At 37.4% G+C, this 103073-nt stretch overlaps 2 protein-coding genes across 13 annotated transcripts; one reads left to right on the forward strand and one right to left on the reverse strand.

Annotated features, from left to right (window-relative positions):
* Positions 1–1164: 1164 nt before the first annotated feature.
* Positions 1165–24930, reverse strand: Faim (Fas apoptotic inhibitory molecule). Of its 5 annotated transcripts, none has more exons than XM_047563975.1 (6): positions 24497–24930; positions 17126–17184; positions 15540–15672; positions 14924–15152; positions 3034–3083; positions 1165–1599 (listed from the first exon to the last, which is right to left on the reverse strand). In XM_047563975.1, the coding sequence occupies exons 2-6, from the start codon at positions 17167–17169 to the stop codon at positions 1450–1452; spliced, it is 606 nt and encodes a 201-aa protein (XP_047419931.1). In that variant the 5' UTR covers positions 17170–17184; positions 24497–24930; the 3' UTR covers positions 1165–1449. The 5 variants fall into 5 exon arrangements, with proteins under 5 accessions (XP_047419931.1, XP_047419932.1, XP_047419935.1 ...); XM_047563976.1 differs by lacking the exon at positions 24497–24930 and adding an exon at positions 24129–24409; XM_047563979.1 differs by lacking the exons at positions 17126–17184; positions 24497–24930 and adding an exon at positions 24293–24477 and having other exon boundaries at positions 1166–1599.
* Positions 24189–90141, forward strand: Cep70 (centrosomal protein 70). Of its 8 annotated transcripts, none has more exons than XR_007110183.1 (19): positions 30512–30537; positions 32373–32475; positions 36749–36868; positions 38756–38846; positions 38957–39080; positions 39670–39850; positions 52717–52886; positions 57133–57189; positions 59817–59904; positions 59991–60079; positions 61679–61753; positions 67876–67978; positions 79182–79352; positions 84391–84537; positions 84654–84822; positions 84981–85095; positions 86374–86453; positions 86869–86958; positions 89478–90141. XR_007110183.1 is itself a non-coding variant. In XM_047563972.1 (18 exons), the coding sequence occupies exons 2-18, from the start codon at positions 32434–32436 to the stop codon at positions 89537–89539; spliced, it is 1884 nt and encodes a 627-aa protein (XP_047419928.1). In that variant the 5' UTR covers positions 24189–25393; positions 32373–32433; the 3' UTR covers positions 89540–90141. The 8 variants fall into 8 exon arrangements, 4 of the variants coding, with proteins under 4 accessions (XP_047419928.1, XP_047419926.1, XP_047419929.1 ...); XR_007110184.1 differs by having other exon boundaries at positions 86554–86958; positions 89478–89532; XR_007110182.1 differs by having other exon boundaries at positions 86604–86958; positions 89478–89532.
* Positions 90142–103073: the final 12932 nt, after the last annotated feature.

Here is a 103073-nt window from a genome sequence, read left to right on the forward strand (position 1 = left end):
GGGTATTATTTGGACTTCTAAGACTATACATGTATTAGTTTTTGCCTATTTTTGAAACTTCTATAAATGAAAATATAATTTGATAAATATCAGATGTCTATCCTAAGAATAATACTTAATTTTCACCCTAAAGTCTGCAGGGGGTATGCCATTTTTCCCACATTTCAGACAGTAAGGAGACAAGTAGACACTGTTTTCTAATATGCTCCCTCTGTCACCAAGTGTGTTGCCTGCCTGGCTGAGGCCAGTCGACGCCACATCCCTCACCCCTCTCCTGACCATCAGTTCATCTTTCCTGCAGTTAGAACCTGGTTCTGCCTTTGTGCTGCCCCAAATCTCTTGGAAATATGGAGACATTTCTAGGGAATAGAAATGAAGGGCATGGGTCTTAGCGTCAGAAAAACCTGGGTTTAAATTCTGCCTTGGCCCCTTTTGAACAACTCACCGTCCTGGAGACAGTGTGGCTAGACCTGGAAATGGTGAGTAGCTGCACGAACATGGGATCCACCAGTTACATGTGACTGTTAAGTGCTTAAAATGCAGCTAATGTGATTGAGGAAGTGAATTTCTAATTGTTTTTAATTTTAATTAACTTAATAGCCATGTAACTAATGGTGACCATACTAAAGACAGCCAATCTGGAAAACAGAATTCCCCTCACAGAGGATTGACATGTGACGATGGATGGGAAATACCCAATGCAAGACTCTTGCTAAACTAAACTTGCCCTGAAAGCCCTTCAGGGGAGAGCCCCGAGCCACCTGGCTCAAGCGCTCCTGGGCTGCCCTGGCTGGGCTTGGTGTGCACTCCTGGAAGAAGCACTCATGTGGCGCTGACACTGCCTGCAGGCGCTGGGGGCGGGCAGCTTGGTGCAAACAGGTTTGCTTCTTTTCCTCTCGAGTTTTGGTCTGCAACTGCGCTAATTAAACAACTCCATCTTCAGAAACCCACATTTAAATTAAATTCTTATGTGACACAGTTTGAATTTTCCCTACTAGTTACCACACACACACTATTTCTCATTTTCTCTAGTTGAATTAACTGCACCTTTATGAACCAACTGCTTTAAGCTAAAGAGACAACCTGCCTGTGCAGGTTAAACATATTGCAAGACTTATTCATTTTTAGAAACACAAATCAAGCAGCAATCATTTAATTTTACAGTGTTTATTATAATAAAGTGACTTTTAAAACATTGGTGATTTTGGTCCATATCTTTTATTTCGTTTTAAAACATTTTACATTATTTACAAAAAAATTATAATTTTTATGACTGCACATAATTAGCTTTTTTCCTGACCCTTGGAATATTACAGTTTCAAGTAACTAAAAAATACAAACATTGCAGACTAAATGTACTGATAAGTACATATTGAACACATTTAATTACCACAGTAATTAAAAAGTCCTGATCTTTATTTCTGGACATAAATGTTCATTAATATGAAGTCATTCGAGAATCTCTGGGATTTCTTTGTTATCCACAATAAGTGTGTGAATAATCCCTTCTTTCCGCTTCCCACTACTGACGGCCTTTATGTAACAGCTGTGGCTCCCGACGCTGAAGTGCGTTTCAGTTCCGTCCTCTACAAACTCACCCTAAGACAACAGAGAGGGATCAGTGTGCCAGAAATATTTCTCTTTGCCTACAGTATCAACAGCATCTGAAAGTACTGGTGGGGCAATGAAATACTAGCCCAAGGTTAAACTGTATAAAATTAAAGTCTAATGCTTGTATTTAGATGATTTTATATTTTCATTTTGAACTCAAAGTTTCTTTTAAATGATCTGTAGCCAATCCTCAAGAATCTTAAGTGTTGAGGGAAAAAAATGTACACTTCATGTTACTTATTTATCACATAGACTGTTTTCAAAAATAAAAATGATGAACATGAAAATAAACCTTTCCTGGTTACTTACTGCTACAATTTAGCTACCAGGTGTCACCAAAAGCTCATGTGAGACGATGCAAAAATTTTCAGAGGTGTAACCCAATCAGTGGCTTAATCAACTGATATCAACAGATATAGATTAACTGGGTGGTAACTGAAGGCAGGTAGGGTGGGGCTGAAAGAGGTAGGGGTTTATATTTTGTCCCTGGTGAGCAGAGCTCTGCTTCCTGGTGCTATGTTCTGAGCTGCTTTCCTCTGCCATGTTCTTCGGCCTGATCTGCTCACATCAGGCCCAGAGCTATGGAGCTGGCCATCTGTGGACTGAGACCCTGAAACTGTAAGCCCCAAATAAACTTCCTCTCCTCTACACTGTTCCCATCAGATCCTTTGGTCACAGTGATGAAAAAATGGACTACAATACTTACAATATACCAAGAACAGTTGATACGCATTACAAAGCTCTTGCTTTTAGAAAAGGATTACCTGCTTTGGCGTATGGAGCAGAGCCTTTCCACTCTAGTATGACCTGGGGGCTAGCAGCATTGGTGGCACCCAGGGAAATGCTAGTATATGCATTTTAACAAGATCCCAGGTGAAACTTTGGATTGGGCAGAGGGGAGGAGGGGAGGGGCTGAAGGGGTGGGAAGGATGGTGGAATGAGATGGACATGATTGCCCTGTATACGTGCATGATTACACAACTGGTGTGACTCTGCACCATGTACAGTCAGAGGAAAGAGAAGTTGTGTTCCAATGTGTACAATGTGTCAAAGAGCATTCTGCTGTCACATGTAACTAATTACGACAACAACAAAAATGATCCCAGGTGACATCTATGCAAGTGACTTGAGAAGCAGTGGTACTACACATGGGTTAACACAGAGGAGGAATTTTGTAACAGGAGGGCTCTTCAGAAGAGGAGCCTGGGCCAGGAGGTGGGGGTAGCAAGGTTCGCGCCAGCTGAGAACACAAGTTCTTTCCAAACTCTTACTGCCCTAGGAATTGCCTCGGAAAGATCTTCAAAGTTTGGAGAACCTAGTCTTATTTTTGATTTTTACCGAGAGGACCTGGTTAATTACGACATCTCCAGAATCAGGAGGCGCAGTGACATTCCAACGGTAGCGTACACAGTGGCGACTTACCGCTGTCTCCATCTTTTTACCGTTGCACCACACGTCCATAGTGTCTTTTTCTGTGAAAGTAACATAAAGTTTGAAAGTTATAATTCTGTAATTCAAAGATAAATATAACCTTACATATTTGTTATTTTAGGAAAAGACTGATAGATGGGGTCTCTAAAGTTCCATTAATATTCTCAAATGCAATGCTTTTTCATGGCTTTGAAACTCTCCTGAAATTTGAAGAAACTGTCTTTGTTCATAGATAAAACACCTTTCAATAGCAAGTCATGATACCAGTATAAACTGATGGAGTTTTATTAAGCAAAATAAATACGGAAGGACAATCACTGAGGGAGGGTTGCACAGGAGTGAGCGGGAGGGGCCTTTCTGCACAGAATGTCTCTATCATGGGAGCCCAGACCATCCCTCCTACCTCCCACACCCACCCAACTAGACGAGACACAAAGACCACCATCTAGGATATTTAATCTTCAGTTTCTTACTGGACAGCACAATAATCTACATTCTTATTTACAATGGTTTCACTCTGGGAAAAATAATTGGGTCATAAGGAAAAACCAGGTAGAGCGGGTGGAACAATGTGCACACTGGCACATCAGTTGACTGCCATTGCTCTCCTCAGGGTTAAGGAGTCCCCAAAGCACCCTGTCTTGGGAGGTGGCAGGAGGGAGGCTGCACTCAGCAGGAGCCAGAAGAGGAGAGGGGAGAAGCAAGGCCTGCAGTGCAGGAGGAGTCTGGGGTCAGAACCTGCCTGGGGTCAAGTCTGAGGTGCAGTCAAGGTGGGACTGCGGCAGGGTGTCTGCTGTAGGGCACCATCTAAAGGGGCCTGTTTTCTCTCACACACTGAGATGGGTGCCTCGCTTGGAGGGGAGAAAGGCTTTTGAAATGGGATGGATGGAAAGGCAGAGGGGGCCAGGAGACATGGGCAGGGGTCGCCCCAAAGGCAGCCTGAGTGGGAAGCGTCTAGTCACAGCTGCAGAGAAACTCAGCGTCCAAACACAAGGCAGAGCACACAGTGCGAAGTAAGCCGCAGTGGCGGAGACACTGGCATTCAGCGTGCCTGCTGACAAGGTGTGCTCAGGTTTCCTGCAAGGACTTCCTGGCGTGCCTCTGAGAACACTGCCACTCCAGAAGCCAGTAGAGGAAAACGGAGTAATACTTTTTGACTGCATAAAAGTAAAACCACAACAAACTTCTGCATGACTGAACGAAAACATGGACACACATAAGCAAAGTCATACGATAAATGAAATGGCAAAAATACTTGAAACAGCCAGGTATGGTAGTGCCACCTATAATCCCAGCAGCTCGGGAGGCTAAGGCAGGAGGATCCCAAGTTGAAAGCCAGCCTCAGCAACTTAGTGAGACCCTGTGCCAAAATAAAAAATAAAAAGGGCCAGGGATGTGAGTCTGTGGGTAAGCACCCTGGGTTCAATCTCTGGTACTGAAAGCAACAACAACAACAAAAAAACCCAAACCCTGAATCAGCGCAAAAAAGGGTTAATTGCACTAATATAAAGATTCCTAGAAATAAAGGAGAAAATGACCAACAACTAAAGAAAATGGAGGCAAAGGACATTAGTAGGCATCGTTAGACAAGAAATGCAGAAGCAACACATGAAAAGGCAAATAAAAACAACACCAAAATACCATTTCCCCCCTATGCCCAAATTCCAGGTTTGGCAGTGTGCTGTGCTGGAGAACTTGAGAGAAAATTAGTACCACAGTGGGCAGCTAGGTAAAAATCTATTAGGGTGAAAAATGCAATCATTCTTCGACTCAGAAAGCCTACTTCCCACTCTGAGAAATTCATACTGAAATAAGATGTGCACTATGTTCCTAGACGCATGTTTCTAATAGCAATAGATTAGAAACAGCCAAACGCCCACTATTTGGGAATGAATTAAACAATTATTTACTATTGAAATGTACTCTGCAGCTATAAAAAGAGACTACAAAGTTCTTCATGTATTAATACAAAAAGATCTTCAAAATGTACTAAGTAAATAAAATGAGGCATTTTCATGTAATAAAGTGGTAATAAAATATTTGTATTTGTTTGAATCTGAATAAAGGAACAATAAAAGGCAACACTATTAAAAATGGCTATCTTTGGGAGGCTAACGCAGAAAGATCACCTGAGCTCAGGAATCTGAGGCCAGTAAGGCCTGGGTGACATAGGAGGCTCTGACTTGGGAAAAAAATTTTAAAAAGAGGTTATGTTTATAGGAGAAATACCATGGGTGTGAACAGGGATGGATGGAAGCAAGACTTCTCAATGTATCTTTTTTATACCATTTTGATTTCCAAATCATATGGGCATATCATCTCTTCAAAACGATATGCTAACAAAGAAGCACATTTACCTGACAAAACATCAATCCATCACAGCCCAGGAGCAGACCTGACGACTGGAGATGCATGGCACGTTCCACCGGCCTCTCCTGCCACCTGCAGAGCCCCGCCGCCCTGGTGACCCTCGCTGGGATCTGCAGTGAGTCCTGAGCAGGTGTGTGGTACCCGAGCTCCCACAGAAGGGAACGTTTTCCAAACAGGAGGAGAATTTCCTCCTAACGAGCTGTCCTCCCCACAGCATTACCTTCCTCCTGCTGTCCTCCTCCTCCTCCTCCCACAGTGTTCTTGGAGTGGCCACTACCAGACCAAGAGCGCTAACCAATACTACCTCCGGTCCCCTTAGATGTGTCCCATTTTTGGGGTGGTGGAAATGAATGCTTGATCTTTGAGTCACACCCCAGCCTCCCTGTTCACTAGCAGTATCCTGTGTCACATCACCACAGCTGGGAGCCTCAATTTCCCTGTGGATCAATGAAGATAATGCCATCTCTCTTACACAGGAATCGTTAAGGGCTAGAATAATGCATGTAAAGTGCCTCGCATAGTATTTGGCATAAAATATGGCCTCTGTAAAACAGAATGTTTTTGATATTAAAAGCCTTACTCTAACTTCTTAATACAAAATTTAGAAACATATGATGTCACATTATATATCTACACATAATAACATTGTCACATATCTACACATAATAACTCCAACCCTAAGTAAGCTTGTTCTTTGTCCTTGAGTAACAAAAACAACTACAAATGATATTTAAAAGAATTCATGATGTGAATTTTTTCTTTTTTCTTTTTTTTGCAGTACTGGGGATCAAACTCAGGGCCTTGTGCTTACAAGGCAAGCACTCTACCAGCTGAGCTATCTCCCCAGCCCTCATGATGTGAATTTTATGTATACGTACTCAAGTAAACCTCACCCACTCAACTCTGTGAGGGAGATACTATAATCTCCATTTTACTGATGAGGAAACCAAGGCTCAGAGGGTAATTCTCCCCACCACACAGCTCTGATCCTGGAGCCTGAAGTCTTCATCACTAATCTGTACAATGTAGGCCTCAGTCAGAATAGTCTGAGGTCTGGTGGAACTTAGAAGTGGAAACCCGCCAGTTTGAGTACCCTAGGCAAGTGTGCTTTCACCTCAAATTAACTCTGGCCTTCTCTTCTTACCAGGTCCCTTCTAGCCAGTCAAACTGACAGGTTTGGATTGAACTCTCTCTCCCTTCCAAGATCATCATAAGGGATTACACAAGGATAAAGAGGAGTAAAGACAGATCAGGAGTGGAAGGAGAAAAAAGATTCTTAAAGGCCTGAGAGAATTCCTAAGTGGGCGAAAAGGCCCCTGGGAATTTAAGAGAACAACTAAGCTAGGCAGAGGGCAGGATTTCTTCCTTTCCACTGTGAAAAGTATCATTTGTGTTACAGTGTTGGCATGGCAGCTGATTACATGCTTCACTTTATTTTAAGGGTTTGGTTTCACTGTCTGTAAAAGCCCCATGTGTTCAGATGTGTTGACACGAATTCCAATCCTTTCCAAACTACAATTCCCACTAGCAAGTAATGAGATACAATGGTTCTCAAACTTTGTTGAGGTTTGAGTCACTACATTCCTAACATATCACTGTGACATCTGGAAAGATAATGGATAAGATGAGCTCCTAAAAGCTCCAGAAAAAATAATAATGAGATCAAACTGGCATAAAATTTCTCATTTAAAAGAATAAAAATAGAAGATACTGGCACAAGTCTTTCGTAAGTTCTGAGAGACAATGATTTTGAAGTTAAAACTTTGAAGTCAGCCTGAGAGTCAAGTAATATTTTTTTCCTAGATGATACCCTGGGTCAGGAAGGTACCACTAAGTAAAGAGGAAACTGGGCCAAGTGTGATGGCACATGCCTGTAACCCCAGCCACTTGGGAGGCTGAGGTAGGAGGATTGCAAGTTTGAGGCCAGCCCTGGGCAACTTGGTGAGACTCTGTCCCATAAAAAAAGGTGAGCAGGTTGGGGATTCAGCTCAGTGGCACAGCATCCCTGGGTTCAATCTCTAATACCCTGCCACACACACATGCAAGAAAGAAAGATGAAGCTGGAAGTTGTGGTGTTCTTAACAAGAGAACAAGAGGGTCCATGAAAGAAAGCTCAGATGGCCACTCTGCAGCAGACTGACAGCCACCTACTCTCAAACAGGAAGGCAACAGACTGCCAAGAATATCTCTGTTCAGAATGAAGTGAGGGACTGGGGTTGTGCCTCAATGGTAGAGCGCTTGCCTAGCATGCATGAAGCACTGGGTTCGATCCTCAGCACTATATAAAAATAAATAAAGTTATCGTGTCCATCTATAACTAAAAATATTTTTTAAAAAAGAATGAAGTGAATTACAAGCAATAGAAAATATGAACAAAAATGATAACAGACGTTAGGAATATGGACAAAGAATATACACCTACTTCCAATCAGGAAAGTCTATAAAACAAAAAACTGTACAATAATATCATGGTCTAAATATGAAATCAACTAAAAGGGGTAAAAGAATTTTGAGTAACTGGTAGATTATATAATAGAAAATTCATTTGACCTTAACACTAAAAACAGCTTCCTGTGAGTAGTGCAGGGGATATGACGATAAAAGAGAAAGAATGTAATCATAGCCTAATATGTGAAAATATTTACAAAGTCATTATATAAATGTTATTATTGGTTTCCAATATAGAATCAGCCTATAAAAATACAGAAGACTTAATAATGGCTACAGAATGAAATACAAACATTAACTACTTTGATGATGTAAAAGAAAAAGTAGAGATGACAGAAATGGAAAGCGAGTAGAGGAAAGGAGAGGTAGGTGGCCATGGAAGTCCAGGGCCTCCTCTTACACAGTGGGGGATGAGGACACTCTCAAGTTGGTGGGGAAGATGGTGGCAGTGCAGGAGGAGCCAAGTTCCCCCAAATAAAATGGCAACAAAACAAAACAAAACAAAAACTCCTGGCACAGTATCTGTACCGCAAACTCTAAGATAACCACCTAGGAGGACCCATGCAACCATAAGATCCGAGTAGGCTCAGCAGCAAGCAGAACAGAGCACGGGGTTGCTCCAGGCCTCGGGGGCACAGAGAGCTCCCAAACACTGCTCAGTTCTAACTGGACAGCTGGGAGGGCCCGTGTGAAGTGCAGGCGAAAGTGGAAAAAGCTCTGCGCATTCTTACAGTGGGTGGAGCACAAGAGGACCTGGAGAGGGCTTGTAACAGTGGTCTGCTGTATGCTTTGAAAATAGCCCCTGCTGCTCTGCGGCTGAGACTTACTTATTTAATCTTTTACAGACTACATTTTGATTCATTGTACACAAATGGGGTACACCATTTCGTTTCCATGTGCACGATGTAGATTTATACCATTCGTGTAATCAAACATGACAGAGGGTCATGATGTCTGTCTCAGTACACCATCTTTCATACTCCCCCCTCATTTCTTTGACTTATTTTTAAGAGACATGTTTCTTTCTCTTCCTCTTCCCTCCCTAATCTAGGGGGAAACAGAATTACCTTTCTTCACCATCCTAGGTGGGTGAGTGGAGCACACCCCACCCCACCGGAACAAAATAATTCAGACTTGGGGATGGTACCTGAAGATCTAAGAAATGACTGTCTCCCAAATTAACAAGAGAATACAACTTTGGTCAGAGAACCCATGGAATGTAGCCTTCGAATCACCTATTTAAAAGTCACCTGTTACCCCTGATAGGCAGAATCACAGCCTCTGGGACAGGAATCCGCTGGGTTTTTCCTTTGCTAGCAGAGCAATAAAACGACTTCCTTTTTCTCAAAACCATGTCCTCATTGGATTGGCCTCAGGGACAAGGACTAAGTTTTTGGTAACAGTCTGAAAGGACTAGAGAAGTCCTGCTCTGACCTCAAAACTAAGCAGCAAAAGCTCTTCCAGCATAAAACCCCACACTTGGAAGAAATTTCTGGGAAGAGAAAAGTTGAGCAACCCAGGGACACTACAGTAAAGGAGAGAGAGAGACCTAGGAAAAAGTGGGGGAGCGGGGGAAGCCGGCGGTCAGAGGGTGTGCCCCATGCCTTCCAGCACCCAGCAGCACTGCAGAGGGAATTCCAGAACCCCAAACACACCCCCTTCCCAACTTCAGGAAAACCAGCCTCATATAAAATGAGAAAGAAGAGCATACAACCCCAACTCCATTTAAAAAGTCATAAGAGAACAGACTACCTCATTAGAGATAACAAAATCTTCCGAAAGACAAGTCTGCAAAAAAGATTCAAAAACCCTTAATGTACTATTCAAAATATACTAAAGGAATTATTTTTTTAAAAAAATCACAAAAGAGCCAGATGTAGTGGTACACACCTGTAATTTCAGCTATTCAGGGGTTGAGGCAGGAACATCAAAAGTTTGAAGCCAGACTCAGCAACATATTGAGGGCCTCAGCAACTTAGGGGGACACTATCTCAAAATAAAAAGCAAAAATGAAAGGGGCTGGGGATGTATGTCAGTGGTAGAACACCCCCCGGTCCAAGCCCCCAGGACCCCTACCCCCCAAAAGTCACAAAAGATACAAAAGAACAACATAATAATAATAATTAGAAAATCTCTAAGAAATGAAGTACTAGAACTCAGTACAGAATTAGAAAAAAGAATAAAAACCGACTCAGAAATGAAGATGAAACTAAAAGGAATGCAAACCAGATAATCATGACAAATAATTTCTTAAGAGAAATAGAAAGCGAAAAAGAGAAAAATTTTTAAAAATTAGAAAGAAAGATAAGGCAAACCAAAAGCTGAGAGAGAGTATCTGCACACCACATACTAACAAAGGACTGTTGTAGGGAGCCATCCTTATTTAGCAGAATCAGACTAGGTTGAGCCATGTGATGCAGAGGCCTGGCCTCTAGGAACTGCTGGGGAGTATGTGGCACTGTGTGGGAGTGGTTCCCTGTCTCCTTCTGGAATTTTCCCCCTAAGAGGATGGCTCCCCTAACTCCACTGTATCCTGTCTATCACAGAAGAGGCTCCTCCCGGTGTTTGCCCCTTTTACCTGTCTGTCTATACATAAAAGAGAGCTGGGCGACTTGTAAAGAGGTCCGAGATGGTATGGCCAGATCAGTCACACTCCACTCTCCTAAAGAGTATTGGCTCTTGTGTGTTTATTGAGTAGACAGTTTTTTGGGTAACAGATAGAAACATCCTCCTCTGGCAGTCAACCCTTTCCTCCTCCACATGGGACGTGGTAGAGAGGACCCCGATAGACTGGTATCCAAAATATACAAAGAACCCTTATGACAAGAAGGAAACAAACAACCTAACTAAAAATGGGCAAAAGACCAGCAAAAACACCGCTGAAGAAGATAGATGGGTGGCAAATAACAAGAAAAAATGTTCACTACCATGTCACTAGGAAATTACAAATTAAAACAATGTGCCACCTCTACACGCCTTTTACAATGGCTAAATTCCAGAACGCTGACAACACCAAATGCCAGTGCAGCTGTGAAACAACAGGAGTTCCCATTCATTGTTGGTGGGATGGAAAATGGTACAGCCATTTTGGAAGAGTTGGGCTGTTTCTTTTACAAAGCGGAGCGTAGTCTCATCATATCATATGGCAATCGAGTTCCTAGGTAGTAATCCAACTGGCCTGTACAAAAACCTTCAGGTGAATGCTCATAGTAGCTTTTTTTTTTTGGTACCGGGGATTGAATCCATGGGCACTTAACCACTGAGTCATATCCCCAGCCCTTTTTATATTTTATTTAGAGATGGGGTCTAAGTTGCTTAGGGCCCCACTAAATTGCTGAGGCAGGCTTTGAACTCTAGATCCTCCTGCCTCAGCCTTCTGAGCTACTGGGATTACAGGCATGTGCCATCACGTTGGGTTTATAGTAGCTTTCTTGATAACTACCAAAATTGGAAGCAACCACCATGTTGAAGGTGACATGTAAATGAACAAGCAGGGACTGGGGAGATAGCTCAGTTGGTAGAGTGCTTGCCTTGCAAGCACAAGGCCCTGGGTTCGATCCCCAGCACCACAAAAAAAAAAAAAAAAAAAAAAAAAAAAAAAAAAAAAAAAAGAACAAGCAAACTGTGATACATCTACCCAAATGAAATATTATTCAAAAATAAAAACAAACGAGATATCATCATGAAAATACATGGAAAAACTTAAAATGTATATTACCAAGTGATAGAAGTTGGTCTGAAAAGTCTACATACTACATGATTCTAACTACATGACATTCTGGAAAAGGCAACTATAGAGACATCAGAAAGATCAGTGGTGGCCAGAGGTCAGAGAGGGAAGCAGGACAGCATTGGAAACTTCTTTAGTGAAACTACTCTGTGTGGTTACTGTAGCAGTGGATATATGACATTATGCATTTAGCAAAACCCACAGAAATGTACAAAGAGTGAACTCTAATGTAAAATTTGGATGTTAGTTAATAACATATCAATAGTCAATTTTAAGGAATGTACCATATCATTGCAAGCTATTAATAATAGGAAAATCTGAGGGAGGAGCGTACATGAACTCTCTGTATTTTATGCTCAATTTTCCTTTATACCTAAAACTGCTCTAGGAAAAAAAAATCTGTTAGTAAGATGGAAGGAAGGAACGATTCATGATCCACAAACTTAGAAGACAAGCCAAAATATCCAAACTATGTAAGGATCCTTAAGGAAGAACACAGAAGGAACAGAACAAATACAAGACTATAATATAAAAGAAAACTTCCAAAATTTTTTTTGGCTATACATATTGGAGAGGTTCACTGTGTACCTGAGAAAATTGGCTGAAAATTAGTATTGCCATGACACAGGATTTTATTCAGCAATAACAAAAAATTCTAGTAAAACTACTATGGTTTCAAAGCAAAAGACAAAATGTATTTGGGTAGGCAGGGAAAAACAACCTGACACTTTTTAGGGAAAGAAACAGACTGTCATCGGGCTTTCTGACAGTAATAGTTTATGCCAGGAGAAAGTGAAGTAACATATCTAAGATATTTAAGGAAAGAAAATGTAAACTGAGAGATTATATCTAGCCAAGCTGTCGAGTATGAAAGAGACAAATGTCATCAATGTGTAAGAACTCAAAGAATATTATTCCCAGGTGCCCTGCTAAAGTAAGGTTGATGGAGAACAAGTTTCAGGTGACCAAAATGACCAGCGAGAAGTAGCAGCATAATGACTTGAAAGCAATAAATATGGGTAGAACCACATGTAGGAAGGACGGGAGAAAGCATGGTATGTGATAGTTCTACAGTCTGATGTCGTAAATACAGTATTTACATTGTAAGTACAGCACAGGAAGAATGATATGTAAAAGAGTGTTTAAAAAATTTTGGTAGTAATTAGTGATAGTAGTACTGAAGTGTTAACTGAGATTATTATGTATGTAAGCAAATGAGTAGTTATGTGATACTCTAAATGCATCAGTCTTTTTGTCCTTAAGAAGGATCCCCAATGTGGAGAAAAGGAGATACGGATGTTAGATAATGTTAAGTAAAAACCTGGAAGTCCCAAACTTGAATTACAAATATCAGTATGTACTTATAAGATACTTCATCTAAAAAAAAGTCTCTACCTCATTCTTTTTCCCCTCTCTAGCACTCTCCCCACTCCCCGCCATCTATCTACCCATTCATCCCTCATGCACATAATTTCTTGCTTTGTCCACTAAAAACCTAGAAATAATGAATGAACATTCTTAGTGCATGACCAGATTATGCTCCTGAAATATCATTTTCCACTAACAGAAACTAGGACTTGGAGAAATGATGATTCCAGATCTGGGCAGAAAAGTTCTAAATGAGCATGGAACATCTTGTCATACCAAATAGTAGAGAAGGCATCAAAGTCCACTGAGGGTGTATCAAAAGGACTCGGGAGCCAATCTGAAGAGTTAATCTTTATTCTAGTTCTTTCGCTAAAATAAGTGGGACGAATCAATATTTTGAAAGCTGGGAAATAAAGGGAAAAGTAAGCTGTCATCCTGTATTTCCTAGACACAGTGTACCACTCTGTAACCAAAGAGTAGACGACAGTATTTAAGGTTAAGAAGGTAGAAGCATTTATAAGGTAAGAAAAAAGGACAAGAGAATCAGAATATCACTGTTTGGCAATCACTGATGAATTCAAGGATCTAGGCATTAACAGTGGTGGACATTAAAAAGAGAAGTGACAAACACCATCTGCTCCATGACATAGCAAACTATAAGTGGTCTTCCTAGAAAAAAGGAGTCAAATCTAAATTTGACCAATTCTTCAGAGTCAACCATCATTTATACAGGAAAGAAAAGACAGGAATATCACAGGTGTGCAATCAGCAAGATCCAGATCACAGGAAACTCCTCCAGACAAATCAATCCAGTTTCTTTAATAGATAAGCTACATAGGCAGGAGTTTTTGGTTTCTTTTCTTTTTTTAGCTATGTGTACTTAGTATTTGATAAATATTTTTTATTTTTAAAAAAAGGTATTTGCTGGGGCTGGGGCTGTAGTTCACACTTGCCTTGCATGTGTGAGGCACTGGGTTCAATCCTCAGCACCACATAAAAACAAATTACATAAATAAAGATATTGTGTCCATATACAACTAAAAATATGTTTAAAAAAAAAAAAAAAAAAAAAAAAAGAAGAAGAAGAAGGTATTTGCCACCATTTGACTAGACCGTGAATAAGCTCTTTTCATTTAGGCATCCTCAGTGTCTCGTACACTAACGGGCATTTAATATTATCTGAACACATGAATCGGTGAATTTATGAGATGATCCAAACTGTCTTAACTTAGCAAAACAAGATACAGGACATACTAGGAGTAACCAGAAGAGAAAAAGTTACTTAAAAAAAAAAAAAAACAACAAAAAATGTACCTTAGCTGCATTTTGACAACTTTGGTCTAATGCAGTCCTATACTTATTGTTACCTACAGAAATCTGTCTCATTAATCTCAAATTTTGAACTGCTTTTAGGACATATTTACATATTTACAAAGAAAAATACTAAATAATAACAAATGTCAACATCAATATTACTTTTCTCTCTTTCTCTCTCTCTCTTGTATTGGGGATTGAACCTAGGGGAGCTTTATCACTGAGCTATATCCCCAGCCCTTTTCATTTTTTTAAATTTCAAGGTCATATTTCACTGAATTGCCATGACAGGCCTGAAACTTGAGACCTTCTGACTCCTGAGTAGCTGGATTTTACATGCATGTGCCACCACACCTGGGGAACCCAGGGCCTTGAGCATGCTAGACAGGTGCTCTACCACTGAGCTATACCCCCGACCCTAATATTACTTTTTAAAACCTAAGTTTATAACCCTCAAATCCATTCCCATCAAAATCTGGCTGTAAGTTATCCTATATACTAAAAAGTGGATTAAGTGAATTTCCATACACATGGGGCACATTAGATATTCTCTTACTTGAAGCTCCTGCAAATGTCTGTATAGTTTAGAGGAACTAATTAAACAGTCATCATAAAAACTGAATAAATTCTGCAGAAATGGCACTAACTTACCTAAAACAACTCTCAAGTCCTCACCATCCAAGTGCAATACCCATGTATTGGTAGTTTTTGATCTGTTCTCCATGTACTTCTTGAGACTTTTCCCATTAATTTCTAGAGTATATTCATAAGCAAAACCACTGATCGCATCTATATTTATGGTTGCTTTTGTCTTTGCAGCTCCAACACAAAAGGTTTCTTTGCCCACTAATTTGAACATCCATTCTTTTCTTATCTCTTCCTAGATTAAAAAAAAGTAAAAAATATATATTTACACATATGTATACATATATATAAATTTAAAAGATACAAATGGAAGAAAAATTAATATTTAATTTTAGAAATAATGTAAAATTTCAAAGTGCCCAAATGGCAATGTTATTTAGATATAATTTTTTAACTCATAATGCCAAGGTTTTAGAAAATAAGGCATTAAGTTTACATGTTAAACTTATATTCTATGAATTCCCATAATTATTATTAGTTTGCTTTGTATAGCAAAATGATATAGGCCCAAAACATAAAGAAAATAATTGTAAGAAAAAAGCCTTGACTTCACAGGAAGAAACTACATAATAAAAATCAAGCATCTCTGTAACCATATTTTATAAAGTAACATTTTTCCTACCTTCCCATCTACATACACCACTCGTTTGCCAGATGTAGTTCCATGTTCAAATTCAATCTTGTGGATTCCATCACTTAAAGCAACCTCCCAAACAGCTACGAGATCTGTCATTTTTTCCAGGCTATAAAGAGGGCTAAAGGAATAAAACAAAGCCATTATAATGTGCCAAAATCAGTAACAGAATAATTCTGCCAAGATGAAAATATCAGATTCCTAAAATTCTTAAAATTATAAAATGTTGAAGTTATATTTCCTAAGAAATCCTACTTACAGAACATGTAACTATTTTCTTCCTCTTATTTACTCTTCCCTTAAGAGACGACTACTATGTATGGGTATATAGTCCGATAATTCCAAACAAAGTCACCTTAATACTAATAGGATTAAGAATCTATCAGTTTATCCTGCATAGTGTTCTAGACTAGACTATACATGGAAAGGTCAGCAAAAAAGTCTCTATTCCTTACCAATAAATAAAACTCAATATGTAACTGTTTTTTGTTTTTCAGATCTGATCACTCCAAAACAAGAAACTCTCCAAACTTTTTGTGCTTAAACCAATGACTAGGAATTCACCTTATCAAAAAAGATTCTAATTTACTAATTTATTATACCAAGACTGAAGAAATATCCTACAGTTGCAATAAAAATAATGCAACGAAAATGCTATGAAACCAGTAATTCTTGGTGTTGTAGAAGAATTTTTAAAAAGGATTTCTTGTTTGCCAAAAATTTCTGGCAAAATTTAAATAGTATTTTATCTTCTATTTTAACATATATTATGTAAATGACATAATATGAAATTAACATGTTGATATTGAAATAGATTATTGGCTTTGAGAGAAATACCATTTACTACAGTAATAATGATCATAGCTAACAGTGGCACCAAGTGCTGACTGTGTGCCAGCTCTGTTCTGAGATTTACATATATTAACTAATAGAACTCTTCAGGAAATGGGCACTACTAGTACCCTTACTTTACAGATAAGTCTCAGAGAAACTAGGCTTGCCTAAAGACACAATGGCATCAAATGGCAGAAACAGGGTTTTTCCTTGTTTTGAGACAGGGTCTCACTATGTTGCCTAAGCTGGTCTTGAACTCCTGAGCTCAAGTGATCCTGCAAACTCAGTCTTCCAAGTAGCTGGGACTTCAGGAATATGTCATCATGCCATGACTGGCTTAAGTGGCAGAGACTTTGGATTTAAACCTAGGACTCTGGCTCTGAAGTCTGTTTTTTTTATATCTTCCTTCTTGTTCATTGAAACCTCCTCTTCTGTATGTTTTAAATCATAGGTATTAAACAGACTTTGTATCATTTTGAAGTGGTTGCCAAGAACTCTATGCTGAAAGGAATCTGGAGACCTCACATCAAGTTTCTGTGGGAAAGGATGACATGTTAGTAGTGGCCACCTCCACGTAGGTTTTCACCCCCCTTGCTCTAAACCATAAAGCAGAACCATGCATTCTGCAATGTCCCAAAACGTGTCCTTAACAGAGCAGATTGGATAAATAACGCTTCTGAATTATCCTAGCAATCTTGAAATTTTCAAAGGCTAGTTTTATTGCAATGCAAGACATTTACCTTTCGTCATCTTCAAAGATAGGACTGTCATCTCCAGATGCCATGGCTGGCAAAACAGTCTTTAATCCAATTAGCAGCCAGGAAAGAAAGAGCAGAATTGCAGCAGAGAAAGATTGAGAGCAACAAAAATGACATCTACAAAGTGCTTTTCTAACTTTGCAATCCATTTCTTAAATTGCATGCAGTTTCTGAAGAAACAGATTTTTACATAGAATAGAATTGCAATCTTTTCAGAGAAAGAAGTAAAACCATGAAAATCAACTGGTCATATATTTTCCTCTTGCAGATTTCTAAATTCTTTTTTTGTTTTCTTTTTGTACTAGGGATTGAACCCAGGGGTGCTTAGCTACTGAGCCACATCCACAGACCATCCATCCATCCATCCATTCATTCATTTAAGAGACAGGGTCTCACTAAGTTGCTCAGGGCCTTGCTAAGTTGGTAAGTTGAACTTTTGATCTTCTGCCTCAGCCTCCCAAGCCACATGTGCCACCATGTCCAGCTCTTATAATTTCTTAAAAATATAATTTCTTAACACTAAAAAATAAGTTCTAGTTTATTTCAAGTATTATACAATATAAGAACTACAAGAGCCCTAAGAGATCCTCTGGGTGCTCTGCTTCTCAAACTGAAGCACAAGAAGCCCCAAGGGTTTGAGGTAGTGGATCAGGGAATACATAAAACTCCTAAGATAAACAGGATCCTTCTTCTGTGTTACAGGATGGTAACCAATTTAAAATGCAATTTCCACATTACATTTGAGAGGGCCAAAATATAAGTTTTAAAAATGTCCCTTCCAAATGATAACTTTGTAGAAGTAGGCAGGGATATATGCTGGTTTGCACTCTAAGAATGAACTTAATTTGCCTACTAACTTAATTTCACTTAGTTTACTAGTGCCAACAATGAAATCACAAAACTGACATAACTCCCTCAGGTCACTAGCAGGATCTAAATCAGAACTACAGCCTAGTACTGTGTAATCAAAAAAAAGAGTAACTGGACTGCAGTGCTAATTAAGTTTTACTAGAACCAGAAGCACACACATACTCACATGCATGGGAAACACTCCACATTATAAGATTTGGAATTAACAGTTGCACTTTGGCCAAACTATCATAAATTCATCTATTTTTGCTCCCAATATCTACCCTGGCTTTAGCCTTCTCCTTAATAAGTGCCTAAATGCCCAAACGTGTGCTCTCCTTGCTAAAAATGAGACAATGCCAATGCTCTCAGGAAGCAACGGCCTGATGCCACATAGTTGAAAAGATGTTAAAGAAGAGACCGAGGGCTGTAGTAGAGTGCTTGCCTAGTATGTGGGAGGCACTGGGTTTTATCCACGGCACCACATACGAATAAATAAAATAAATGTACTGTGTCCATCTACAACTGAAAAAAAATAAAAAAGAAGAGACTGACACCCATTAAAAAAATTTCCAATGGGCAACTGGCAAATAAAGCTAAGATTTAGGCAAAGATTTATACTTAAAATAAGTCCATTTATTTAAGTACCATACAAGTTTGTGAATTTTTCTAGTCTTTTTTGTTGTTGTTGTTGTTGTTTTGTGCAGTGGATTGAACCCAGGGCCTTGAAAGAATTTTCCTAGTCTCAAGAAGCCCTAGGATACATATATCCTAGGAAACTGGAGGATATCCTGCAACTATAAAAACAAAAGAAAGCAAAGCAATAGAATAAGCCAAATAGCATAATATAAACCTTCAATAAACATCCTCTGTAAGTCAGAGAGGATTTAAGAATGTTATTCAAATTTAGCTTGACAACTTAGACACTCTAGAAAGTTCAGTTACATGGTATTCAAATCTGAAGAAATTGCCCTATTTTCTCTTATAAGAAACTTCAAATATTACTAAGTCACAGTAAGATAAAGCATGAACTCTCTTAATTATACCAGCTTAATTCTTTTCATATAGAAGTATAAATGATAACAGCAAATTAAAAACCAAGAACATATTTTATTTTTAAAAATTTTCCCCAAACTACCAATATTCATTCATACATTCAGGAGTTATTCATGCACTATCTAAAAGGTAGCAATTTTTCATTCTCCAATAATTGATGGTACACATTGCAATTAAGAAAGAACTATATACAATGGTCAGAGTAAGTGCTGAAGTAATTATCTGACAAATCTGAAGCAATATGATACTTATAACCGTGTATATCAAAATTGATTTTTTTTTTTTTTTTTTTTTTTGGTACCAGAGATTGAACCCAGGGGTGCCTAACCACTGAACTTCATCCCCAGTCCTTTTTATATTTTATTTAGAGACAGGGTCTCACTAAATTGCTTAGGGCCTTGCTAAGTTGCTGAGGCTGGCTTTGAACTTGCTATCCTCCTGCCTCAGCCTCTTGAGTGGCTGTGATTATAGGCATGTGCCACCATGCCCGGCTTGATGTTTCTTCTTAAACACAAAATCACAAATCAATATAAAATTATATTATTCTGTGCTTGTTTTTCTGTAGACCAGATTAAGAAAAAGTTTGCATTAATGCAAAATTAGTAGTATTTCAATTTTTTGGTCCATGTTATCTGTTTGTTTAAACAAAAGACTTTAAAATCTTTTTAAAAATAATAGCTAGCTGGGTGTGGTGGCACAGTGGCTCATGCCAGTGGCTCAGGAGACTGACGCAGGAGGACTGCAAGATGGGAGCCAGTCTCAGCAATTTGTGAAACCCTAAGCAACTTAGCAAAACCCTGTCTCAAAATAAAAAATAAAAAGAGCCGGGGATGTGACTTGGTGGTTAAGCACACCTGGGTTCAATCCCTGGTACTTAATGATAACAACAACAACTATAAAACTTTTTAATAATTATTTCAGGGAACCCTAATAGCATATTTGGCTTTAAAAACGCTGCAAATTTCTTACCATTTCAAAGACAAAGGTTAAATGAAAAAAACTGTTTTCTATGCAAGGATTAAAGTGAACACTATCTTATAAATAAGCCATAACCAAAATGTGAAGTCATATAATTTTCAGCTTTGGAAACAAGAACAGAAGACAGTACGATCACCTGGTCCAGATTCTTTTGGTCATTGTGGGGAAGTCAAGGCAACCAGTCACCCCTCTAAGTGCCACCTCCTCCACTGCTGGATCTATGCTTTTATTACCTAACCCTTTCTAACAAGGCTGTGGAGGGCTCCAATAATGCACTGAGAAGAAAAATGTCCACATGATTCCATCTTAAAGAGAAATCCCATGAACAAATCTCATTAATTCATAAGAAAAATGTCGAAAATTAACTATTTTCTGCTTTTGGGTTTCTGTCTTATACCAGAAATTTTACTAGTCTTGTGACGTCAGTCACCTTACATATTTTGTTTCCATCTTAGTACTTTAAAATTTATTTGGAATTCCTCTCCTGGTTAAGAAGCAGGGACATATATGTAGAAAATACCCTTTTTTTGGTTGTGTTGGGGAGGGATGCTGGTGATTGAACCCAAGGCCTGACACATAAGGCTCTACCACTGGGCAACATCCCCAGCTTTTTTGGACAATCTGTCTCACCAAATTGTCTAGGCTAGCCTCAAACTCGAGATCTTCCTGCCTCAGATTTACAGGTGTGTACCACCATGCCCAGCAGAATACACCCCTTTTTTTTTTTTTTTACTATTGATTGAACTCAGGGCACTTACCCACTGAGCCACACCCCTAGTCCTTTTTATTTTTTATTTTGAGACACAATCTTTCTAAGTTGCTAAGGTCCTTACTAGGTTCTGAGGTTGGCCTGGAATTTGTGATCCTCCTGCTACAGCCTCCTGAGTAGCTGGGATTACAAGGGTGCCCCACCTGCCTGGTAGAATAATAGCTATAAATTAAACTGTTTAACAGACTGACAGGTTTTCTTAACTGTTTACATATTAGAGAAAATAATTAAAAATCACATGTCAGTTCACCTCATGCACATAAAAACATGCCCATCTGTGAGTCTTTTAGGTAAACTTAAAGTAACATTGAGATTTAGGCTAGAGGCCTGAAAGAAAGTGAATGTGAACAAGAATAATTACTCTAAAACCTCAACTGACTCTACAGCACAGACTTTAAAATAGTGCCATCTGATGATTTTCATTTTAACAATATCCCCACAATTTCCTCCAATTTCTCTGGATGGTCTATAACAAACCAATATCGGCCTGAACAAACATAATCCAGACTGGGAGTCTGTTTGGAGGTTCCAGCAGGGAAACACAGCTACTCCTATACCCTTGACCAGAGAATGGTCCTTCTCTATCCAGCAAGGTCGTCCTCTTTGAACAAGCGCAGCTTTGGGAGGGACACATATGGAGCAGTGAGGGAGGAAGGGGATACCTGCCTAGCCAACCAGATCAGCCAAATCAACCCTGGAGATCAATCAGGTGACAGATGTCACAGCCAGATTGCCCTCACATCCCCTAATCTATCCATCTGTTTGACAAATAGGGGCTCACTAAGTGTCCTAAAAGCACTCCAAAGTCAAATATAGACTTCAAAAAATTCTCTCTGGTTTTACAAGATTTACAGCAGCTCTGCTCTATTTATTTTGCTGAGGAACCTGTACATTTACTATAAAAAATTATGGCTGTGGGCAGCCTTCAGTTTTTCAATTCACCAAGTATTTGGACCCACTATCAAAAGACCCTATAAGGGTGCTGTTGGCAATTTGAAAAATATGTCTCTGTTCTTAAAGAATTTATTCATTTCAAATAGCATTGAGCAACATAATAACTTGGTGCTCTTTCAATTTTGAAACTTACTATAAAGCTAGAGGAATCAAAACTGTGGTGCTGGTGTAAGGACAGACACAAGACTAAGGGTCAGAATTGAGAGTTCAGAAGTAAACCCATACATCTATGGCCAATTGATTTTTGACAAGGGCACCAACTGTATTTAGTGGGGAAAAAATAGTCTCTCTAAAAGATGGTATAGGGACAACTGGATTTCCATATGCAAAAGAATGAGGACTCTTACCTCCTACCATACCTGTTCAAATTGTGGTAGGAATGTAAAATAGTACATCGGCTATGGAAAATTGTAAGATGGTTCTGCAAAAGCTCAGAATTACCATATCACCTAATAATTTCACTCTTAGATTTATACTTGAAAGTACTGAAAGCAGGCACTTTAGACACTTTAACACTGAGGTTCATTTCAGCATTATTCCAATGCCCAAAAGATGGAAACCCAAGCGTCCATCAACATAAGAATGGAGGAACAAAATGTAGTATATACATCCAAAGGAGTATTTAAAAAAAAAGGAATGAAATTCTGATATATACTATGACATGGATGAACTCAGAAAACATGCTAAGTGAAACAACCAGAAAAAAATAACAAATATTGTATGAGCCCACTTACAATCTAATCAACATGAAATAGATTAGAAGTTACGGGAGCCTGGGGAAAGGAGGAGAGGGAATTGTTGCTTTTTTTTAAAAATTTTTTTTTTTTTCCTAATTGTTGATGGACCTTTATTTTATCCATTTTTATTCATATGTGATGGTGCTGAGAATCAAACCCAGGGTCTCACACATGCAAGGAAAGCGTTCTACCACTGAGCCACAACCTCAGCCAGAGTTGTTGCTTTTTACAGTGACTGTTTAAAGTGTTGAAAAAGTTTTGGAAATAGTGGTCCTGGCTTTCTGACATTATGAATGTATTTAATGCCACTGAAATGTACAATTAAAAGTGGTAAATTTGTATTATGTGTGTGTATAAAACCAAAATTTAAAAATAATGTAAAATACAAAAACCTGAAATTACACATTTTAAATTGGGGAAAATGTATGGTGAGTTATATCTAAATAAAGTTATTTAAAAAAAAAAAAAAAAAGAACTAGCAGTCCCGCTGATAGGGGCAATGGGATATCTGTCTTTGTTAGGGAAGCAGCACAGGACAAAAAGAATGATTCTACAGAGGCAGGGCAATGAAGTCTTTGGTTTAAAATTTGTGGGAAAGGGATTAACCCACTGTCATTTTAAATTCATACACATTAATTTTTCAAGATTATGTGAATAAACTCAGTGATTTTTTTTTTAAATCCCTCTTTTTGTGAGGAGAATTTTTTAAGTGAAAAAGACAGGAAAACCCATTCTACTTATTTTTACTGATGGGGGACAATGTTACCCACTTGAAACTTTACATATCTTCGAAGAAAAGATTTTTGAGTGTCTTGTTATTTACCTATAATCACAATCTTTGAAAATCTCTTCCCTAGCGACCCAACACCCATGCCTTAAACATTTAAATGTTTCCACTGTTTATCTCCAGCCTGAATATTGCCTTAATTTAGGCTTAACTCTACTGATTCATCCAAGCGGTTTAAGTCAGTTTAAAAATTATTCAGAGGCTCAAAATTGCTTTCTCAGCAAAAGTTCCAGGTAAGGCCAGCGACTAAGGCAGGTCGCTCTTTCAAACACTGCAGACACTGGTTGATGTGGAGCCCTGGGCCCTCCAGCAAAGTCAAGAAGTTCCTGGAGCCAGTCCAAATGCTATCTACCCGAGGAACAAAAGTGAGAATACTTATCTGAAGGCCATTTCGGAGAGTAGAGCATCACCCTTTATAAAGGAGTCATTCTAAACAATCATGCTCAAAACCCACACGGAACAGTACTCAACCAGTGCCTTTTTTTTTTCAGGGGAAAAACTGAAAACCACCTGTACGTTCACCAACAGGGAGGGTCTGCCTCTATTAATGAATCCCAGTCCTGTCAAAGCCCATGCAGGCGCTGGGGGCGGATGCGAGGTCACATTCCTGGTGCTCGACCTTGCATACGGCGACGCACAGTCGACAGGACGTAGGGAAACCCTGAAACCCCGGGAAGAGGCGCGGGATGCGTTTCTCACGGGAGAAGGAAGCCGCGGTTCTGCTGGCGCTCGCAGGGGAAGGCGGGCGTACACCTTCACGTTAACCCGGCCGGTCTCCCGGGAGCAGGGATGCGGCTGATGTGCCGCCTTCCTTGTGCCTTTCCGTTCCTAGTTTTCGGCAGGGACGAGTATTACCTTTACAGTGTGCGAAGAGGCCACGAGGCCTGAGCGGCGGGTCGCAGGGCCTGGCGGAGCAGGGACGCCCCCGAGCCTCAGCGCATCTCGGCTCCGCCCGCCGTCAGCCGCAGCCCGCACCCCGGGCCTCGGCCCGCCGCCAGCAGGAAGTGCCCGGAACTCACCCCGCGCGGGCCGCGGCCACACTGCGCGGGATCCCAGGGCCCTCGTAGCCGCCGCCCCCAGGACATGCGGTCGGACCCCGGCGGCGGCCAGGCGCGGGGCCGCCGGGGGCTGCGGCAGGGGCGCCGGGGCGGGGCGCCGGGGGCTGCGGCAGGGGCGTAGTGGCGGGCGCAGGCCCGGGCCGCCCCACCTGGGCCGCGTCTCACCTGTGCGCCGCGGGCTCTGGAGGCAGCGCCGAGCAGCCGGTTGGTTCCGACTTAGCCTAAGCGGCCGCGCGGCCTTACTTCCTTCTCCGGGAACCAGTCGCTGCCGGCTGGAGGCTGGAAGCTGCTCTGGCGCGATCCCAGTGCGCTGTTTGTCGCGCCTCAGGTCCCCGGGGGCGCCCGGAGAGGGCCGCCACCCGCCTCTCCGCGCCACGGTCCCACCCCCCGCCGCTGCCCGGGCAGCCGGCCGCCACCCGAAGCGTTCCCGGGACCTGCACTGCGCTGCGTGCAGTCTCCCAGCCAACGAATGTGGGGCCGGCCCGTGGTGGCCTGGACGCTGGGGCTCAACCTGGTGGGCCTACTCTGAAGCCATGCCCAAGGTCAACCTGAACGTGGCCCTCACTCCTTAAAACCGTCTGCTTCCTGTTACTGCTTTACTTTAAAGACCAACGCTCCTTAAAGCGGGTTAATCCCCAGCCCTCAATCCCTGTTCCTCTGCAGAGACATGCCTCATCCATTTTATTGTTGAAGTTGTTCTTCAAATACTATTTCCTAAGAAAACCCCTCTTGGTCTGTAAGGCTTGTAGCACTTGTCTTCCTCTTTCCTAGTTCCTTTAAGGATGTGCAATGTGTGTGATTTTAATGTGTACACCGAGGTCCATGAAAGCAGGGGTCGTGGCTGCTTGACTCCGCGTGGTTATTATCTACATTCGCACCGTGCAAACACGTAGTAGTTCAGATGGTGAATGAATGAAGAACAGCTTGAGCTGTTTCTCTGCTTCCTACATGTCATGAACTGAGCAGCTTTCTTCTGCCAAGCCCTTCCACCATGATGGTCTTCCTTCTACCCAGAGTTATGGAGTTAACTGACCTTGGACTGACTCTGAAACCCCTCATCAGGTAGATTTCTTTTGCCTTACTCTGATGGCTTTGTCATTCCCTGACTATCAAAATTAGGGGTGATTTCACCTCCTAAAGATGACTTAAACCAAGAAAGATCACATGTAATTACTCATCATTCACTAACCTCATTCATTTGAGGAAGGGGGGTATCTCTGTAAATCTCTAGGAATGTTAATTTTGGAGGGAAAAATTGCCTAAAGTCAAAAGGAATACACTTTTAACAAATGTGTGTATAAAAAGATTTTTGAAAAATTAATGTATTACCAGATAAGCTTGACAGAAAACACTCACATACACAAAAAAAAGAGGTTTGAGGGAGCCTATTTGCCTCTTCTACCACATGGGTGTTATGGATGGTACCAGCCCCATTTTGTCATCCATTCAATATGCCAATCGCTGAAACAATGAGGTTTACAAAATAGTTTATTCACGAGGTGGTCTTGTAAGAAGATGAGAGAGCAAGTCTCAAATATATCTCCCTGAGGATAGGGTTTGGGGATATTTATGGACTGTGGTGTGGGGAAAGGTGTAAAGGAAACAACTGGTGATTCAGGCGTGGTCAATAGTTATGGTGACCTGCATGTTAGAGGTGTTATCTACAGCTTTAACAGTATTGATTTTTTAAAGTAAAAAAGCAGGTAACTTGGAGCAGGTAAAGCAGGTTTAATCTAGATGAGCAAATTACTAAGAGCAGGTGAAGCAGATTAAGCCTAGAGACTCTATTAGGGTTTTCCCTTGGTTCCATGAGAATACTTTAAGAAGGCACCATCTTTAAAACAGAAAAAAGAGCCCTCTCTCGCCGGAATCTGCTACTGCCTTGGTCTTGGACTTCCCAGTTGGCTTTGTGAGGAATACATTTCTGTTGTTTAGAAATTATCTAGTCTAAGGTATTTTGTTGCTAGCAGCCTGAAGAGTTTTGTGTAATTTCCTTCTGTAGCTTGGTATTAATATAAAGGATTGTTCTACCTTTAGGATTGGTAAGGTGGATGTAATTGCTAAGCAAGTGCAGTCTGAGAGAAGACAGAGTTGAGAGACAATAGGGAACCTATTGATATTCAAAATGATATTGAATTCAGATTATGTTATGTGGATTATACTTATTGAGCACTGGCTTGTTTTCTGTCCTATATTGAAAGACTCTCTGAAGATGAAGACTTCATATTTGTGTTTCCTTAGTTATTTGCTTTTCTTTATAGAACAGAAATTGCAATAAATGGTTTTTGAAAGAATCATGGGGGAGGGGGAAAGGCCCTAGAAGAGAAGAATGAAAGGGGAGGGGGGCATCAAAGAGGTCCCAGGGTAGAAGTTACCAGAGATGGAATAAGGCTGATTGTTTCTTCCTAATCCTTAGTTCTTCCCTACTTCCTTTTTCCTGGTTCTTAGTTCTAAGATACAATTCTAAGTTGTTGTGCTAGGACCAGGATCCCTGGTTGGGAACAGCTCAAAAATATTGTTTAATGAAGATATTACTTAATGATTATACTTCCTTATAAAACTAAAGGAATCCCACTATCTTTTATAAGACCAATAAGGTGTAATTTATTAAATGCTTGCTGTGCATCTTATATGCCACTGCTTCTAATTCTTACAAGAGGCTAGTAATTATATTTTACAGAAATACACAAAGCCCTTCAGAAGTTACAGGGCTAAGATGTTAAGCAAGGCTCATGTTAACAGAGCCTGTTATTTAAGAAGTATCGTGCTTGGAAAAAACAAAAAACAAAAAACCTGGGCCTACTTGTAGAGGCCTGGGGAGTCCTCTGCCTAGAAGTCCCAGACTACCAAGTTTGGCCCACCCTAAAAGTACACCCAAATCCACACCCAGAATAGGCAATACCATCCACTATTCCTCAGCAGGCTTATTTTGCAGACTGTTTCCTCCCTGGGTGTACTTTCTGGAGTTGAACATACCAACATGGACTACATTTTCTACCTACTCATTACAAAGGACATTGAGGCAGGAATAGTGGTTTGTTACTTGACAGGACTCTTAAGAAGTTACATATAAACTAAACACTATGAAAAGTAGTGAACTTAAGTATGAAGCCTACTTGCTCAGGTTGCTGGAAATTTTGACTTTGTTCTGATTGTTTCCTTGTTTCCCAGGAAGTACCTAGATACTATTCAACCTCATAAACTTCTTTCACCAACTTGCCCATAGATTTATTTTTTATTTTTTCCTGGTACTGGGGATTGAACTCGTGGCACTTTTCCTCTGAGTTACACCCCCAGCCCTTTTTATTTTGATATGGGGTCTCACTAAGTGCCTCGCCTGGCCTCCAATTTGCAATCCTTCTGCTTCAGCTTCTCATAGCTGGAATTACAGGTGTGCAGCATAGTACCTGGTTATCACTGATTTAAGAGAATATAAAAACATTTCATAATATCATGTTTCCAATGGGCCCTTTTTGAAAAGGGAATTGTTAATGAATTGACTACTTTTCTGAATTTTTTTTTTTTAATTACTGGGGATTAAACCCAGGACCTTGTATGTGCTAGGCAGGCACTCTACCACTGAACTACAGTCCTAGCCCTTTATATTTTGAGTCAGGATCTCACTGTTGCCTAGGTTCCCCTTGAATTTGATCCTCCAGCCTTGACTGCCTGGGTGGGATTACAGCGTGTGCCATCATGCCATGCTGAACTTACTTTTTAAACAGCATAAATGGAGACCAAAACAAATGGGAAAAGTTAGAAATCTAGAGATTTAAAATTTCCCATGGTCCTTTTTGATATTGTTTTAGTGTGATTGTTGGCTATTTGCTAAACAGTTTAGAAATGAATTTCAATCATGACAACCCTCTTTCCCTTCGGGAGCCCAGGTTTAAGACGTGTGCATTTCCCATACAGCTACTTGATAAAGAGACAGGGTGTGCCTGTGTAAACTGACTCAAAAAACCGGAGGGAAAGGTTTTGATGTGGTCCTGACTGCCCCTAGTGGAAGTTGAAAAGTCATGCTAGTGTGAATTTGAAGCCTACCATGTTTATAGCTGAAAGACAAATAGTGGCTGGGTCCTTGGCAACTCATTAGATCACTGAATTAACCAATCCCCAAGTCTACCTGCCGCTTGGATTTGTTATGCCTACTAATCAATTCCTTTTTTGTTTAAGAAGACCATTTGAATCAGGTTTTTATTGCATCTGAAGTAATCTTATCTAACCCAATGAAGCTTGTCCACCTGGCCACAATTTAGAGCTGTCACACTTAGGAGCATGGGAAAATTGCCCTATCATCCTGGAAAAGATGTGGAAATTTCAAAACTTGAAAAGAAAAATCTGGCAGCCACTATTAGTTTGAATACCCAGGTATGGGAAGGGCAAGGGGTGGAAGATGGCTGGGGACATATATGCATGGGGCAGACACAAATCACATTCAGTGACCCTATGTGCTCAGAAGAAGGCTAACTATGGGCTTGAAAGTATTGACCTTAAATGTTGTGCCCTTGGACCTTCTGGTGAGAGACCTCTTGTCTGATACTCTCCATGGTAGAACCTGTCAGCTAGTGTGGGACTTGCATTCACCCAGACTTCCTTCATTTCACCAATGGAAAAAGAAAGATGACACCATATGGTCATGAAATGCAATCACAATGGTAGATCCCTGGGACTTCAGACTTTGCCTTTGGGGTTGTGAAAGATGAATTTTCCCCTTTAAATATTTTGATCAGTTAGTCCCCTGTACATTTTTGAAAATGGTGGCTAGGTTCCCTAGTTTTAAATTCTGAATTAAGCTGAGAAATAGATTGGACTCATTTTCTTTGGAAAATAAAAAGCTGTGATCATATCCATACGTGGTGGAACTTTTTTATATATCAGGGTGCAAGAAATTTAGATTTGAAGATGTCAAAACAATGTCTTTCCATCTTATGCCCTCTTTAAAAGCCTGTCAATGATTCCCTATAACCTCCTGAGTAAAGTCCCCTCAACTTATTTCCTTTCTGCTTCTCCAATGATGCAACAAACTCAAATTCCTCCAGAAGTTTTCAGAAAGTTCTGTTTGTAAAATGTTTTGAGATTTAGGTTGGTGCTTTTGGGGAGGATGGATATAAGCTGTACCAAAAAGGACCAAGTTTAATTACAACAATTTTTTAAATAGTATGGTTTACTGAGCAAGTATGAGGTAGGCATTACATTAAAGTGCTTTGCAACAATCATGATTTGCAGTTTTCGCTAAATCTTTCCTCCTTTTATTGCTGAGAACTGTTACTTGCTATTTAGAAACATTCTTAAATTATTCCCCTAGGTTTGCAGTTCGCTCTTGTGCCTGCACACTGGCATCACCTGGGAGGCCCCGTCCCAGATATTGATACAATTGGTTAGGGGCCTGCACAAAGCTTCCCAGGTGATTCTAATGCACATCCAGTGTTGAGCCCCACTGGCCATATTCTTCAGTGACACCTTTACATAACTCTCCTTTCCCGTCTGTGGTCTGCCCACCCTCTTCTGATCAGGCTTATCACACTATGTTGAGTGTTTACCCTTCTCCCTTACTAGGCTGAACATCTTCAATCGGATATCTCTATTCCTGGAGCCTAATGTAGGACCTTGAATTTTGTAGCCATTTGATAAATGCTGAACGGGAGGGTCGTATGTTATCAACAAACACACTTTGGTATCCTCCACATTGCCAGTCGCTGCAGCGCTAAGTCTGGAGCGTCGCGAACTCGGCTGACAGCTACCCAGTAAGTCGCCGTCAGGCGAGGGTGAAGTGGTGCAGAGGAGAGTCTGAGGGGGCCAGGTAGCCTGGGTCTCACTCTTGGGTCGCTGCACCAACAAATGTGTATTTCGGACGTCTCCGGGTAAATGAATTTCCACGTGAGACGGAGCACCTAATGCCGCAAGTGTGTGCTGGGAAATCAGTAAGGGGTGCAGCATGCCCAGGACTGCGCGGCCCGCTCGCGTCTGTGTGGTAAGCCCCGCCCCCAGCAGCAGAGCCAACCAGAGTCGCGGGGCGGAGCCAGCCTCGGGTCGGCCGGAGAGAAGCTCTAAGGTTGCTCGCAGGCAGCGACTGGGCGGGTCCTCGACGCGCTCGGATGCGATTGGCCACTCCTCGGCGGCGGTAACGGTCTCGAAGGCGGGCCCGAGCCCGCTGGGCGGGCGGGGTGGGCGGGGCTGCTAGTGGGAGGCCGCAGCTGAGGAAGGTGAGTGGCGCATGGGGCGGCGGAAGGTGTCTGCGGGAGCCCTTTGCTGGGGGAACCTCAGACCTGGTCCCACTTGGACCCTGAGTGGTCCCGAAGACCCCCGCCTTCAGGGCCCGGGGAGCCGCCGCCGGGGGTGGGTTCGCGCTGATTCACTCCGGTGGGAAGCTTTGGGGGTCCCGCCGACCTGGTCGAGCCCCGGGCCCCCAGCTTTTGTGCCGTTGGCTTCGCCCTTAACGCCTTTTTTCGTAGAGTAAAGCCGGTAATTCTCGGCTTACGTGGTGATCGTGAGGGTCCAGTGAAGAAAGGGCTGTGAAGTTCAGGGTCGCACCCGGCCCGGGGTGGCTGCGTCTGATCCGGTCCAGCCTTCAGGGTCGCGGGGTCCCGAAGGCCGGGGCGGGGACGGCCACCGGAGCGGGCAGCCGAGCATCCCTTCGACTGGCCGGGCTCGTTCCGGATTCAGGGGGAACTCGGACTTTATTTGGAGTCTGTTTTGTTCTGATGTGGAAAAAAGTCAAAAGGTTGAGAGACCCCCTAACAGAGACCACCAGAGGGCTTTTCACTTTGTTCTTAATCATCGTAATATTTAACACTGCACACAATACCCAGATCGGTTTCAGTCCTCCAGGTGAGTTGTTTTTGTGTATTTTACTTTGAATATTGCCAAGTAGACCTGTGCCGCCTCTACCCCACCTTTTGGGGGAAGAGTTAACTGACTTGGAGTTTTACAGGGCATTTAAAAAAAAAAAAAAAAAATATATATATATATATACATATATTAAAAAAAATATATATACATATATTAAAAAATATATATATATATATATTGCCTCACAACACAAGAGGCCTGTTCTGACCCTTTCTGGAACATTTCCCGGGACAGAATGAGATGATATTCAGCCCTCTTTCCTTTGTGGCAAGTTAAACAGCAAGTTGGTATATTTGTGGAATAGTTTCTTTTTGAAAGAGAATAGAGACTTTGAAACATTACATTTATTCATTGCAGTAATTTCAAGTAAGTATACACTTTTGAGAAAGTTTACAGATTTTACTGTGACTCAAAAGAACAGTGACTGGTCACTACTTATTCCCAGCTTTTTGCCCCCAAAATGTTAAAAAATAATTCAATTTTAATATATGGTGGATATTACAGGGACTTACTTCAGATCTTTAAAGGTAGTTTAACCAAATGCTCTTGGGAAGCATGGACAGTACCAGAATATACATTTTTTTGCTTTCCTACACTTACATATCATGTACAGACCAACTCCTACCCCACAACCCCTACTCCAGCACTCTTTAGGTGTCATGACACTGATTAAGGCTCCAATTTCTACCTTGGCCTTGGGAAGCATTTGGTTTCTTCCTGTGACTTTCAGTTCCAAATCTGTGTCCTGTTACATACAACCTTAAGTGGGGGAAAAGGCTACTGTGGATTACTATTCAGAACAGGCTTCTGAAAAGGAGGACTGAGCACAGGTGCAAATGAGTAGCCTTGCATTTGCTTTTGTGATCACTGGTAGTTTGAGAACGTTTCCTTATAATGAGCTTGCAAGTGAGAGCATCCTATCCATTTCTGGTTGAAGCTAGAAATCAGAATGATAGATCTGAATACCCAGCCAAGGGTTTCAATAAAGCAGGGTGAGGAAAGATAAGGGGGAGAAAGAAGGAAGGAGACCTGGTGGTGAGTCATGGAGGCCTTGAGCAGTTACTGGAGTTGTCAGCCTTTGGTTAGCAGTTCTGAGTACAGTGGGTGCCTGTTCTGGGAATAACACAAGACCCTTCATACTAATAGGTTGAACATTTCAAGATTTTGGTCTTTATGTTTTTGAACCTAGATGAAGATCCAGTTTCAGACATGAGACTCACTGGGTAATGACTTAATTGAGATCAACTCAAATGACCAGGTATCAAATGCAAGAGGAATGTGCTATGACTGAGGTATGTCTAATGTGACAATTTTGTGAGGTTATGGGAAGCATCTGATATTTACTCAGTACTAGATTTGTAACATATATTTCCTTTTGACCTTTTGATAATTCCATCATTTTAAGCTTAATAAAGAAACTGAAGTTCAGAGAAATTACATAACTCCTTAAGATCTCTATCTCTGTCCTGTGTGCAGGTCACTGCTCTATGTTCTTTTTATATTAACTCTTCTAATGTTGACAATGACCTAGTGAGCTATTATCAGTTTTTGATGACTAAATTGAAGTACAGAGAGATCAGTACTCTGGTTTTTGTGGCAGAATCTGTTATGTGAACCAAGGCAGTTTGCAGAGCATTCTTGCTTAGTTTTCTTTTTTATTTAACAAAATCTTGATTGTAAGTGGGCCAGGTGGGCAATGGCACATGCTTGTAAACCCGGTGTCTCAGGAGGCTGAGGCAGGAGGACTGAAAGTTCAACACCAGCCTCAGCAACTTAGACCCTGTCTCAAAAATAAATAAAAGGGACTTGGGTTAAGGTTCAGTGGTTAAGCCACCCTGGGTTCAATCCCTAGTACTACCTCCCCCCCTCAAAAAAAGAAAATCTTTATTGTAAAACTATTTATTATGAAATAAAAGCCTCACATACCAACTATTTCAATTAATGGTATAAGATGATACCACACAGGTATCCTAGAGACCCTCAGTTGACTAATTTGAATTACAACTCCTGTGCACCCTTTAGTTGCTATTATTTTGTAGTAATTGCTTTGTAGTGTTTTGTGTTGTTTTTTGTTGATGCTAGGGATCACTCTACTTCTTAGCTATATTCCTAATCCTTCCCTGTGCCTTTAAAAAAATTTTATGAAAAGTACATAGTCTTATATTCTATAACGTAGTCTTTTTTCATTAAAAAAATTTAAATATTTAATCTGTGGGTTTTTTTCTCCATTCTTTTCCCTTTTTTCTGATTAAGAAGCTAAATCTTGGGACTGGGGATGTAACTCAGTTGGTAGAGTGCTTGCCTTGCAAGCACAAGGCCCTGGGTTCAATCCCCAGCACCGCAAAAAAAAAAAAAAAAACTGAATCTTAATCTGATTTTGCTGTTTACAAACTCATCAGTTGGTGTGTTCCTCTACCTTCAGTATTTCTTGTACATTGTCAGCTGGATTCAAGACTGGATCCTTTTGGTAGTTATTTTTTCCCCCATGTTGCACAGGCTGACCTTGAATTCCTGGGCTCAAGGTATCCTCCTACCTCTGCCTCCTATGTAGCTGGAACCACAGGAGTGCACCACTGTGCCTAGCTTTACTTGGATGATTCTTTGAGTTGTGTTTGGCAGAAACATAATGTCTCATTGTCTCTTTTCTTTTGATCTTAGCATCTGTTGATACTTGGTGACTATATCCATTCACTTAGATTGCAAAAGGGTGATTGATAGTTTAAGTATCTTTTTCAGTTTTTAGTTGAAATACTAGGTCCTTCATCCATCATTTGTATACTCAGTGGTAAATTCATATAGGAAAGGTAGGATAAATGCTTGATTCTTTCCTTTTATTTACTAATTTTCAAGAAAAAAATTCATTATCTTCTGAAGACTTTAAAAAATCTGATATCGCTATAAACTCAAATATACTTAAGTTTCAGTTCATTGTAATTATTACCATTATTAAAACTCATCTTGTCTCATCTTTGGCTTGTGGAAACCTAGTCAAGTCTTTTTTTTTTTTTTTAATATGCCAGCGATTGAACCCAAGGGCTCTTAACCACTGAGCCACACCCTCAACCCTTTTTATTTTGTATTTTGAGACGGGGTCTCATTAGGTTGCTTAGGGCCTTGCTAAGTTGCTGAGCCTGACTTTGAACTTGTGATCCTTTTGCCTCAGCCTTTCAAGCTGCTGGGGTTATAGTCGTGCACCACCACACCCAGCTCGAGTCAATATTTTTAAATTTTTAACTTTTTGGTGGTATTGGGAATTGAACCCAGGGGCACCCTCCCATTGTTCTACATTTAAAAATTTTTTATTTTAAGATGGGGTTTCTCTAAGTTGCTGAGATGGGCCTTGAACTTATGATCCTCCTACGTTAGCTTCTAGAGTCACTGAGATTACATGTGTGCGCCTTGTGCCTAGCTAAGCCTATCTTTAGTAATATTTGATAACTTCCTTGTTATCTGATACCAATTTCTGTCCCAGATCTGAAATCAGTCTTTTAAGAAAAAGACATTGAGTTAGCCATTTAACATGAGCATGTTTTAAAACAGATCTATTCATTCAGTATCATGGAAGAGTACATCATAAAATTAAATAGTTTAAATAGAGAAAAGATTGTGCAGTTCACAGTACAAAACATGGGGAAAATGCACTTATTTTGGGAGTGGGTAACATGTAGGAGACTTTGGGCCTAAAATTTGCATGGAAGACTTAGATGTTAAGGGTGTCACAGAGAGAGCTGTGATGTTGGTTAGACCCTGTTGCAAGGTTATGCTTAAAATTGAAATTTTCCTCTTGTTAGTTCTTGTGTAAGTAGAGATATATATTGGTGATAAGTGGGGTGAAGTGGAAAAACCTTAAAAAATAGTTCTTGGAACAAAAAACATGACAGTTTGGCAAGGAAACTTACTTAGTGACTTAAATTCTAAAAATATTTTTAGAAGGTACCAAAACTGAATGTTACCATTTGACCAATCCCCTGACTTTTATCTTTGACCTTTGATTTCTACATTTCTCATTTTTGTCCTCCTATTAAAGCTATTAGTTCATTATTCATTAGCTAAATTTATAGACTTGGAGCTGCTGAGAAAAATCTGTTTTATGAAGTTTTGCTTTTAGGTTACAAACATACCTGATTCTTAGGTATTGACTGAGAATATTTTGTACCTCTCTAGTTGACTAATTCACTTCATAAGAATATGTATCAACACAAATTAGACATTGAGCATTAAAAGCATAAGCATAGTTTTATGGTATGGGCTTAATAGCTACAACATCAGAAGTCTTTGTTGGTTTTTAAAATTTCATTCTCTTTGTATCTTAGTTCCTGTATGCCTTGGTTATTTTTGAAAGTTGATTGGATGTTGTGTATGGAATATTTTTCTGGGAGTAATTCAAAACCCTTGTTCAGAGAGAATTTAATTTGCATCTTCCACATATTTGGAAGCACTGTTAACCTAGGATCTTGAGGTGCTACAACAACCAAGAAGAGGGGAAGGTTGATGGGAGAGCTGGTTTATGACTGATTCACCCTAATCCAAAGAGTTTAGCCCTTCTAGAGTGGCTTTGATCTTTAGCACTTATTTTCACAGCTCTCTGGAATTGGCAGATCCCTTCAGGGAAAGTCAGTTGATGAGTCTCTTGATGAGATTCCTTAGCAACTCTACATGCCATCTGCATAAGTTTTAAACTCCATAGACATAGCCATCTGGGAGCCTGAAGCAGCCTGTTCTGGCAGTGGCAGAACATATATCTTCCTGTGTCATAGCAGTTTTGTGCTGCTCATAATTATCGCTTCTTCCTTGGTGGCATCCTGTTTCCCTGAGACCAGTCTTTTCGGAATTGGCCAATTCTTCCTACATTCTTTCCTGCCAGCTATGAACAGTTAGAGATTTTGGATTAAAGTTTACAAAACTCGCCCAAGTTCTAAAATCCCATGGTACTAATGATTTTGCTTTAGGAAAGAAGGCATTATATCTGTATGTCAAAGAGACCTAAGGAAAGATTTCCTCCCACATGGCAGTCTTAGATACCAAGACCCAGTGATGGGTAGGATAGACTAAATTTTTTGGTGACCAACAGAATCCTTGTTGCTAGCTTCTGATCTACTTAGAAATAAAGTCCGACCAAGAAAATGTCACTCCATTTATCCTTGGTGTTCAGTGAATTATTAGACTGGCTGGTAACCATAGGATCAGACACAGTTCTTTTAGGTTTTTGAGTAGCAACTTCCCAAAGATAAGTTCATTAATGTTACAGCATCATTTTTCACATTCTCTAGTTAAATAGTGCCTTTCTCGTTCTGTGTGTGTGTGTCAGTATGAGAGAGAGCGTGTGCCCAGACATTTCTTTTTTCTGTACTGCTGGGGATTTAATCTAGAAATTATATTCCCAGTCTCCCAGAATGTTTTATTCCCAGAAGAAAACTTTATAAGATACAGTATATTTGAATGATTTATATAGTTGGCTATCTAGGAAAATAGCTATTTGAACATAGACATGACCTGATTTGCTTTGCAAAAGTATGAATCCTTTTAAATATAATTTCTTTTAACCCTTATTCTTTTTTTGTTTAGGCAACTCAAATTTTCTTATTATGCTCTTCTTTTGATTCTACAAAAGAAACTATGTCTCCGGTAGCCCCTAAATCTCAGGAGTCCAGTCAGTTATCAAAAAAACTCATGCTTGAAAAACAGGTAACCTGAAATATTTTAAAGTTTTTCAAAATATTTGCCAAAGAATGTTAGATCTACAAATGTGAAAAATCTGACTTTGAAAGATTTCCTTGATCAAATAATTTTGGGAAATTCTGGGATAAATATCATTAAGTGGTTTTACTACTGTGACACATCAGTCTCCAAAGGAGAATTTAATATATGGCATTTTCCTTCAAACACTAGTTTGAATATTTCATTAGACTTGTGTTCTGCAGCACCTGTTTTGGAAAATGCCATTCCCTATTTTCAGAATTCATAAACAGTTACTTCTTTCTTTTAGTATATAAGAGGTTTCAGGTAACAACATGTATAACTAGACCATAGAAAATGTGTAACCTTATTATGTAGAGAGCGTTCTGTTTTCAATGCCTTACAGTAGGCATTCATTGAGATGCCCACTTAGAACTTTTGACTTCTAAGATGAACATCAGTGATAATTTTAATTCTCTATCAAGTAGTTAAGCTCTGTGATCAGATGGCCTAAGGCATAAGTGAGGGAAAAGTTGTTTGAGAAGTATATAAAAAGTGAAGGAGGAGGAAAATGTTAGCAGTCAAAAGCAAGATTTATTTTGGACTGGGAATATAGCTGAGTGGTAGGATGCTTGCCTAGCATGCACCACGCCCTGGATTATGTGTCTAGCACCATACAACAACAAAGATCTTGCAGTGAGTCATGGTACTATAAAAGAACCATTAGAGTAATTTGTTTCTTTTTTGTTAAACTTTTATTTATGCATTATACTACTAATAAAAAACCGTGTGTTTTATGTATATTTTTAAGCATTTAAACATTGAAAATTCACTCAACCTTTTCACATATACTTTAAACTTAAAAGCACCTCACACTGTGATTTCAAAATCAATCATTATACTTGCATTAAAAACAGATTACACATACAGCCAGGCATGGTGGCATACGCCTGTAATCCAGTGGTTTGGGAGGCCAAGGCTGGAGGATCACAAGTTTAAAGCCAGCCTCAGCAACTTAATGAAGTCCTAAGCAACTTAGTGAGGCCCTTTTTCACCAAAAAAACAAACAAAAACAGGATTTTACAGCTAGGGGTAAAGTTTAGTGGTAGCGCTGTGGTGCTGGAAAACCAACCAATTCAAAAATAACCCCCAAAACATATTTAAATACATGATACTAATTGTTTTATAATCTTTGTATGTATGTGTGCAGGGGTTTGAACCCAGGGTTTCATGTGTGCTAAATTCATCCTCTAAATGTGTTATTTTAAAATATCTCTATTTCAATCCTTAAATCCTTATTTTTTAATTTCTTCTCATTGTAATATTTTATTCACTTAATCTAGAGAGTTCGAATTCCTGTCTTGAGTTTAGGATATAAATACAAATTTAGACTCAGTTTTAAGATTTCAGAGTGTCCTTCAGGGGATTCTACTAGAATTGGTGGTCCAGACGGACATGTTTTTTTTTTTATAGTTCCTTGTGCGATGGACTAGTTCTGTCTAAATTTTTGGCTCCATGTAGTTAGGTGTGTTTCTGAGTGACTCATTTTCCTTGCTATTCAATTAATATTACTTAGTTTTTCTGAGTGGCGCCTACTCTAGTTCATTAAGTGTTTGGTTCACTGATATGAGGAGATGTTGTAATTATTTTTTCCTTTAATTTCTCCATTAAGGTCTACAAATGATTATTCTATATAATGCATTAATTTGTGCTTATTTGCATGCTTTTAGTCTATTGCTGATTTTGTTAGAACTAAAAAAATGTATTCAATTTTAATTAGATATGCTTAAAAATTCAAGTTCGAAAAAGTCTTAGAAAAAGTTAAAACACAGGAAATTGTATTGTAAGGTTTTTTCTTCATATCTTAAGTTTGATCCTTTTGTCTTGTAATTGTAGCAGGAAGAAGCAGAATGGGAAAATATAAATGTGCTGTTGATGAAGCATGGCTTAAAATCTTTGTGCTTAGTCAAAAGACCAGATATTAAAGGTAATCAGATGCTATTTTTACTTCTTAAGATAAAAAGGTTTTTTCCTTAAATTTTTTTTTAATCCTAAAATTTTTTAATTATTACTATCTGCATATTTTTAAAAATGTAGATCTCATCCTTTTTGACAAACAATCATCACAGAGGATGAGACAGAATTTGAAAACGTTGATGGAAGAAACGGCACGTCAACAGAACATGATACAGGAGCTTATAGAACATAACCAGCAGCTTAAGTAAGAAAATGGAAAGTCTCCTTTGAATTATTTGTAATGTATTCTAGGAGTAATGACCATGAAAAGGACCCTGCAATTTTTATTTTGATTAAATATTAAATTTAGCTGGATGCGGAAGCGTATGCCTGTAATCCCAGCGAGTCGGAAGGCTGAGGCAGGAGCATTGTGAATTCAAAGCCAGCCTCAGCAACTTAGCAAGGCCCTAAGCAACTAAGTGAGACCCTGTCTCTAATAAAATATAAAAAAGGACTGGGGATATGGCTCAGTGGGTAAGCACCCCTGGGTTCAGTTCCTGATACTAAAAATTAAAAATTTTAAAAATTTATAGGTAAAGTTTAAGTAGATCTTTTGGTAATATATGTAATGGTACCATATATGTTTTCAGTTTCTGTAATAAGATAGAAATGCTGGGGCTGGGGGTATAGCTCTGTGGCACACCACTTGCTTAGCACGTGTGAAGCCCTGAGCTCAATCCCTGGCATCAAAAACAATGCGGAGAAATTTTTAAAAGTCAATAAATTGTTTGGGCGTGTTTGGTGATTTGATTTATTTAGTACTAAGGTAAGGAATTTTGTGTCTATTAAATTAGAAATGAACTTCAGCTAGAACAAAACCGAGCAGCCCATCAAGAACAGCGAGCTAATGAGTTGGAACAAATAATGGAGAGTGTGAAAGCCAAAATTGGTGAATTGGAGGATGAATCCCTAAATAGGGTTTGCCAGCAACAAACTAAAATTAAAGATCTTCAAAAGGAGCAGAAAACTTTACAGGTACTGAGTTATATGTTTTCTTAGTTGATGATTAGTACTAGAACAGCTCATCATTGACTTCCATGTTGCTTAACTCAGTGGTTTTTACCTTACTTGACCTATCACTGTTTCCTTTCCCAAACTCTCTTCATTTGGTTTCCAGAACATCCTGTTTCCCTCACCAAACTGGTCATTCTTTAGTTCCTTTGCTGCTAGTTGTTCTCTCCTTCCTAACTTCTTAGTGTTGAAATTTCCCAGTGCCTGGTTCTTACATCTTTTCTACGTACCATAACTCCCTTGATTTCAATCTGGTTCATGACTCATCAATTTTATCTATAGCCCAGACCTGTCCCCTAGTTATGTACTTACAGCCAGTTTTGATTTATCTATTGACTGTGTAATAGACACCTAGAACTTATTATGTATAGAAATGAGTTCTTTTTAAAGAAATGGTAATGTTATAACATTAAATGCTGAGTTTCCTAATTTAAAAATTCTTAGGTGTGATGAAAGGAAATCAATCTTTTGTGTTGATAGCAAATTGGGGAAGATAAAAGTGCTCCTGAAGTATAATTATTTCAGTTTAAGGGATGTTCTTCTGTTTTTAGTATACACTTGTTTTCAATTTTAGACAGGTTTAATGCTGCATATTTTGCAATTGGGAGCAAGGAAACATTGGTTTTTGTATGTCTGGCAAAGAAATCAAGGAGATCAATAAATGTTGTAGGTATAGTGAAAAATTGATGGGGAAAAGACAATTTATGTGACATAGAGCATTATATTCATATCCAGTCTTTTCTCATTTAGCATAATTGTTTGAGATTTTATCCATGTGACTTCATGTTGTGGTTTAGATGAGTCTCCCTTAAAGGTCCATATGTTAAAAAGCTTCATCCTCTGGGTTATCTTTATTGGAAAGTGATGTAACTTTTAGGAGGAGGGCCCCAGTGGGAGGTCCTAAGGTCTTTGGGGTTGTGCCCTTGAAGAGGATTGTAGGACCTCAGTCTCTTCCTCTTCTTTGCTTCCTGAGTTGTAATGTTAAGTGAGTTTGTTCTACCCTGTACCCCTGCTGTGTGTCATCCTCACCTGTGGCCCAAAGAAATGGAATCATTCATTCTGTTTTTCTCCTTTTCTAAAATTAAGAGTATTATAGTTAATATTTGGTTTATATTTTAGACAAAATCATACATGTAAGAAATTTGATTTCAATCCCCATTCCTCCTGCTTCCTTCCCCTCCTCCCTCCCCCTGTTCTTCCTCTACTGGTTTTCCTTTTCTTTCTTTCTTTCTTTTTTTTTTTTTTTGGACTGGTACTTTTCTACATACACATAGAAATGTCTTTTGATACATTTATGTATGCATATAACATGATTTTGTTAAATTTCTTCCATATTTCCTCCCCTTTCATATCCTTCCTCCCTCCCTCTCGTTCTTCTTCTCCATTGAACTTCCCTATATCTTTATGATATCTGATCCCCCCCCCCACCCCCGCACCTTTTCCTTTATTTTGCTCTAGCTTCCATTGCGAGAAAAGACCTTTGATTTGAGTGTGGCTTATTTGACTTAGTATGTCTTCATTTCCGTCCATTTATTGGCAGATGCCATGGTTTCATTCTTCTTATGACTGAGTAAAACTGCATTGTGTATATGAACCACATTTTCTTTAGCTACTAATCTATTGATGGGCCTCTGGGCTGATTACTTAATTTAGTTAATGTGAATTGTGCTTTAATAAACATTCAAGTGACTGTTACCACTATAGTATGCTGAGTTTTAGTTCTTTAGGATAAATACCCAGACTTGAGATAACTGGGGTCATATGGTGGTGCCATTCCTTGTTTTGAGGAATCTCCATACTACTTTCCAGAGTGGTTGTACTAATTTGCAATTCCACCATTAGTGCATCAGTGTACATCCTCACCAGCATATTACATGTTCTCGTTTTTTTTAATTTTTTATTTTCTTTTTTTGTACTGAGAATTGAACCCCAGGGTGCTTAACCACTGAGCCACATCCCCAGCCCTTTTTTATATTTTATTTAGAGACAGGGTCTCTTGCTAAGTTGCTAAGGCTGGCTTTGAATTCTGGATCCTCCTGCTCAGCCTCCTGAGCCACTGAGATTTACAGACATGATGATTGTCATTCTGACTAGAGTGAGATGAATTCTTAGTATAGTTTTAATTTTCATTTCCCTGATTAATAGATATATTGAACATTTTTTCTTATATTTGTTTAGTTCTTGTGCCCATTTCAGTTTTCTTATTTTGCCCTGCCCCCCGGCATTGAGATTTTTGAGTTTTAAAAAATCTATTCTGGATATTAATTCCATCAGAGGAGCAACTGTCAGATTTTCTCCCATTCTGCAGTCTCTCTCTTCACACGCTTGTTTCATTTGCTGGCATCCCACTTATTAATTCCTTATTTTAAGTCTTAAACCCTAAAGGGGTCTTGTGGAGGAAGTTGGTGCCTCCACCTGTGTGATGGAGTGTTGACTGCTTTCTTCTTGCAGTTGCATGGTTTCTAGTCTAATTTCTAAGTCTTTCACCCATTTTAATTTAACTTTTGTGCAGGGTGAGAGATAGGGATCCAGTTTCATTCTTCTACATATGGAAATCAGTTTTCCCAGCACCATTTGTTTAAAAAGTTTTCTTTTCTCCAACATATCTGTTTGGTACCTTTTGTCAAATATTAGTTGGCTGTAAGTATGGGACATTGTCTGTGTCTTCTATTCCATGGTTTTCATGTCTATTTTGATGCCAATATGATGGTTTTTTTGTTACTACTGCTCTGTAGCATAATTTCATATCAGGTATTGTGATGCTTCCTGTGTCATTGTCCTTGTTTAGAATTGCTTTAGCTATTCTGGATCTCTTATTCTCCCAAATGAATTTTAGAACTTTTTTTTTTTTCTAGTTCTGTGAAGAATGTCATTGGTATTTTGATATGGGTTGCACTAAATCTGTATATTGCTTTTGATAGTGTGACCATTTTGACAACATTAATTCTGCCTATCCAAGAACATCTTCTGAGGTCTTTAGTTTCTTGCTTCAGTGTTCTGTAGTTTTCATTACAGAGGTCTTTCTAACCTTCTTGGTTAGATTAATTCCCAGGCATTTTATTTTTTTGAGGTTATTGTGAAGAGGATGATTTTCCTGATTTGTCTTGGCAGAATCACTGTTGGAGTATAGGAAAGGTATTAATTTGAGTAATTTTAAAAATATCTGTGGGAGGTCTCTCTGCCACATCCTAAGTGGATGAGAAAAGGGTTATTTCCTATGCTTGCCTGATTAACTGCCAGAGGAGGTTGTTGGCTATATATCACTCAATTAGATAAGTAAAAATCTTATCCATTCAATTAACACACAAGAGCCAATACTCTTTTTAAACGAGAGGGGGCATACCAGCTCTGGCCCCTAACACCAAGGCAACCTAGAGTAGCCCAACTCTTATTTTTAGACAGACAGGTAAAGGGGGCAAGACCAGGAGGAGCTTCTTCTGTGATGGACAGGATAGGGTGGAGTTAGGGGAGCCATTCTCTCATGGAAACTAGATAGGGAACCGTCTGATTCTGCTAGATAAAGATGGCTTCTCACAAATATCCTGTTATTTTGCTGAATTAATTTTGATAGGATTCTGGTAGAATTTTTTGGGTCTTCCAGATATAGGGTTGTATCATCGGCAAACAGATAATTTAACTTCTTTTCCTATTTGTATCCCTTTAATTTCCTATGCTTGCCTGATTGCTCTAGCTAGAGTTTTGAGAACTATATTGAATATGGGTGGTGAGTGGACAGTCTTGCCTTATTCCTGATTTTAGAGGAAATACTTTTAAATTTTTCTTATGATGTGGGCTTAGGATTCACATTGATGCTATGATATTAAGTTTCTTCTGTCCCTAACTTCTCCAATGTTTCATTTCCTCCAGTGTTTTCAACATGAATGGTTACTATATTTTATCAAAGGTCTTTTCTACATCTATTGAGATGATCATATGTTTCTTGTTCTTAATTCTGTTTAAGTAGTGCATTACACTTATTGATTTCCATATGTTGAACCAACCTTGCATCCCTGGGATGAAGCCCACTTGATCATGATGAATTAGCTTCTTTATGTGTTTTTGAATGTAATTTGCTAATATTTTATTAAGGATTTTTGCATCTGTGTTCATCAGGGATATTGAGCTTTCTTGATATGTCTTTGTCTGATTTTGAAACCAGGGTTATAATGGCTTCATAGAAAGTATTTGGGAGTGTTCCCTCACTTTCAATTTCATGGAACAATTTGAGAAGCACTGGTGTTGGTGGTTCTTTAAAGGTCTGGTGGAACTCAACTGAGAATCCAATTCTGAGTTTTTTTGTTTGTAGACTTTTAATTGCTCTTTCAATTTCATTACTTGATTTTGGTCTGTAATTGGGGCAGGTCATGTGTGTCTGGATATTTGGCAGTGTCTTCTGTATTTTCCAGTTTATTGGGGTATACATTGTTGAAATAAGTTCTGATCCTCTGGATTTCAGAAGTGTCTATGGTGATATCTCCTTTTTCAACTCTAATTTTGTTTATTTAGATCTTTTGTCTTTTGGTTGGTTTGACTTTTTTTTTTTTTTGAAGAACCAGCTGTTTCATTGATCCTGTATATTTTTAAAATTTCAATTTCATTAATTTAGGCTCTGATCAAGGCCTCGAGGTGGAGCATAAGCTTATTTGGGAATCTGTTTTTATAAGGTAGTCACTCAGTGCTTTAAGTTTTCCTCTTAGAACTCCTTTCATACTGTCTCAGATATTTTGATATGTTGTATCTCTGTTTTCATTTTTCTAAAAATTTCTTGATTTCTTCTTTTGATCCTTTCTTCATTTAAGAGCATTGTTTAATCTCCATGTTTTTATGTGGTTTTTATCTTTTCATTTTTCTTGCTACTGATTTCAAGTTCCATGCCATTATGATCTGATGGGGATTCACAAGACTATCTTTTTTTTTTTTTTTTTTTTTTTTTTTTTTTTTTAAATAGTATTTGCTAAGACTAACATTGTGACCGAGAATATGGTCTATTTGAAAAAAGTTTCATGAGGTGTTAAGAAGGTAAACTCAGCTATTTTGGGTTGAAATATTCTGTAGATATAAATAAAATGGACCAGGCTGGGATTGTGGCTCAGTGGTAGAGCGCTTGCCTCACATGTGTGAGTCACTGGGTTCGATCCTCAGCACCACATAAAATGAATAAATAAAATAAAGGTACTGTGTCTGTCTACAACTAAAAAAATAAATAAATAAATAAATAAATAAATAAATAAATTTTTTTTAAATAAAATAAAATGGACCTAATAGTATTATTTAAGTTGGAAATATCTTTATTGATTTTTATACTTTAACCTGACCAATGGTGATAAGGTTATATATTAGAATCTATCGCAATTTAGTCAGATGTATTTTTATTTTTTTAATGTAATTGGGTGTGCTGAAATTTGGGGCATGTATATACTATCATTATATCTTCTTGTTGGATTGTTCCCTTTACAGAATGTAATAGCCTTCTTTATCCTAAGTAATTTTTGCTTGACATAAGCTTTGCCAGATATGAGAATAACTTTTCCTGCTTGTTTTCAGACCCCATTTGCATGGAATATTTTTCCATCCTTTTACCCTCAACCTGTGAGTGTCTTTGCCTGTCATCACATGAGTCTCTTGCAAACAACACATTGTTGGATCTTGTTTTTTGATCCATTCTGCTAATCCATGTCTTTTTAATTGGGAAGTTGAGGCTATTTACATTCATAGATATGTTTATGGTTTTCTGCCTTTTAAATTTTTTTGTTATATTTAATTCAGTCGTGATTATCATTTAGTTGATAACTCTTCTATTTATCTGCATCTATTTGGAAGTTTTGGGATTTGTTTTTGGGCTCCTCTGTGTGCAATTTATTCTTTGTAGTGCTGACTTGGTGATCATGAATTCTTTTAGATTATCCTTGCCATGGAAAGTTTTTATTTCCCCATCAAATTTGAAGAGTTTGTTTGCTATAGCAATCTTGGTGATTTCTTTTAGAGCTTGTAATATCTTGTTCCAGGCCCTCCTTGATTTTAGGGTCTGAGTTGAGAATTCAAAAAGAGCCTTATTGGTTTGCTTCTAAATATGACCTGATGTTTCTTTCTCGCAGCTTCTAATGTTTTTTCTTCATTAGATATTTTGATTATGATGTCTTGGAAAGCTTCTCCATCTGGTCAATGTGGGGTCCTGTATGCCTACTATATGTGGATGTCTATCTCATTTCTGATATGGGGAAAATTTTCTGTTAACTATCCCATTGAAAATGTTCTTAATGCCTTTACTCTCTATCTCCGTGTTCTCTTCTATCCCAGTGACTTTCAGGTTTGATCTCCTGATGTTCCAGAGTTCTTGTATATTCTGATCATATTTCATCATTTTTTTCCTTTATTGTATAATGTATACTTAAGTTCATTTATCCTGTGTTCAAAGCCTGATGTTCTGTCTTCAGAAAGGGCTAATGTTCTATTTTCTATACAACTTAATCTGTTGGTGATGCTTTCAAGTGAATTAGATTTGTGTCTTTCTTTTCCCAGAGTTCTGATTGGTTTCTTTTTAGTATTTCCATTCCTTTATTGAAATGATCTCTTTCATCTCCTATATTCACTTTTTTATTTTTCTTTTTGTACTGGGGATTGAACTGGGCACTTGGCCACTGAGCCCTATTTTATATTTTATATTTTATAAATAAAATTTTATATTTTATGTAGAGACAGGATCTCACTGAGTTGCTTAGTGCTTTGCTTTTGCTGAGGCTGGTTTTGAACTTGTGATCCTCCTGCCTCAGCCTCTCAAGCCACTGGGATTACAGATGTGTGCCACTGTGCCTGGCCTGTATTTGCTCTTAATTTATTCCTTAGATTTTCTTTTGGTTCATTGGACATTTGAATCAGTTTTTTATAATCTTTCTCTAGAATTTCATCCACTTTTATACCTGTGGGATCCTTTGGGGGATTGAGAATTTTGGGGGAAGATTAGTTTGCCTGTTTCCTCATTTTTTCAGAGGTCTTGGACTTGCACATCAATTGAGGTGGGTTCCTCTACCTATTTTATATGTGTGTTCTTTCATGTATAGTTGTTCTGTTCTGGAATTTCCTACTGCTTTTGACATGAGTAGTAGCAGTGGGACCTGAAGTTCCCCCTCTGGTTGTTTCTTCTTAGGGCCTGGTTACTGATTTGGGATTTTTCTCTCCAAATTTGAGTTAAAGTAATGTTAAGGCCTAGGTGATGCTACATCGCGTGTGGGGTGAGATTCACTGTTGGCTTGGCTGAGTTGTATTTCTCAGCAGCAGGATCTCTACTGATCTTGAAGTAGCCTGCTTTCTGGACCCCCTTGTGGGAGATGGAAACCAAGAATGGCACAAATGTCAGCAACAGATATGTAGCCTTAAGATAAATGTCTGGTGTCTACTTTGACATCCATAACACTGCAACTGCATAGGAATATTGAAGTCAGCATTTAGCTTCAGTACAAACAATGAAAAATGGTGAACTAGATCAGGCATTTGACATTGGTGTCTACCATGTCATCCACTATATCACTAATCACAACAGTGTGAATGGGGCAGGGATTACATAAACAAATTTAGTGGAGGTACAATTTCTTAAGAGAAATAGGGAAGGAAGGTGACAGAAAATTTTGAAATATTTAGAAAGTTGAGAGGAGAGGCAGGGGACAGGTAGAGATGTCGGCTGTAAAGAAGAAATAAATTAACTGAAAGTAATTTAAAAAAGAAGAGAGAACAGGAAAATTCGGCTGTTAGTGGGGGAAGAGTGAAGAAGGGAAGAGGGACAAGAACCAGGTTATAAACAAATCGGCAAATGTAAGATCAGAGCCACTCAAATCCTTATATAATTACACCTCGTCTAAGTCAAATCAAGGCTAAACAGTAAACAAGTATAGAAGAAAGCAATTAATGTGAAAGTAAAATTATGAGTATACATAGTTTTTATGAATCTGTTCATGCAGTGGAACACATACATCCACATCTCTCCCGGAACACACACAATCATGCATAATGGAAAAAGTAAAAAGTGATATAATGTTTGAAAAAATTTAAAAAGCTAAAATTAAAAACTAAAATTGCAGAATGGAGAAAAGAAAAATAAGGAAAAAGAGAACTCTTATGAGAAATAGAGGGCTTATTTCCACCGAGGTGGTCAGAACTGTTGGCAGGGATGAATTTTCATTCTTTTTGGCTTTGTAACCCTTGGTTTGAGGGACAGGCATTATTAAACCAATGCCTGTCTTCCTCACCTAACTGCTGGCTATTGTGACTAGGAGGCAAATTTGGTTATAGTAGATCTTAGCTTCTAGTCTCCAGTAAAGGGTGAGAAAGCACAGTTTGGGTGCTGACAAATTGTGTTTTCTCTCTTTCTTTTTGATAGTAGGGATTGAACCCCAGGTGCTTAACCACTGAACAACATCCCCAGACCTTTGTTGTATTTTAGAGACAAGGTCTCACTGCCTTGCTTATTGCCTTGCTGAGTTGCGGAGGCTGGCTCTAAACTCTCGATCCTCCTACCTCAGCCTCCCAAGCTGCTGGGGTTACAGGTGTGTACTACTGTGCCTGGCTCAAATTGTGTATTTCTGTGTCAGGTATGGTACAGAATTCTAAATTGGAATTCCAGTGGTTGGGGTTTAGTCTTGTCTGAACTTTGAAATTTTTTGAGTAAGTGTTTGATATATGATCCATACCCTCTATTGCTGGGGAGATGCTGGTCTCTGCAGGGCATCAGCGTAAGGAATCTGGCCTCCCAACCACCGGTCAATCTGCGTTACACCCGCCTCTCCCGTTACAGGAATTTCCGGCTTACATTGCCGTAATCTTCCTGCCTCCCACATTACGTTCTAATATGTCATTGGTCCATCAGTCAGTCTGTAATAATTCTCCTCCGCGATTGGTTCCTCCCAGCCCGTGAAATCAACCGCATAAAATAAAGTTCCTCGTGTGGGACCTGAGTCTGCGGAGCGTTTTTCTGGGAGTTATCGATGAACCAAAACTGCCCCTAACATCTGCCTAACAATCAGGATCTCTAGGGCCTGTGTTGAAATCCACTTGTAGGTTGTAGGGATCTAAACCTCCACAGGTTTCACCTTTACTGCCAAGAATATGAAATACTGGGGGTCTTTCCTGGAGTCCAGATGCTCCTGTGTGGTTCCTGTAGACGTCTTCCCAGTAGTTCTTACTGGGCACCAGTGACAATGGGAACTTTTTCTCTTGGGATCCAGAGTCTGAATGGTCCAGATACAATTTTCTTTGTGCCTATTGCAGTCTCTGAGTCAGGCACCCTGGGGAATTTTTTTTAGTTGACTGCTGGTAACTTCCACCGAGTTCCTGATCACCTGACTTTGCTCAGAGCTGCACCACATGGTGGCTGTGGTTTTCCCTGTCCTGGAGCATTTATTGCATCCCAAAAGTTTCCCAGCCCTAGGGCTAGCTATTTTTGGATTTGCTTTCACTGAGCCAGTTTGCCTAGGACTGTGTCCATTAAAATTAGCCTTCATCTCTAATCCACAAGTTTCCCCAAGTCAATTTTTCCTTATTTTTAAAATTTCTTTACCACATCATCTCCTTGGTCTACTGCCAGTATGTCTCTAGTGTATTATTTCTTATGTTTTAATTTCTTTCTGCATCTCTATGGATTTTTTTTCTTTTCTTCACAGTTTACTATTAGGTTTCAGTGAGTTCCCTTAGTTTCCCTCCTTGCTGAGAAGCAGTCTTCCTGCTTTGGAATTCTGGTTGCTAAGGAACTGCTGGGAGCACATCCTTCTGCTAATCTGCCATCTTCTCTCCTCAGAATCGCTAATTCTTAAACCCCCAAAGTGGAGCTACTTGTTATTAGACTGAAATGTCAAGAACTGTGAGCTAAAATAACATTTTGCTCTTTGTAAGTTAATTGCCTCTGGTATTTTATTACAGTGGTGCAAAGTTAGCTAATTGCTGTGTGCATGTTCTGTTCCTTTTTATTGCTGGTAAGTATTCCACTGCATGGAAATACCACATTTTGCTTATTCATTCACCTATTGATGGACAATTTTTATTTATTTTTTTTTTAGTTGTAGATGGACATAATACCTTTATTTTGTTTATGTGGATTAAACCCAGTGCCTCACGAATGTGAGGCAAATGCTCTACCACTGAGCTGCAACCCAGCCCCTGCTGATGGACAATTGAGTTGTTTTCATTTTCTGGCTATTTGAAATTGACCTCATGTAAACGTTTATGTTTAAGGTTTTTTGTAGATATATGCTTTCATTTCTCTCTGGATACCTAGAACTTGAATTGCTGAGTCATACAGTAAGTATATGTTAACTTTTTAAGAAATAGACTTTTCCAAAATGGCTCTATCATTTCACATTTCTGCCAGGGTATGAAAGTTGTAGTTTCTTCATATCCTCACAGACCCTTGAGATTGAACACCATCAATTTTTGAGTACTTTCATTGGATATATAATTTTAAGTTAGTGGTTATTTCCTTTCCACATTTGAAATACCTATTTTTCTCCTGGATTCCATTGTTTCTGCCAAGGATTCAGTTGTCAGTATCTTTGCTGATCCTTTAAAGGCATTCTACCTTTTTTTTTTTAATTTTTTAAAAATTTTTTATTTTTTATAGACTGCATTTTTTGATTCATTGTACACAAATGGGGTACATCATTTTGTTTCTGATTGTGCGCAATGTGGATTCATACCATTTGTGTGATCATACATGTACATAGGGTAATGATGTCTGTCTCATTCCACCATTTTTCATACCCTGGCCCCCTTCCCCCACATTCTACTTTTTCTCTAGCTGCCTTTTAATATTCTTCTTTGTTTTCGTTTTAAAATAGTTTTACTTCGTGTCTAGTCAAGTTTACTTTTGATTCATCCTCAGATTTTTATAGCACTTCTTGAATTGGTGACTTGATGTTATACATCTGTTTTGGTAAGTTCACAGCTCTTATGTCTTGAAACATTACTTCCATCCCATTCTCTTTTCAGACTTTAATTTGTTAGAGTTTATCTTTGAATAACATTGTCTTTTATGGTCTTAATCCTTCATCTTTTTATTGATACTTTATTCTAGATATTTTCTGTGGATTATTGGATTTTTTTGTTTTCCTTTTAGAATTTCTATGTGGTTCTTTGCTTTGGTTTTTAGTTTTCTGCTGAAATTGTTTTGAACATCATTAGTTAATTTAATTTAGAATCTGTGGAATAAGATGGGAATGGTGGTTGTACAGTATTAAAATAGTATTAGATGCTACTGAATTGTTTGCTTTAAAATGGTTAATTTTATGTTGTGTGAACTTTACCTCCATTTAAATCTGATAATTCTATTACCTGATTCTAATTGGATCATTTTTAAATTCATTTCTTTAGGTCTCTATTCGTGCTTTCTTCTCTGGCATCCCTGGTTTTTATTTTTTTTATTGCATGCTGAACTTTTTTCATATATTTATCTATGCATTTTAATTGTACATAGTGGTGAGATTCATTACATATTTGTACAAGCACATGATATAATAAAATTTAACCAATATAATTTCCTAGTGTTTTCCCTCCTCTGCGTGTCCTCCTCTCCATCTTCTTTTGTTTTTTTCTCTAGCTTCCATATATGAGAGAAAACATATTGACCCTTGACTTTTTGAATTTGGTTAATTTTGCTTAACCTGATGGTCTCAAGTTCAATCCAGTTTCCTACAAACGATGTAATTTCATTCTTCATACTGATTAAAACTCCGCATTTTTTTTTTAATCCATTCATCCATTGACAGACACTTAGGTTGGTTCCATAGTTTGGTTATTGTGAATTGTGCTGTTATAAACAGGTAGGCATATATTGCTATAGTATGAGGATTTTAATTCTTCAGGATTAATAGCAAGAAATGGAATAACTGGGTCATATTGTAGTTCTGTTCCTAGTCTTTTGAGGAACCTCCATATTGATTTCCGTAGTGGTTATATTAATTTGCAATCCCACCAACACTGTAAAAAGTGTTCTGTTTTCTCCATCTCCAGTATTTGTTTGTATTCTCAAAGACTTCCACTGTCTGGAGTGAAATGAAATCTCAGGTGTAGTTTGATTTTCATTTCCCTAATATTAGCTGAAGATGTTGAACATTTTTTTTTTTATGTGTGTGTATTGACCTTTTTACAAAATTTGCGGTACTGGAAATTGAACCTAGGGCCACTTAAACACTGAACCACTTCCCCAGTCTATTTTGTTTTTAGAGACAGACTCTCATTGAGTTGCTTAGGGCCTCGATAAATTGCTGAGGCTGGCTTTGAACTCATAATCCTCTTAGCTCAGCCTCCCAAGGCTCTGGGATTACGGCGTGCACCACCATACCTGACTGGTGATTAGTATTTTTCTGAGAAGTGTTGAGTTCATTTGTTTATTAATTGAATTGTCTGAGTTCTTTTTGTTTCTTGGTGGTTTTTTTTGGTACTAGGGATGTAACTCGGGGCACTTAACTACTGAGCCACATCCCCAGTTCTTTCTTGTATTTTATTTAGAGACAGGCCCTCATTAAGTTGCTTAGGGCCTTGTTAAGTGACTGAGGCAGGCGTTGAACTTGGAATCCTCTTGCCTCAACCTCCCAAGTCATTGGTATTACAGGTGTGTGCCTCTGCACCCAGCTTTGAATTCTTTACATATTCTGAATATTAGTTAGATTTTCTCCTGTGCTTAGGTTCTCTTTGAATTCTTGTTTCCTTTGCTGCACATAAGCTTTTTAATTTGATGCCATCATATTCATTTACTCAATAAAACCGTGAAGATGACTTAGGGTAAAGTATTAAGACAGCATGTCCTAGAGGTACATATCATAATCATGTTTTTAAAAAATTTCTTACAGGTGAAATGCCAACATTACAAGAAAAAACGAATGGAACAACAAGAGGTTATTGCTTCTTTGCAAAAGGATATCTGTAGATTTACAAAGGAGGAAGAAGAGCGCATCATCACTCAAAACAGAGTGTTTGCTTATCTCTGCAGAAGAGTTCCTCACACCGTCCTGGATAGACAGTAATGTTTACCACATAAGATGATAATGTAGCTAGATTCATTTTTTAAAAATTGAGTTTATCATGGGAGTGGTTATATCTCTCGTAAGGTAGAGGAGACTTCTCCCTGTCTTCTTTTTTCTCCCCACTTCATTCTGTTTTATTTATTTTTTGGCCCTAGAGCTCTTTGAAGAATGAAATTAGATAGTTGTTAATTTTAAATGTTTAGTGTTATTTTTAACAATTGAATTTCCAGTTAATTTATAAAGTTGTTTTTGTTTTTTAACTGGTGCATAAAAATATACGATTTGGGGCTGGGGTTGTAACGCAGTGGTAGAGTGCGCGCCTGGCACGTGTGAGGCACTGGGTTCGATCCTCAGCACCACATAAAGATAAATAAAATAAAGGTATTGTGTTGATCTATAACTAAAAGTATTAAATATATGAATTGTATACGTTAATGGAATTCTGTGATGTTTTGTTACGTGTATACATCATGATATTTAAATTAGGTTAAACTTTGCTGTTTTCTTGAACATTTATTATTTCTTTAGGGTAAAAATTTAAATCCTTCTAGCTTTCTGAACTATGCAGTTCATTACTACCTGTAACCACCTTACTGTATAGTAGCACCTCAGAACTTCTTACTCCAATCTAAATGTAACTTAGTACCCATTTATCAACCTTTCTCCCTCCCTTCTCCCCCATACCTCTCCAGCCTCTGGTAACCACCATTCTGTTTTCAAGTTTCATGAAATTGACATTTCAATTTCTTCGTATGAGTAAGCTCTCTGGTTCCATTCATGTTTTTGTAAATAATAGAATTTCATCATTTTAATGACTGAACAGTATTCAATTATATATATGAACCATATTTCTCCATCAATTTATGGACATTCAAGTTATTTCCATTTCTTGGCTATTGTTAATAATGCTTCTTCTGAACATGGGAGTGCAGCAGTCTCTTTGACATACTAATTTTTTTCCTTTGGATAAACATACACAGTAGAATTGCTGGATCACATAGCAGTTATATTTAAAATTTGAGGAAATGCTATTCTGATTTCCATAATGGCTGTACTAATTTACATTCCCATCAACAGCATACACAGTTCCTTTTCTCCACATCCTTGCCAGTACTTGTTATCTTTAGTCTTTTTGATTGTAGCCATTCTTATTGGGGTGATTTCTTATGGTTTTGATCTCCATTTCCCTGATTATTGATGTTGAACACTTTTTTCATGTACCTGTTGGTCATTTATTTTGTCTTTGGGGAAATGTCTGTTGAGACCTATTGCTCATTCTTAACTTGGATTATTATTATTATTATTATTATTTTTTTTTTTTTGGGGGGGTGTGCTGGGGATTGAACCCAGGGCCTTGTGCTTACAAGGCAAGCACTTTACCGACTGAGCTATCTCCCCAGCCCCAGGATTATTTGTTTTTGGTATTGTATATTTGGAGTTCCTTATGTATTCTGGATATCAGCCCCCTCATCAGACTTGCAATTATTGTGACTTGAATTCTATAGGTTGTCTCTTCACTCTTTTGATCCTTTCCTTAGCTGGGCACAAGTTTTTTAGCTTGATGTAATCATATTTGTCTTTAGTTTTGTTTCTTGGGCCTTTGGGGTCTTCTCCAAAACATCTTTGCCCATTCCAATGTCCTAAAGCATTTTCCCTGTTTTATTCAAGAAGTTTCCTAGATTTAATCTTAGGCAAAAATTTTAATCTATTTTGAGTTAGTTTTGTAACTGAGAGATAGAGGTCTAGTTTCATTTTTTTGCATGTGAATATCCAATTCTCCCAGCTCCTTAAAATTGCTGTTAACCTATCAGCATCAAAATAACTGATTCCTTTTAATTGGGAATGGTTTTTAGATACTACTGTAGGGATGTTGAGGTTGCTGGTAGTTATGTTTTCATTGACTTAAGACTTTTCAGTGAATAGAACTAGGAACTATATATTTCTGGGGGAAAAGAAATCATTTTCCAGTTGAAGTTAATGTTACAGTATTAAACTCTTTCATTTTACTTTGTAACTATTTTAAGTTTTGTTCTTTTTGTGGTGCTGTGGATGAAACCAGGGTCAATATAACTACTTTATCTTTTAATATCTTCAAATGTTCTAAAATAATCTCAGAATTACTAACAATAAACCTATTGAATGAAATTTACATTTCTTTAGTGTTATATATTCCACCATAGATGCAGTCAAAGTATGGTTTTCTAAAATACCTTGATAGGAATTTTGTGTTTGTGTCACCAAATTAGTAAACATTTGGGTTTGTTTTCAGTTGTTTTTAATTCTTAGGAATCACCTTTTTAATTTACTTTGGAATACTTAACAGTTACATAATCCCAAAGTCAAAACTATAATTATTCAAAGAATTTGTTTTCATTTTTTCCCTTTTATACTACCTTAGACTTACTCCCCCCCACCCTTGTAGGAATTTGTTTTAATTGTTTAGTGTTTTTAGCAATATAAACCATATTTGCATTCACCTTTGAATAAAAGGTAGCTCTTCTTGTTTTTTACTTACCAGTATAAACTGATTGCATTTTAGCTAGTCTTATGTGTTCATATAGTAGGATTGAGAATATACTACATTAGCTCTGTTTTACATAAAAAATGAAGTCATATGTAAGTTAAAACTATAGGTTAAAGATTGGAATAAATACATGTGATCTACATATATAACTTTCATCCTTTTAGAGAAAAAGGAAGAAACACTTGGATTCATAATAAAGTATAGTTAACAATAGGTGTGAATAAATAGAAGAAAGCAAGGAGAGAAAATGTAAAGAAGAATAAAATGAAGGAGAGGCAGAGGCGTTACAGTGGGAGGAAAGGATAGAGCAATGAAGGGGGAACGAAAATACCAAACCCTCAAAAAGCCAGTATGAGTGAGAGGGTGAGATACACTGAGAGAACTTGCTATGCCAGATGAAGTTGGGCTCATTCATTTATGGATTTGTCTAATGGGTCAGTGATTTTTCTACTCTTAGTTATTTTTGTGATGCTAGAGTTTAAACTTAGGGCCTTTTGCATGCTTGGCAAATGCTCTACCACTGAGCTCTACACCCCCAGCCTTCTGTTTGACTTTTAATGAAGCAAATCTTTAGTTTGAGACATTGAAATTAAAAATTGAGTTAACCTTACTAAAAATGAGTTGTAGCAACTATAGCCATTGTCAAAAGTTACAAAGGCACTAGTTTAAGGGATGTAGAGTAAACACAGATGAGTGAAGCCATGATTTCTGCATTCAGTGACCCAATAGTCGCGTTGAGTAGATAGGTACATGCTTAAGTAAAATGTAAGACAGATAGTGGTAGGTATTGTAACTATGGGACAATGGGATGCCGAGTGTGACAGAAGAGTGAAAGGTAGAGGCACCAAAAGGCTTCATGAAGATGGTCAGCTTGCTGCTCAATGATTGGGAACTGTAGAATTTTAATAGAAGTAAGAGAAGGGATTTTTTGGTTAGAGGAATACACTAGGAGGAAAAGTGAATTTATTTGGAAATGGCAAGTAATTCAAGAGGTCTGAATCAGTGAACATGATGTGTGTTCATCATTGTGTAGTGTTGCCATGTTAATTATGAATTGTTAGCATTCCAATCCCTCTCCAGCCTATTCAATGTGAAAAACAGCACTGCTTATCCACATGCCCCCTGGGTTATAATATCATCTCCCAGTAAAGGACCCAGGGTTATTTTTCAGTACATAGGTAAATTCATATATAATTTTTCTCTATTTTTTTTAGAGCAAATAGAATAATATTATGCACTTGGTTATGCAATATTTTTCCCTCATCAGTCCTTACTAGGACATGTGACATGCAAATTTACATTTCCAATGCTGCATTATTTCTTATAGCATGGATGTGCCACTATTTAACCATTTTCCTGTTGAAGGCCTGATAGATTGTTTTTTCACTCTTATAAATGATATAGTAGACAACATTGTTCATATTAAGTTGCATCCTTGGGCAAATGTTTTGTGCTCAAGATTACTAGAAATAGACTTTCTGGAACAAGGAGAATATGCATTTAATAGGTTAAGGTATACTATTTATGACTATTAAAAATCTATTGAAATTAATATAAAATATGAATTAATATATTTGATTCTGATAAATCATTGAAACTTTTTAAAGCCTGCCAGATAATCTGTACTTACTTTTATAACTATAATTTGAAATTATGTAGAGAATAGTAGATATCATAGTGCATTTTGAAAATAATTCAATACAGATTTTATTTTCTAGGTTGCTTTGCCTAATTGACTACTATGAATCTAAAATAAGAAAAATCTATACACAAAGGTATGAATAATCTTGTTACAACCTTTGAAGTTCTTGTCCAGTAATGAATCATACCAAAAGTTTCTATAGTCTTTTGAAACTTTTAAGTAGCTTATGGAAATCTACCTAATGTCAATAAGTTTTTTTTAATACTGTGTTTTACTACCTATGTTAAAATATATTAATATACATATATTTAATAACAGCAGAAATGGATTTTCCTTTTATTTTTGTCAAAGTATTATTCCACTGACATCACCTAACCCACTTGATAGTTACTGAGTATATCCACAAAATGCATTAGATTAGTTGCCTACCAAAGTGTAACCTAATTAGGATCAGATTTATGAGATAAAAGATAAAATGTCAGTGAAAAGCATATAGTTTAAAGCATACATGTCACTTCTGAATTAAAAAAAAAAAGGGTAAAGATAATAGACTTTGGCTAACCTAAAATAACTGAAGAATATATCTAAGACCATATAATTCAAAATGCTTTAGTGAACAGTAGCTATTCTATTCATTATTTATAAAAGGAACAGTTCTTTCAACAAATAGACATTTACTTGAGCATCTACTTCGTGTCATGTTCTGTTTTAGATAGTTAGGATCCCAGAATAACAAATCAGACAAATTTTCTGCTTCCATGAAGCATATGCTTAACTATTCTTGCCCTAAGAATGGCTTCTCAGAAACAGCTTGGGGTGGGAAAAGAAAGGAAAAAGAAAGAAGAAGAGAAGGAAAAAAGCAGCTAAGGTTAATAGTGACTCATTCTATTCAGAAAGCAGCATATCAAGTGTTCAGGGATTTCTGACTTTGTCATTTCAGTGGTAGACATAGTGTTATATAGATTCTAGAGATTGGACAGTTTTTCATAATGGTTCTTCTAGAGTTTACAGTCTAGTAAGGAAAATAAACACTAAGAAAAATAACATGAGACTTAACCACTAATATATACTGTCATATTGAATAATTTCTAAAAATTGTAGAGACAGTAAATACTGTGTAGGTGTTTAGAATAGGATCAGATCAGTTTTGAATGAAGTGACCAGAGAGACCTTCACAAAGCAGATGTAGGTTGTACTGTAGTTAAAGGATAGGTAAAAATTGGAAAAACACAGAGAAAAAGAGTCTTTACTTTATTAAGTAAAATGGCTTTACCCTTTGGATTCTATGAGTAAAAAGGGCATAAACGTAAAAGTGTTAAGACTTTTTTTATGGCACAGTCATCTGGTTGGAGTTCAGATTTGTTGGTATGTTCATAGGTAGGAATAGTAAGTAACCTATGGAGTGCAATCATTAATATACCTGGCAAGAGTAAGATGTAAATGAGAAGACATGAGTTGCCTTGGAAAGAAGTAAGATACTTTTTCCTTTACTACAGAAAAACTACCTGGGTTGATGGGGTTACAGGTATGTGTGTTAGTGAGGTTCCTCAAGAGAAACATGAATCAGTAAGATGTGTGGATAAATGGTTGATTAAAAATAATTGACTCAAAATTATGAAACTGGCAGATCTGAAATTTGTAAGGCAATCCGGCAGGATGGAAACTCTAGAAGGAATTGATATTTCATTCTTGAGGTCAGTTGAAGATTTGAGATAGAAATCCTCAGGGGGTCTCAACTTTGCTCCTGAGGACCTCAAAAAGTTGGACAAGGCCCACCTATATTATGAACAATAATCTACCTAAAGTCCACTGATTTTGGTATTAATCACATTATTAAAATATTTCTTACCAACATGTGGGCACCATGGCATAGCCAAGTTGCCAAATAAACTAACCATAGTCTGTGATATATGTACACCAGGGTATAATAGTACCTCATGTAATGTGACAGCTGAAGTGAAAAATCTTGTCCTAAACAATAAAGTTGTATTTTACAGAAAAATATACTGATTCAGTTTTTGAATTTAAGTGTGATTAAAATAGGAGTTTTTCACTTGAACTAGAAATATTTCAAATGCTTATTGGCCACTTATTAGAGGTTACTTTATAGAATGGTGGTGTTAGCTCATCAAGATTAAGAATGATTTGTTAGTACTTTGTGGTTCACGGAGTGCTTTAATCCCTTTTATTTAATCTTTTCTATTCATACTAATCGAGGTAGATATGACACTTTCCTGTCTTACAGATAAGAATAAATTGAGATTCAGATGAAACAATTGGTTAATAATGGGTGTTGAGGTTTGAATCAAGACTCTTAAATCTGTGGTCTTGTCCACCTGTGTTCTGTGTGATTTTTAAATGTAATTGTTTGAACTTCAGGTACTAGAAAGAAAAAAATCAGTATGTGGAGAATACATTTTAAAGAAGAATGTGGATGTTCTGCATTGTTTTATTTATTCATTCAACAAGTGTCTTTTCACCTCTTATACCCCATAATCTTATAGGCAGTGAGATCCAATGGTAAACGAGACAAATGGTTCTCATATGTTCTAGGTAAAGGGATAATTAGCAGATATAAACTATAATATTAGTAATAATGTGTTCTAATGACATTCTTTATGTGAACAAGTAGGAAATTTGGATTAAGTCTTGGTTAGATTATTAAACTCTTATTAGATTGGTTTAATTTTTATTAGCTAATTTTTTCCCCCTTAAAATAGATTTTTTCATAAGAAGTATACTACATGTATCTTTTCACAGGCAATATAAAGAAGATGAAAGTCAGTCAGAAGAAGAAAAAGACTATCGAAATATGGGTGCATCACCGACTTATAAATGCCTTCTAGTGGTATGGGGACTATATGACTAATACTTTTTATAAAGTAAAATAATCACATGGGAAAGTTAATTATTTTTGCATGAAATGTGTTATAGTCATTACAGAATCAACTCAAGGATGCCAAGTCCAAGATTGATGCACTTACAAGTGAAAAACTGAAACTCCAGAAAGATTTGGAAAGCAGGTAAGAGAAACTTAAGTAATGTTTCTTCATCCTTTGACAAATAAACACATACTGGGATTTGGATGTTAAACCAACCATTCTAACCCTTTACCCTCCAACCAATCCTGAGTGCTTCACACTCATGTTCATGGTCATTTGTGTCTCATGGTAAACAATGGAAGGCCTGCCCACAGACAGGCAAGGGAAATAAGAAAACTGGAGTCCATGTTGAAGAAAAAACTGGGTAAGAACTTTGAATAGATATTATTTAAAAATTAGCTTTATTGATGTATAATTGACATGATACATTGCATATTCGAAATGCACAATTTAAAAGTTTTGACATTTGTAAACTGTGTGAAATAATCATAATTGAAATAATCACCTAAAAGTTTGCTTTTGTAATCTCTTCCTCCGGATTTGTTTTCTGTCATTATACAATAGTTTGTATTTCCTAGACTTCTGTAAATGGAGCCATACAATATTCTCTTGTTATCTTCCATTAAGTCTAATTTTTTACATTTTTAAGTTGTTTAAATTGTTAACTGACAAATTATAGTTTTATATTTATGGGATACAAAGTAATGTGATTTTATGAATATGGTAGAATAATTAAGCTAATATATCCATCACAAATATTTATACATTTTTTTTGTGGTGAAAGCAGGTGTAACTTAGTAATTTTAAAATAAACAAAGTTTCATACCAGTGGGTTTCTCATTCCCAAGTTACTTTAGAATGTCTTGTGATTTCTTATTGTGGGAGAAGAAAAGTAAATAGTTCTTACAACATAACAGAAAGCTCCATGCAGCATTATTACAAAGAGGTAGCACCACCTATTGACAGTGAGCAGTACAGCATGAACATTGTTGACACTATTTTCATTCCGTAAATATTGGTTGAATATTTTTTCTAAGTTAGGCACTTCTCCAAACTCTGGGATAAAAACAATGACCAAACAAATACTTTATTTTCCTAAAGTTCACACTTTGCTTATTGCAGTTCTGGGGATCAAACCCATGCCTTGTGCATGTTAAGCAAAGTGTCTCATCTCTGAGCTACACTGCCAAACCCTAAAGTTTATACTCTAGTGGAGAAGGACTATTAATGGTTTATAACATAAATCATTTATATAAAGTCTGAAAAACTGCTGAATAATAAATAAATTTCTGGTTACATAAATAGTAAAGATTTTAAGAATAATGCTTTGGAATAAGGAACAATGAATTCAGGATAATGGTTACCTATGGTATGGGAAGAAGAGGAATGTCATTAATGAGGGACACATGGAGTTCTTAAGTATGTTTTAAAGATTTGGAACAAATCCATTAATATTCAAATTTGGTTAAGCTGGGTGGTGAATACTAGGATTTGGTATAATCTCTTATCTGTATATTTGGAATATTTCACTACAAAAACAATTTAATAAAAAAGTAAATGGTTTTGAATAAGGAATTATGTAGAAGAAATCCACATGACCAGTAAACACCTTATTAGCAGTCATAGAATATCTAAAGAATTTTAATGAGCTTGTGACAAGTATCAAGATATCCTCTATTAAGTACTTTTATTGTTTTATTCAGCTAATTGAATGCATTCAGCATGGTTTGTTTTCAACAGGCCCACACAAGAGGATTTAAAACTTCAAAAACAACAAGTGAAGAAACTGGAGAAAGCCCTTAAGAAAAAAATCAAGTAATTATATTTTACCAAAATTATAAATTTTATCTCATGTTATTTCATAGTGACCTTGTGTTGGAATTACCAGGCTGATGGGGGAAATGACATTAATAATGTATCTTTGTGTGGCACATACCTATAATCTCAGCAACTTGGGAGGCTAAGGCAAGAGGATTTGCAAGTTTAAGCCAGTCTTAGCAATTTAGAGAGGCTGTAAGCAACTTAGTGAGATCCTGTCTCAAAATTAAAAAAAGAACTGGGGATGTGGCTCAGTGGTAAAGCATCCCTCTGTTCAATCCCTGGTACTCTTCCCCAACCCCACCAAAAAAAAAAAAAAAAAAAAAGACCTTTCTGCTTCCACAGTTCAAAAGCAATTTCTCCTGTAATGGATTTGGCTATATATTCATCTTAGGTGATAACAAGAAAAAGGTAAGTTGCCTAATGTAATTAAGAACAAAGATTTTAAATAGAATATTGTCTTTGGAAATGGAAGAATTGCTTGAGAAGCAATAAAATTAGAGGTGACAAGCTCCCAATTTTTGTTGTTGATAGTCAAATCCAAAAATTTTAAAGTGAGCCTTATCACTTCAAAAGTATTAGAAGGCATGTAGTGAGCCTGCCTTCCCCACCCTAGTTTTGAAAAGCAAGTGCTAAGAGATGTTTCAATATCTGGTCTCAAATAGTAATTTTTATTTATTTATTTATTTATTTTAAGATTGTCCATGAGTATCCTTTGATTCAAGGAAATGGGACTTGAGAAAGTATTTTGGACACATTTTGTGGGAGGATGTGTGTGTGTGTGTGTGTGTGTGTGTATACATATATATATGAAGTATATTTCTATATAACCTAGTTACATGAAATAATTTGGAAACTGAGTTAATATATGCATCAAATGTATTAAATCAGTTGTGGTAGCATATGTTGATTTACTTTTTACTGACAACTGTTTCCTTCTATGGCAATAGATTCACAGAAAAGGAAAATATGTGCATCCATGAATTACATATTGATTAAGATAGTAGGGAAGGAAAACTAAAAAGAAGTGGAAGGTTTGGAAAGTATGCCTTCATTATTTGAATAATCATTCCCTCCCTACCATTGCTTGACATTTCAGGTGCTTATAGTATTTCCTATTATCTGCTTTGGAATTCTAGCCTAGAGTTGCTGTGGTAAACCAATTGGAAGAAAATCTCTCCCCTCATGGAGATGGATAATGAAGGAATAAATACGACAATTTCAATATAAGAACTTGATGTAAGATAGTGGGAGAATAGCTCTTGTGAGTTTGGATAGGAGGTGGTGGTGACATGGTCAGTGGTGGAAGTGCTGAGAAGTGTTTGGAATTGGAGAATATTGAAGTAGAACTGATGACTTTGTGATGGATTGGATATAAGCAGTTGAGTGGGAAAAGAGAAGAAGCAAAAGTCTCCTAAGTTTCAGGCCTGAATAACTAGTTCGTTGTTAGTGCCATTAAGTGAGGTGAGGAAATTGGGAGATAACTGAGAAAAGATATGGGAGGTAGAGTCAGAGGAGGAAGAAATCTGTTGACTCCAAAATAGCCATTAGTGATGATAAACATAAACGTACACAAACATACATGCTGTTATGTGTACATAAAGATTAATCCTCGTTTGCAGATTCCATGTGTGAATTTGTCTACCTGCTAAAATTATAACCTCAATTATAACAAAAATTATAACATCAATTCTGATGGCATTTTCGGAGTTGTACATGGGCATGCTCAGTGGCAGAAAATTTTGAGTTGCCCAACATACATATTCTCAACTATTGAACAAGTTGATGCTCTGTCCTCGTTTCAATCCTCATACTGAAAAAAAGGGTCATTTTTGCTACTTAGTGCCACTTTTTCCCACCATATTTATGCTTTTTGTTGATTTCTCTAAGGTGCCTCATCAAGCATAGTACCACAGGAAGGCTGTGGTGTGCCTTATGAAAAAATACACTTCTTGTTAGATCAGCTTTAAGACATGAGCTAGGGAGCACCATTGGCAACAAGTTCATTAGTGAATCAACAGTGTACTTCAAGGTGTCTTTTAAGTAGAGACTTATATAAAACATGGTTACATATTGATCTGTTGACCCATTATAACCCTAGTTTTCAATTCTGCAGATACTTCAATGAAATTGACACAGGTACATTAAAACAGGTTAGAAATCATAATTTGGAGATTATATATTGGTATAATTTTAATTGTATCCTTATAATTATGTCATAATTATATATTGTATACTATAAACTTTTATATATGTTCCACATCTGGGACAGACAATATGGGATGATTGGAAAATGTGACCGCAGCATTGCCAGGAGCATGACTGTGTATTTCCCTTAGGAGCAGCAGTTCAGGACTCAGTAATTCAGTATTCATGGTGACTTTATAGACCATAACTACCACAAATAATGAGAATCAACTGTATATAATATGCTATTGTTCATTTGGGTTCTGATCTTTAAAGTGACTGTTGTCCTTCAAAATTATGATTCAAAACTAATCCCTGCTATTTTTTTTTTTTTGCTGAATTTTGAAGAAATGATTTTTTTTATAATTCAAAAATATTTTATTTTGGAATTTTTTATTTATATGTGGATACAGAGAATTGATAGTATTGTATAACTTGCCCACATTACACAGATAGTAGGCAGAAGAATAGAAATCATATCCTTAATCATTCTGCCTCCAAATCTCACTCTTGAAATCACCACACTAATAATTAAAACCAAACAAAATACCCAAATAAAATCTTTTAATTTTGTTTTTGTGATACCAGGGTTTGAACCCAGGGCCTCATACATGTTAGGTAAGTCCTCTACCACTGAGCTACATCCTCAGCCCATGGGGAAAAAAAATGATTTTCTGTTGTGCCAGAGGTAGAATTATTTAAAAATACTACTGATGTTTGGGAAATAATACTCTACTGTCAATCCAGTGAATTCTACTGACAGATGTAGAAAAGACAGTTTTATAACTGAGTAAGCTTTTAGCCAGACTGTGCATTACAGGCAGTGTGCTAAAGAGATTGTAAAGACAGAAAGAAATTCTTCTATATAGCCAGGCAGGTAGAATTCATTACATACATGTCTTTAACCAAAGGAAAAATAAAATTTCTAGTGTTCTTATGACAACCAAGAGATAACAACTTGGCACCAGGGACCTCGACTAAACTTTGACAGTGTCAGGGTGATAGGGCACAATCTTCCTTGATAGTCACATTTCAGACATGGTTCCAGGACTTCTAAGAAAGATATTCCAGGAGATTTAGAACTGGCAAGAGATTTATTTAGCTTGAAAAAGATGTACATACATCTTAAAAAGATAAAGGATTTGTAATTATAAGTTTTCCAAAGGAAGTGTTATGAGAAAAAGGAATAGAGAAGTCTTTTTTCTCTTTCATGACCAGAGAATATTCAGTCGTGTGGTTTTTTGTTTTGTATTTTTAAGAGGTGTAGTTACTCTTAACGCCTTCATTTGATATTGAAGGTTAGTTTAACAATTTAACATGGTCTTTCCTTGTTAGGATAGTTAATATTATAGACAGGTTGTTTTAAAGTTATGTTTCTTACAAAGTGATCAAATGGATCTGCTAGTACAAGACAGCCAAATATACTACACTAGTTTCATTTAATTTTCCATACCTAATTTATTTAGCTAGGGGAAACGATCAGAATACAGCCATTCTAGTGTTAAAGTGACAGACATCAAAGTGGTCAGTTAGTCTGGTGAGGCCCCCTGAAATTAACAATTCAACTTGATTCCCTTACTGTGATAGAAGCAAGAAGCCAAAAAGGAAAAGGCTGGCTCACCCCAGTGTTCCTCCCCAACCACCCCCCGTGAAATGTGCTGGGTGGATTGGTTAGTGACATGCAGCCAGATGGGGCCCAACCATCTCACTGCCAAGAACCCTGCACAGAAGGCTTTTGCTGTTTTATGGGGGCAGGGAGCAGGGAAGTTCTGAGAGAGGGGAAAAAAGTATTTAGGTCCCTCTGCCAGTGAGGAGAAGTGGCAGAAGCACCAGAAAAATGCCCCAGTTAAGTCCTTGTAGTAAAGAGGCCCCTAATGTGGGTGCTGGGCTAAGAATGCAGAAATGCCCATGACCATGACTAGCACGAGAGGGAGGAGGCTTGTACCTGCAGATAACGTCCTCTGGAGATTTCAGTGCGCAGGCTGTGCAACATGTCTGGTGTGAGGAAGCTTGCTGCTCCTCACCAGGCTACCCCACACAGCCTTTGTAATTGCTTATTGCTGGACCTAAAGATAATGCATAGTGTTTGGACCTGGGCCTGGAATTGGGCTCCTCAATAGAGAAACTGTTGCCTTCAGAGTTTGGCAGTGGTGCCAGGTTGTAATGACACACTTTTTTTTTTTTTTTTTTGTAAGTCACTAGCTATCTTAAAAGTTCTGAGAATGTAGGAAAGGACTCAGGAAACACAACTTTGAGAGGCCCCCATGAATTCACCTGTTTTTCATCAGTATGGCTAAATTAGTGTGATTTAAAAAAAAAAAATCAGCAGTCCACTTTTCAACTTGTTCCTCGTCTGTAACACAGATCTCTACCATGAGATCATAGAAAGCCTCTAACAGAACACAAAAGCTATAAAGTTTCTGCAGATAGAAACCTAAATTACACAGATGACTATACAAATAAGATGTATTTCAAGTAGGAAGTATAGTGTTGAGTTTCTTGGCTCACAAAGGAGCACAGCTGCTACCACTGGCTGTATGGAATGATGTATACTTAGCATGTGAGGTAGTCCTGAGCCACTCTTATGGCTCTTTTGTGATTGACTGCTCTGAGGAGTACAAAACTCTAGCGTGTTCCTGAGTCTAGCCTAGTCTCTTACAACACAGGTTTCTAAAACATCAGTCAAGTCATAGGCAAATGGAAAAGAGAATGATGAGCAGTGTAACAGAAGGTGCATTGTTCACGTGTGTTTTTTCCTTAGGCATAAGTTGCTAGAATAGTGTTAGAAGGGGAAGAGCTTTGCCAGTACTTTGGCAAGTGCCCTTTCACTTCTATTTTAGGAAAAATTTAAAATAAATTAACCTGTGCCCTGGACTCATTTCAGGACTTCCAGCATATCTAGACTTCAGGCTGGAGCCAGGTTGCACTGTACTAGCTTATTTTAACATCAACTTCTTTGGCCCTGGGTTCCACTTTGGTCTTTGTTGCCTTGGCATCCTCAGGCCAATACTTCTTTTCTGCGGTCTGCACGTTAAATGTGCCCTGAGGCAACTCCAGATATACTTGAGCTATCTGACTCACCTCCTGAGGTACCAGTTGTTGGTTAGTTCTTTATTTCCAAAGCTAAACCAGTTTTTATTAGTCTGGTTTCTAATATTGCTTTCCTCCCGAGCCTGGTTGCCCTTGTGTGATTTTTGCAGAGAATTAAGTTTTTTAGGAGAATACTGTTATGGCAGACATTTACTGTCAGATTAGGTGAACCAAAGGTCAGTTTCCCATGAGTCCCCAATTTTTACTGATGTTTATCATCTATAAATTGACAAGAACAGTCGGTTCAAATGAGCTAATATATGTAAAGTGCTTGGAATCCCTGTGTAGATAAAGTAGATTCCCAGTAATTTTAGTTGCTGTCATTAAATGAGGGTATTTTTTTTTATTTATATGGTTAATGGAATCACATTTCATTTTCTTGCAGCCTTCAGAGTCTTAGGTCTGCATGCCCTCTTTCCAGGCCTAGGCATCACTATTGTCTTTTGTCTGCACAAACCAATTGCCCTGTTCAGGCTGATTTCTCTCTGTATCTATGGCCTCTTAACATTAGAGTACCTTGGATGGAAATTGCTTCCATCTTTTGCTGTAGTTTTTTTCCAAGCTGTTTTTTTGTGGGTGTTGGAGAGTATTTAGAATTTTCTTCTTCAATCTGATCCCTTCTGTTTTCAGGGATTCCTTCTAATTTGTGTTCTGTTGGGAGGACTTTCTTGTTTTCCCATGGCAACATGACTTAAGTTTTTTGAAAAACTTGAACATACACGTGCACATATAAGTAAAAGGATGTAAGACTTTGGGAGGCCGGTTGGATCGTTAGCATCATTATCGTCTTAATCTAGTGTACAGGAAGGCATTTTGTATTATCTTGATATTTTTCTCTTTAGATTACAGGAGCTTATCAGTACAAACACTGAGGATACAGAGAAAAAAGATGAACCCAGCAAAGAAGACCATCAACGGGCCCTAATTGACCAGAGATACTTTCAGGTATTGAAAAGCTTACAAAAAGACTGGTGTTTGTAATGAACCTTGGTTTCAGTTTCAGTGTAATAATTGATCACTTGGTATTAATACTTTCATAGTCATCCTTTGGTATCCATGGGGGATTGTTCCAGGATACCAGTAGATACACCCAAAATGAGCAGATACTTAGGCTCTTAAATAAGATGGCATACTATTTGTATATAACTTACGCATGTTCTCTGTCCATTATTTATAATACCTAATATAAAATGTGAGGTAAATAGTTGTTATACTGCATTTTTTAAGGAATAATGAAAAAACTTTTAAAAGATTTTATAATCCTTTACTCACACTTAAAACAATTTTCCTTTTATTATATAAGTAATCTGTTTTCTTAGGGTTCTTTTGTGGTTTTGTTTTGGATTAATCCATGTAAATTAATTTTCTGTGTGGTACGATATAGGGAATCCCATTTTATTGAATAGATGAACAATTAAATCTTTTATTTTATTGACAGAACTGGGCCTGCACTCTTACCTTATTGGACCAACATAGGGTTTTTAAATTTTGAACCAATTACCAGTATTTCATACATTTAAGAGAATTTTTAAATGTTCTTGTTTCTGGCTTTTCTTAAGAAACTAGAGGACCTGGCAGTAAGTTCCTTCATGCTCATGATGCCTTTTCCCTGTCAGATGTGGGCATGTGCTCTTGTGTTAGCCACAGTTCCCACTCCTCCTTGTTTGACTCATTCGTGCTGCTACTTGGCTTCTGTGGGCTTTTGACTTCTCAGTCTTTTGATAGAACACCTTTTTTTCTGTTTTATTGACTCTTTCATCATATATTGCTGATATGCATAATTTTTTAGATTCTCTGATATGTTGCATTCCTATACTACTTCTATATTTTAATTTCTGTATTTTTATAATGTTTTGAAATCCTTTGGGGAAAGTTTCCTGCCATTGCCCCACCCCTCCAAATTTTCTTGTCTATATAGAAATTTAGCACATTACTTTCTGAATGAACAGTTTTTCAGATTTAAAAATCCTATTGAGAAGAACTGAAATTGTACTGACTTTACGGATTAATGTTTGGAGAAATGATACCTTTTATAGTTTTGAATTATCCCATTCAGTAATGTCTCTAATTTCATTTAGACTTCTTTTCCAACCTTAAAGTTTCATATCCTTTTAAATGTAGTTTTTGTGTGTTTCATATTAGGTTGATTTTCTAGGTCTTTAATAACTTTATTACTATTGTGAATGGGAGCCAGATATCTTTCTGAAAAATGTTTTGTTTTAGTATTGCTTTCAGCCTATAATTGAATTTCTTTCATTTCATTCTGTCTCTAGACTCGAGAGACCTTTTTTTTTTTTTTTTTTAAAGGAAAGTTAAATTATTCATGGGCATTGAGATGAATTCATATTTTTGCTTTTATTCCTGACATCTTTTTTATTTACTTGTTTTTTGGTTCTATGCTTTTACTTTGGTTTTGTTTCCTTTTCCTAGCATTTGCTAGATTGGTTGAAATTTCTTTGTTCTTGTGTACCTTCAAGTAATTAGGAAGTTTATTATCCTAATTCTTCCTTTCTCTAATGATTACCCTTAAATTTAAAAAAATCAATATCAAGAGCTTATCAGGGCTGGCCTTATGGTTCAGTGGTAGAGTGCTTGCCTAGCATGCGTGAGGCACTGGGTTTGATCGTCAACACCACATATAAATAAATGAATAAAATAAAGGTCCATTGATAACTAAAAAATCTTACCAGTATCTGCAAACTCTGATGAACCTAAGACCAATATTGTTTTTCTTTTTAAAATTCTCATCTCTGTAGCTGAGTGTGGTGGCACACACCTATAATCCCAGCAATTTGGGAGACTGAGGTAGGAAGGACTGGAAGGTTGAGGCCAGCCTCAGCAGCTCAGTGAGATCCTGTCTCCCAAAACAAAAAGGTGGGGATGTAGCTCAGTGGTAGAGTCCCTTGGGTGAATCCCCAATATTGTAAGGAAAAAAAAAAATTCTCATCTCTGGGAATGGGAATTGCCATTTTGTGGTTTTCTCACTGTTAATATCTTTTGCTGCCAGTCATCGTAAAGTGTTAAGTCATAAGAAAGAATGTGCTTAAATGTCAATAAAAATTCAGTGGAGAATTAATAAATATTTCCATTAAAATGAGTCTAAATATAATAAAAGTGAAAAATTTAAATATTCTATCTTGAACTAAAAAGAAACTTCTAAATAAGCCTTTGAAGTCATATTACCAGGAGGCCTATTTGTAGCTTGAAACATGTCCAAGGAAAGTGACTTCTTTGCTTGTCTGTGTATGTATGGCTGGGTATTATTAAACTTTTAACACCTCACACAAGCTAGACAAGCACTGCACCCCTGAGCTAATCCTCAGCACTGTTATTGACTTTTAAAATATGCTGTTTGGAGTCTCCCTTGCCTCTCCTGGATTGATATTTAAGGAAGAATTCATCATTTATGAGGAGAGGGTTATGGTCAAATAGTAGGCATAATATGATATTTAAAATTCAGTCCTGGCATCAGTGATATTACGGAATTAGTATTGTTAATTTTCTTAGGTATGATAAAGTATCAGTTTTGTAGAATATGCCTACTTTTAAGAGATTCATGCTTTATTATTTGAGGATGAAGAGTTACAATGTCTGTATTTTCTTCAAATGGTTCAGCTAAAAATAGCAAATATGGCAAATGTTAACCATTGTTGAATCTAGGAAGTGATTTTTGTGGGTGTTTGTGAAGGTTAGTTTTCTGTGTCAACTTGACTGGGCCATGAGGCACCCAGATATTTGGTTAAACATTTTTGTGACTGTGTCTGTTGAGCATATTTCTTGATAAGATTAACATTTGAATTAGTAGACTGAGTAAAGCAGATTGTCCTTTATGATGTCAGTGGGTCTCATTTAATCACTTGAAGGTCAAATTGAACAAAAAGGCCAAGAGGGAACTCAACCTTCCAGACTTCCTTTGTTCTTGAACTGAAACGTCAGCTCTGCAGTTCCTAGAGACTGTAACTGCACGTTAGCACTTCTGAGTTTCTAAGTACCGATCTTGGAACTTATCAGACTTAATAATCCCATGACCTAGTTCCTTATAAATAAATCTTATTATAATGAATATATACATATACAAACTATATGTAATGAACTATATTTATATGAAGACAGTATGTGTGTATGTATATATGAAGTTGACACCGGCTATGAATCTGTGAGATATAAGCCAGTAGAGTGGTTCTGCTTCTGGAAGTTCAGTGAATATTGTCTCAGTGATGAGGATGACTGGACCATGTGTTGGATATTATATATTGGTCCTGCCTGAACTTGGCTACATGGCAATAGCAGAATGCAAATAGAGCGAAAGTGATCTAGGCCTCTTAAGAATTGGCATAACATTTTTTTCCCAGTATGTTCTGTGGGTCAAGTCAAGGCCCAAGACCAGCCCAAATTCAAGGGGTAGAAAATAGACTCCACTTTTTGATGGGAGAACTGGCAGTGTCATACTGTGAAGATGCAAAAATAAAAGGGAGACAAGTAATTGTCATTTTTTTCAACAATTTGAGATGAAGTATGTATACAGGTAGTATTTGCTCCCTGATCTCTTTTGGGAGTTCAACTGCTGCCTTCCTGATCTTTGGTGTGAGATAAAAGGACCACGTCCTTCTGTCATTAATAATTTAGTGGAAGAGGGGCTGGGATTGTAACTCAGTGATAGAGCACTTGCCTAGCATGTTTAAGGTACTAGGTTCAATTCTCATCACCACATGTAAACAAATAAAGTTCCATCGACAACTAAAAACAAAAAAATTTAGTGGAAAAATGTTAATTATTTTTGCAATTAGAATGTTCTTAGATGAGTTTAAATATAACAAGTGAAATATTGGAATATACTATCCTAAAGTAATAAAATAAAGCTCTTGGGGAGATCCAAGATGGTGGACTAGAGGGAGGCTACTTTCCTTGTCGCTCCGTAACTCTGGTTTCAAGCAGAGGATATCTGTTTCTTGGTGAGGCAGTTTTTGCTGCTTACTGATCCCCTGCTGTTTACCCCATTTGTCTGCTGTGATCACCTGCAGTCTGCCCAGCATATTGGTGCCTTTTTTGAGTGCAGATTGCTTACTGTCAGGCATCTATCATCCGCCATTTGCCTGCCTCTCACCTGTCCATCGCCTGCCTTACACCTATCCATCACCCAACGCACGAGGTTCACCTCCTGATCGTCTGACAACAGTCAGCAAACTGATCGCCAATCGCCAGTGGAGCACCAGCTGCCTGCTGTTGCCGGGAAGTTCACTGTTACAGTACCTGCAGGTTTGATTACACATGGCTGCCGCCATTTTGAGGCAACAGCCAGGCCCCGTAGGACCGCTGGCCGGACTGACTGAGCCCCATCTCCAGGATCCCTCAGCCCGATCACTCCCTGACCGATCACTCCCTGCCTCTAGGGCCCTCACATCAACTAACTGCTCCCTGCCACCAGGACCCCCAGACCAACTGATTGCGCCCTATCACCGGGACCCCAGACCAACTGATTGCACCTGGCCTCCAGGATCCCACAACCACACCAAACACACCCGACCTCCAGAACCCCTGCCTGACCAACCACATCCCACCTCCAGGACCTCCAGCTGACCACGTCTACACTCTGAGCTGCAGCTCCCCATTTGCCAACACATTTGGAAACCAGAGTGGCCATCTTGGATAATCCTGGAAGCCATAGCTCTGATCTTTAGGTGGGCCAAATCCCATCCTGAGATACCTGCTGGAGGCTTGAAACTCATTGTCAGGTACCTCTCACGCATCAGGCTACTGAAGACTGGGAGGTTTCATTACTATATGACTGTTATACTGTAAATTTTCTTGTTTCTCCTTATTGAAAAAATTTGTTTTTATTTCTTTACTTTTCTTGCTCTCTTTTCCTTTTGTTTACCTGTTTCCTCAGAGTCTCTTTCTCCCTTTTTTGCATGCTAACATCCAGTTTCTTTTGATTACACTCTCATCCTTTCTATCATCTAGAACTTCTGTATATTCTTATCCCATTAACAACCACATTCTACATTCCCTCTGCATCCTCTTTGTCCTCCATTAGAAACTGCAGACCTTGCTGCAAATCTGTTTGTTTTACTGAAGATAATATTTGAACTCATTCTGTTTATTATGACAATTTTGTTATTGTCCTCATAGGGGCTATTTGGTCTAGGATTGCATAGTGTCTGAATTGGGCACTGCTAATATTGATCTCCCCTTAAAGAAAGGGTTTTGGAAACCTGTAGCACCACTATAAGCCTATAGGGGGAAATCTGCAATACCCCAGATCTGCACTACTAGAGGGGAAGATACGTGAACAACATGAAAAAAACAAGGGAAGAAAATGATCCAAATAAATTTAGATTCTATATTAATAGAATCCAATGACAGTATGGTAGAAGAAATGTCAGAAAAGGACTTAAGATTATACATGATTAAGATGATTTATGAAGCAAAGGATGAGATAAGAGAGCAAATGCAGGCAATGAATGATAATACCAATAAGCTGAAAGAGAACTGCAGGAGGCGGAAGATCATTTCAACAAAGAGATAGAGATTCTCAAAAAAAAAAAAAAAAAAAAAAACGAAATGGAAATCCTTGAAATGAAGGAAACAATAAACCAAATAAAAAACTCAATGGAAAGCATCACCAAAAGACTAGACCACTTGGAAGACAGAACCTCAGACAATGAAGACAAAATATTTAATCTTGAAAATAAAGTTGCCCAAACAGAGAAGATGGTAAGAAATCATGAACAGAATCTCCAAGAACGATGGGACATCATGAAAAGACCAAATTTAAGAATTATTGGGATTGAGGAAGGCACAGAGATACAAACCAATGAAAATAATACAATGAAATAATATCAGAAAATTTCCCAAACCTGAAGAATGAAATGGAAAATCAAATACAAGAGGCTTACAGAACACCAAATGCACAAAATCACAACAGATCCACACCAAGGCACATTATAATGAAAATGCCTAACATTCAAAATAAAGATAGGATTTTGAAGGCTGCGAGAGAAAAGCATCAGATTACATATAGGGGGAGACCAATATGGATAGCATCCGACTTCTCAACCCAGACTCTAAAAGCTAGAAGGGCCTGGAACAACATATTTCAAGCTCTGAAAGAACATGGTTGCCAACCAAGAATCCTATACCCAGCAAAACTAACCTTCAGATTTGAAGATGAAATAAAATCCTTCCATGATAAACAAAAGTTAAAAGAGTTTACAAATAGAAAACCTGTGCTACAGAATGTTCTCAACAAAATATTCCATGAAGAAGAAATGAAAAACAACAATGTAGGTCAGCAAAGGGAGGAACTACCTTAGAGAAAAACCACTCAAAGGAGAAACCAAGCCAACTTAAAAACCAAAAATAAGCCAAATGACTGGGAATACAAATCATATCTCAATAATAACCCTGAATGTTAGTGACCTAAACTCATCAATCAAAAGACATAGACTGGCAGAATGGATTAAAAAGAAAGACCCAACAATATGCTGCCTGCAAGAGACTCGTCTCATGGAAAAAGACATCCACAGACTAAAGGTGAAAGGATGGGAAAAAACCTACCACGCACATGGACTCAGTAAAAAAGCAGGGGTTTCCATCCTTATATCAGATAAAGTGGACTTCAAGCCAAAGTTAGTCAGAAGGGATAAAGAAGGACATTTCATACTGCTTAAGGGAACCATAAATTAGGAAGACATAACGATAGTAAATATTTATGCCCCAAACAATGGTACACCCCTGTACATCAAACAAATCCTTCTCAATTTCAGGAATCACATAGACCACAACACAATAATTCTGGGTGACTTTAACACACTGCTGTCACCACTAGATAGATCTTCCAAACAAAAACCAACCATAGAACTCAATAACACAATCAATAACCTAGACTTAATAGACATATATAGACTATTCCATCCATCAACAAGCGGATTCACTTTCTTCTCAGCAGCACATGGAACCTTCTCAAAAACTGACCATATGTTATGCCACAAAGTAGCCCTTAGGAAATGCAAAAAAATAGAGATACTGCCTTGTGTTCTATCAGATCATAATGGACTCAGAATGGAAATCAATGACAAAGTATAAAACAGAAATTACTCCAACACCTGGAGACTAAATAATATGCTACTGAATGAAACATGGATAACAGAAAACATCAGGGAAGAGAAAAAAAAATTCTTAGAGGTCAATGAGAATGACAATATAACATATCAAAATCTCTGGGACACTATGAAGCGGTACTAAGAGGAAAATTCATTGCGTGGAGCACATTCCAGAAAAGAATGAAAAGTCAACAACTAAATGACCTAACATTACAGGTCAAAGCCCTAGAAAAAGAAGAACAGAATAATAGCAAAAGTAGTAGAAGATAGGAAATAATTAAAATCAGAGCTGAAATCAGTGAAATTGAAACAAAAGAAACAATTCGAAAAATTGACAAAACAAAAAGTTGGTTCTTTGAGAAAGTAAACAAAATAGACAAACCCTTAGCCACACTAACAAAGAGAAGGAGAGAGAAAACTCAAATTACTAAAACTCGTGATGCAAAAGGAAATATCATGACAGACACCACTGAGATACAGAACATAATGAGAAGCTACTTTGAAAATCTGTATTCCAACAAAATAGAAACTACCGAAGACATTGACAAATTTCTAGAGACATATGCTCCTCCCAAGCTGAACCAGGAGGACATACACAATTTAAACAGATCAGTATCAAGCAATGAAATGGAAGAGGCCATTAAAAACCTACCATCCAAGAAAAGCCCAGGACCAGACGAATTCTCAGCCAAGTTCTACAAGACCTTCAAAGAAGTACTCATTCCAATACTTCTCAAAGTATTCCAGGAAATAGAAAAGGAGGGTACCCTACCAAACTCATTCTATGAAGCTAATATCACCCTCATACCCAAACCAGACAAAGACACATCAAGGAAAGAAAATTGTAGACCAATATCCTTGATGAACATAGATGCAAAGATCCTTAACAAAATATTGGCAAACTGTATCCAAAAACATATTAAGAAAATCATGCACCACGATCAAGTGGGGTTCATCCCTGGCATGCAAGGATGGTTTAACATCCGTAAATCAATAAACGTAATCCATCATGTCAATAGACGTAAGGATAAGAATCATATGGTTATTTCAATTGACACAGAAAAACTGTTCGACAAAATACAACACCCCTTCATGCTCAAAACACTAGAAAAAATAGGGATAGTAGGAACATACCTGAACACTGCAAAGGCTATTTATGCTAAGCCCATGGCCAACATCATTCTTAATGGAGAAAAACTGAAACCATTCCCTTTAAAAACTGGAACAAGCCAGGGATGTCCTCTTTCACAACATTGTCCTCGAAACTCTAGCCAGAGCAATTAGACAGACCAAAGAAAGTAAAGGGATAAGAATAGGAAAAGAGGAACTCACTATTTGCTGATGACATGATTCTATATTTAGAGGATCCAAAAACCTCCTCCAGAAAACTTCTAGACCTCATCAATGAATTCAGCAAAATAAGCAGGCTATAAAATCAACACGCATAAATCTAAAGCATTTTTATACGCAAGCGACGAAACAGCTGAAAGGGAAATGAGGGAAACAACTTCATTTGCAATAGCCTCAAAAAAATAAAATAAAATACTTGGGAATCAATCTAACCAAAGAGGTAAAAAGATCTCTACAATGAAAACTACAAAACATTGAAGAAAAATTGAGGGAGACCTTAGAAGAGGGAAAGATCTCCCATGTTCTTGGATAGGCAGAATTAATATTGCCAAAATGGCCATACTACCAAAAGTGCTATACAGATTCAAAGCAATTCCAATTAAAATCCCAATGATGTACCTTACAGAAATAGAGCAAGCAATCATGAAATTCATCTGGAAGAATAAGAAACCCAGAATAGCTAAAGCAATCCTTAGCAGGAAGAATGAAACAGGGGGTATTGCAATACCAGAACTTCAACTATACTATAAAGCAATAGTAACAAAAATGGCATGGTATTGGCACCAAAATAGACAGGTAGATCAATGGTACAGAATAGAGGACACAGACACCCAAATAAATACAATTTTCTCATACTAGACAAAAGTGCTAAAAATATGCAATGGAGAAAAGATAGCCTCTTCAACAAATGGAGCTGGGAAAACTGGAAATCCATATGCAACAGAATGAAAATAAACCCCTATCTCTCACCCTGCACAAAAATCAACTCACAATGGGTCAAGGACCTTGGAATCGGACTAGAGACCCTGCATCTTATAGAAGAAAAAGTAGGTCCAAATCTTCAACTTGTTGACTTAGGATCAGACTTCCTTAACAGGACTCTCATAGTACAAGAAATAAAAGCAAGAATCAATAACTGGGATTCAAACTAAAAAGTTTTCTCTCAGCAAGGAAACTATCAGCAATGTGAAGAGAGAGCCTACAGAGTGGGAGAATATCTTTGCCACTCATACTTCAGATAGAGCATTAATTTCCAGAATATATAAAGAACTCAAAAAACTCTACACCAAGAATACAAATAATCCAGTCAACATATGGGCTAAGGATATGAACAGACGCTTCACAGAAGAAGATCTACAGCAATCAACAAACATATGAAAAAATGTTCACCATCTTTAGTAATAACAGAAATGCAAATCAAAACCACACTAAGATTCCATCTCACCCCAATTAGAATGGTGATTATCAAAAATACAAGGAACAATAGGTGTTGGCGAGGATGTGGGGAAAAAGGTACACTCATACTTGCTGGTGGGGATGCAAATTAGTGCAGCCACTCTGGAAAGCAGTGTGGAGATTACTTAGAAAACTTGGAATAGACCCACCATTTGAACCAGCTGTCCCACTCCTCAGCCTATACCCAAAGGACTTAAAATCAGCATACTACAGAGATACAGCCACATCAATGTTCATAGCTGCTCAATTCACAATAGCCAGACTCTGGAACCAACCTAGATGTCCTTCAATTGATGAATGGATAAAGAAACTGGTATATTTATACAATGGAATATTACTCAGCTATAAAGAATAATAAAATTATGGCATTTGCAGGCAAATGGATGAAATTGGAGAATATCATGCTATGTGAGATAAGTCAATCTCAAAAAACCAAAGGAAGAATGATCTCGCTGATAAGCAGATGATGACACATAATGGGGGGTGGGAGGGGGGCAAGAATGGAGGAAGGAGGGACTATATAGAGGGAAAAGAGGGGTGAGAGAGGTGGGGGGGTGAAGGAAAAAATAACAGAATGAATCAAACATCCTTATCCTATGTGAATGTATGATTATGCAAATGGAATGCTGTTATTCCATGTACAAACAGAAACAACATGTATCCCATTTGTTTACAATAAAAATAAATTAAAATAAAAAAATAAAGTAAAGCTCTTTTAAATAATACCATAAGTCAAATTCTCAGAAAACTCATTTATTGTAGCTTCCTATGACTATAAAAGAACAACAAATAGCACTTACTACTAATTCTATATTTCAGTTTTTACTGCCGAATTATAATTATACTTAATAGTAGGCATCACTGTGATGCATTCATATTCACACAAGACATAATCTTTTAAAGACAGTTTTCACTGCGAGACCTGTCTAATGAATTTCTGATATTTTCTTGGATAGCTTGTTGCTATCTAGAGTTTGATTGCCTGTTAGCAAGACCTGTATGGTGTGGCTAGGCTTCCACTTTAGAATGTGATTGTCCTCATTTTGAATTTATCTGAAGTTTTGAAGCAATAGGAAAAGCCTCTTTGAACATCCTGTTTAGCTTAAATAGGAGACAAATAGGGAAATGTGGAGTCTATAGCTAAGGATGTCTGAGTGATTATTCTTCTCTATGTGGATTGTAATAACTCTTTTCTCTATGTGGATTATAAAGTCATAACTTTTTTCAAGTCTTATTCATTTTAAAATTCATTGTTTTTCTGTGAAGTTTTGGGTTTTCACAACTTATGATTTACCATGTTAATGAGATTACTATATAACCAAAATATTGCAAGTGTTAATTTCATTAAAGATCTGTATAATACCTAAATTTAGCTCTGAAAAATGATGTTACATTTTACATTGGCTTATTATAAAGTACCCATTTACCACTTTGTGTGTCTAAACACACTTTTTTTAAAGGTGCTGTGTAGCATCAATTCAATTATTCACAATCCAAGAACTCCAGTAATAATTTATAAACAGAGCAAAGGAGGAGCCCAAAATTTTAGCAAAGATCTCATTCATGATTGTGGATTTGAGCATCTTGTTCCTATAATAGAAATGTGGGCAGATGAACTGACATCCCTAAAGGTAAGGAGTTGAATTTTTTTTGCATGCTTGGAAAATCTATTGGACTCCATGGAATTTATTTATCATTGAATTTATTAATCAGATTTGGCTTTTGTTGTTTAACAATAAAGCTGGAAAAGCTTAGCTTATCTAAAACTGGAATTTTGCTACCTACAAAATTATTTCAAGTACTGTCAATTTGATATTGTCATTACTGTTATGTTTTCTTCCTCTAAAGTTCCAGCAAAGATTTTTAGGCCCATTGCCTCGTTGAAGATCTATAATGGATTCATCTTTGCACTTCTAGATCCTTTCCTGTTCCACCCTCACCTCCCTCCTGTTGGTTTCTCCACATTGCAGATTTTCCTGGCCCTATTTGTCTTCAAATGTAATGTCTTATCCCTAATTGCATTTTAGTTGGAAATATTTTCCCTCTCTTCATATTTAAATTTTTTTTCCTTTTCTCAGAGCTGAACTTCTCTCTGTTGATCCAATCTCTAGAGGAGGTAATAATCCACTAGCAGCCAGCCCTCCTCTCACATGTCCCAACAATCCACAAAGATTAAAATATATTCACTTTATAGTTATTGTGTATTCTTTATTGCATAATTTGAGGCATTTCCAGTTTTAACAGGTGTATTGAAAGGTGAATTGCCTTAAAGTCACTAGTATTTAATTTCTGTGCCCTTTAAACTTTAGATTTTTCATTAACTAATATTTTACATAGCACTACCTCAGGAAATGAAGATATGCTTAACAGTATTTGTCAGCAGAAGCCTTAATACATGAAGTATAAATAATGCAGAAGATGTCTGTTAAGAATGTGTAAGCTCCACGAGAACAAAATTTTTTTTGTTCCTTGCTATGGCTCAAGAATCCTCATGATGCATAAGGAGTGCTCAATTAATATTTATCCAAAGAATAAAGCAGAATATATTCCAAGACAATAAAATGTGTGCATGTGGGGGACAATACTAAATTTTTAAAAATTTTAATAAAAATATGCCTGTATACAACCAATAAAAGAATATTCACAGTCAGCCCAATTTCTACTTCCCTTTGAGCTCAGACAGAGCTGTACAGTACATAAACATTTTGGTTAGGGATAGTGCTGGACTAATATATTTTATATGCCTTCAGTCTGTATCTCATGAGGGTGAAATAGTGATAATTGTGTGCACTGTGGCATTTCCTAGTCATTACTTGTCAGATGGTTTTCCCAGTAGCATATAGCAATGCTAACTCCACTTTTCTCAACAGCAATGGAGTAGAAAAAGCCCCAGCCTTTCCAGGAGAGGGGAAAAATGAGAAAGGCAAAGGGAAGAATCAAATTAATAGACATATATTGATTGTTTAATGTTCAAGACATTATGGGAGTTATTAGAAAAGGTGAATACGAGATTCAGACTAATTGGAGAAACAAAATATACTCAAATATGAAATTTAATAACCATTCATGGTATAATTAGAAGAAATGTATGCCATAAAGACAAATAGTGAAGTGCAAGTGAATGATGCATGTAACTTGCACTCTGGAGTCCAGAGGATGAGATCACTCTGCAGGCAGCCCCTGAGAAGGCCTTTGCAGTGGTTGCAAGTTCTTACTATTTTTTTTTTTTTTTCAAGTAGAAGGAGCAAGGATTAGCTTTATACTTTGAATATTCTGAGGACACTCAAGAGGCAATTGGCTAGAACTAGTTACTTCTGATACTGAAGTAATTCATGGATTTTTAGGCAATGCTTCTGACATTTATACTTGATTCAAGACCCAAATTGAGAAACTACATGAGAGTCTTTGAGGTCTTATATGAAGAGTTCTTTATAATATAGCAGCCCCTTAGTTTGGGAAACCATCTTCCCAGATTAGTTTTTATCCTTAGGTTTGATTCAGCTTTAAAGAGAAGGATGGTTTGAGGAATAAATGGATAAGACAAAAGTGGTATATATTATGGAATATTATTATTTTAATTTTGACACATAGCTGTACCTATGTAGGGATATAGTGTGATATTTCAGTTTATGTATACAATGTGTAGCATTAAATATTTAAAGTTATTTTGTTTAGGAACATACAAAATCCTCTCTACTAGTCATTTTGAAATATATATTTAATTGTCAACTTAGTTATCATCCTGTTCTAGAGAGCATTAGAAGTTATTCCTTCTATCCAACTGCACGCTCTGTACCTGTTAACCATCCTTTCTCCATCCACTTTCCAGGCCCTTCCCAGGCTCTGGTAACCACTATTGTGTTTTATGAGATCAACTTCTTAGATTCCACCTATAAACAAGAACATGCAGTATTTCTTTCTGTGGCTGGCCTACCTCCCTTAACATAATGTCTTCCAGTTTCATTATATACAACAGTTAATATTTCTAGTTTTTGGTCCTCTCCATACTGTTTTCCATAATAGCTGTACTATATTACATTCCCACCAATCATGTATAACAGAGTTCCTTTTTCTTAATGGATTTTCTTAGTAATCCATTAAGTATTATTCAGTCATAAAAGGCAAAGAAATTCTGCCCCATACCACAACATGGGTGAGTATTATGAAGATGTTATACTGCAAAAGAAGCTGGTTATGAGAAGACAAATACTGTGTGAATCTATTTATGAGATACTTAGTCAAAATCACAGAAAACAATGGCGATTGCTATTGGGAGGGGAGAATGAAGAGTTATCAAATGGAATAGTTTGTTTTATAAGATGAACAGAGTTCGGGTGGACAGTGGTGATGGTTGTACAACTTATTTAATAACGCTAGGCTTAAAGTTGAAAGTGGCTAAGATTTTAAACAGTATGTATGTGTGCCTTACCATAATTTTAAAGAAAAAAGGCACGTGTTAAAAGCTAGAGCCAGGATTGTGTGGGCAGGTGGGCGGGCAAGCTGGGAAAGGTATGGGACCAGCTAGCTGCCGCCTCCAGTCTTTTCCTTCTTGCCTCTCTGAAAAAGGGAGCCACAGGTGCAGTAGGTTTTCTGACCCAGAACAGTGTGTGCTGTTACTTTACCATTCCCCAGTGATCCATGACAGCCAGGACCTTGAAGTACTTCTGCATCCTGCAGCTAGGCAAAGGAGACCCTCGTAGTATTTTTTGGGACTTACTTGATGAACTCTGCTACAGCCATTCACAGTGACTGCCAAGAAGACCAGAGCATCTTTTTTTCTTAGTTTTGTAAAATTAGTTTATTCGCAAGCAGAAATTTTTAAATTGGGTATGCTTTTTACCATAGATTGATTCTTCATAAATGCATCTGTTGATGGGAGCAATGCAGGTACTGCTGCTACTTGATGATTTTTTCAAATTTTAGTGGCACTTCTTATTTAAAACATTGAATTGACACTGAATTTATTGTTGTTAATTGCTAAACTAGATAGCTAGCATACTACAAAATGAAAAGTTAAAAATATCAGTAGGTATTAGTTGAGGAGTACTAAATAAGTGCAAGACTGAACTAAGAAATTGGAAAAAGGAGGAATTCTTGTACATGTGTATTCTAGAGCTTCACTGTCCAATATGGTAACTACTAGCCACATGTAGTTGTTGATCACTTGAAATATAGCTAGTCCCCCATTGAAATGTGCTATGAGTGTAAAATGCACACTAGATTTAGAAAACTGGAAAAAATTTGAAACTATTATATATTTAAATTAATTTTTGGATATACTGAATTAGATAAAGTGTGCATAGCACACATGGTGATGCTGGGGATCGAACCCAGGACCTCTTGCGTTGTAGGCAAGCACTCTGTCACATTATAGGTGATACTATATTGAAATTTCACCTGCTTTTTACTTTCCCTAATGTAATTATTAGACAATTAAAATTACTCTTGCTCACATTTTTTTTTTTTTTGCGGTGCTGGGGATCGAACCCAGGGCCTTGTGCATGCAAGGCAAGCACTCTACCAACTGAGCTATCTCCCCAGCCCTCACTTTTTTTTTTTTGACAACATTGTTCTAAAGAGTCTAACATTATGTTGTGCATAAACTAGATACTGGGTAAATATTTGTCAGTTGATCAGTCTTAGAGCTCTAGACTTGCAGTGATTTTGCCCTTTGTGCATATTTTAAATAGACCAGGGCAACATATCTATGCCAAGATAGTTAAGGTGGTTATGAAGAGTAAGTAGAATTAGGTTTTTAATGTCAGAAGATCTTTTATCTGGAGATACACATTACAACATGAGTCTCAGAAACATTACACTTAGTGTTAGAAATCAGTCACAAATGGTCATTTGTGTGATTCCATTTGTGTGAAGTGGCCCAGAATGGGCAGATCATGGAAACAAAGTGGCTTAATGGTTGCTGGAGGCTGGGAGCAGGGGAGAATGGGAAGGACAGTGAGTAGGTATGGGATTACTTTGGGGATGATAAATAAGTTCTGAAATTAGAATAGTGGTGATGTTAGTATATCTGTGAAAATATTTTTTAAAACTTTTAGTTGTATGTGAGCACAATACATTTTATTTATTTTTATGTGGTGCAAGGCTCAAACCCAGTGCCTCACACATGCAAGGCAAGTACTCTACCACTGAGCCATATACAACCCCAGCCCTATCTGTGAAAATATTAAGACTACTGCATTGTATACTTGATAAACTTTTTGGTATGTAAATTCATCTCAAAGCTATTTTAAAAATTCAGAATCTGGACTGGGAATATAAGTTGGTGGTAGAGTGCTTCCTAGCATACATAAAGCCCTGGGTTCCATTATTAGCACAGGTGGGGAGTGGGACTCAAAACCAACTTACATAAGTAAGTTTATCCTTATATACCAATAATTCAAGGTAACTACTTAAATAATGTAGTAACATAAATAACATAATTGCTTAGGGCATCCAGATATGTGATAATCAGTACATAATTTTTTTTAAAGTAAAGTCTACTTGTACCTGGAGAAACCTAATTTTAACAAATTTGTTTTAAACTAGTAGTTCTAAAAATACTGATGATGGTTACATGTCTTTTTTTTTTTTAAACTGCCTGGATTATTTTATTAGTGTTACTATAGAAATTATTAAAATCAATAATACCATGTTTCTTCTGTCATAAAGGATTTGTATAAGTCCTTGAAAATACTATCTACAGAAGTGGTGCCTTGGCATAATTTAAAGAAACAGGATGAAAATGAAGGTATTAAAGTTGAAGATCTGTTGTTTATGGTGGATACAATGTTGGAAGAAATTGAAAATAAGGAAAAGGTAATGCTTGACTTATATAAATGTTCACATTTTAAAGAGTTAAAAAAATTTTTTTATTAAAGACTTGGAATTATTTCCAGACATGAATTATCTTCCTCACCCCTTCTCTTGGACAGGACAGCAAAATGCCAAACTTTCAAACTTTGCAAGCTATTGTCTCTCACTTCCAAAAGTTATTTGATGTGCCTTCTTTAAATGGAGTCTATCCCCGAATGAATGAAGTTTATACTAGACTTGGAGAAATGAACACCGCTGTGAGAAACCTCCAGGAACTCTTAGAATTAGGTGATGATCCTTTTTCACTTTTGGCCCTCACCTAAGAATTTTTCCTAAGAAATTAAATAATAGGTTAAAAATTGAGGATAACTGAAGTATGAAATGTTTGGATGTAATGATTTTGGAAAGTCTATTATATATCCTATGCTTTTGTTTTTCTTTTGCAGATAGTTCATCCTCATTGTATGTGCTGGTAAGCACAGTTGAAAAATTGTGTAGGCTGATTAATGAGGATATGAATGAGCAGGTTAAGCAAGTGTTAGGACCTGAAGACTTCCAAAGGTATTTGTTTGAGAAGTATCATCCAGAATACGTGGAGTGATGAAATTAAAGACATTCAAACATTCAAAACTTATTTATCTTTCCTATTTGGAATGGCACTTGTTAAGTAACTTGACAACCTAAAATAATCCCACACCTTAAGGGATGAAAAAAATGCCAACTATTTTCAAGATAGCAATAAATTGTTGGGCCTGTAAGTTACATAGGGTGGGTAAGAAACTCATCAGCATAAACCTGTTCTTAGGGAAAGTTGTATGTGGAAAAATTCAAACTGTTTTAGCCACTGTGGAAAGTATTAAAATCAATAATACCTTGTAGTTTCTTATAAAGGATTTGTGTAAGTTCTTGAATATTACCTACAGAATTGTTACCTTGGCATAATTTAAAGTGGATGAAAATGAAGGTATTAAAGTTGTTTATGGTAGATAACAATGAGTTCTACCATGATCATAGTTAGATCATATCAACAAATCCTGCTTTTAGGATACTACCATAGACCACTGAACAATTACTAACAGGATATTTATTATTTGATTAGACAGTAAATGTGAAGTATTTTTTTAAAGGCTGGATATTGCTGACATAAACCTACTGTTTTTAAAAAACATTGAGGGACTGGGGGTTGTAGCTCAGTGATAGATTGTGTGCTTAGCATGCATGAGACCCTGGGTTTACACCCCACAAAATTGAGATGTAGTTGACTTAAGACAACTTTTCTCAGCCCTCACCCCCAGTTTTGTACTGCAACAGATAGAAAGAGAAACACATGTATTCCACATATCCCATGTGTGTTCTGATGTTTTCCAGGAAGAACCCTTAAAAAATGACACTTAAGATTTTGATATTTAATGATTTTAAAAGGAACATATATCCCATTATTAGTCTTTTTCTACCCCTGGTTTTACTCAACTACTGATACTTTTTCTTCATATTTAATAGGATTCTGAGGATAAAAGCCTATTTTTAGAAAATGCTATAGAAGCATGGTTCTCTAAAGAAGCCTTGAGCTAAGTGGGAAATTTGCCATGTTAAGAATGTTATATGATTTAACAGATAATGTTTTTTAAAAGAACATTGATGTTAGGTCAACAAAAAGCAAAAAAAAAAAAAAAAAAAAAAAAAAGGAAAGACTGTAGTAAATGATCACTAAGTTTATATTTAAATTAGTAGGATAGTCTCTTTCCACTTTGAAGATGTTCTGTTTGCAACCATTGGTTTGCAGTCAGATGCAATAACTCAAAGTTGGAAATTTGATGTAACTTTGCATTTTTTAAACAGCATTATCAACAAATTGGAAGAACATGAGGAATTCTTCCCAGCATTTCAGGCATTTACTAATGATCTACTTGAAATCTTAGGTAAGATCTCCATTGGTAGTTAAATTTTGAGTACTTAAGATCTCAGTGGAAGAATGTTTCTTAGTTTTGGATTATTGTTTTTACCTTGAATGTTTGGCAGAAGTGTCTGGAAACCACTAATAGTTGTGGAAACGTGCTCCTTGCTTGCAGGAATTAGTCCACAGAACAGAGCAGCACAGAGCCTTTGAGGAGATTGGAATTGTTGTGTTTGGGATGTTATTGACATTACTCTGTTAATGACATTACTCTGCCCAAGCCCAGTTTAGCCCTGGCTGTACCATTGCCTAGTAAGAAAACTTGACAGAATTTATTATTCCCCACCTGCTTCACCAGGGATGGAACCCAGGGGCGCTTAACCACTAAGCCACATCCCCAACCATTTTTATTTTTTATTTTGACATTGGGTCTCCCTAAGTTGCTTACGGCCTTGCTGAGTTGCTGAATTGAGGCCAGTTTTGAACTCAAAGTCCTCCTGCCTCAGCCTCCTAAGTCACTGGGATTACAGGTAAGTGCCATTGTACCCAGCAGAATTTATGATCTTGAAAGGCCTTTCCTCTCCCACCCCGCTGCCTTTTTTTTTTTTAAGATGGCACCAGCCTACCTTGTTTTAAGAATATACAAATAGTTTTCTTCTCAGATGATATGAAGTAAAGTAGTGAACATCTATTGAAAGGAAGAGACTAAGTACGACGCCTGTAGTGGTGGTCAGATTGAGGTCTTCATTAGTAGCAGTGTCTGTTAAAGGGAAAAACGTATTTGCTTAGGAATCATAGGCAAAAGAGACTTATTTTAAATATTTATGGCCGTAAAGTTAATTTATCTTAAGAACAATTTTCAAAGTTTAAAGTGACTTATTCACCAGCAAATTTTTGTTTAGCTCATTTGAAAGGTTTTTAAAGAATGATTCCTCAATTTTTAGAAATGGAAATGAGACTTGGTATGAAGGTTAGGAAATGATTGAATTCAGATTTGATAAGAAAATGAATAAATGAAAGAAATATCTTACTGTAGCGTATAGCCTAGAGAACATAAAGGAAGTTTTGTGACTGGTTTTATGTGGACTGTGGACTCGAGATAGACAAGGAATAAATGTCCTTTAGGCGTGCTCCAAATGCTTGAAAAGATTCTAGCAAGTGAAAATGTAACTGAAAGTTAAACTGAAGGTAAGTCATGAAATTGTACAACTGTATTGCCTAGAATCCTGAAGAGGCTGGCTCCATACAGTGATTCTACTTGCTTGGGAGAGCCATTAAATTAAACACTGGCATTCTTATAAGTACTACCTTGCAAAGTACTACTTTGCAAATTAATAAACATTTTAGTAGGTGTGCTTTTAACACTTATTTCAGACCCTTCACAGAAACTTTTCTCTTAAATATTATGACATTTAACATAGTTCATACATTTGCTTCAAAAAGTCAAGATTCTTGTAGATGAATTTTGTACTTGGTTCCAAGTTGAAATTCTGGAGTTAAATATTTAACATTAGGGAAGCTTGGCAAAATGTGACTAGATTTTAAAAATTAATGTCATTAAGTATCTAGTGTGCACTGAGTAGCAGATAGAGAGACTACCCTTCAATAGATTTTATTTTCTATACTTATGTAAGTAGTATAATTCTCTGAGAAAATTTTCACATAACCAAGGTTTTTGTCTATGACGTTCATTTATGAGGCAGATTTCTCATTTAGTATGAAAAATGTGATTTCAGAATGGATTGGGGGTGGGGTCAGGGAATAACTTGGTTTTGGACTTCTACCACAATGTAAGGTTTGAACCAAATTCTCTGCTGTAGGTTGGATTACATTGTTCCCCTTCCTGTATGCTTGATGCTTTGTGAGTCCAGACAGGGATTCTGATTGAAGTCAGGAGCTTAAGGAACTAATGGACAGTGGGGCAGCATGGGTCGGGTATTGAGGCTAAAGGAAGAGCATTTTGTAGAATTGATCTTATTTCGTGATAAGGGTTATAAAATGTATTTGTTCTCAGAAATCATCTTAATATTGGGTCATTCTCCAATACTAAGATTCTTTTATAGAAAAGAACTGCTAAGTTATTAAAGTAGTAACTTGAGATCCTTTAATCACTTCTTAATAATTCTGGAGTGCTTAAAATTTAAGGTTATTTTAAGGTAGAGTTTGTAAGTAAAAGACCCAGCGAGAGAGAGAGAATTGCAAATAGAAAAGTTGCAGTGAAGTTGAAGGTTTAATGACCTTCAAACTTCAAAATCCAGCTAACCAATGAAGAAAAAGAGGATCGGATTCCAAGAAAGCATACTGTATGAACAGTAGCCTGGCAGAATAAATTAGAAAAAAGTAGAACCTTTCTTTAGGGCTTACCTTAAGGAAGGCTGGAGTCAGGATAATAAGAGAAAAGGACTTTGCTTTCTCCGCGGCCAGGAGCTTAACAGTGAATTCGAACTTATGTTGGCTGGACTAAGATAGTTTAAGAAAGAGGAATCAAATTTGGAAAGAACCTGTCGAAGAAACTGAACTGGATTATCTGGGAGGCCAGACCAGCTAAGTGCTCTCACATTGCTCCTGAGGTTTTCTCTCCGTGGAGCCTCACACCTCTTATTAGGCAAACCCCTTTCAGCCTAAAAGGTGGACCTAAGAGTGCTCCACTAAAGAAAGATCGTCTTAAGAGAATCAAAGAGGGGCACTGTGTTTTATGAGAAGAAATTCTTAGGACTTCAGATGAAGACCCTAGTAAAGAAATGCTGCTACCTGGGATTTTGCCGTGTAGTTATGTCTAAAGAGGCACTAACACATCATAAATGTTGCCAGTTGGATCTGTTAGCAAGAGCCAGAGTCGGAGTACTTGTGAGTATGCGGTAGCTTTTATAAACAGATACCCTATTTAGCATCTGTCTCAGAATCAGTTATAATCTGTCACTACAATGTGCACGAATGCAGTGGTATTGTCTTTTTTGTTTGAGGTTTGCTTCTGCATAGAGTTCTCATTTCCTCTGAGCTTATCACTAGAAAGTTACTCTGGTTTATTATTCTTGTTTTTCTGTTACAGAAATTGATGACTTGGATGCCATTGTACCTGCAGTAAAGAAATTAAAAGTACTTTCTTACTGAAAACAAATCAAATCATTTTTTGCTGTGTAAATTGCATTCTTAACATTCTAAGTATTTTGTAGAATTGATCTTATTTTGTGATAAGGGTTATAAAATGTATTTGTTCTCAGAAATCATCTTAATATTGGGTCATTCTCCAATACTAAGATTCTTTTATAGAAAAGAACTGCTAAGTTATTAAAGTAGTAACTTAACTTGAGATCCTTTAATCACTTCTTAATAATTCTGGAGTGCTTAAAATTTAAGGTTATTTTAAGGTAGAGTTTTTAAGTAAAAGACCCAGCGAGAGAGAGAGAATTGCAAATAGAAAAGTTGCAGTGAAGTTGAAGGTTTAATGACCTTTGTGTCAGGGCAAAAGGAATGCCCCTTGCTTTCTAAGTCCAGCCAGTAGCAAGCTACTACTTTCCTGGCAAGGATTAATTTGCACATTTTACTAAGATATCCCTCATGGTAGTTGCCCTTTCAAAGCTGGGGAAAGAAAAGGAAGAAAAAAAGGTTTAATCTTAGTGTTAGAATAGGAAGTAAATCATAGGGGTAAGATAAAATAGATGAGTAAATAGAAGTCCCTCATTTTAAATGTCTTTTTTTTTTTTTTTTTGCAATTTTGATGTAATGTACTTTTCATAAGGACATGAGATCTCAAATAAAATTTTTATCAAGAATTTCCAAACCTAAGTGTCCTCAGTGACTTATTTGTATTACTCACAAATAATGAGTCATTCTTTTATAGGCTGAGCCTTCCTTGGGCAACTGGTTCACCTTTGCTGCATTTTACATAAGAGTATTGTTCTTACACTTTCTGTTTATTCTCTATTACCAACTTTGTCTGCTTTTCTTCTGGGACCAGTGTTCTGCATCACATCTGAGTGTGAACCACTTCTACTGCCCCCGCCCCATCCTCCTCTCTACAAGCAGCAGGCCTAGGAGAATTTGTCATTCTCATGGTTTGGTGTGTAGGATATTGCCAGGAAGCAGCAGAATAGAATGGAGAGAAAATGTCGGACAGCATCCAGATTCCTGGTGTTATGACCTTAGGCTTAGGAATCAGACATATAAAATATCTAAGATACTTTTAAATTTAAAATTCATTTCGTTAACCTGCAGTTACATTTGTCAACACTAACCCACAATTTGTAGAACATGTGTTTTGAGGTCGAGTAGAAAAAGTATTTGGATATTCAATGATGTAAATACTCTGAATTGATTCGATTATTCCAAGAAATTGCTGAGACAGTTTGGAAATCTTAATATTTGAGGGATTTTTTTTTTTTTTTGAGACAATCTTAAGTTGCTGAGGGGCTGAGGGTCTCACTGAGTTGCCCAGGCTGGCCTCAAACTGGCACTTCTCCTACCCCTACCTCCTGGGTAGCTGGGATTACAGGTGTGTGTCACCATACCAGGCTAATTATTTTAATCTAAATTTTGGCAGCTAGTTTAAGAGCCTGTGATTAACTCTTAGTTTAAAACAAGTTTTCAACTCTTCTTCAGAAACCTAGGGTGGTTTTTATTTGGAGGTACCTTTCAAGGGCCACCAGGAAAGAATAGTGACACTAATAGAAATACTGTATCCACTTTTATCCAGTTTTATTATTTAAACTATAAGTAGAAAAGGTAATTATTTAGCAATATTTAAACACAAACATTTAAAATACAAAGATTGATTTAAAAATTTTTATTATGTAATTGACACATAAGCTGTACATATTTAAAGTGTAAATTTGGTAAGTTTTCATGTGCATATATGCCTGTGAAATGATCGCTACAATCAAAATAATAATATACCAACACTCCAAAAATTTTCTTACTACCCTTGCTAATCCATTCCAATTCCTCCCATCTCCAGGCAGTTGTTGATCTGCTTTTCATCACTATAAATTAGTTTGCATTTTATAGACTTTTATATAAATTGAATCATATGTTCTGAGTCTTGCATCTTTTAGCATAATTATTTTGAGATTTTTATGTGTTGTTCATATTAATAGTTCATTCCTTATTACTGTGTAGTATTCTGTCATCCATTTGTTCATCCATTCACCTAATGATGGAATTTGGGTTATTGCCAATTTTTGACTACTACAAATAAAACTGCTTTGAACATTCATGTTCATACGGACATATTCCTGACATTCAATGCTGTTTCATGTATTTTGTTTGGGTTTGGTTGTTGTAGGTGGAAGGGTAAATTTGGTTTATATTATTCCATCCTGACTAGAAATGGAAGGTTAGAAGTATGACTTGAAGTCTGAAAATATATAGGGTTTCTAGGATTATTTTAAAAATTTATTTGGAGTTATTTGGGTACTAGGGATCAAACCCAGGTCTTGCGCATGCTAATAATGGGTTCTGCCACTGAGTATGCCCCAAGTCTCCACTTAAATTTTTTTTTCTGATTTTATTGCATTGTAGTCAGAGAATGTTCCTTTTAGTATTGTCGAAGTTTTGTGATTTTAGACAAATTTGTATAATACTCTATATATTCTTTTAAAAAAGTCTAATCTCTATTATATACATATTATGCTGTTGTGATGTTTACTACATTTCTACCAGTTTGCTTGAATTGTTAGCTTCTAGGAGTTATTAAAATATTTATAAATTCATCAAATTCTTTTATCATCCTAATGTATCTCCTTATTGCTACTCATGTTTATTGCCTGGAATATAATTTTGTCCTTCCTTTTGTTACTAGGTATTCTTTTATCTTCCTTCCTTTCCATTTGTTTTACTGATCTTTTTAATTATAAAATATCAAATGTCAAGTGTAATGAATGATATAGTGAACCCATGTAACAACCAAGCAAAACATCTCCAGCACCTGAACAGCCCTCTCAACCCACCATAGTTGTCCCTTCCTCTGGAGGTCACCATTACCCTGACTTCAATATTAATCACCTCCTTGATCGTACAAAACTAGTTTTGCCTCCTTCATGTGTATGCCTAAATCAATATAATTTAGTTTTGCCTGTTTTTATAAAAATGAAATCACACTGTACTTTTAATATTTCTTTTTTTAATCTTTATAGACTGCATTTTGATTGTACACAAATGGGGTACAACTTTTCATTTCAATGGTTGTCCACAATGTAGATTCACACCATTCATGTAATCATACATGTATATAGGGTAATACTGTCTGTTTCATTCTTTCTGTCCTCCATCCGCTTCCACCCCATTTTCCTCTACACCATCCAAAGTTCCTTCATTCTTCTCTCCCCCCCCTCCTCGTTATGTATTGTCATGCACTTATCAGAGAAAACATTCAGCCTTTGGTTTTTTTGGACTTGGCTTATTTCACTTAGCATGATATTTTCCAACTTCATCCGTTTACCAGCAAATGCCATAATTTTATTCTTTATGGCTGAGTAATATTTCATTGCATATATATGCCACAGTTTCTTTATCCATTTGTCAATTGAAGGGCATCTAGGTTGGTTCCACAATCTCGCTATTGTGCATTGAGCTGCTATGAACATTGATGTGGCCACATCACTGTAGTATACTGATTTTAAGTCCATTGGGTGTAAACCAAGGAGTGGAATAACTGGGTCAAATGGTGGGTCCATTCCAGGTTTTCTGAGGAATCTCCATACTGCTTTCCAGAGTGGCTGCACCAATTAGCAACTCCACCAGCAATGTATGAGTGTGCCTTTTTCCCCACATCCACGCCAACACTTAATATTGCTTGTGTTCTTGATAATAGCCATTCTAATTGGAGTTAGATGAAATTTTAAGGTGGTTTTAATTTGTATTTCTCTATTTACTAGGGATGATGAGCACTTTTTCATATATTTGTTGATCACCTGTATATCATCTTCTGGGAAGTGTCTACCCATTTCCTTAGCCCATTTATTGATTAGGTTCTTTATATTTTGGGTATAAAGTTTTTTAAATTCTTTATAAACTTTGGAGTGCTCTGTCTGAAGTGTGTGTGGAAAAGATTTTCTCCCACTCTGTAGGCTCTCTCTTCACATTATTGATTGTTTCCTCTGCTGAGAAAAAAAACTTTCTAGTTTGAATCTATCCCATTTATTGATTCTTGCTTTTATTTCTTGCACTATGGGGGTCTTGTTAAGGAAGTCTGGTTCTAAGCCAACGTGATGGAGATTTGGTGAAGGGTCTCGGGTCTAATTCCTAGATCCTTGATCCATTTTGAGTTGAGTTTCGTACAAGGTGAGAGATGGGGTTTAATTTCATTTTACTGCATATGGATTTCCAGTTTTCCCAGCACCATTTGTTGAAGAGGCTATCTTTTCTCTATTGTAAGTTTTTGGCACCTTTGTCTGAGATAATACTTATGTGGGTATATCTCCGTATCTTCTATCCTGTACCATTGATCTACCAGTCTATTTTGGTGCCAATACCATGTCGTTTTTCACTCTTCCTGCCCAGGATTGTTTTGGCTATTCTGGTTCTTTTGTTCTTCCAGATGAATTTCATGATTGCTTTTTCTGTTTCTATAAGAAATGTCATAGGAATTTCAATTGCAATTGCATTAAATCTGTATAGTGCCTTTGGAAGTGTGGCCATTTTGATATTAATTCTGCCTATCCAAGAACAAGGGAGATCTTTCCATCTTCTAAGCTCTTCTTCAATTTCTTTAATGTTTTTTAGTTTTCATTGTAGTGATCTTTCACCTCTTTGGTTAGATTGATTCCCAAGTATTTTATTTTATTTTATTTTTTGAGGCTATTGTGAATGGTTGTTTTCCTCATTTCCCTTTCAGATGTTTCATTGCTTATGTATAAAAATGCTTTAGATTTATGCATGTTGATTTTATATCCTGCTATTTTGCTGAATTCATTGATGAGGTCTAGAAGTTTTCTGGAGGAGGTTTTTGGATCCTCTAAATATAGAATCATGTCATCAGCAAATAGTGAGTTTCTCTTTTCCTATTCGTATCCCTTTAATTTCTTTAGTCTGTCTAATTGCTCTGGCTAGTATTTCAAGGATGATGTTGAATAGAAGTGGTGAAAGAGGGCATCCCTGGCTTGTTCCAGTTTTTAAAGGGAATGGTTTCAGTTTTTCTCCATTAAGAATGATGTTGGCCATGGGCTTAGCATAAATAGCCTTTGCAGTGTTCAGGTATGTTCCTACTATCCCTATTTTTTCTAGTGTTTTGAGCATGAAGGGGTGTTGCATTTTGTCGAGCAGTTTTTTTGCGTCAATTGAAATAACCATATGATTCTTATCCTTAAGTCTATTGACATGATGGATTACGTTTATTGATTTACAGATGTTAAACCATCCTTGCATGCCAGGGATGAACCCCACTTGATTGTGGTGCACTATCTTCTTAATATGTTTTTGGATGCAGTTTGCCAGGATTTTGTTAAGGATTTTTGCATCTATATTCATCAAGGATATTGGTCTAAAATTTTCTTTCCTTGATGTGTCTTTGTCTGGTTTGGGTATGAGGGTAATATTAGCTTCATAGAATGAGTTTGGAAGTGTTCCCTCCTTTTCTATTTCCTGGAATACTTTGAGAAGTATTGGAATGAGTACTTCTTTGAAGGTCTTGTAGAACTCGGCTGAGAATCCGTCTAGTCCTGGTCTTTTGTTGGCTGGTAGACTTTTGATAACTTCTATTTCATTGCTTGATTGATCTGTTTAAATTTGTGTATGTCCTCCTGGTTCAGTTGGGAGGATCATATGTCTCTAGAAATTTGTCGATGTCTTCGGTATTTTCTATTTTGCTGGAATACAGATTTTCAAAGTAGCTTCTCATTATGTTATGTATTTCAGTGGTGTCTGTCATGGTATTTCTTTTTCATCACAAATTTTAGTAATTTGAGTTCTCTCTCTCCTTCTCTTTGTTAGTGTGGCTAAGGATTTGTCTATTTTGTTTACTTTTTCAAAGAACCGACTTTTTGTTTTGTCAATTTTTGAATTGTTTCTTTTGTTTCAATTTCATTGATTTCAGCTCTGATTTTAATTATTTCCTGTCTTCTACTATTCTTGGTGTTGTTCTGTTCTTCTTTTTCTAGGGCTTTGAGCTGTAATGTTAGGTCATTTAGTTGTTGACTTTTCATTCTTTTCTGGAATGTGCTCCAGGCCATGAATTTTCCTCTTAGTACCGCTTTCATAGTGTCCCAGAGATTTTGATATGTTGTATTGTCGTTTTCATTTACCTCTAAGAATTTTTTTTTTATCTCATCACTGATGTTTTCTGTTATCCATGCTTAATTTAATAGCATATTATTTAGTCTCCAGGTGTTGGAGTAATTTCTGTTTTTTATTTTGTCATTGATTTCTAATTTCATTCCATTATGATTTGATAGAACACAAGGTAGTATCTCTATTTTTTTTTGCATTTACTAAGGGCTGCTTTGTGGCATAACATATGGTCTATTTTCAAGAAGATTCCACGTGCTGCTGAGAAGAAAGTGAATTCACTTGTCGATGGATGGAATATTCTATATATGTCTGTTAAGTCAAAGTTATTGTGTTATTAAATTCTATAGTTTCTTTGTTTAGTTTTTGTTTGGAAGATCTATCCAGTGTTGACAGTGGAGTGTTAAAGTCACCCAGAATTATTGTGTTGTGGTCTATTTGATTCCTGGCATTGAGAAGGATTTTTTTTTTTTTAAAGGTGAATAGAATTTATTTAGAAATAAACCAACTATGTGCCATCTACAAGAAATTTAGTTTAGATTTAAGAACACACAGAGACTGAAAGTTAAGGGATAGAAACAGACATTCCATACAATGGTAACCTAAAGAAAGCAATGGTAGCTATATTTTTAACAGACAAAGCAAGCCATAAGTCAGAAATTGTCTCTAGAGACCCAGAAGGTCATTTTATACTGATAAGAGGGTTAATTCAGTAGAAAGATATAACAATTCTCAATATATGTGTACCTGATATCAGAGCATCTAAACATAAATATTGACAGATATGAGGGGAGAAATTGACAGCTATGCAATTATAATAGAGGAAATTTTAAATTATTTTTATTTAGCTTTTAATTTTTTACAGACTGCATTTTGATTCATTGTACACAAATGGGGTACATCATTTCGTTTCTATGGTTGTACACAATGTAGATTCATACCATTCATGTAATCATACATGTGCATAGAGTAATGATGTCTGTTTCATTCCACCATTTTTCATACCCCACTTCCTCTCATTTCCTTCTACATATCTAAAGTTCCCCCATTATTCTCTTTGATGTACATGTATGCACTGTTGTTTGGGGCATAAATATTTACTATTGTTGTCTTCCTGATTTAAGGTTTCCTTAAGCAGTATGAAATATCCTTATCCCTTCTGACTAACTTTGGCTTGAAGTCCACTTTATCTGAAAGAAGGATGGAAACCCCACTTTTTTACTGAGTCCGTGTGTGTGGTAGGTTTTTTCCCATCCTTTCATCTTTAGTCTGTGGATGTCTTTTTCTATGGGATGTGTCTCTTGAAGGCAGCATATTGTTGGGTCTTTCTTTTTAATCCATTCTGCCAGTCTGTGTCTTTTGATTGATGAGTTTAGACCATTAATGTTCAGGGTTATTATTGAGATATGTTTTGTATTCCCAGTCATTTGGCTTATTTTTGGTTTTTAAGTTGACTTAGTTTCTCCTTTGATTGGTTTTTCCTTTAAAGTAATTCCTCCCTTTGCTGACCTACATTGTTGTAGGTAAATTCTTTTAACTTTTGTTTATCATGGAAGGATTTTATTTTGTCTTCAAATCTGAAGGTTAGTTTTGCTGGGTATAGGATTCTTGGTTGGCAACCATGTTCTTTCAGAGCTTGAAATATGTTGTTCCAGGCCCTTCTAGCTTTTAGAGTTTGGGCTGAGAAATCTGCTGATGTCTGTATTGGTTTCCCCCATATGTAATCTGATGCTTTTCTCTTGCAGCCTTCAAAATTCTATATTTTGTATGCTAGGTATTTTCATTATAATGTGCCTTGGTGAGAATCTGTTGTGATTTTGTGCAGTTGGTGTTCTATAAGCCTGTTATATTTGATTTTCCATTTCATTCTTCAGGTTTGGGAATTTTTCTGATATTATTTCATTGAATAGGTTGTTCATTCCTTTGGTGTGTATCTCTATCTTCCTCAATCCCGGTAATTCTTAAATTTGTTTTTTTCATGATCCCATAGTTCTTGGAGGTTCTGTTCATGATTTCTTACCATCTTCTCTGTTTGGGCAACTTTATTTTCAAGATTAAATATTTTGTCTTCATTGTCTGAGTTTCTGTCTTCCAAGTGGTCTAGTCTGTTGGTCATGCTTTCCATTGAGTTTTTTATTTGGTTCATTGTTTCCTTCATTTCAAGGATTTCCATTTCGTTTTGAGAAACCATTTCTCTTTGTTGAAATGATCTTTTGCTTCCTGCAGTTGCTGTTTCAACTGCTTATTGGAGTGATCATTCATTGCCTGCATTTGCTCTCTTATCTCACCCTTTGTTTCGTGAATCATTTTAATTATGTATATTCTGAACTCCTTTTCTGACATTTCTTCTACCATACTGTCACTGGATTCTATTAATATAGAATCTAGGTTTGTTTGGATCATTTTCTTCCCTTTTTCATGTTGTTCATGTATATTCCCCTCTAGCAGCGCAGATCTGGGGTATTGCAGTTTCCCCCTATAGGCTTATAGTGACCCTATAGGTTTCCAAATCCTTTTCTTTAAGGGGAGATCAATATTAGCAGTGCCCAATACAGACAATATGCAACCCTAAACCAAATAGTCCCTATGAGAATGTTAACAATATCGTCATAATAAACAGAATGAGTTTAATTATTATCTACAATATAACAAATAGTTTCGCAATAAGGTCTGCAGTTTCTAATGGAGGACAAAGAGGATGGGTAGGGGTATAGGATGTAGTTGTTAATGGGATAAGAACATATATAGAAGTTCTAGATTGTAGAAAGAGTGAAAGTATAATCAAAAGAACTTGGTTGTTAGCATGCAAAAAGGGAAAAAGACTGAGGGAACAGGTAAACAAAAGGAAAATAGAGCGAGAAAAGTAAAGAAATAAAAACTTAAAATTTTTCAATAAGGAGAGAAAAAAAAATCTACACTTTAACAGTCAGATAGTATTCAAACCTCCCAGTCTTCAGTAGTCTGATGTATAAAGGTACCTGACAATGAGCTTCCAGTCTCCAGCAGGTGGCTCAGGATGGGATTTGCCCCACCTAAAGATGGGAGATACAGCTTCCAGAATTATCCAAGATGGTCGCTCTGGCTTCCAAATGTGTTGGCAAATGGGGAGCTGCAGTACAGGATGTGGGTGTGGTTGGGTAGGGGTCCTGGAGGTGGGGTGTGGTCGGTCTGGTTGTGGGATCCTGGAGGCAGGGTGCAGTCCTTCGGTCTGGGGGCCCTGGGGGCAAGGAGTGGTTGGTCGGGCCGAGGGGCTCAGTCAGTCCGGCCAGGGGTCCTACAGGTCCTGGCTGTTTTCTCAAAATGGCGGCAGCCATGCATAACCAAACCTGCAGATACTGTGACAGTGAACTTCCAGGCAACAACAGGCAACTGGCGCTCAACTGGTGGTCTGAGGTAGGTCTGCTGGCTGCTGTCAGATGATTGGCAGGTGAACCTTGGGCAGTGGGTGATGGGTAGGTGAAAGGCAAGCAATGGACAGGCAAGAGGCAGGCAAATGGTGGATGGCAGGCGCCAGACAGTGAGCAATCTGCACTTAAAAAGTAGTGGATATTCTGGCAGACTGCAGTTGATCACAGTGGACAAATGGGCTAAACAGAAGGGCATCGATAAGCAGCAAAAAATGCCTCACCAAGAAACAGATATCCTCTGCTTGAAACCTGAGTTATGGAGCAACAATGAACACAGCCTCCCTTTAGTCCACCATCTTGGATCTCTACTTTTAATATTTCTTTGTTCAGTATTTTGATTGTACCATGCATCCATGTTGTTATGTTAGGTTCAGTCCTGTGTTTTGATTGCTGTAGAGTTATTCTACCTTTGAGTATTCCCTCACTCATTTTTCTGTTCACTGGTAATTGACATTTGGTGGTTTCCAGTTCTTGGCTAATGTGAGCAGTGTTCCTATGAGCTTGCATTTTGTACTCTTTTAATGCAAGTTTTCTAGAGTATATATCCAAAAACTAAAATTGTTTGGATCTTGGAAAATTGCTTATATGTAGCCACATGGGCCATGTACCATATACCCTGAGGCAATACCATTTCAGTGAATAACAATGAGAGTGGAATCTTTAGAGTTGTACAAGATGATGATTTTGATAGAGAATATGGAACTTTAGAAGAAAATGCCAAACTGTTTTCCAAAGTAGTTGTACCTATTTATACTCCTCATGAGCAACGTATGAAAAGCCCCATTTTCAACATCCTTTTTGCCAATATAGTTGAATTATTGTGGTTTTAATGCTTACTTCCTTGATTACTAAATAAGTTGAATATCTTTTTCTTTGCTTATTGGACATTTCTATTTCTCTTTGAAGCATTGTGCTTTTGCCAATTTTTCTATTGTTTTTTTAGTGACTTGTAAAGAGTTATATAGTCTGAACATGAGACAGTTAGCAGTTATATGCATATAAATGTCTTCCATTCTGTGGCCTCTTTTCATTTTTAATTTCTTGTAATGCACCAAAGAACTTAATTTTAATGTAGAGAGACCTATAGTCTTTATAGGTAGTGTTCTTTGTGGTTTATGAAATTTTGCCCTAGTATTAAATTGTGAAGTGATTCTTCCATATTATCTTACAGCTGTAAGTTTTGCCTTTCACACTTAAACTAATATGCCTTAAGTTGATTAATTTTTGAATGTGGCAAGAGTAGAAGACTAGTTCATATTTTCCCAAACGTATATCCAGTAGTGCCAGCACCATTTAGTGACAAGTCTGTCCTTTCCCTTTGCTCATGGTGGTACCTCTCATAAATTGTGTGACTGGTCTGTTATCGGTTCTTCTGTTGTTTTGGTTCATGTCTCTCCCTGTACCACTACCATCTTGTTTTGGTTATTATATAGCTTTAAAGTAAACTTTGTCATACAGTTGAAGACTTCCCACCCCTTGTATTCCATGTACATTGAATTTGTCAAGTTACAGACATACAACCTGTGGGATTTTTAATGAGTATTCATTAAACATAAATCAGTGTAGGAGAATAGGCATCTACCCTGTTGGGTCTTCATTGAATTTATTTTAAAAGTTTCATAATTTTCCTATAGAGGTGGTTGTATTAGTATTTGATGTCTTATGCATTTATAGATTACCTTTTTCATTTTCTCATTGTTGAGGGAATAGAGAACTAAAATTGTTTTTTAAAAAAATGTATCCTGCAACCTCACTAAAAACATTGATTCTAGCAGTTTATTTTGGATTTTATGTTAATGATAGCATCTGTACTTATGTGTAAGTTTTCTAGAGTATATATCCAGAACTTATATTGCTAGATCAGAGGGGGGAAAGCCTGTGTGTAGCCACATGGGCTATGCACTGAACAACTTGAGGCAATACCATTTATTTGGATAACGATGTCAACAAGCCTTTTTGGTGATGCGTGATCTGCAATATTTAAATATAAATATTTAATAGTTTTGATTGGATTTTTTTACATGGCTACAATAGGATTGAATAGAAGTGATAGGAAGCATTTTTTTTTCTTACTATGATGTACGTGTGTTCCTATTCATATAAACAGAAATCTTTAGTATTCTTGGGTATGTATCTTTTTACTTTCTTTTTTTGGTGGGGAGTACTGGGGATTGAACTCGGGGGCACTCGAGCACTGAGCTGCATCCCCAGCCCTATTTTGTATTTTAGACAGGGTCTCACTGAGTTTCTTAGCGCCTTGCCATTGCTGAGGCTGGCTCTGAACTTGCAGTCCTGCTGGGACCCGCAGGGGTTACAGGCGTGCAGCACCGTGCCTGGTTGTATGTTTAACCTCTTGGAAATGGCATGTGTAGCTATGCTTTTTACTCTCATGTTCTTTGGTATTCTAGATTTTAAAAGTGTTTTGTGATTAGACATTTAGAGGCCCTTTGGCCATCTTCTTTGTGTTTTCTCTTTATCATGTTTTCTGTGCTTTCCTCCCCACTGTTGGGGAGGGGGTTAATTTTGCTTCTTTACTACTGATTTGGAAGTTTTTCTTTCAACTTGGTTGGTTCTCTGTTACTCTATTTTCTTGGTTATTTAAAATTTTTAATACATTGTTAAGAGAAACCACATTGCACTAAACATGAAAAATTTAATAACAAGAGTTGCTAACTAGTAGAAGGTGACTAGCTATTTAAAAGAAGGTAAAAGAAGACTGACAGCAACTTCAGAAAGCAGATGCTACTCCCCAGGTCCAAGGGAGAGGGTACCAAAAAGGAACTAGATAGGCAGCTCTCCACCAGGCCAGCTTAGACCTCAGGAGAGGTGGAGCCGTCACCAGAGCACGCAGCCCTTGGCCAAAAAACTTGCAAGTGGTGGCGGAACGAGAGGGCAGGAACCAAGGGTGGACCGTGAGGGGTGCCGAGAGAACAGGAACAGGCTCCACAAGCCCATGGCCAATCCCTGGAGAAGTGCACCTCAGCAGGGGAGCTGCTGCTCCTGCTCCAGCCCCGCAGGTCCTTCCATTGCCCTGTTGGAAAAGCCCAGCATCGAGCCCCTGGACAGACTTCGATTTGAAGCTGAAGGTAATAAGTTAGGATCTGACCCACACACTTGGTCTTGTATTTTTAGAACCAATTATAAATCCCTGTAGCTTCCTAAATAGGGATTTGAACGCTAGCTTGCCAGCCAGGCTATCCCTTCTTAGCATTTTGGCTCCACTGTTTTCTAACCCTAACAGAAGTCTTTGGTCGCCTACTGCTCTGGTTTGTATAAATGTTCCAGAGGCCCACGTGTAAAAGGTGTGGTCCCAAGCCTGCAGCACTACTGGGAGATACTGGAATTTCTAAAAGGGGGACCTAGAGGGAGTCTTCCAGTTTGGGAATGTGCCCTTGAAGGGGTATTGAGATCCCCGTCTCTTTTTCATGTTCCAGCCATGAGGTGAGTAGTTTAGCCAGATGCTATTGCCATGATGGGCTGCCTTGCCACAGGCCTCACCTGGCAATTATGTCTGAAACCTCAAAATTGTGTGCCCAAATGAACTTTTAAGAAGCTGATTATATCGGGTTATTTGTTACAGTAATGGAAAGCCAATTAACACTTTTTTTTTTTTTAAAGTAATCAAGACTTAGGTTTACCAACTATTTTTATAAGTATCTTTGCTCCCCCATATGCTACTTCTACCCTAAGACATATTTTCCTTCTTGTGGCCAGTTATTAGCTTGATATTCCATATGTTTTGTTTCATTATTTTTGCCCGTGAGCTTCCTTTTAGTGACAACTTGGCTGTGTCTGTCTCCCATGTTCCCTGGAGGTGAGGGGCAACCCTGAGGGCCAGTTTTGTGGTTGACTTCATATGATCAAATGGCATTTCAATTTTCTAGTCTTGGGGGTTTCTACACCAAATTGATGGTAATTCCAGACCCTGTGTTCTTGTAGGGCACATGAGCCCCTGTTAACCTATTTGTCCTAATTGGCAGTGAAGGTGTCTTTGAGACAAACACTTTTCAGGCTCTTTA

The sequence above is a fragment of the Sciurus carolinensis genome, chromosome 9 (assembly GCF_902686445.1).
Source record: "Sciurus carolinensis chromosome 9, mSciCar1.2, whole genome shotgun sequence".
NCBI lineage: Eukaryota > Metazoa > Chordata > Mammalia > Rodentia > Sciuridae > Sciurus > Sciurus carolinensis.

Bases quoted from the DNA above. Each gene is read 5' to 3' on its own strand.
- Cep70 (XM_047563972.1), top strand. From the start codon at position 32,434: ATGACCAGGTATCAAATGCAAGAGGAATGTGCTATGACTGAG. The intron at 59,905-59,990 runs GTATGGGGACTA...AATGTGTTATAG, and splicing joins CTTATAAATGCCTTCTAGTG to TCATTACAGAATCAACTCAA. The intron at 86,454-89,477 runs GTAAGATCTCCA...TTTCTGTTACAG, and splicing joins TGATCTACTTGAAATCTTAG to AAATTGATGACTTGGATGCC.
- Faim (XM_047563975.1), bottom strand. From the start codon at position 17,169: ATGGCATCTGGAGATGACAGTCCTATCTTTGAAGATGACGAAAG. The intron at 15,153-15,539 runs GTAGGAAAAATG...TTTTTAATCTAG, and splicing joins TGGTGTATGTAGATGGGAAG to GAAGAGATAAGAAAAGAATG. The intron at 3,084-14,923 runs GTAAGTTAGTGC...TTACTTTCACAG, and splicing joins GGACTTGAGAGTTGTTTTAG to AAAAAGACACTATGGACGTG.